Source organism: Nicotiana tomentosiformis, chromosome 2 (genome assembly GCF_000390325.3).
Source record: "Nicotiana tomentosiformis chromosome 2, ASM39032v3, whole genome shotgun sequence".
Classification (NCBI taxonomy): Eukaryota; Viridiplantae; Streptophyta; class Magnoliopsida; order Solanales; family Solanaceae; genus Nicotiana; species Nicotiana tomentosiformis.
In genome coordinates this window covers 58,792,671-58,936,849 of record NC_090813.1, presented here as the reverse complement: position 1 = coordinate 58,936,849, position 144,179 = coordinate 58,792,671, and the positions used below count along the sequence as shown (strand labels likewise).

Here is a 144,179-nt window from a genome sequence, read left to right as displayed (position 1 = left end):
CTGAATGTTGAACACTTGTATTTAGGCCTAAGGCCGTAGTTTATATGATTTATGCATATTTGGGCCTGAGGTCGTAGTTTATGCTTTATGCATTTTTGGGCCTGAGGACGTAGTTATGTATGCGTATATGTCATGACCCAAAATCCAACTAGTCGTTATGGAACCTAACCCAACCCGCTAGGTAAGCCAATTAACAACTATCCAATTTAATGAGATTTCTTGAGACAAATAAATGATAAAATAACTAAACCTTTATACATTTCCCAAGAACTGGTTGTACAAATCATGAGCTCCTAAGATTTAGAGTTTATAAAGCTGGTATAAAATAAATACATCATTTGTTTGAAATATATATGAGCTGATTATAATTCTAAAGTTATCAATATCAAGAGGCAGCTATGACCGGAATGCATTCACATCTTCAAATCTAGCTCTCGCCATACACATCAACATCATCATCCAATAATTGCACACAAGGTGCAGAAGTGTAGTATGAGTACAGCAGACCCTATGTACTCAATAAGTAATAAACCTAACCTTAGGCTGAAAGTAATGACGAGCTGAGACAAAGGTCAGAGTCCAACACCAATAGCCAACAACAGCTCTTAATAATATAATAAAAGTGTTACAAGAAGTAACTCAGAGATATAATACTCAACTAGTTAATAGTTACAGAAAATAGTCATGCTTTTCAGGTATTATATTAAAACCCAAATCCTTCACCGAAATCACCAAAATATAAATCAGAAACCTTAGATTTTTTCCAAAAACTTTCAACAACATATAAGATGATAAAATTTCAGATAGCATGAGGAAAGTACATCTCTATGACTACATGTCAATGTACATGTGAAGTCATAAATGTCACAAAAACCGTGTAACCTGAGGAAATGCACCTATATGCATATATGTCAAGTATGCATGTCAGATGCAATGTGTCACAGTTATGAACTCATGTACTCACACTCTCAGAGTACTCAACCTGTCTGTATCACACTCCCACTCATCATGCTCAATCACTCAACACACTCAGTCACTCAGCATTGTACAGGGCAGATCCGGCCCAAAAATCAATAGCAACTACGCTCACTGTGGGAGTGCAGATTTTGGAGGGGCAGATCTAGCCCAAGCGCTATAATAATCCAATCGTGACATGAATCAATAAAGCCCGTTGTGGCGTGCAGCCTGATCCCATCAATATCACTCACAATCCGGCCCTCAGACCCTAACTTAGTCATCAATCTCTCCAGTCTCTCTGCTCAAAATGTCATGAAAATCAGCCCAAAATGATGATATGATGTATCAATAAATAGCAACAGAGACTGGGATATGATATCCAAATGAATGAGTATGACTGAGTATATAACTGCAATTTAATCAAATAACCCAACATCAGATATGACCTCAGTGGATACCAACAGAATAAGCATATAGCCTAAACATGATTTCTAACATGGATCACAGCTCAATTACTCTAGCACGTAGAGATTTCATGGATAAAAATAAGATTAGTTAACTACACAGTATCACAGAATTAACTAAGTCATAATTCACACGGTGCACGCCCACACGCCCGTCACCAAGCATGTGTTACCTCAATGCCAATACATAACATGTATATTCAGGGATTCATACCCTCAACACCAAGTTTAGAAGTGTTACTTACCTCGAACAAGCCGAATCCAATACCGAGCAAGCCAAACAATACTCTAGAAACACCATCCCGTGCGTATCGACCTCCGAATGGCTCAAAACTATCCAAAAGCAACTCAAATACATCAAACAATGCCTAAGAAAACAATACCAAATGATAAAGGTGGAGTCTTAAATCAAAGTCCCAAAGTCAACCAAAAAGTCAAACCCGGGCCCGCACTTTAGAACCCGACGAAACTCATAAAATCCGACAACTCATTCAATTACGAGTCCAACCATACTAGTTTCACTCAAATCCGACTCTGAATCGATGTTAAAAATTCAAAAATTCACTCAATGAAACTTTAGACAAAAAACCCCAATTTCTCTTTTGAATTCATCCACCAAATGCAAAAAATGAGAATAGATTCATGAAACATAATCAAAACCGAGTAGATAACACTTATCTCAATCCATATGATAAAAATTGCCTCAAATATTGCTTCAATCCGAGCTCTATAGCTCCAAATATGATAAAATGGTTGAAACCTCTGAAATAGAGTACTTTATATTCACTGTACGAATTAATGTATCGTGATCGCGGAAATACCATCACGATCGCGAAGAAGGAAAATGCACTGACCTAGAAATACTCTATGCGATCGCGTACAAACTTTTGCGATCATGAAGAAGAAAGGCCACTGCCACAAAACAATGCACTACATGTTTGCGAGACTCTCCACGCGTACACGATGACCACAAAAATCAAAGCTATGTGAACGCAACCTATATAACGTGTTCGTGTTGAAGGATTATCTAGCTCTCAGCTACCAAGTCTCTACACTATGCAAATGTAGCCTCCATTGTACGAACGCGTACAGTATCCACACCAATCTATGTGATCGCATCCATCAAATCGTGACCGCGATTAAGAAACTGCCCAGCTCAAATCTTTCCTCTACACGGTCACATCACCTGCTTCACGATCGCGTAGACCATTTGGTGCACCAGTCTTTAGCAGAAACCAGCAATGCAATATGAAGGAAAAATGGCTCGCAACCAATCTAAATCACGCCCGAGCCCCTCGGGACCCCGTCCGAATACTCCAACAAGTCCCATAACATAACATGGACTAACTCGAGGCCTCAAATGATGCATAACTATAAGGCCCCAAAAAATATTTCCTAAAAACCGGGGTTCCATGATGCCGGGGTAGGAATAGAGTTTAATAATAGTAGAAATTCTTCGAACTTTTCTTAAAAATCGGGGTTCGGACTTTTTGGATTGAACAGCGCGCTGGAGAGTTGAAGGAAAATATTTTGCAGAGATAAGAATTTCTGCGGATGCGGCCGCATAATCACTCTACGAGCCGCAGAATGGCCGCAGAGTGAAGCAGCTACTTAGGCCATTTTTTATGACAATTTTGCGGCCTGTTATGCGACCGCACAACCATTTCATGAGCCGCACTTTTGTTGCACAATCAGCCTTAGAATTTTTGTGGAGGGAGGTTCTGCGGCGCATTATGCGACCGCAGAACAGGTTTGCGGGCTGCATAACGGCCGCAGAGTGAATTAGGCCAGCCCAGTTCCAAAGGCCATTTTTTGCGGTCATTTTGAGGACCGAAGAATTATTATGCGGTCACAAATGCGACCGCAGATCCTATCCCGGGTCTTTATTTTTGGGTTTTTACAACACGACCCTACTTCGATAAAACATATGCCATAGTCAAATTTGAGCAAAGTTTCTGATACTTTTAGAGTGAGAAAGAGTGCTTAGTGTGGGGGAGTAACCTTCAACCTATTATCCATCAATTATTGCTCAATCATTAAGGACTAACAAAGAAAGTCTTCATCATAAAGGTAAGAATCTATGTCCTAGCTCTCAATTTCAAAAATTTACAAAAAAGGGATAATTAGAAAGACAATTCTTGGGTGTGAGGGTTGTTATCTTGCATGCATGTGTTATCAAAGAGTGTGGGAAGGTTTTGAGCTAAAACTAGTAGAGAATGGGTTGGGGAATGATGGAATCTTTCACAAAAGGGCCTTAAAACATTAATGCACACCTAGTGTTTGATAATGTGCTCAAATGAGCTAGAATCATGACCATCTTCCTAATTTTGGTCCAACTTGTTATATTTCTAAAATAGATCAAAGCTGCTAAGAATTACGGAATGTTTTAAAGTTTAATGGAAGCTCAATTGAGGTATATTGGCTAAACCCCCTTCTTCTTAGAATCGAATCTCACGGTGTTCATGTAATTGGTGTAAGTCCCAAATTGATCATAATAGAATTGGCTATTACGAATGTACTTGTGTTGAAGTATATATGCCCATTATGTATAGTAAATGCTTCATCATATCACCTTATCATTGAGGATGTGTTCAAAATATGGGATATGTGTTAAAAATGTTAAGACTTCAAGTCAAGATCGAAATAAAGGTTGTTATGCCAAATTGTAAGAAAAGCCTCTATGTGCCTAAGATTCCCAAATTGCTCATATGTGAATTTAATGTCTTGAATGGGAAGCCTTATTATTATTGATAATGATAATGATGTTTGAATGTGGAAAGGGGAACTGGAATTATGAAATACGGCCAAGTGCCAAGAATGACTTTATAATTGTGGCCACTAGTGCCAATGAATTGAAAGGATATGAAATAAGTATGATGTGAGATGATTGACTGAAAAAGGTAATGTCTCGCGTGAGACGGCCTAGCCGATCGGGCCCTGATCGGACGTCATGTCGCACACATGGTGGTGACTGTGCTGGAACTTATAATGCAATTATGGTTATAGTTGATGTCTCAAATGAGACGACCTAGCCGATCGGGTCGTGATCGGACTCCGTGTAAGAATACGGTGGTATTATGAATTATGGTATATCAACACTAAATATCACTTAACCTAATAACATGAAAATTGACTTGAAAACTTATGTGATCCTTAACTTGATATTTTAGTATTATTTGAAGCTCTTATTGAATTCTTGACTGTTCCCCTTTATATTATTATTCATTCTATTGAGATGGTGTTTAGTTTTACATACTAGTACTATTCGACAGTACTAATGTCCCTTTAGCCGGGGCGCTGCATCTTTAAATGGATGCAAGTGGTTCCATAGCAGGCAGTGTTGATCAGTGATAATGGTACATCCTCTTCCCAGCAGACTTGATGGGCCCCACTTTATCCCGGGGTCATGTATTGTAACTTTTGTTCATATTATTATCACGTTTTGAGGTATAGCTGGGGCCTTGTTGCCGGCACTATCATAACACTCTTTTGTATCTTTTAGAGGCTCTGTAGACACTATGTGGGTTGTACATGGGTGCTACAAAAGTCAAACAAGTTATGTTGTGTTTTAATCACTTGTTCCATTCAAACTATAAGAATATGTGTATTTTGCAACTTAAAAGTGAAGTAACTAATGAAATGATTTAGTATTGTGTACATGATCTCCCTACTATCTAATTAACAAAATTATGTCTTCTCTTGATCATGGGTGCATTGGGTAGAAAGCGTCTAACGGGCTTGCTTGACCCGGTTCACTCGATTGGGGCACCGGTCGCGCTATCCGAGTTTGGGGAATGAAAAACTTGGTATCAAAGCCTAAGGTTTTAAAGTGTCCTAGTCGGAGCCGTGTCTAGTAGAGTCCTCCTTATCTGTGTGTTGTCGGCCACATCTATAAGTTGGAGGCTACTTTGAAATTTAGGAATAATACCCTTCTTTGATATTCTGGATCGTGCGATGAAACTAATTGTGAAACTGTTCCTCCTCTAATTTGTGCATTCCTTTAACTTTCGGTACATGGCGCCTAAGAAGAGAGCAAGAACTGGCCAAGGAGCCAATGTCGCCTCAGGACTAGCTGTTGACCCTTTATTTGATGATGAGGGTGAATACCCAAGGGGTGGGGATAATCCCCAGACTGCTACACTGTCTGATTCCACTACACCTGACCAGGTCACACTAGTTCCTGTACCTACTAAGGGTATAACGGTTGCTCTAACTGATATTCCGGTTCCACCTCCAGCTCCAGCTTCCGGTTCTGGTATTTTTGACGGGGATCTTAGGGGAGCTATCCAGATGCTGACACAGATAGTGGCTTCTCAAGTCCAGAGATCAAATATTGCACCCACTTCTTCTAGCCAACAAGGGGATTCTAGTGGTTCCAGGGTGAACAGGTTTCTTCAGTTGGATCATCCAGTGTTCACAGGTTCTAATCCTGAGGAGGACCCACAGAACTTCATTGATGAGATGCATAAGACTCTATGGGTTATGCGCGTACTGAGACGGAGAGACTGGAGTTGGAAACCTACCGCCTGAAAGGGGTGGCCTATTCTTGATTTGAGCTGTGGGAGGACTCTCGGGAGGAGGGGAGCCCTCCAGCGAAGTGGAGTGAGTTTGCTGACGCTTTCATGGACCATTTCTTTCCGGCCGAGACTAGGGCAGCCCGTGCCATAGAGTTTGAGAACCTTTAGCAAGGTAGTAATAGTGTGTGGGAGTATCACATGGAGTTCACACGTCTGTCTAATTATGCCATTCTCATATTGCCTACTATGGACGCTAGAGTGTGCCAGTTTGTGCAGGGCCTTAGCCCCTTGGTTATCAATGAGGTCGCTACAACTGCCTTGAATTCAGATATGAACTATGGGAAGATGGTAACATTTTCTCAAGCTACATAGAACCGTAAGTTGAAGGACATAATGGAGCGAGAGGGTACCAGCAAGGCCCGGTCCGGGGGCAACTTTGGGGAGTCATTTGGTGGGGGAAGATTAGCTTTTAGGGGAGGTTCATAAGGGCCATCCTAGTCTTTTGCTCAGTCTTCAGTCAGTGCACTGCCAGCAGGGCCCAGTCAGCAGCATGGGAGTCATTTTAGGCCCAATCAGGTCAGCAGGGGACCCCACCAGCAGGGTCGATTAGGAGGGAGATTCCAGCAGCAGCGGAGGCCCCCATGCCCCAGGTGTGGGAAGATTCACTTGGGGATCTGCTACATGGACCTACCTATATGTTACGGGTGCGGATTGAGGGGTCATATTCAGAGGGAGTGTCGTTCATCCCACCAGGGTGTGGGCAGGGGCACGGCATAGCCATCTAGTTCTGTAGCTGCTACATCTTCAGCACCCCCTCCAGCTCGAGGCACTCCAGCACCAGCAAGGCGTGGTGCAACTAGGGGTGGTACGCAGAGTTCAGGAGGACCCAGCTATTTCTATGCTATGAGTGGTCGCCAGAGTGCAGAGGCTTCTCCAGATGTTGTCACAAGTATATTGAGTGTCCAATCTCATGATGTATATGCTCTTATTGATCCTGGTTATACCTTGTCCTATGTTAACCCTTATGTTGCTATGGAATTTGGAATAGAATCGGAACATCTTCCTGAGCCGTTCTCTATATCTACTCCGGTTGGCGAGTCTATTATGACTGCATGGGTTTATAGGGGTTGTGTTGTCATGGTGCGTGGTCGGGACACCGTGGCCGATCTCATTGAATTGAGGATGGTCGATTTTGATGTAATTATGGGAATAGATTGGCTTTATTCATGTTTTGCCAAGCTCGATTGCCGAACTTGGACTGTGAAGTTTTGAATTTCCAAATGAGCCAGTTGTTGAGTGGAAGGGGATAATGTAATGCCAAAGGTAGGTTTATTTCTTATCTTAAGGCCACGAAGATGATTAATAAGGGGCGTATCTATCATTTGGTCGGGGTTACGGACACCAATGCTGAAGTGCCTACACTCGAGTTTGTGCCAGTTGTGAATGAATTTCCTGAGGTCTTTCCTGATGAGCTCCCTGGGATTCCGCCAGACAGGGAGATCGATTTTGGGGTTGATGTGATGCCAGGCACGCAGCCTATATCTATTCTTCCCTAAAAGATGGCACCAGCAGAATTGAAGGAGCTAAAGGAAAAATTGAAGGATTTGTTAGAGAAGGGTTTCATACGACCAAGTGTGTCACCATGGGGCGCATCGGTTCTCTTTGTGAGGAAGAAAGATGGATCAGTGAGGATGTGTATTGACTACCGGTAGCTCAACAAAGTCACAATCAACAACAAATACCCATTACCAAGAATAGATGATTTGTTTGATCAGTTACAGGGTACTAGGTACTTCTCCAAAATTGATTTACGGTCTGAATACCACCAATTGAAGATCAGGGAGCAGGATATTCCGAAAATAGCTTTCAAGACTCGGTATGGGCACTTTGAATTTCTGATATTGTCTTTTGGGCTAACAAATGCCCCGACAGCTTTCATGGATCTTATGAATCGGGTTTTCAAGCCTTTTCTCAATTCTTATGTGATATTATTCATTGATGATATTCTTGTGTATTCACGAGGTCGAGAGGACCATGCCGATCATCTCATGGCAGTTTTGCAGACTCTTCATTAGCACAAATTGTACGTGAAATTTTTAAAATGTGAATTTTGGCTCGAGTATGTCACATTCTTGGATCATGTTGTATCCATAGTAGGAATTAAGGTTGAACCTCAAACGATTACAAGGATGAAGAATTGGCCTAGACCTACAACGCCAACTGAGATTCGCAATTTCTTGGGATTAGCATGGTATTACAGGAGGTTTGTGGAGGGGTTCTCTACTCTTGCCTCTCAGTTGACTAAATTGATTCAGAAAGCGGTTAAGTTCCAATGGTCCGATGCTTGTGAAAGGAGCTTCCAGGAGTTGAAATCAAGATTGACTACGGCGCCGGTGTTGACCCTGCCAGAGGGTACAGATGGGTTTGTGTTATATTGAAATGCTTCAAGGATCGGGCTTGGGTGTATGTTAATGCAACATGCCAAGGTTATAGCTTATACTTCTAAGCAACTCAAGAATCATGAGAAGAACTATCCAACACATGACTTGGAACTTGCGGTGGTGGTTTTTGCATTGAAAATTTGGCGTCATTATTTGTATGGGGTCCATGTGGATGTATTCACGGACCACAAGAGTCTTCAATATATTTTCAAACAAAAGAAGCTGAATCTGAGGCAGAGAAGATTGCTTGAGTTACTCAAGGATTACGACATCGATATTCTATATCACTCGGGGAAAGCCAATATTGTGGAGAATGCTCTTAGCCGGAAATCTATGGGTAGTTTGGCTCACTTGGAGGCATGTCGAAGGCCGTTAGCCAGGGAGGTCTACCAGTTAGCTAGCTTGGGAGTTCGTCTTGCGGACTCTAGTGAAGAAGGGTAATTGTGCAAAATAGGGCTGAATCATTGCTTGTCGTTGATGTCAAAGAGAAGCAATACGACGATCCATTGTTGGTACAACTGAATGAGGGGGTTCAAAAACATAAAACTATGGCTTTTACTATTGGCATGGATGATGGTACACTAAGGTACCAAGTGCGGCTATAAATTCCAAATGTAGATGGTCTCCGGGAAAGAAGCATGATCGAGGCTCACACTTCTAGGTATTCTTTGCACCCAGGTTCTATGAAGATGTATCATGCTCTCAAGGAAGTCTATTAGTGGAGTAACATGAAAAGGAATGTGGCAGACTTTGTGGCAAGATGTCAGAATTGTCAGCAAGTGAAGGCCAAACACCAACGGCTTGGTAGGTTACCACAGAACATAGAAATTTCAATGTGGAAGTGGGAAATGATTAATATGGATTTTGTGGTAGGATTACCACACACTCCACGCAAGTTTGACTCAATTTGGGTGATTGTGGATCGGCTCACGAAACCAGCACACTTCTTGCCAGTTAAATCTACCGACACAACGGAATAGTATGCTCAGTTGTATATCAAGGAAATAGTCAGGCTGCATGGCACTCCAGTTTTTATCATTTCTGATCGAGGGGCTCAGTTCACGGCAAATTTGTGGAAGAAATTTCAGCAAGATTTGGGTACTCAGGTGAATCTTAGTACAACCTTCCATCCACAGACCGACGGGTAGGCAGAGCTGACTATTCAGACACTTGAGGACATGTTGCGTGCTTGTGTTCTTGATTTCAAGGGTAGCTGGGATGATCATTTGTCACTCATAGAGTTTTCTTATAGCAACAGCTTTCATGCTAGTATTCAGATGGCACCATTTGAGGCATTATATGGTAGGAGATGTAGATCTCCCATTGGGTGGTTTGAGATTGGGGAAGCTGAGTTGATTGGACTAGACCTCGTGCATCAGTCTATGGAAAAGGTTAAAATCATTAAGGAGCGGTTATAAAGTGCTCAGAGTCATCAAAAATCCTATTCGGATGTTCGTCGCAGAGACATAGAATTCAAGGAAGATGATTGGGTATTCTTAAAGGTTCCCCCCATGAAGGGGATAATGCGGTTTGGAAGGAAAGGGAAATTGAGTCTGAGGTCTGTCGGGCCGTACAAAATCATTCAGAGGATTAGTCAGGTGGCGTACAAGCTTGAGCTACCACCCGAGATGTCATTAGTGCACCCGGTATTCCATGTGTCTATGTTGAAGAAGGTAGTTGGAGATCCGTCAGCTATTATGCCGGTTGAGACCATTGAGGTTAATGAAGAACTGTCATATGAAGAAATTCCAGTTGCCATTCTTGATAGGCAAGTCTGAAAGTTGAGGAATAAAGAAATTGCCTCCGTGAAGGTGTTGTGGCGAAACCAGCATGTTGAAGAGGCTACTTGGGAGGCTGAGGAAGATATGAAAAAGATGTATCCTTACTTGTTTGTATAAGCTATGTAACCTTTCAATAAAACGGTCACCTTCGGATTCTTGTATCACTTGTTCAGTTAATGTAAAGGTGATTCTTTCAATATATATTGTATGTGAGGCCACGGTTGGTGTTGATATGAGTTATGTTATGTCATTGGATTATATATATGTTTTGAGGATGTGTTTCTGGGGCTCTCTGACAGGTGGATAGGCCCAGTTACAGGGGAAACTCTGGCAAAACTTTTGGAAATTCAGAGAGTTAGTCAAATTTGGGGCTGCTGGTGTGTGGTATGAAAACTAAGTTGCATAGGATGCTAATAGTGAGCCTTGATCCTCATTAGAGGATGAATGATCTTAACTGGGGGAGGATGTAAGGCCCCGTAAACTATTTCCTAAAAATTAGTGTTCTGTGATGCCGGGGTAGGCGTAAAGGTTATTAATAGTAGAAATTCTTCGGACTTTTCCAAAAAACCGGGGTTCGGACTTTTTGGATTGAACAGTGCTCTGGGGAGTTGAAGGAAAATATTTTGCAGAGATAGGCATTTTTGCGGCCCATTATGCGGCCGCATAATCACTCTGCTGGCCGCAGAATGGCTGCAGAGTGAAGAAGCTACTTGGGCTATTTTTTATGACAATTTTGCGGCCAGTTATGTGACCGAACAACTATTTCGCGGACCGTACTTTTTTCGCACAATCAGCCTTAGAATTCTTGCGGAAAAAGGTTCTGCGGTGCATTATGCGACCGGAGAATAGGTCTGTGGGCCACATAATGGCCGCAGAGTGAAGCAGGCTAGCTCAGTTCCAAAGGCCATTTTCACAGTCATTTCGCGGACCGCAGAATCATTATGCGGTCGCATATGCGACCGCAGATCTTGTCCCAGGGCTTTATTTTTTGGGTTTTTATAACCCGACCCTACTTCGATAAGACATATGCCATAGTCAAATTTGAGCAAAATTTTTGATACTTTTAGAGTGAGAAAGAGTGCTTAGTGTGGGAGAGTAACCTTCAACCTACTATCCATCAATTATTGCTCAATCATTGAGGACTAACAATGAAAGTCTCCATCCTAAAGGTAAGAATCTATGTCCTAGCTCTCAATTTCAAAAATTAACAAAAAAGGGATAATTAGAAAGACAATTCTTGGGTGTGGGGTTGTTATCTTGCATGCATTTTGTTATCAAAGAATGTGGGAAGGGTGTGAGCTAAAAATGGTAGAGAATAGGTTGGGGAATGATAGAATCTTTCACAAAAGGGCCTTAAAAATATTAATGCACACATAGTGTTTGATAATGTGCTCAAATGAGCTAGAATCATGACCGTCTTCCTAATTTTGGTCCAACTTGTTATATTTCTAAAATAGATCGAAGTTTCTAAAATTTCGGAACGTATTAAAGTTTAAAGGAAGCTCAATTGAGGTATGTTGGCTAAACCCCCTTCTTCTTAGAATCAAATACGACGGTGTTCATGTAATTGGTGTAAGTCCTAAATGGACTAACAATGAAAGTCTCCATCCTAAAGGTAAGAATCTATGTCCTAGCTCTCAATTTCGAAAATTTACAAAAAAGGGATAATTAGAAAGACAATTCTTGGGTGTGGGGTTGTTATCTTGCATGCATGTGTTATCAAAGAATGTGGGAAGGTTGTGAGCTGAAAATGGTAGAGACTGGGTTGGGGAATGATAGAATCTTTCACAAAAGGGCCTTAAAAACATTAATGCACACCTAGTGTTTGATAATGTGCTCAAATGAGCTAGAATCATGACCGTCTTCCTAATTTTGGTCCAACTTGTTATATTTCTAAAATAGATCGAAGTTGCTAAGAATTTCGGAACGTATTAAAGTTTTAAGGTAGCTCAATTGAGGTATGTTGGCTAAACCCCCTTCTTCTTAGAATCAAATCCGACGGTTTTCATGTAATTGGTGTAAGTCCCAAATGGATCATAATAGAATTGGCTATTCCGAATCTACTTGTGTTGAAGGATATATGCTCAATATGTATTGTAAATGCTTCATCGTATTACCTTATCATTGAGGATGTGTTCAAAATATGGAATATGTGTTAAAATATTACGACTTTAAGTCAAGATCAAAATAAAGGTTGTTATGCCAAATTGTATGAAAAACCTCTATGTGCCTAAGATTCCCAAATTGCTCATATGTGAATTTAATGTCTTGAATGGGAAGCCTTATTGTTGTTGATAATGATAATGATATTTGAATGTGGAAAGGGGAACTAGAATTATGAAATACGGCCAAGTGCCAAGAATGACTTTATAATTATGGCCACTAGTGCCAATGAATTTAAAGGATGTGAAAGAAGTATGATGTGAGATGATTGACTGAAAAAGGTAATGTCTCGGGTGAGACGGCCTAGCCGATCGGGCCCTGATCGGATGCCATGTCGCACACATGGTGGTGACTGTACTGGAACTTATAATGAAATTATGGTTATGGTTGATGTCTCAAATGAGACGACCTTACCGATCGGGTCGTGATCGGAATCCGTGTAAGAATATGGTGGTATTGTGAATTATGGTATATCAACTCTAAAGATCACCCAACCTAATAACATGGAAATTGACTTGAAAACTTATGTGATCCTTAACTTGATGTTTTAGTATTATTTGAAGCTCTTATTGAATTTTTTACTGTTCCCCCTTGTATTATTATTCATTCTATTGAGATGGTGTTTAGTTTTACATACTAGTACTATTCAACAGTACTAATGTCCCTTTGGTCAGGGCGTTGCATCTTTAAATGGATGCAAGTGGTTCCATAGCAGGCAGTGTTGATCAGCGATAGTGGTACATCCTCTTCCCAGCAGACTTGGTGAGCCCCACTTCATCCCGGGGTCATGTATCGTATCTTTTGTTCATATTATTATGACGTTTTGAGGTATAGTCGGGGCCTTATTGCCGGCACTATCATAACACTCTTTTGTATCTTTTAAATGCTCCGTAGACACTATGTGAGTTGTACACGGGTGCTAGAAAAGTCAAACAAGTAATGTTGTGTTTTGATCACTTGTTCCACTCAAACTATAAGAATATGTGTATTTTGAGACTTAAAAGTGAAGTAACTAATGAAATGATTTAGTATTATGTACATGATCTCCCTACTGTCTAATTAACGAAATTATGTCTTCTCTTGATCATGGGTGCGTTGGGTAGAAAGCGTCTAACATGCTTGCTTGATCGGGTTCACTCGGTTGGACGTCGGTCGCGCTATCCGAGTTTGGGGCGTGATAATAACAACATCAAAACCACGAATCGCACCTCAAATCGAACTTAATGAACTTTCAACTTTCAAAACTCGTGCCGAAACATATCAAATCAACCCAGAATGAACTCAAATATTGCACACAAGTCCCAAATTATATAACGAAGCTATTCCAGTTCCCGGAACCACAATATGAATCTGATATCCTCAAAATCAACTCTCGGTCAAACTTATGAACTTTCCAAACCTTCAAATTTTCAACTTTTGCCAATTAGCACCGTAACCTTCTAGAAACATCCAATATATGAAATTCAAAATCCGAAAATATTTCCCTAATCCTATGTATCAGGCCAAATCCCTCGACAATATATATATATTGGATCTATATTGCCGAGGGATTCGGCCTGATCCATAGGAATAGGGAACTTTTTTTTGGATTTCGAATTTTATATTTACAACTCCGAGGTAAGCCCACGAAAGGATATAATTTCCATTAATAATTAAACATTTTTGCCAAAACTCTAAGTAATGAAGCTCGATTTAATATAATCTTTAACCAAGTTTTAGTTACTAATACAAGCAATTAAACTAGTGCAAGTAATAGCATAATAAAGGCATATGTGTACCCGGACATAACATGAATTCTAGCTACGCATGGACTCTTATCACTTCGTACGTATGTAGTACCCACAAATAGTAGCAATTAGCAATTTAAATACCTATGGGGTAAGAATCTATGTCCTAGCTCTCAATTTTGAAAATTTACAAAAAGGGATAATTAGAAAGACAATTCTTGGGTGTGGGGTTGTTATCTTGCATGCATGTGTTATCAAAGAATGTGGGAAGGTTGTGAGCTGAAAATGGTAGAGACTGGGTTGGGGAATGATAGAATCTTTCACAAAAGGGCCTTAAAACATTAATGCACACCTAGTGTTTGATAATGTGCTCAAATGAGCTAGAATCATGACCGTCTTCCTAATTTTGGTCCAACTTGTTATATTTCTAAAATAGATCGAAGTTGCTAAGAATTTCGGAACGTATTAAAGTTTTAAGGTAGCTCAATTGAGGTCACACCTAGTGTTTGATAATGTGCTCAAATGAGCTAGAATCATGACCGTCTTCCTAATTTTGGTCCAACTTGTTATATTTCTAAAATAGATCGAAGTTGCTAAGAATTTCGGAACGTATTAAAGTTTTAAGGTAGCTCAATTGAGGTATGTTGGCTAAACCCCCTTCTTCTTAGAATCAAATCCGACGGTTTTCATGTAATTGGTGTAAGTCCCAAATGGATCATAATAGAATTGGCTATTCTGAATCTACTTGTGTTGAAGGATATATGCTCAATATGTATTGTAAATGCTTCATCGTATTACCTTATCATTGAGGATGTGTTCAAAATATGGAATATGTGTTAAAATATTACGACTTCAAGTCAAGATCAAAATAAAGGTTGTTATGCCAAATTGTATGAAAAACCTCTATGTGCCTAAGATTCCCAAATTGCTCATATGTGAATTTAATGTCTTGAATGGGAAGTCTTATTGTTGTTGATAATGATAATGATATTTGAATGTGGAAAGGGGAACTAGAATTATGAAATACGGCCAAGTGCCAAGAATGACTTTATAATTATGGCCACTAGTGCCAATGAATTTAAAGGATGTGAAAGAAGTATGATGTGAGATGATTGACTGAAAAAGGTAATGTCTCGGGTGAGACGGCCTAGCCGATCGGGCCCTGATCGGATGCCATGTCGCACACATGGTGGTGACTGTACTGGAACTTATAATGAAATTATGGTTATGGTTGATGTCTCAAATGAGACGACCTTACCGATCGGGTCGTGATCGGACTCCGTGTAATAATACGGTGGTATTGTGAATTATGGTATATCAACTCTAAAGATCACCCAACCTAATAACATGGAAATTGACTTGAAAACTTATGTGATCCTTAACTTGATGTTTTAGTATTATTTGAAGCTCTTATTGAATTTTTTACTGTTCCCCCTTGTATTATTATTCATTCTATTGAGATGGTGTTTAGTTTTACATAGTAGTACTATTCAACAGTACTAATGTCCCTTTGGTCAGGGCGTTGCATCTTTAAATGGATGCAAGTGGTTCCATAGCAGGCAGTGTTGATCAGCGATAGTGGTACATCCTCTTCCCAGCAGACTTGGTGAGCCCCACTTCATCCCGGGGTCATGTATTGTATCTTTTGTTCATATTATTATGAGGTTTTGAGGTATAGTCGGGGCCTTATTGCCGGCACTATCATAACACTCTTTTGTATCTTTTAAATGCTCCGTAGACACTATGTGAGTTGTACACGGGTGCTAGAAAAGTCAAACAAGTAATGTTGTGTTTTGATCACTTGTTCCACTCAAACTATATGTGTATTTTGAGACTTAAAAGTTAAGTAACTAATGAAATGATTTAGTATTGTGTACATGATCTCCCTACTGTCTAATTAACGAAATTATGTCTTCTCTTGATCATGGGTGCGTTGGGTAGAAAGCGTCTAACATGCTTGCTTGACTGGGTTCACTCGGTTGGACGTCGGTCGCGCTATCCGAATTTGGGGCGTGATAATAACAACCTCAAAACCACGAATTGCAGCTCAAATCGAACTTAATGAACTTTCAACTTTCAAAACTCGTGCCGAAACATATCAAATCAACCCGGAATAAACTCAAATATTGCACACAAGTCCCAAATGATATAACGAAGCTATTCCAGTTCCCGGAACCACAATCTGAATCTGATATCCTCAAAATCAACTCTCGGTCAAACTTATGAACTTTCCAAACCTTCAAATTTTCAACTTTCGCCAATTAGCGCCGAAACCTTCTAGAAACATCCAATATATGAAATTCAAAATCCGAAAATATTTCCCTAATCCTATGGATCAGGCCGAATCCCTCGGCAATATATATATTGGATCTATATTGCCGAGGGATTCGGCCTGATCCATAGGAATAGGGAACTTTTTTTTGGATTTCGAATTTCATATCTACAACTCCGAGGTAAGCCCACGAAAGGATATAATTTCCATTAATAATTAAACATTTTCACCAAAACTCTAAGTAATGAAGCTTGATTTAATATAATCTTTAACCAAGTTTTAGTTACTAATCCAAGCAATTAAACTAGTGCAAGTAATAGCATAATAAAGGCCTATGTGTACCCGGACATAACATGAATTCTAGCTACGCACGGACTCTCGTCACTTCGTGCGTATGTAGCACCCACAAATAGTAGCAATTAGCAATTTAAATACCTATGGGGTAAATTCCCTCTTACAAGGTTAGGCAAGAGACTTACTTCGTTCCCAAGTTCACATTCCGGTCCACAAATCACTCTAAAAGCTTCAAGACGGTGCCGAACAATCCAAAACTAGCCAGATATTGTATAAATTAATCAATATATACTAAAAAGTTCATAATTTAGCTATTAGAGTAATTACCCAACCCAAATTGGAAGATTCCTGAAATTTACCCCCAGGCACACGTGGTCGGATTCTGGAAATTTTCAAAGATAAATGTTTCCCATAACCTCATGAATCAAAAAATATAATTTCTACTCAATTCCGTAATCATTTTCGTGGTCTAATCCCATTTTTGTCAAGACCTAGGTTTTTCAACAATCTCCTAAAATTTTCACAATTTCTATGTTGAAATCTACTCATAACGTATGTATTAAACTCATATTGTGTAGAAGATACTTACCTCAAGGTGCTAGGTGAAAAACCATCCTCAAAGAGCTCTAAACTCATCCAACAAGTGAGAGAAATGAATAAGAAAGCCAAAATCCCGAAAAGGCTCTACACAAGTCTGCCTTCATCATGATCGCGGACAAGCCTTCGCGATAGCGAAGGCAAAACTGAAGAACCCAGGAAAAATCTTCTACGCGATCATGAGAAGTCACTCACGAACGCGATCCATTGGGCTGTCTTATCTTCGCGAATGCGTGCCTCCAACCACTAACGCGAAAGGTAACTGAGTTGCCCAGGCCCAGGTCTTCTTCTTCGTGAACGCGACCAGTTGACAGCGAACGCGAAGTTTACTGGGTCCATGCCTCCGCGAATGCGACCCCTGCTTCACGAATGTGAAGGGAAACATCACTCAGCCCCAAATCCTTTTTCGCGATCGCGAGAGTCCTTCCGCGTTCGTGAAGAAGAAAACCAGAACAATACACCAGTAGATTTTTTACTTAGCTCCGAGCGGTCTGAAATGCACCCGAGCCCCCCGGCACCCCATCCAAATGCACCAACAAGTCTATAACCATATTACGGACTTGCTCGAACTCTCAAAACACATAAAACAACATCAAAACTAAGAATCGCACCCCAAAACCAAATTGAATCAAATTATGAACTTCGAGTTTTTCAACATACTCCGAACGCGCCGAATCATACTTAGACTACTCAGAATGACACCTAATTTTGCGTACAAGTCATAAATCACCATACGGAACTATTCCCAGGCTCAAAATCCCAAACGGACCTCGATAACACCAAAGTCTACTCCAAACCAAATTTAAAGAACTTGAAAACCTTCAATGCACCTACTTTCAACATTAAGCACTGAAACGTTCCTGGGTATCCGAAACTAGATCCGAACACACGCCCAAGTCCAAAATCATCATAAAAACCTATTGGAACTATCAAGTCCCAGTTTTGAGGTCGTTTACTCAAAATGTTGACTCAAGTCAAACTTGGCCATTATAGGCCACTATTAAGGAACTAAGTGTTCCAGTTTCAACTGAACCTCTCCAAACCCATGTCAACCATCCCCTCAAGTCATAAAACAGTAAAGACACATACGGAGAGTCTTAATTAGGGAAACGGTGACCTAGAAAGCAAAATAATTGGTCGGGTCATTACATTCTCCACCTCTTAAACAAATGTTCGTCCTTAAACGGGTCTAGAATCATACCTGGAGTGCTGAATAGGTGTGGATATTTGTTCCGCATGTCCTCCTCGGTCTCCCAAGTTGCCTCTTTGATTGGTTGACCCCTCCACTGGAACTTTATCGCAGTAATATTCTTAGACATCAACTAGCGAACATGCCTATCAACAATAGCTACTGGCTCCTCCTCGTAACCCAAGATCTCATCTAGCTGAACCGTGTTGTAATCTAACGCATGCGACATGTCAGCATGGTACTTCCACAGAATAGACACATGGAAGACCGACTAAAATCCCGATAGACTGGGAGGCAAAGCAAGCTCATAAGCAATCTCCCCAACTCGTCTCAACGCCTCAAATGTGCCAATAAACCTTGAGATCAAACCATTCTGATGGTCCTTTAGTAACTCAAGCCACCTGCGTTACCTCAAATTGAGATCCCTATAATTGAACAAATGTTACAAGCTGCGATGATCGATGTAAACATCATAGGACACCCCATAAAGATAATGCCTCCAGATCTTAAGAGCATGAATTATCACGGCCAACTCCAAATCATGTACGGGGTAATTCTTCTCGTGGGGATTTAGCTGATATGAAGCATATGCAATAACGCGCCCCTCCTGCATCAATATACAGCCCAGGCCAACGCGTGAAACATCAAAATACATAGTATAGATCCCTGAACCGGAAGGCAACACCAAAACCGATGTTGTAGTCAAATCGGTCTTGAGCTTCTGGAAGCTCGCCTCGCAATCATCGGAACATCGTAATGGAGCACCCTTCTAGGTCAATCTAGTAAAAAGTGCTGCAATAGATGAGAAGCCCCCCACAAATCGGCGATAATAACTTGCTAACCCCAAGAAGCTCCTAATCTCGGTCGTTGTGGTAGGACGAGTCCAACTCTGGACTGCCTCAATCTTCCTGGGATCCGCCTTAATACCCTCACTTGATACAACATGCTCCAAGAATGCCATAGAATCTAACCAGAACTCGGACTTGGAGAACTTAGCAAATAGCTATTATTCCCGCAAGGTCTAAAGTACAACTCTCAAATGATGCTCGTGCTCCTCCATACTATGCGGGTAGATTAATATGTCATCAGTGAAGACAATGACGAAGGAGTCAAGTTATGGCTTGAACACGCGGTTCATCAAATCCATAAACGCCGCCAGAGAATTAATCAAGCCGGAAGACATAACTAGAAACTCATAGTGGCCATATCTGGTCCGGAAAGCCTTCTTCAGAACATCCGAACCATGAATCTTCAGTTGATAATACACATATCTCAAATCAATCTTAGAGAACACCTTGGCACCCTGTAACTGGTCGAACAAATCATTAATATGTGGAAATGAGTGCATGTTCTTAATGGTAACTTTGTTCAACTGGCGGTAATCAATGCACATCTGTATACTCCCATCCTTCTTTTTTACAAATAACACTAGTGCACCCCAATAGCAACTGGCTCCTCCTCGTAACCCAAGCTCTCATCTAGCTGAACCGTGTTGTAATCTAACACATGCGACCTGTTGTCGTGGTACTATCAGAGCATAGACACATGGAAGACCGGATGAACTCCCGATAGACTTAGAGGCAAAGAAAGCTCATAAGCAACCTCCCCAACTCGTCTCAACACCTAAAATGGGCCAATAAACCTTGGGATCAGCTTTCCCTTCTTCCCGAATCTCACTATACCCTTCATTGGTGAGACTTTTAAGAGAACCTTCTTGCCCTCCATAAATGATAAATCACGTGCCTTCTGATCTGCATAACTTTTCTGTCTGGACTGTGTTGTGCAAAGTCGCTCCTGAATTAACTTTACCTTCTCCAAGCCATCATTCACTAAATCAGTGCCATATAACCTAACCTCACCAGGCTTAAACCATCTGATGGGTGAACGACATCGTCGACCATATAAAGCCTCAAATGGGGCCATCTTAATGTTGGACTGATAACTGTTGTTATAAGCAAAGTCAGCCAAAGGCAAGAATCGATCCCACTACCCTCCGAAGTCAATCACACATTCTCTGAGCATATCCTCCAAAATCTGAATTGCCCACTCCGACTGCCGGTCGATCTATGGATGAAAGGCTGTGCTGAGCTCTACCCGGGTGCCTAACTCACTCTATACTACTCTCCAAAAATGCAAAGTGAACTGAGGACCTCTATCTGATGTGATGGAAACATGCACACCATGCAACCGGACAATATCCTGAATGTAAATCTGATCCAATCTCTCTAAAGAGTACGTAGTCATTACTGGAATAAAGTGTGTTGACTTTGTCAGCTTGTCGACAATGACCCAAAAGGGATCAAACTTCCTCAACGTCCGCAACAACCCAACTACAAAGTCCATAGTGATCAGCTCCCATTTCAACTCTGGTATAACCATCTGCTGGAGTAGGCTACCAGGCCTCTGGTGCTTATACTTAATTAGACACCTCGCTACATACTCAACTATGTCATTCTTCATCCGCCGCCACCAATAATGTTGCCTCTAGTAGTGATACATATTCGTAGCACCGGGATGAATAGAATACCAAGAACTGTGGGCCTCCTCTAGAATATTCTCCCTCAAACCATCAACATTAGGAACACATAAGCAACCTTGGAGTAGCAGAACACCATCCTCGCCGATAGAAACCTCCTTGGCATCACCCTGTAGTACCGTTGTAATGATCCGACCGGTCATTTTGAGCTCTAGCATATCGTTTGGCGGTTTGAGGCAATGAGCAGCTTCACTTCAGGTATTATGACTTGTGCACGTGGTCAGAATTGAATTTCAGGAAGTTCGGAGTTGATTTGGAAAGAAAATTCTAATTTCGAAAGCCTTAAGTTGGAAGAATTGACTAAGATTGGATTTTAGAGTAAACAGCCTCGGAATCAGGATTTAAAGGTTCCAGCATGTTCGTATGATGACTTCGGACTTGGGCGTATATTCGGATCGAGTTTTGGATGCCCCGGGAGCGTTTCAGCACCTATTGTGGAAGTTAGCATTTTGGAAGAATTTCATAAATTTGGGTTGAAGTGCATTTTAATGTTATCGATGTCCCTTTGGAATTCTGAGTCTAAGAATAACTCTGTGTGGTGATTCCGGTATTGGGAGCGCATCCGGAAGTGGATTTGGAGGTCTGTAGGTCATTTTGGAGTCATTTGGCGAAAGTTAGAAATTTGAAGGTTTTGAGAAGTTTAACCGGAAGAGGACTTTTTGATATAGGGGTCAGAATCCAATTTCGAAAGTTGGAGTAGGTCCGTAATGTCAAACGTGACTTGTGTGCAAAATTTGAGGTCAAACGAATGTGATTTGATAGGTTACGGCATCGAATGTAGAAGTTTAAAATTCTAAAGTTCATTAAGCTTAGAATGGGGTGCAATTCATGAATTTGACGTTGTTTGATATGATTTGAAGGCTCGACTAAGTTTGTAATGTGTTTTGGGATGTGTTGGTATAATTAGTTAAGGTCTCGAGGGTTCGGGGTGGATTTCGGGTGGTTAACGGATCGAATTTGGAATTTGAAGAAGGGCTGAAGCAGCTAAACATCTGGTGTAACTACACCTGCATGAAGAGGGCCGCAGGTGCGGGAAAATGGGTCGCAGAAGCGGAAGGGGACAGGATGCTGAGAATCGTAGGAGTGGAAGGATTTGCGCACCTGCGAAGGCGCAGGTGCGAAGAGAGCAACGCAGGAGTGGACGCGCAGATGTGCCTCATGGAACGCAGGTGCGAAAATGTTGGACCGGGCTGGAGCCGCACCTGCGATGGTATTTTCGCAGGTGCGGGACCGCAGATGCGGCCAAGGCACCGCAGGTGCGGAAGTCGGGGTTGGGCAGTGTGTTCTTTAAAAATGAGGGGTTGGCTCATTTTCACCTCATTTCCCCCATGAGAGCTGGTCTTGGAGAGAGTTTGGAGCTCATTCTTCGTCATCAATGTCAAGGTAAGTGATTTCCACTTGTTGTAAACTAAATACATGATCATATATGGATTTGAACATGGAAATTAGTAGAAATTGTGGGGGTTTTAGTAGAAAACCTAGAATTTGGTATTTTGGATTTTGACCACAAATTTGGGCATGGAATTGGGAATAAATCATATATTTGAGTTCATAAGGTTATGGGTAATGATTATCTTCAAAACTTTTCGAAATCCGGGAACGTGGGCCCGAGGGTACTTTTATCGACTTTTCAAGCGGAGTTGGGAATTGTTGTAAATAGGATTATAATGAGTAATTGAGTATAGTAATGGGTTTGCATAATTATTGACTAGTTTTGGAGCGTTGGGCATAAATTTGAGTTGATGGAATGGCTTGGGAGCCGGTTATGGAGTTTCGGAGCGAGGTAAGTCTCCTTTCTAACCTTGTAAGAGGGAATTAACCCCATAGGTGAATTAAATAAATGTTTGTACCTAATTGTGGGGGCTATGTATGTACGAGGTGACGAGAGTCCGTGCGTAACTACTATTATGCTTATGTTCGGGTAGTCTAGGACCCAAATCACGTTATACTTGCGATACTTGCATCCTACTTGTTAATTTAACTGTTTAAAACATATTGGAACTTGATAAAGGAATTTCAAAAAAGGGTTTAGACTTCACCTACTTGGGTTTTGGACGGATCACTTGACCGTTAATGAGAATTGATGTTTCTTTAAACATCAAACCTAAATAAATCCTTAATTTGGTTGTCTAAATGTGTTTATCTTTTGTGGAACGGGTCGAACGCCTCGGCAGATTAAATAGATGCATCTATGATTTGCGCCATTCGACCCTCTGGCAGTGCACAGTTTAAATATTTGTTGGATCGGGCCGTACGACCTCGGCATGAATTGCGCATGACTTAATTGATTGTTTTGGGAATTATTGATAATTGATATGGCCTCATTGGCCGTAGATTTAAATTGTTAAAAGATGAAGATAAATTTGGAAATCCCTATTAACAAGAGAATTATTTACCTGCCTCATGTTATTTTGTTTACCGTTGCCTCATCAAATCCATAATTCATCATATCATAGTAAGTATCTGAGTCGATCCCTCGTCACTACTTCTTCGAGGTTAGGATGGATACTTACTGGGTATGTGTTGATTTACGTACTCATGCTACACTTGCTGCACATTTTTGTGCAGGTACACATATGATTAGTGGCATTGTGGGCGCAGAGGCACGATTATGGCGGGGACATAGGTGAGCTGCATTCTATACGATGCTCCGCAGCCAGCAGAGTCTCCTTTAGAGTGCTTACATTTTTCCTGTCCAATTTGTATTCCAGACAGCTGTTGTATTTTATTTTACATTCTTAGTAAATGCTCATGCACTTGTAACACCGGGTTTTGGGATGATTACGGGTTGCATAGTATTGGAATTTTTTTTTTAGGATATTATTACGTATTTTGTAAACTTCATCTTCTGCTATTTAATTGAGGGGAATAACTATGATTTCAAAAATATTAAAATGAGAATTTACTAATTATTGGTGTTGGCTTTCCTGACAGTGGTGTGCGGCGCCATCACGACCTTGTAAGGATTTTGGGTCGTGACAACCGTCTCTCTAAGAACCAGAAGGTGTGTATCATCGTACTGACGAGCCTTGATACACTCAAATAATGAAGACTGAGCCACAACACATGCAAGAACTTGACTGGGCTCTGAAATATCCAACCTCACAAGTTTATTGGCCAAGTACTGAATGTCCAAAGCCAATGGCCTCTCCTCCGCTGAAATCAATGCCAAGCTACGCATGCTCTTGGCCTTTCTGCTCAAGGCATCCGCAACCACATTCGCCTTGCCCGGATGATAAAGGATGGTAATATCATTGTCCTTCAGTAACTCTAGCCACCTACGCTGCCTAAAATTGAGATCCCTCTGCTTGAACAAATGTTGCAAGCTACGATGATCGGTGTAAACCTCACAGGACACCCCATAAAGATAATGCCTCCAGATCTTGAGAGCATGAACTATCACAGCCAACTCCAAATCATGTACGGGGTAAATCTTCTCATGGGGCTTCAACTGATGTGAAGCATATGCAATAATTCCCCCCCCCCCTCCTGCATCAATGGAAGATCTCTTCGCAATCATCGGACCATAGGAATATAGCACACTTCTGGGTCAATCTAGTCAAAGGTGCTGCAATGGATGGGAAGCCCTCCACCAAATCGGCGATAATAACCTACTAACCCCAAGAAGCTCCTAATTCCAGTCGGTGTGGTACGACGAGGCCATCTCTGAACTACCTCGATCTTCTTGGGATCCACCTTAACACCCTCACCTGATACAACATGCTCCAAGAATGCCACAGAATCTAACCAAAACTCGCACTTGGAGAAATTAGCTAATAGCTTCTGTTTCCGCAGTCTGAAGTGCAACTCTCAAATGCTGCTTGTGCTCCTCCACACTATGCGAGTAGATCAATATGTCATTAGTGAAGACAATGATGAACGATTCAAGATATGGCCTAAACGCTCACTTCATCAAATCCATAAACGCCGCCAGAGCGTTGGTCAAGTCAAAAAACATAACTAGAAACTCATAGTGGCCATATTTTCTCCGGAAAGTTGTCTTCGGAACATCCGAAGCACGAATCTTTAGCTGAGATAACCAGATCTCAAATCGATCTTAGAGAACACCTTGGCACCTTGCAACTAGTCGAACAAATTATAAATACACGGCAATGGGTACTTGTTCTTAATGGTAACTTTGTTCAACTGGCGGTAATCAATGCACATCCGCATACTCCCATCCTTCTTTTTCACAAATAACACCGGTGCACCCCACGGTGACACACTCGGCCTAATGAACCCCTTTTCTAGCAACTCATCAAGTTATTCCTTCAACTCTTTCGGAGCCATGCGGTATGGTGGAATAGAGATAGGCTGGATACCTGGTGCCAAATCAATACAGAAATCGATATCACGATCCGGTGGCATGCTTAGTAAATCATAAGGAAACACATCGGTGAACTCCTGTACCACAGGCACTGAATCAATCGTAGGAGTCTCTACAGCAATATCCCAAGCATAAGCTAGATAAGCCAAACAACACTTCTCAACCATGTGTCGAGCCTTCAGGAAAGAGATAACCCAATTAGATGCACTGATAGATGAGGCCCTCCACTCCAATCTAGGCAACTCTGATATCGCCAAGGTAACAGTCTTGGCATGGCAATCAAGGATGGCATGATACGGAGACAACCAGTTGTTGATACCCAATTTTGCTCTCATATATTTTTCAAACAATATATATACTTTTAAAATATTATTTTGCATTATTATATAATTTATAAGATTTACACAAGCACTCCTTATAATTTTCCATAATTTTAGAGCTGTTAAATTAATTGTCTCGCATTAATTTACATAACAAATTCAGTAATTACCCTTTTAAATTATTTGTCATGACTTAATCACTTCAAATTATTATTTGAATCCCTAATACATTTTTGAAATATTTTTACTTCATTTTTATATAATTACAATTGTATTTTTAGGCTATTCGCATAAATCTGCAATAATAACCTATATTTTGCATTCTTATTGCAATTGACATTTCATTTAGTGTCAAAATAATACTTTACATTTTTTATAGTCGTCTATTATAGTTTAAAGTATTAATTTGCATAAGTAGTATTTTTATATATTTATTTATCTATTTTATTAAATTATTTCGCTTTTAATTTCTATTTAAAAGAGCTGGCCCAATTGTTTTAACTAATTTTCGGACCAAAGAGCCCAATACCCTAACCCAATAACCCCTAGCCCAACACCAGCAACCCACCACCCATACCCATTTAATTAACCCACCACAATCCCTCTTTAAAATCCTCGTCGTTGATCTCTAAAATCAACAGCCCACAATCAACCTACCCTTTTTAAATTACCCAACCCCAAACCCTAATACCATTTCCCTCTAACCAGCCGCCCTAAAACCCTCCCCCTTCTCTAAAGAACCCTAATCGCTGCCTTCCTAAAACTCTCTGAATCCATCTCAAACATGGATTCTTTCCACGATCTGCTTACCTTATTTCTATTATCTCGTTACCATTCACCCGTTCGTGGTGTTACTTAGTACTTGCCTGATTTTGGCAAGTATTACCTCTCTGAATCAAGTGTAAGCATCCTCAACCTACAAGATTCAGACGAAAATCCGTCTATATACACTCTCAACAGGATCATGTGGGTTCGATTCACCGAGATTCTTGGCTAATTGTTTGACTATTTGCTAACTAGGGTTGGTCCGATTTTATTTTTACCTATTTCTACTCGAAATAGGCTATGCATGTGACTTTCCTTGTTCCTACTTAAATTTGACTGATTTTATTTCCCTATTTGTGTTTAATTGATTGTTTTCCATATTTGTTCTTCCAATTTCTGTCACTATATAAACCCCTCCCAAGTCCCCTTTAAGACAGACTTTGAAATCGATCTTCTTCACTAAAAATTGGGGTTTTGCTACTCTCTTGCTCTGTATTCTATATTGGCTGGCTGAAAGCCAAGGCCATTGACACCTTGTTACTTAACATGTTCTTGGTGCGAGCATTGCCCTGAGTTCATCGAAGCTTTTGGGAACTTTGACGCATTGGCATTCTGGGTTTTCTGTGGAAGTTCACTCTTTACTGTTCTTCGCTTAACTGGTGAGTTACTAGACTTTGTAATTTTATTCATATATATCTATGATTTGCATATGTTTTTACTCCTGAAGTTCGTCAGTTTAATATATTTTTGTGGGTTGTTTTGTGTGCAATTCTGTTTGCTTTCATTAATGTTTTAGGTCTTTAACTTTTAGCTTCAAGCATGCCTAAACCTGGTTCTATTAAGTAGATATTTTCCAAATCTGACTAGTCCATATGTTAAGAATTACTACTGTTTGAGACCTTTACACTTGTTAGCATCTCTTGGTGTTTAATTTTGCCTTAGGCCATCAATCTTGTTATTCGAATATGCTTTGACTACATAATTTGTGCTCTCTTTTGTTAGCTAGTCTATTGTGTTCAAAACCTGAGTATGTACACTCACTATATGGCACAAATTTGTTTCCTATCCTATTCTGAATTGTTGTGATGATATCCTACCTATATAGCATGTTTGATCCTGTTAATATGCCTTTTAGCATGTTCAACCCCCCTGATTCACCAGTAGTTGTAATCAGCTTTTCTCAAGTCTAAATGTTGTCCCATTGCCAAATCAGCATGACTGTTTCATAACAGCAGGACCTATACTTAGCATAATTTGGACCTCTTCCTTTATTATGAATTTTGTGTATGCTACTGTCACCAATCCTGCAAACTTGTTCTGCTAATGTATGACCACTTATGCACTAGGTGTTGAACTTGCTCTTCTGAATCCTTGCTAAGTCTGTTCTAAAGCCCCCTAAGGCATGTTTGATAATTTGCTCTATATGCTCAACTTGACTATGTTTGTATCCCTTCATCTTTGTCTCTCAACCTTGGTTTACTATCCTTCGCTTGTCATCTATGCTCTCTCTTGAGTTCTCATTCTTAGCCAACTGAAAGCCAAGGCTACCTAGGTTCTATTATTGATCACCCTAGTGTGAGCACTGCTCGAGGTCCAATTGAGACCCTTGTGAACTCTGACACACTAGGGCTTGGTCCTTAGTCATTCCCTAAATCTCAAACTACTCATATTCATCCTATTCCATCCTGTTATTTGTTATGTACCTGAATTGGCTGATTTAAATGGCGCAACACTTGGTGCTATGGTTGAATATATTGACTTTGGGCTTCTTTATGGATTCTGGGGTTGTGTGTTGGATATGGCCCATATTAGAGATCTGGGTACGTTGTGTGAGAGCTGTTGAAGGCCCAGACAATGTTGGGTATTTCATGTTGAGCCTACTGTGGGCTTATTGTCACTGTTGTGTAACATTTGTATTTTTACTCATTATTGGGCCTGTAATAACTTTTGTATAAATAATTGGGGTGTTAGTAAAAAGGGAAATGAGTAGAATTTAATATTTACATGCAAAATGGGTAGATAACATGCCTATAGGACTTGGTAATTTATTTGCTATATGTGTTGTTCGATTACGTATACATTGTAGAAATCACAACATTAGAAGAAGCGCACACACTGTCTGCTCGCAAACCCCAAATGTTATAATTATATTTATTGTTATGTGTTATTAGAGAACCTGCCTATAGGAATTAGTTTCCCATCGATGTTTCTGTCAATCCTCATCGCCTACTAGAAATCATGCCAATAGGATTGCAATTATTCTACTTGGTGCTGCTCACCTAGAAATTATGCCTATAGGATTAAGATATGACGATAAAATAAGCTTTAAAGTGTTGTGCGTTAGAGATCCTGCCTATAGGAAATAATTGCTCGTTAATTGATTAATACTAGACTACTCAAACACTGTTTCCTGAGTGTCACTGTTAGGAAAACCTAGATAATTCTAGGACTTTTCCCAACAGATTTTTTATACTCAACTGTGTAGTTCACCTAGGCATAACACATATAGGATTGGTACTAAAACTTTCAATAATCAGCTTGTAATACCTGAATAATTATGTCTATAAGCAATATCCTGCATCTGAAATTGCCCGCATACTTTGACTCAAAAATCGCCTAGAAATCATGTCTATAGGTTTAAGATTCTTGATTCTGCAGCTTCCTAATTGACATCTGTGTTTGCGTGCATTCGCTGCTTAAGTGTGGAGGTCAATGTGAGCCCTCAATTGCTTTTATGTGAAGTTTTTATTTGTTTTGTTTGTCGCCTAGTTTTGCATTTTTGAGCAGCCTAGATAAGGTCTAGAACCATCCAAATAGAGGTCCAAAACCTCCTGGACCATAGGTATGGGACGGGTAGTGCACCGTAGGGCACGGCTTAGAATTAAATTAGAGCGCTCTTAGGTAAACAACTTTAACATAGTAATCGGGTAGCAGGAGATGATAGTCTGTGCCCGCTGGATAATATAAGTAACACCCTATCTCAAGGGAATTATGAAATATTATTTATGTTGCACGGGGTGATCCTTTAGGCTAAAAAACATAGGACCCCCCTTCCTCTCCCCTTCTTTTCTATTAGAATGAAAAAATAGTTGTACCTCTCTATTCAAGATCTCTTTGTAATAAAATTCTTAGATTCTGTACTCTCTTTTGCTTACTTGATCACGTAGACTAATCCATATATTTTAAATTCGGCTGGGACCCACAGTTGTGGACCTCGAGGAGTACCTAACACCTTCTCTTTGAGATAACTTGAGCCCTTACCCAATCTTTGGTGGCGTTGACCAGTTAAACCGGAGTCATTTGAAAATAGGTGCCCTAATACACCTTAAAATTGTTAGGTGGCGACTCTCCTCTTTTAATACCTCCTTTAAAAGAGTTGTCACACGTCGAGGCCCGCTTTCGCGAGAAAATGAGGCGCGACACCAGTCCATGCCCAGGATGACCTCAAAGTTGGTCATGTCGAGCAACATAAGATCCGCTCTGGTCTCATAACCATAGAAAGTCATAATACAGGACTAGTAGACTCTACCAACAACCACAGAATCACTCGCGGACGTGGACACATAAACAAGACCACTCAAGGACTCATGAGGGACATCCAGATAATAAGCAAATAGATATGAAACATATGAATATGTAGACCCTAGATAAAATAATATTGAAGCATCCCTACCGCAGACATAAATAATACCTGTGATCACGACATCTGAGGCTACTACATCTGGTCTGGTTGGAAAAGCATAGAACCTATCTAGAACGCCATCTTTCTGGCCTCCACCTCTAGGGTAACCCCTACCCATCTGCCCTCTGCCTCTGGCAGGTCGGATGGCCGATGTGGTAACTGGTGCGGTAATCATGGGTTGATGGCCCTACTAGCCCTATTGCACTGCCTTGCCCCGAAACCTTGGGCAAGATCTCCTCATGTGACCAAGTTCCCCGCACCCATAGTAATCTCTCAGTGCAGAAGATGACTGACCTTGAGTCTAGCCTTGGGGAACTGAATACCTGCTAGAAGGTCTTCAAATTGTCGGTGGATGATAGGAGCTCTCTGGAATGGCACTGAAATAGGGCCGCATTGGTGCACCCCAAGAAGGCGGTGGTGCTGAATAAGTGGGTCTACTGGACTGACCCCTCACGAACTGACCTCTGCCCCCAGACGAGGCGCCGTTGAATCCTCCAAAATATCGAGGCCTCTTCTCCCTCGTCGTATACAATCAGCCCTCGGTGCGGATACCCTCAATCTATCGAGCTATATCCACAACCTGCTTGTAAAGAATCCTCATCTCCACTTCTCGGGCCATAGCAACCTGAATATCATAATGCAAGACCGTAATAAATCTCCGCACTTTCTCTGCATCGTTGGGGAGTATCATAATCGCATGGTAGGACAACTCAGAGAATCTCGCCTCAAAATTGGTCACAGAAATCTGACCCTATTGGAGTCGCTCGAACTGACCCCGTAGCACTTCCCTTTCAAGTTCTTTAAGTTTGAATCGGAGGGTGATTTGTGATTTTAGGGTTGTTTGATATGGTTTGAGGGCTCGACTAAGTTCGTATGGTATTTTAGGATTGGTTGGTATGTTTGTTCGAGATCCCGGGGGCCTCGGGTGAGTTTCAGGTGCTTAACGGATTGTGTTTGGGACTTATGCAATTGCTGGAGCTGTTGCACCTGGTGTAATCGCACCTGCACACTTTGGGTCGCAGGTGCGGCACCTCAGAAGCGTCCATGGAGCCGCAGAAGCGGTTTTGACCCTGTCCAGCTGGGACCGCATGTGCAGCCATAGATCCGCAGAAGCGGAAGAGGAGCACAGATGCAGGCTCGCAGAAGCGGCCTTTGTTCGTAGATGCGAACTCAGCCCCCTTAAGTGATTTTTGCACCTGCGATGGAATTTCCGCAGGTGCGGTTGAAGGCTAATAGAAGTGAGATTTCTAGGCAGAAAAGAGGAAAATCGAGGGTTTGATTCATTTCTTCATCTTTGGATTTGGGAGCTCGAGAATTGGCGATTTCTTTAGGGATTTTCAGAGAGACCTTTAGGGTAATGATTCCTAACTCATTTTTTGTTGTATTTCATTAATCTATAGTTGTTTCCTCCATTTAATTTCAGATTTTGATTGAAAAGTTGGGAAAATGGGGGAAAAATTCCCTAACCGAATTTCTGAGTTTTGATTGGTTTTCAGGTGATCCAAAATTTGATTTGGAAGAATGAATTTCATGTTTGAAGCTTTAAGTTGGAAGAATTGACGAAGTTTGACTTTTATGTATTTGACCCAAGAATGGAGTTTTGATGGTCCTGTTAGGTCCGGATGGTGATTTTGGACTCAGTCGTATGCTCGGATTTATATTTGGATATTTCTAGAAGGTTTCGACACTAATTGGCGAAAGTTAAAAATTTGAAGGTTTGGAAAGTTCATAAGTTTGATTGGGAGTTGACTTTGATGAAATCGGGTTCAGATTGTGGTTCCGGGAATTGAAATGGTTTCTTTATGTTATTTTGGACTTGTGTGCAAAATTTGGGTTCATTCCGGGTTGATTTGGTATATTTCGGCACGGGTTTTGGAAGTTGGAAGTTCAAAAGTTCATCAAGTTTGAATTTAGGTGTGATTCATCGCTTCGATGTTGTTATGCGTGATTTGAGGCCTCGAGTAAGTTCATGTTATGTTATGGGACTTGTTAGTATACTCGGACGGGGTCCCGAATGGCTCGGGTGTGATGCGGACGTGTTTCGGATCATTTTCCATTCATGTAAGATGGCTGGTTTTGCTGGACCTGATGTGGTCGCACCTACAGGGTAATGGGCGCAGGTGCGATGGTTGCAGATGCGGTCACATGGACGCAGAAGCAAAGAATGGCTAGATGAGGGAAGACCGCAGAAGCAGAATGCTAGGCGCATCTGAGCGTTCGCAGGAGCGAAAATTTGACCACAAAAGCGATGGTAGCTTGTTTGGGAGATTTCGCAGAAGCGGGGTTAGCCTCGCACCTGTGATTGCATAGAAGCGGGACAAGGTTAGCAGGGCGAGATTTCAGCTAGCTATTGAAGTCTGCAAAAGTGGAGCTTTTGTCGTAGAAGCGACGATGTAGAAGGGACTCAATTGTTCGCAAAAGCGAAAATGGTTGGGCAGAACCTATCTTTCGAGGGTTGGTCATTTTATTCACATTTTTGGGGTTTGGAACTCGGTTTTGGGTGACTTTGGTGAGGAATTTCACCACATGAATTGGGCTAATCATTCTTAACTTGGTTGTGATTATATTTCGTGAATCTATCTTCATTCTTGGTAATTGGACTATGATTTTGAAAGAGAAATTGGAGGTTTTTGTCTATAATTTCATAAAGTGAATTTTTGAGTTTTGAGTATCGATTCGGAGTCGGATTTGAGTGAAACAAGTATTGGACTCGTAATTAAATGGATTGTCATATTTTATAAGTTTTGTTGGGTTCTGAGGTACTGGCCCGGGTTTGACTTTTTGGTTGACTTTGGGCTTTTGATTAAAGATTCGACCTTTATCATTTGGAATTTGTTTCCTTAGGCATTATTTGATATATTTGAGTTGCTTTTGGCTAGTTTTGAGTCATTCGGAGGTTGGTACGCATGGGATGGCATTTATTGAGTATTGTTTGGTTGCTTGGTGTTGGATTCGGCTTGTTCGAGGTAAGTAACACTTCAAAACTTGGTGTTGAGGGTATGAAACCCTGAATATACGTGTTATATGTTTGGTGTTGAGGTGACGCACATGCTAGGTGACGGGCGAGTGGGCGTGCACCGTGTGCATTGTGACTCGATTAATTTTGTGGTATTGTGTTGTTACCTAATCTTGTATTTATCCATGAAATTTCTACGTGATAGAGTAACAAAGCTGTGATCCATGTTAGAAACTATGTTTAGGCTATATGCTTATTCTATTGAGACCCGCTGAGGTCATTTCGGCTGTCGAGTTATTTGTTTAAATCGCAGTTACACACTCAGTCATAGTCATTCATTTGCATATCATATCTCAATCTTTGTTATCATTTGTTGACACATCATGTTATCATTGTTGGGCTAATTGCCATGAGATTTGTTAGTCCGAGAGACTGGAGAGATTAATGACTGAGTTGTGGCCTGAGAGTTGTGTTGTGAGTGAGATATGTGGATCGGGTTGCATGTCGCAACATGCCTTATGGCTATATGTGGATCGGGTTTCACTCCGCAACAGGCCTTATGGCTATATGTGGATCGGGTTGCACGCCACAACAGGCCTTATGGCTATATGTGGATCGGGTTGCATGTCGCAACAGGCCTTATGGCTATATGTGGATCGGGTTGCACACCGAAACACGCCTTATGGCTATATGTGGATCGAGCTGCATGCCGCAGTAGGTTTTATTGATTCATGATGAGATCGGGCTGCACGCCGCAGCAGGAACCGTACAGTGCTGAGAGACTAAGTGTGCTGAGTGATTGAGCGTGATGAGTGGGAGTGTGAGATAGTGATATTGAGTACTCTGAGAGTGTAAGAACATGAATTCATCACTATGATGCATTGTATTGACATGTATATTTGACATACAGGCAGAGAGATGCATTTCCTCATGCTACACGGTATTGTAACATTCATGACTTCACATGCACATTGACATGTAGGCATAGAGATGTACTTTTCTCATGTTATCTGAGAATTGAATATTTTATCTGTTGTTGAAAGTCTTTGGGAAAATCACAGTTTTCTGATATAATCATATTTTGCTGATTTCGGTGAAAGATTTGGGCTTTACTATTATTCTTGAAAAGCATGCCTATTTTTCCGTAACTGTGATCGAGCAGAGCATCATATCTTTGAGTTGTTTCTTGTACTACTTTTATTATATTGTTATGAGTTGTCGTTGGCTATTGGTGTTGAACTCTGACCGTTGTCCAAGCTCGTCACTAATTTCAACTTAAGGTTAGGTTTGTTATTTATTGAGTACATGGGGTCAGTTGTACTCATACTACACTTCTGCACCTTTCGTGCAGTTTTGGATGTTGATGTTGCTGTGTATAGCGGGAGCTGGAATTTGAGGATGTACATGCGTTCCGATCGTAGTTGCCTCTTGTTCTTGGTAGCTTTAGAATTTTTAATCTGTTCATGTATGTTTCAAACAGACGATGTATTTATTTCATATCAGCTTTGTAAATTCTAAATCTTAGAAACTCGTGATTTGTACTACTAGTCCTTGGGAATTCTTTGTATAAAAGTTTTGTTATAATATCATTATTTCTTTCAGTAAATCTCATTTTAATTGGATTATTCTTAAATTGGCTTACCTAGCGGGTTGAGTTAGGTGCCATCACGACTAGTTGGATTTTGGGTCGTGACATATTGTGTAGAAGATACTTACCTCAAGGTGCTAGGTGAAAAACCCTCCTCAAAGAGCTCTAAAATCGCACGACAAGTGAAAGAAATGAATAAGATTGCCAAAATACCGACTTTTATAAAGTCTCTGCCCAAGTCTGCCTTCATCGCGATCTCAGACAAACCCTCGCGATCTCGAAGGCAAAACTAAAGAACCTAGGAAAAACCTTTTATGTGATTGTGACAAGTCACTCGTGAACCGCGAACGCGAAAGGCAATTGAGTTGCCATGGCCCAAGCCTAGGTCTTCTTCTTCGCAAACGCGACCATTGGACAGCGAACGCGAAGGCCACTGGTCCCATGCCTCCACAAACACGACCCCTGCTTCGCGAACATGAATGGCAACATCACCCAGCCCCAAATCCTTCTTTGTGATCGTGAGAGTCCTTCTGCATTCGCGAACAAGGAAACCAGAACAGTACACCAACAGATTTTTGACTTAGCTCCGAGCGGTCCGAAATGCACTCGACCCCCCCACCCTTCCCCGTCGAAATGCACCAACAAGTCTAAAACCATAATACGGACCTGCTCGAACTCTCGAAATACGGAAAATAAATCAAAACTAAGAAACGCACCCCAAAACCAAATTGAATCAAATTATGAACTTCGAGTTTTTCAACTTACTCCGAACGCGCTGAATCATACTTAGACTACTCGAAATGACACCAAATTTTGCGTACAAGTCATAAATCACATACAGAACTATTCCCAGGATGTGAATCCCAAACAGACCTCGAGAATACCAAAGTATACTCCAAACCAAATTTAAAGAACTTGAAAACCTTCAATGCGCCAACATTCAACATTAGGCACTGAAACGCTCCCGGGTCATCCGAAACCCGGTCCGAACACACGCCCAACTCCAAAATCATCATACAAAGCTATTGGAACCATCAAATCCCAGTTCTGAGGTCGTTTACTCAAAATGTTGACTCAAGTCAAACTTGGCTATTATAGGCCACTATTAAAGAACTAAGTGTTCCAGTTTCAACTCGAACCTTTCCAAACCCGAGTCAACCATCCCTGTAAGTCATAAAATAGTAAAGGCACATACAGGGAGTATTAATTAGGATAACGGGGATCTAGAAAGAAAAATGACCAATCGGTTCATTACAAGAAAGTTTGGGGTTAGATATTCCAATTTCGTTTAAGACGGATGAAATTTTCCTAAGTGAGATCCATGTACATAGTTAAAAAACGTTTGCAATCGTAAATGGGGTCGTATGGTGAGGAAAGTTAGGAACAACCTTATGCTTCACTTTAGTTATTCAAAGCAGAACTAGAAAACATGATGCTAGCATATGGTTAGTAAAAGAAAGTTTTGAGTAGATACAGTGAATTAGCAATTTCAGCAAAACTAGTAGATGTACGATTTGATTTACTTAGCTAGGTTAACACTAGTCAGTGGGTAACTATTTGAAACACAGAATGTGCGTTAGAACCCAAAGATTTTAAGTTAAACCTAAAGTATAGTGACAGTGAAAGAATAAAAAAATTAGCTAGGCAGTAAAAGAGCAAACTACAGAAGAATAACCTTTAAGAGTTATCGAAAAGGGGTTTTCCCAAGATTGACACTGTGAGCAGAGTTAAATCATTAAGATTGTGCATGATAGCTGTGTATACAATAGCTTTCCATTTATGTAAGTAATTCAGTTTTTCCTAGTAAGGAAGATTGCTCAGAAGTAAGTCGGGAGATGAATCGTCATTGACATAAAGTGCAAAGAATTGCAGAAGATAAGGAAATTTGTTTGGATCCCAACATAAGAGAAGGATATTCAAGTACAAGACCTTAATCTTTGGTCTAAGGAGAGATGTGAAAATCATCATTAAGTCCAGTTGGATATTTGAAATCCGCATAGTTAGCATGGGATATAAAAACTATAAACTTGTGCCCAGTTATGTATCACGAGGGTAGTGCCATTGCATGAGACTCCAATCTTCAGAGTACTGGTCAAAGACTTAGCTCACAACAATACTATAAGTGTTTTCTCAGAAGTATCTTAAAAAGATAATCAAGTATGGTAAGTATAGCTCATGATTGAGGCAGACAAGAGAACTATGGTGAAAGAAGTTCACCACTTAGCCAAGCTAAGAGTTCGACTTTCGGACTCCGGAGATGGTGGAGTTGTTGTCTAGAACAGGACTTGTTCCTCCTTAGTAGCCGAAGTGAAGGAGAAACAATTTGATGATCCCTGCTTGTTGCAGTTGAAAGAGGGGATTCACAAGGATAAGACGATGGCTTTTGTACAAGGTGGGAGATGATGGTACTTTGAGGTACCAAGATGGACTGTGTGTTCCAGACATAGGTGGACTTAGAAAGGAGGATCAAGTTAGAAACCCATAATTCCAGGTATTTTATCCACCCAGGTTCTCCAAAGATGTAACATGATCTCAAGGAGATTTATTGGTGGAACGGCATGAAAAAGAACGTCGCAAAATTTGTGGCCACGTGTCCGAATTATCAACAAGTGAAAGTCGAGCAGCAGAAAGCCCAGTGTTTTACCACAAAATACACATATTCTTGAGTGGAGATAGTAAATATAGAATTTATAACAAGATTATCTCACTCATTTTGACAACATGATTTGATTGGGTGATTGTAGACCAACTTACCAACTCGGCGCACTTTTTACCAGTAAAGACCATTGATTCAGCAGAAGATTATGAAAAGTTGTACATTCAGGAAATCATTCGATTGCATGTGACTCTGTTTTCCATCATTTCAGATCGTGTGCTCAATTTACAACAAACTTGTAGAAGACCTTTAAGAAAGAATTAAGCACAAGAGTAAATAGCATCATAGTTTTTCATCCTCAGAAAAATGGCCAGGCAGCGCACACTATTCAGATACTTGAGGATATGTCCTTGATTTTAAAGGTAATTGGGATAATCATATACCTCTCACTGAGGTTGCTTATAATAACAATTACCATTCTAGTATTGAGATGGCACCGTACGAAGCCCTGTATGGGCAAAGGTATAGATCGTCAATTGGTTGGTTCAAAGTTAGCGAAGCAGATCTATTTGGACCAGATTTAGTTTGTCAGTCTTTGGAGAAAGTCAAGTTGATTCAAGAGCATTTGAAGACGGCTCAGGGTCGGCTCAGGGTCGCCAAAAGTCTTATTCGGACGTGCGACATAGAGACCTGGAGTTTCAAGTTGATGATTGGGCATTTCTAGAAGTTTTGCCTATAAAAGGTGTTATAACATTTGGGAAGAAAGGAAAGCTCTGTCCCATAAACATCGGGCCATATATAGGATCCTACAAGGATCATGAAAGTAGTTTATGAGTTAGAATTCCCACAAGAATTGGCAGTTGTACACCCAGTATCTCATGTGTCATGTTATAACATTCAAGTTTCCAGTATTCAGATATTCAAGTCAGTTTAGTACTCAAATATTCATGTCAGTTCAGAACCCAGATACTCATGTCAGTTCAGCACTCAGATATCATGCCAATTCAATACTCAAATATTCATGTCAGTTCAGTATTCAGTCAGCTCGATATTCTGTCAGTTTAGTAGTCATCCAGTTCAGCACCTATTCAAATCAGTATCTCATCAGTTCAGTAATCATATATTCATTCAGTTTAGTATGCAAGTGTTCATAAAAGTTCTGTGTTCACATATTTCCACCAGACATGTTTAAGGTCCAGAGTTAGTTGTACTTGCGGTCAGGACAATCATTCGAGGAAGAATGATCCCAAAGGTGAGATAATGTAACACTCTGTAAACTCATACTAGGTGTAGACATGTTAAATGAGTATTAATGTGACATCTTAAACATATGAAGTCCTACCAGGATGAGTATGGGTGGAAATAGTTATTTTGGAATCAAAACGGAGAGTGAGGTACATAAGATTCGATAAAATCGACTAATTTTATGGAAGGTCTGTCTTCTATCAGAATTTGGTGAACATATATTGAGCATTTAGGAAAACATAAAAGTTGTAGACCATTGACATAACTTTTTAATGATATATTGAAGACCAGGTAATTCAACATGAGGCAGCCTCAAGAAACAGTACAATGCTGCAGTTTTCCAGCCCTCGCGTGGAAAAAATTATCAAGGATGCTCATCTGATGCCAAAAACTGAAAGTACTTCGACTGGAAAACTAAAGTGCAAGCTTAATTTGGATGCTCCAAATTTCATTCCTAGAAAGTCTCCTGGTGCTACATGCATTCACAATGCAGTAACCCCACCAACTGCTGGGCAAGAACATATTGGAACAAGCAAAGCAGGTGCTATCTGGATGAAAAATGCAGCAACAAAAAGGAATGGGCAGCAGCAGATTTTTGCAAACACTCCAGCTGATACTTTTGTGTCTGGTCAATATGCAACAACACCAACAGTTGCTGGACAGCAGAAGCAAATTGCAAGCACTCCACAAGCAGTAATATCAACTCCAAATACTAGACAGCAGCAGTAGCATTTACAACTATGTATTGCAGTAACGACTACACAAGCTGGACAGCAGCAATTGGTTACAACCACTCCAGCTATTTCTATGAATGACGAAGTAAATGTTAGGCGATTCCCAATGAGAGTTGCCAAACAAAAACAGGCAGCCCCAACTACATCTACAAGGTCCAAACATTCAATAAAAAAGTCATGAATTTTGAAGACATTCTGAAGAGGTTTGATGAAGATGATCAAGAACTACAAATTGAAGAAGTTACAAGTTTGGGAAACAAGGGACAAGAATCAAATTCCTACTACATCTTATTTTACCATTTTATTGGTATAGTCATTTGTAATATCATCACGAAGTATGTTATAAACTTTGTGATGATCATAGAATATTTAGTGCTCTCTAGCTCTTTCTTTTTACATGCTTGTTAGTAGGCAAGGATATTTATGCCTCAATAGGATTAGTAAGGTAAGGTTAGGCCCAGTATGTGGTTGCTCATGTCCTATGCCTTTGGAAAGACATCCAAATGGCTATGAGATTATATGCCCTCGTGAGACTTTGCCGGCAGATCCATGATCCTCTACATGAGGCTGCCATCATAAGGCAATGTGAGGCGCAGAGGAGTGATTATATAGCCAAGGCATACATGCAATACTACTGGTGCTATTGTCCCCCTTATTTGTACTTTTCCTATGTGTTGCACCTTTTTTTTCTATTATTAATAAAATAACTATTGGGCACACCTAGTAGTATAATTTGCCAAAAAAAGAGTACACTACAACGTTACCCAGTAAGTGTCAAGCCAAACCTCGGTAGAGTAGTGACGAGGTCAGGTCAAGGCTCTACTGGAAAGAAATAAGAAAACATGTACAAGTGTATGGCAGTGTAGAAATTGTAGCAATGAAATAGAAACAACAATTAACATATTAAGGTTAGCTACACAAAACTAAAGCAAATAATGCAACACGGAGAAAAACAAGGAATGATATGCTAAGGAAAGCAAATAACCAAAGACAAGTGGAGCAATAGAGAAATACCAACAAGAGTCATCACCGAGGTACCACCTTGTAGTCTTAAATCACAAGAATAAATCACAATATTTCCATATATCACCATGGGAGCCTTGCATTTAGTTTTGAAAATTATTTTCCCGAAATAGCATCCCACGTTTATCCACACCTTATCACATTGCATGACTCCTAGTAGTTCCCCTACTAGCCACGCGCATCAAGCCCACCTTATCTCACCGCATGCGTTTCAACCCCAAAACTTTATACCACAGCATGTGTATCAATATCACAACGTATCACAAGTCGCACCTCTAAGTGCCCAATATCACAACTTGCCAAAGAAATAAACAATAACATTGTTTTCACAATAAAGAGCTCATGGCTCTATCCCAATATACACAATAGTCTCAACAATAACAACCGAAAGTAAATAACTCAACAGAATAGTATTTCACAACTTAACACTTTGCTTCAATGTGGATCGCTGCCCTTATAACTCGATGCCAATTTCAACAACAAGATATTCCAAGAATGACAATTTCAAGTAAAGCGTTCAACAGTTAAATAATGAATATAGAATAAAGGAAACAAGAACTTCAACTAAACATGTAGAGCAATTAGCAAGTACGAGATAAGACAAGTAGAACATGTGAAAATAGACTAGTGATGACGAATATGACATGATATGATAGCTCAATTAAGGCATGAAAGGAATCTACATAGCTAAAATTAGTAACTTCAATATTTAGCCCGTATACACACTCGTCACCTTGCGTACACGGCTTTCACACATCACAGTTATCACAAACAACACCAATCCTATGGGAAAATTCCCCCACACAAAGTTAGACAAGACACTTACCTCAAAACACGCTAACTCAATCCACTAGTAGGCCTTTTCCTCGATTATCCAACTCCGAACGGCTCGAATCTAGCCAAAACAACTTCATACCACAAATATAAACTATAGGAACATAATTCGAATAATAAAGTTACGATCTTTGCAAAGAAATAAAAAGTCAACTCAAAAAGTCAACCCGGGTTTGCGTCACGGAACCCGACCAAAATTACAAAATTGAACACATATTCGATAATGAGTCCAACCATATAAAAATTACTCAAACTCGGCCCAAATTCGCCTTTCAAAACTCAAAACTTTAGTCTAGGAAGTTTTCATAATTTTTTTCCCAAATTTTCAACTCAAATCCCTAATTAGATAATGAAAATAGTAATAGATTCATGAAACATAGTCCAATCCGGGTTAGAACCACTCACCCCAACGATTTCTTCGAAAATCCCCCAAAATGTCGCCTCACACCGAGCTCTCTAGGTCCAAAATATAAAATATGAGATGAACCCTCGATTTTGAAACTTAAATTTTGCTGCACAGGTGCTCATCTTCGCGAACGCAGAATGTGCCCCGCGTTCGAAGCACAAAAATACTTAGCTGCCTAATTCCTCTTCGCGAACGCGAGATCCCCCATGCGAACGGAATGAACACTGAGCCTAGGCCTACGTGAACATGACCCTTCATATGCGAATGCGGTGAACAACTCCTTATACCTTCACGAATGTGTGGCCATATTCGCGAATGCGAAGAACAAACCTCACTTGCCTCACAGATACCCTACGCGAAAACGAGGCCTCTCGCGAACGCGAAGAAGGAAACCAGACATCAGAAAATTCAGCAGCTTCAGCAATTCTTCAAGGTTTCGAAATGCGCCGAATATGGTCTGAATTACATCCGAGGCCCCCAGTACCTCAACCAAACGTACCAACAGGTCCTAAAACATCATACGAAGACGCTCGAAATGTCAAATGACATCAAACAACACTAGAACCATGAATCGCATATCGATTCAAACCTAATGAACTTATGAACTTCCGAATTTCAAAACTAATGTTGATTCATACCAAAACAACTTCGATTGACTTCAAATTTCGCACATGAGTCATAAGTGACATAACGGACCTATTTCAACTTTCGGAACAGAAATCCGACATCAATAAAGTCAACTCCCGATTAAACTTCCCAACCTTCCAAACCTTCAAATTTCCAACTTTCGCCAATTCACGCCGAAATGACCTACGGACCTCCAAATCAACATCTGGATACGCTCCTAAGTCCAAAATTACCATACGGAGCTATTGGAACCGTCAAAACTCCATTTCTGAGTCGTCTACACAAAAGTCAAACTACGGTCAACTCTTTCAACTTAAACCTCCAACTTACGGATTATATATCTCATTCCACTCTGAAACTTGCCCGAAACCAAATCAAATACCCCCAGCAAAGCACATAATCATAGTACAACATATAGGAGGCAATAAATAGGGGATCGGGGCTAAAATATTCAAAACAACAGGCCGGGTCGTTACACTCCCGGGGCCCCGTCCGAACATACCAACAGGTTCTAAAACACGATACGAACTTAGTCGAAACCTCAAATCATATCAAACAACATTGAACTCACGAATCGCACCCTAATTCAAGCCTAATGAATTGTTAAACTTCCAACTTCTAAAATCGATGCGGAAACTATCAAACGAACTTCGATTGACCTTAAATTTTGCACACAAGTCATAAATGATACACCATACCTACTCCGACTTTCGGAACCAAAATCCGAGCCCAGTATCTATAAAGTCAACTCTTGGTCAAACTTCACAACCTCCAAACTTTCAACTTTTGCCAATTTAAACCAAAATGACCAATGGACCTCCAAATCAATATCTGGACATACTCATAAGTCCAAAATCACCATACGAAACTATCGGGACTATCAAAACTCTATTCCGAAGTCGTCTATACAAAAGTCCAACTCCGGTCAACTCTTTCAGGTTAAGCTTCCAACCTTGGGACTAAATGTCCCAATTCAGTCTGAAACATCGTAGGAACCAAACCAAATACCCTGCCAAGTCACACTAGCACAAATGACTATAGGATGAGCAATAAACAGGGGAACAGGGCTACAATACACAAGACGACAGGTTGGGTCATCATAATAGCATAAAGAATTAAGAGTTTCTCCCTTTCCACCTCATTTTTGGGAGTAATTAAATCAGAATTATGGAGTTAAATATGTCTTGCTTTATACTAGGATACTATTAAGATTATATTTCAACATGTATTTCCTGTAACTCTGACGTAAAGATATATAGAGCAAAAGTGATGGGGGTTAAGAAAAAGGTCATTATCCCATCTATCTGGGGTGAAGCTATGTATGGCCAAGGTGGTCAACTGAACACTTTTCGCCGAAAAATTATACTACGTATAAGGTAAAATATTACTTGTTCTTAATTTAAAAAATAAACTTTGAATACCCTTGTATAGTCTACTCACAAAGGGTGTTCAAATTTTGAACAGTCTTATTGAGTTTTCTGGCTTCGCTACTACATCTATCTACTCAACTATGTGGAAGAGAGACTAGCACAAGTACAAAATAACAGACAACAAAAATTGACAAGACTCTATAATCATGGACAAGGAAACTCTGGTCCAAAGAATCCAACTATGTACTACCTCCGTTTCAGTTTATGTGAACCTATTTTCTTTTTGGTCTATTCCAAAAAGAATGATCCTTTCTAAATTTGGAAATAATTTTGCTTAAACTTACAATTCTACCCTTAATGAGAAGCTTTTATAACCACACAAATACTCTGGCCCCTTTTTGAATTGTCTAGGACCACAAATTCCAAAAGTCTTCATTTTTTCTTAAACTTCATACCCAGTCAAACAGATTCACATAAATTGGAACGGAGGGAAGGGAGTACTTAATTTGGTTCCAGACATATAGAAGCAATCCAGGAATAACTCCTACCACACATTATAGACTGCCCACAATAGTATTTCATCAATTAAACACTGATGTACATTTATTATTTCATGAAGGAAATCGCATCTCTTGAAATAGATCTAATAAAGAAGAAAAGAAGAGGAAATTAATGAGATCAAGATGTCTACTGGAAAAAAAACACTAATATATCCAAAGTGTATGTCTAGATATAAACCATTGAATCTCATTTAAATGCCTAGTTATTAGCTACTCCAGTTTCACTGGTCCTTGCTGCATTTGCTTCAACATCAGTTATATGAGAAGCACTACTACCAATTTCCTTGGCTGCATCATAGGTAGCATGCAATCCTACAAGCAAGTAGTAAACAAGCAAGATCGCGGTCCAAACTGAAAATCTCATAAATGATGCACCATCAATGGAGCTCATGATGAACACATTAATAGCTACACTAGCAGATGGAATCCATGGCATCAATGGTAATCCCCACACGTTAGGCTTTCGCGCTTCCTTTAGCATTAAATTTAGCCCCAATGTGGCGAAAAACCAAACTCCAACAGTAATTTGCACCCAAACCAAGCATTTTCGCTGATTGCCCAACAAACACCTGATCCAATCGAGGACAGTGTGATCACAACCAAGAACAGAATGAGTTTTTTCCTATCAGCGTCTGATGTTTCCCCTGACACGTAGTAACGTCTCACTAGAAGTGCTAGGGGAACTAGTGAGAACACAAACAATGTGGCGATTGAAACAAGGTTTGCCAATATGTCAAGACTTGTGAAGAAGGCCATAATGCAATTCGCGGAGGTCATTATAACTGTAGCAGTAACAGGTGTCCCGGTCTTTACACTAATTGCAGCAAGAAATGGAGGGGCCATATGGGTTCTTGCAATGTGTGTAAAATACCTAGCTTGACTAATTATGTTGGCCAGCAAAACTGTTGTCATCCCTTTCAAAGCCCCAAATGCAACTATGTACTTTGCCCAATTCATCCCTACTGCTTGGAAGGCAATGGTAAATGGGGCATCAACATCTACTTGATTAAAAGGTTGCATTACGCACAACGTCGCTGCTAGGAGGCAATATATTGCGATAATAACCACCATCGAACCTATTAGACCCAAAGGGATATCCCTACCTGCAGTGGCATAGCCAGAAATTTCAGTAAGGAGATTCAAAAACCTATAAAAGTATCACACTTAGAATATGAACTAATGTTAAGGGGATTACACAGTAATTTTCAGCGACAGGTATTCAATTGAACCCCCTTCACAAAAAGTAACTACGCCCTTGCCTACCTGGATTCTTAATCTCTTCCCCAAGAGTTGCGACGCCATCAAATCCAACATAAGCAAAGAAGAGCATAGCTGTTGCTTTCAGGACGCCACGAGCACCATAAGGTGCAAAGCTTTAATAATTAGCCACATTCGCCTTAGATAGGCCAGCAACAAGTATAAAAACCATGACAATAATATGTACTATGGTCACAAATGAATTAAAATGCGAGGACCCTTTCATGCTCAAGGATGCACCTACACAAATGACCATTGAGACAACAATTGCTATGGGATCTAAGTGGTTGTAACCCTCAGCAAGACTCGAGACATTGATACGGAAATCATCAGGCTTGTGATTGCATAAAGTCGCGAAATAGGAAGTCCAAGATCGCGCAACACTAGCACCACTCACAATGTACTCAAACAGAATGTTCCCTGCAGCAATGAAAGCGATGAAATCGCCGAGCTCCACTCTCAGATATGCAAATGAGCCACCAGCTACAGGGAGTTCAACTGAGAATTCAGTATAGCACAACACTGAAAGCAGAGCAGACATGCCTGATATAACATAGGACAGTAAAACAGCTGGGCCAGCAATGTTTTTAGTAGCTTCACCAGTAAGTACAAAAACTCCAGCACCCATTACTGCACCAATACCAAACCAAATCAAATCAAACCTATTCAACAATTTCTTCATCTGATGTTGGCTACGATCACGCACTTCATAGAGCTCTAATTGGTCCGAAGATCGAGACAATATGCGGTCTTTAAGCCGTGTTTTTGTTTCACGTAATGCTTGTGCATAACTTCCCCTGCTCGTGAACGATTCCTCTGGCAAAAAATCATCTTTGCTGCATCCACAGCCTCTTTTCTTCAGTGTATTATGCCTTTGATCTACATTTTCATTAATGCTATTAACCATTTTGTCCTGCAAATTATGAATAAAAATAATCATGTGCTAGGCATAATATTTTAAGTACCAATATTTAATTTCCATTGAACTTTATTTTAAACTCAATTTAACTCTAAATTCTGTTAAAAGATATAGTTACATTTTCATAGAAACCTATTGAGTGATCATATGGATGTATAATTGATAGATAGTCATTCTCCACTTAAAATGTATGTAATATAAAAATTAATCATGCGCTTAATGGGTTATCAATGTTAACTATACTTAAGACCTATTTATCTATATATTTCAAAATTCACTGATTAATTAATACATTCAATCAAGTAGAATTTATGGGGAAGAGATCGCAATCAACAAAACCTGGTTTAATATTTGAAAAGATAGTGAAATGTGGTGTTCCTCTGATCTTCCGCCAGCTTCTGCTTGTCACTCAGATGCTTGCACTACATTCTTCTTCACCTTTTCATTCATGAAAATATTTAGTGTTTAAAGATTTTCTGTTAAAGAAATTATGGTGAGAGTCAGAAAAATAGAAAATACCAAAAGGATGAATCTTTCAAACTTGCATGCTTATCCAAATCAGAGTTAATTAGTTAAGGATTCACCGAATATAGTTTTATCATTACGTGGAAAATATATTGTCCATATGTTATTATCCAGTTGATGCACTAAGATTCACTAAAATAAAAAATTGTTGCTCTACGAAAAAAAGTATTTATGTTATAAATAGAATTTTATTTAAGGTAAATGCCTCTATTTGAGAGAGATTTTAGAGATTTTACTTGGTGGCTAAGTTACTATTTCCCTATAAATAGAGGGGTCGTATTCAATTGTAATTGATCCCAAAATTCAATAACAATTCCCTCTCTCTTTCTCTAGAATATTGTTCTTCTTCTTTTATTGTTTTATAACACGTTATCAGCACGAGACTCTAACCAATTGAGTAGAGGAATCTGCTTTGAACACCAGGTTTTGGGATACGTGCATGGTACTCAATTTGTACATAATATTTAGCATAGTGATTGTCAATTGTTCCATAAAATTCCTCAGGAATAAATTCTGGATTTAAGGTAAGTATTTTACCTTATTTTTCTCTTTTAAATTCTTGAATTTTATAATTTAATTTAAATACAAGCAAAGACAATAAATTTTGATTATAACTCTAATAGAGTTTGTAAGAAATTATAACTACCCAAAGTGGTAAAATTTCTATGTATTGCCATGATCAAAGTCATGTATGATCGTGAGCACAAGAAGTGGAAACCCGTCCCATTGAATTTGCTTCATTCTCATTCCCTTAAAAGAATGTGGTAGCAATATGTAATAAGTCTGAAAGAAGATAAAATTATTACCGTGAAGGTACCAATGGATGTGGACGTGGCAATAGACGAAATTATAATCGTCATCATTGCGGTAATGAGAACAATAAGGATTCTCAAACTAATCCTTCACTCTGTGAAAGTAATGTTTATCATCGATTTGACATGAGTTTGTAAACACATATAGATGATTATGGTCCATTCATAATAAGAATGTGACAACATGACATTTATGAATACATTTCATTCTTGGAAGAATATGAACGTGCTAGTGGTAGTAAATATACCACACTAACCTCTAGAAAGAGGTTTGAGATGAAATAAGAAAATAATTTCAATATTATGCCATGAATGGTCATTGATCATGTACCTATAGTGATTATACCAAAATATTAAGGCAACGTGATTATTATAGGGCAAAAGTAATAAAAGCAATGTATCTTGCCTATAATGATTTTGACCATGACCATAATGGTATAACTTTCTCCTTAAAAGTTTATTCACCATATAGATGTTGATGAATAAATGGTAGTACAAAATTAATTGAGAGCTCTGGAAGAGCCAATTATATTATTTTGTGTCGTGGTAAGTCTCAAAGAAACTTATTGAGTTTCTAAAGTATTCGCGAAAGCTGTTGGTTATATTGAGACTAAAAATAATGAAGATTTAATATCTTTATATTACTACAACTGTAGTGGGGTAATAGGTATATATGAATACTACCCGCTTTATTGCCTGATTTGTATTACACAAATAAAAATATGACGAAATTACATGACACAGTAAACTAGATGTTTATTGATATAAAACCCATGTCGCAGTAAATTGAAAGTTTAATTAACAATTGCGCATGTCATGATATAAACCTGAAGTTTACTAATACAGATAATTTTATCAAGCATGGACTATTGAGCAATCTTGATTTAGATGCACAAAATAAATGAGAATTAACATGGGTAAGTGTTGAAGAAGATTCTTTATGAATTCTCTTGTTTTACTTGTTCTCGCGATTATTATACCAACTAAAATTGGGATAGAATCCCTTGAATTTTGAAATTTATCAAAGGTGAATATGGGCCCATTCACCTGCCATGTATACCATATAAGATGCATCTATGAGATTGTTACATGTGCGATTACTATTAACCTGCAACCTGGTGTTTGTGAGGTAACTTGCTCAATAATTTAATTTAGAGCATAATTTCTAGATTTTCTATTCAAGACAGTTCATCTTGATAAGTTAGTTTATATCACAGCTGGTTTAGCAAAATGATTTATTGAGTGTCTCCACTTAATAGTTAAACTATTGCTTATGAGAACAAATTTATCTATATTAGTTTGATATACGTTATACACAAAAGTATATTACATTCTCCCCTCACAAGTGGTTCAGGGTCAGGAACCAAATAATTTCATCTTATTATTATTGATGTGCGGTGTATATTTTGATTAACACCATAATGCACAAAGATGAGTGTCCAAAGTTGAGGAAGCAAGTTAGTTTTTCTAACATGAGGGGGAGACAGGATAAACAGTTGAGAAAAAGTTACATGGAATGAATTATCATTTCTACATCTAGATCCTCGAATAAGATAATATGAACTTGAAGTTCATAAAAAGATAATTCATCTGCAATATATTGCAAAGCATGCAAGACGCATTTGCTAGCCCAAAGAAAGTAACTATATTCTCACTGAAATTCTCATATTAGAATAAGTCCTAGAAGGACAAAGTCTATGGTAGGTTTAAAGCGTATAGACAAATCGATTTCAAATAAATTTCTTGATAAAGAAGATGTGCAAATGATCAAAATGATCATATTAAGGAGGCAAGTGATCTAGAAGATCATATGACATAATATTTCATAAAATCTCAGGAGAGGTTTAGGTACTTGAAAATATGAATGAAGAGATCGTTATATTTTTATGAAAAATGCAGGTTGGAACCGATATAAAATATTCGTCGACTACAACTATGATAATGCTAAATATATATATATATATATATATATATATATATAGGATCTTAAGTTGGAGAAACAATTCAAGTAGAATTGATTTCATATGGAAGATATGTAGTTTTTGACACTCAATTCAAACACTTGAAAGTATAAAGTCAATGGTGTGTGCAATCACATTTATCTATCTTAGATGTCTAGCATGACATGAAAACTTGATATGCATCTAAAGTCTATTTATATGGCTTATATTACTTAACTTATATGACAATCTCTAAAGGATTTAAATTGCTTAAAGCATATAGAATTCTTGGTCATGAAGTACTACATCCTAAGTGCAATTTGTGCACATTTGTATCTCGCTATAACTATAAGTATGATAATATGATAGCGAGAATCTTAATGGAGATATTGAAAAAGTCATTCCACGACATTATATGAAGATATTATATATCTATCAAGAATGATGATTTCAAGGTGCAATATATTCATTCAAGTTAATATGGCTGATTTGTTTATCAAATCTCTACCAACGATATTTTGAAGATGGTGCACAAGATTGGAATGCGAAGGCTCAAGGATGTGAATTGATGCTCTCATCAGGGGGAGTTAATATGCGTTGTACTCTTTTTTCCTTATAAATTTTTGTCCCACTGGGTTTTCCTTGCAAGGTTTTTAACGAGGCAACCAAAAGGCGCATTTCTAAATACGTGTACTCTTTTTCCTTTTCTAGAATTTTTTTCCCACTGAATTTTATTTTAGTTAAGGTTTTAACCTCTGTTTTAAAAGGCAGAATTGGGACTCGCCCCGGGACGGACCACTCGTAAAACGCCCCTGGGCTTATGTGTGGGGCTTAGTTTCGTGAGACTTACGCCTCGTCCGTTGGGGCTTACGCCCCGAACACGCCCAACGCTCAGCGTACTGGACTCGCCTAATAAAACTTTATGCAATTGTGTGTAACTAACCTTGTAAATCCTCAAAGTTTCTTAATAAATCGTTGACTATTCACAATTACTTTTTTCTTAATTATTAATCATTAAGTTGAGAGTATTTTATGTCATAATTAAAATAAAAATTATTGCATGTTATCCACCAAGACTGCTATGATAGTAAATTTTAAATAAATCTTTCATTTAAAAGTATTTATTTATTAACTTTTGTTATGTCTTTATTATATAATAGTCCATAATATTTTTTATAATTATTTTCCTAAATATTATTTTTCATGTTTACGAGATACGATACTTATTAATTTAATAGCCCAACATTAGCTAGTAACTATTTACAAATAATTAGTTATCATGGTATAGTATGGTGAATTATGTTTCACTTTATTAACTTGTTGAAACTTAAAAATAAACGATGCTAGAGAATTATATTTAAATTGTGAATTATATTTTTATATAAAATCTTTTTCAAATAGCATATTAAATAAAAGGAGTATTTAAAAAAATATCAAATTATAATATCGAAATTCTTTCAAGATTCATTACTCCTTAAGAGATACATATAAGATTTCGCATCGAATACCTTACTTTTGATGTTTGAGTTGTAACGACGTTGTAGCTAATTTGCATATTATGATATATGTCATACTTTTCGTATTATTCATAGTTGAATTATAATTTATAAATATTTTAAATAGATTATTTATTATAATTTTGTGATTTTAATGTAATTTTTATAATTATTTTTTATTTTATACTATTTTAAAATTCTTGAAATTAGTAAAATTTAAAGATCTGTGGGACTTACGCCCCATGTCTCAGGGCTTACGCCTCGACTCATGCCCACGCCTTTTAAAATATTAGTTTTAACAAGGCACATTATCTGTTGAATAGACATTCAAGGGAGAGTGTTATAAATAGAGTTTTATTTAAGGTGAATGTCTATATTTTAAAGAGATTTTAAGGATTTTACTTGGTAGCTAAGTCACTCTTTTTCTATAAATAGAGGGGTCTTATTCCATTGTAATTGGTCCCAAAATTCAATAAGAATTCCATCTCCCTCTTTCTCTGCAGTATTGTTTTTCTTCTATTATTGTTTCATAACAATTTAGAAATTGTTGGCTTTAACTTTACTCTGTGTCATCACGGTGAAGGTATTTTTGGTTTCACTTTAACTGCCCTCGCATAATAGTGAATTCCTTATCCTTCTTTTATAGAAAAAGGGGCAAATGTGTCCATGTAGTGTCGAAAATTAAGCATCTTCACCCTATTTAGATTATCTCCGTCTAATATTATACTATCGTTAGGGAAAAGTCGCATTTAAGGATTATGTATATTACTTAGTATTTTGAATCACCTTTGTGTCAATCAAATTGAAAAAAAGGGAAAAGGGCCAAATATACCTCTCTATTTTCATATATTGTCTATATTTAACCTTTGTTATACTATCGAGCTAAATTTACCCCTAGCGTTATACTATCGGGCCAAATTTATCCCTACCGTTATACTATCGGGCCAAATTTATTCCTACAATCAGCAAACTTTTAAAAATACCCCTTGATCTGTTAAGTAATCTAAAATCTCCCAAATTTCTTTTATGTAAATCACTTGTTGTTGTTCTTGGTCCATTATTTTTTAAATAATTGGCATTTACCTGCTTTCTGAATTAGAAAAAAATAAGAGAAAAAAATATTAAATAATACAACCGAATAAATAAAGTATAGTAAATTGAAAAATCTAAATTAGGTAGCTTTTCTAAATTCCAAAAGTATTAACAACATCCCAATTTTAATGAATTTGTTGTACCAAATATATGGAGACTTTGCAAATATTAGTGATTGAAGTTGAAATTTCTCGGAGACTTTACTTGTCTAATTCAACTTTGCTTTAATTAAATACCTACACATTGTGCACTCTTAAGTTAGTCGATCGAACTCTATACTAACCATGCAATGACAAAATATATTTGAATATACATGTACATACATGATGATCAGCTGCATATAATACACAATAAATAGATCCACTAAATTCTACGGTGTGTATATGATTGAAAAATAAATAAAATTCTAAACCAAATTTATTTATTACAAGAAGAGAAATGGGTGCATTGGTAATAAAAAAATTATGAATAATTTGTATAGTCTAGTAACTTTAACATTCACATCAATAGTAAATTTTGAAAATAATGGAGCAAGAAGAACAACAAGTGATTTAAATAAAAAGAATTTGGAAGATTTTGGATTACTTAATAGATCAAGGGGTATTTTAAAAAGTTTGCTAATTGTAGGAGTAAATTTGGCCCGATAGTATAACGATAGGGGTAAATTTGACCCGATAGTATAACGGAGTTAAATGTAGACAATATATGAAAATAAAGAGGTATATTTGGTCCTTTTTCCCTTGAAAAAAAGTCAAGATTGCATTTTATACTTGAATCTACCTTTGCTTGTAGTACAATTGATTCAAAATGTCGCTAATAAAATTTAATGCACTTACTTCTATATCCTTTAACCTTAATAGTATTTAACTTCGCAAGCAAAAAATGGTTGGAGAATGAGGAGGAAATAATTTTTATAGCAAAAAGAATAAACCTACAAATTAGGAAATGTGAAACCTCAATCAAAAGTTAGCTTAATAGGTTGAAGTGAACTAATCTATTTTCTCTTTCAATTTAGAAAAGTAATGACGATAACGCAACTTTAGAAAAATATACTTGTAAGAATCCGGAATCGCATTGGCATTCATGTGACTAAAGAGGGAATAACGCATAGTGCCTATAAAGGTCAAAATAATTATCCGATGTTGCCCACTTGAAAATTAATTATAATTCTTACCTATACAGCACAAACTGACTATTCAGTTTCCTATTTTCCCTTTAATTTGCTTTACCCCACATGAGAGGCATGTGAAAAATGCAAATCTATTCCCTTTTTTGTTCTATTTTATAACTTGAATCACATTACTTTTGACTATCTTTCCATCTATGATATATACTTTGACTGTAGAAACATATATTAATAATTATTTAAAAAATAAAAATAAAATAGGGTATTCACAGTAAAAAAAAAATAGACAAGAGGAATAAGTTGATCGGAGAAACTCCCGATTGTCGTGCATACCACAATTTCAAAAGGATTGTCCTAAAATTTTGTCCAATTATTGTCCACATTTTTAATAAATAAATAATAATATTTGTTAACATTAATAATATTTATTAATATTAATGGAATTCCATGGAGGTATTATTCATTGCATATGCTCCCATTGAGTTAATTAGATTATGTGACAACTGATATTATTTCAATTTAATAATTAAATTTTAAAAAAAAAACTCTTTGCGTACAATTGTATATCTTGTTGGTATAGCTATATACTATACTGATATCATATGTTAGTTGGAATATTTTTTGGTTGTATTAGCTACATTTAATTGGTACACTATTTGATTTTACTCTAGTAATAGTAGAATAGAATAGTATCTTGAATTTTTTTAATTTTCCTTTATGCATGTGTATTATGTAATCATTTTGATTTTTTCTTTATGCGTTTGTTTTATATAATAGTATTATAGTACAATATCTTGAAATACATTTGTCACGACTCCAAACTCCCTCCGTAGGAGGTCGTGATGGCACCTAGTCTCTAAAACTAGGTAAGCCTATCAATGCGGAATAATCATAAATATCTGAAATAAATAAACTACAATTCTAATAATTACAACTCCCAAAACCCGGTAGAAATAAGTCACAAGCTTCTAAAAATTTATTCTCAATGTTTCTATGTATCAAGGTCTAAAGAAAATAAAGAAGTAACATAAAATGATAGAAGGGGACTCCAGAGTTTGCGGACGCTGGCAGATATACCTCGAAATCTTTGTGTGCGGGTAACTCACTGACATCTAGACTGGTAAGATGTACCTGAACCTGCATAAAAAGATGTGCAGAAGTTTAGTATGAGTACACCACAGCGGTACCCAGTAAGTGCCAAGCCTAACCTCGGTAGAGTAGTGACGAGGTCAGGTCAGGCCCTACTGGAGAATAGATAATGACATGAAAAAATGTTTAAACAATTTAATAAGATAAAATAACTATGAAAATGAATCAAATAGTATGTCACATTTAATGACACCAAATAATTGCAAATAATATCTCGTGGAATCAAAACAGAATTTCTTTCAACTTTATGAAAATCACAACAATTAATCGAAGGCAACTATGGCCATAAATTAATATCAACAAGGGCACTACCGAGGTACCTCCTCGTAGTCCCAAATCATAAATAAATTCACAATATCTCATTTCCTTATCTCACCGCGGGGACCTTCACTATTTATTTTAAAGAAAATATTTTTTTCCAAAATAGCATCCCGCGTTTTAGCTATCCTTATCACACCGCATGACTTCTAGTAGTTCCCCCTACTAGCCACGCGTATCAAGCCACCCTTATCTCATCGCATGCATTTCAATACCTAGACCTTATACCACCGCATGCGTATCAATATCACAATATATCATAATTTGCACTTCAAGTGCCCAAATATTTTAATTTGCCAAAATAAATCAACGATATTTTCCACAATAAAGAGCTCACGGCTCATGCCAACATAAATCATCAATAATATTTTTTCAGAATAAAGAGCCCGCGGCTCCATCACAATGAGTACAAAAATCTTACAAAATATTCAAGAATAAATAATTTAGCAAAATAATATTTCAAAATCTTTAATACGTTGCTTCAATACCAAATTTAAAATGTCAAATACTTCATATTAATAATATTTAATTTTAAAAAAATCAATTTCAAATAATGCACAGAATAAAAGAAATCAAGTTTCAACCAAACAGGTAAAACAATTAGCAGGAAAAGGTCAAGCAAATTTAAAGTATACAAATCAAATCAATGATGGAGAATATAACAAGATTTAATAAATTAATTAATATGCAACAGTGATCTTCACAATTTAAAAACATAACCCTTCACATTTAGTCTGTGTACACACTCGTCACCTCGTGTACACGACTTTCATCACGTTACAATTAATGCCAATCCTAGGAAAAAAATTTCCCACACAAGGTTAGACAAGTCACTTACCTCGACTTGCTCCAATTTAAGCAAGTAGTATACTTTTTCCTCGATTTTTCGATTCCGGTCGACTCGTATCTAGTCATAATTAATTCGATACAGTCAACAAAAATTATAGAATTAATTCTGTAAGAAAATACTATATTTTTCAATAAAAATCCGAAATTAACTCAAAAATGGCCTGTGGGGCCCACGTCTCGGAACTCGACAAAAGTTACAAAATCCGAAAGCCCATTCAACCACGAGTCTAACCATACCAATTTTATCAAAATCCGACCCCAACTCGACCCTCAAAGCTTCAAATCTTATTTTTAAATCCCTAAGTTCCAACCCTCGATTTACACGTTCAAACTCCCCATTTACACCTCAAAAACATGTAATCTAGTCGAATTATTTGATGATAATTCAATATTATGGAGTAGAAATGATCACAAGGGACTTACCTCAAGTTTTCACGTGAAAACCTTGCTCAGAATCGTCCAACCTGAGCTTGAAATGCCCAAAAAATGGCAAAAGCTCGGAACTCCTCTGTTTTTGTATTGTCCAGGGATTTTCGCATCTGGGCAACTTGGCCGCTTCTGCGCCAACCGCATGTGCGGAAAATGTCCCGCATCTGCGCCTTTGCCCGCATTGGCGCGCCTGTTTGTGCTCCTGCGCAGGCCGCTTCTGCGCGCGTCCCTCCGCATCTGCGCTCACGCAGGTGCGAAATTTCCCTCGCACCTGCGACCATTGCCCCATTGTCTATTTGCGCATCTGCGCTTGCCAGGCTCGCTTCTGCGAGCTCGCACCTGCGATAGAATTTCCGCGGGTACGAATGCAGCACAAGGCAGAAACTTCAACTATTTCTTCTAAGTCCGAATTTGATCCGTTAACCATCCGAAACTCACCCGAGGCCCCCCCGGGACCTTAACCAAATGTACCAACAAGTCCTAAAATATCATACGAACTTAGTCGAGCCTTCAAATCACATCCAACAACACTAAAACACGAATCACTCATAGATTCAAACCTAATGAACTTTGAAATTTCTAATTTCTACAAATGACTCCGGAACCTATCAAATCACATCTGATTTACCTCGAATTTTGCGCACAAGTCATAAATGACATAACGGAGGTACTCAAATTTTCAGAATCGAATTTCGACCCCGATATCAAAAAGTCAACCCCTCGGTCAAACTTCCCAAAAATTCAAATTTCGGCATTTCATGCCTAATTCCACTACGGACTTTCAAATAAAATTCCGATCACGCTCCTAAGTCTAAAATTACCATACGGAGCTGTTGGAATTATCAAAATTCTATTCCGGGGTCATTTTTACATAATTCGATATCCGGTCACTATTTAAACTTAAACTTTTAATTTTTCATCAAAATTCCATATCTCGGGGTAGGGACCTCGAAATTTGATTCCGGGCATACGCCCAAGTCCCAATTCACGATACGGACCTATCGAAACTGTCAAAATACTGATCCGAGTCTGTTTGCTCAAAATGTTGACCAAAATCAACTCAGTTGAGTTTTAAAACTCTAATTCATATTTTAATCCATTTTTCACATAAAAACTTTCCAGAAAATTTTACGGATTGCGCACGCAAGTCGAGAAATTATAAATGGTGCTTTTCGAGGTCTTACAACATAGAATTAATTATTAAATTTAAAGATGATATTTTGGGTCATCACAACATTTTTATATGAATATGCGGTACACTATTTTTTGATTTTTCTCTTTATGCATGTGTATTATGTAATAGTAGTATAGTCATATATAGTTGTTTGGAATTAATTAATAGAACTGTATACCCTATTGGTATAATTATATGTCATATTGGTATCATATGGCGGTTGGAATATTTTTTGGTTATTTTAGCTGCATTTTTAAGAGAATTCTATTCTGAAATAATTTATATGATTATGTTTTGCTGTGTTGGATTTTCTTGCACCTATGGACATAGATTTTGTGTATTATGTAATAGTTTTTATAGTTATATGCAGTTGTTGGAACGACCCCGTACAACTATATACCCTATTAGTATAGTTATATGCTATATTGGTATCATATGCTAGTTGAATCATTTTTTGGTTGTATTAGCTGCATTTAATTGGTACACTATTTGACTTTCTTTTAATAATGGTAATATAGTACAATACCTTGAAATACTTTATTATATTAATATGTGGTACACTATTTTTTTTATTTTTCTCTTTATGCAAGTGTGTTATGTAATAGTAGTATAGTCATACAGTTGCCGGAAATTAACTAGTAAAGTTGTATACCATATTGGTATAGTTATATGTCATATTGGTATCATATGGTAGTTTGAACATTTTTTTAGTTGTTTTAGCTGTATTTTTAAGTGATTACTATTCTGAAATTATTTATATGAACATGATTTGCAGTGCTAGAATTTTTTTGTGCCGATGGACATAGATTATGTGTATTATTCAATAATTTTTATAGTTATAAGCAATTGTTGAAATGACCCCATACAACTATATACCATGTTAGTATATGAGCAAGTTGCTTTGCGAATATTTAGCTTGCAATGCGAGCATGTAATATTCTCATACTTTTATTGCAACATTTAATGTTTTGGTACAATAGTATAGTCGCAAATAGTTATAGCAATATTCTAGAGTAATCATATACTCTGTTGGTATACATGTATACCATATTGGTATCATATGGTACTAGAAGTCTTTTTTGCTACTTATTGCATTTTCCAATATTTTATTATCATTTCTATTCTAACTAGTATATATGGAGATTTGGTGGCCGTAGAATATGTTTTCATGCTTCATAACTAGTTGTGTTACTACTAATGATAGAGTGTGTACTGATATTTATAGGGAAGGAGATCAAGGTTTGCATGGCAATCACGTGTTGATTCTTAGAATCTGATTATGTAATTTATGGTGCTCAGCAGTAGTCAATGTGATATTCAAGAAATTAGATCAAGTGACAACTGATATTATTTCAGTTTAATAATTGAATTTAAAAAGTGAGAAAAAAGACAAGGTATATTATACTAGTTATATTTTTTTTTTAAAGTGAACAAATATTTAATATATCAGTTATTTTTTCTTATTGTATAAAAAGAGAATAATAAAAAATAGTGAAAACTTTAAATGAAATTAGATTATGAAGACAAAAAGAATATTAAAAAAATAAGTTAAATGAAATTAGAAAAGGATAAAAGAAAAAAATAAGAAGAAAACGAGAAAAAAGAAAAGGAGAAAAGAAAGAAAAAAGGAAAAAAAAGAAAAGCATAGAAATACAAAAGTATTGGAGAAAAATGAGAAAATTCTCCACAAAAACTACTGTGGATAAAAAATATAACTAGTTTGATGGGTAGAAAAATAAATAGGTATGCAAGGATAAATAATTTTATTTTTATGTGTAACTGCGTCATTCTCCTCAAAAAAGTATGACTGCTTTGTAAGCTAACTTTTAAGCTGTCCCAAAATTTTAGTCTATTGTTTTTCAAGGATCAGTTTGACTGGATTTTAATTCATTCATCATATCAAAAGGAATTATTAGCATTTAATATTTTTCTTATTGATGAGAGCTCATCTGAAAAAGTTTACCCACGAGAGCAGAAATAGAATTTTGGGACTGAGTTCAGCCCCCTATTGCACGTTGCATAACGAACTAAATTGCACACAACACACGTTTTGCTGCACTGCTGAAGTGGAAAGCGACATACAAATAAAGAACACTAAAATAAATAGTAAATATCATACATACACAAATCGAGGTTTTTTTTTGTATTTTCATGCACAAGGGATATTTACTAGACAACACCAGACTATTCACTAACTACATAACAATGCAAAAGAAAAAAATGAAATAAGCACAGGCAGAGCTGAAGTAAAAACCTCACCAAAAACAAAATTAGAAATAATATTAAAAACCAACACCAAAATAATGGGGCTAGATAACACAAAAATGTACAAAAAACATAATACTGTGACGGACGCTAGGTCTCTATCTTGAGAAGGGAATTGAGTGATGTACTGTTAAATCTCTGTGCAAGACCTCGGATGACAAGGACTACAATGTCACGGAGGTGCCGCGTTTGTACCAACAGATCCACTTCATTATCACTGTCCACCACAATCCTCAGCCGGTGTTGATCATTTCGGAATAGTTCCACCTGTACATTGGCATGGAAACAAACTTAACCGTAGTATATGGACCTTTACTTTCTCTTTTTGGCATCGATGGTCTTAGTGCCCAGCTTTACCTAAACTATTTCACCAGGCACCTGCTACCTCCTACCAGCCCACCAGCACAAGTACCGGACAACTCTGTCCACTAAGGTTTAGGCAGATAAGAAATAACCTAGTATGTTTTGTCTCTACCAGAATTTCTAAGGTCTGCACCCACTTCATTGACCACTAGGTCACACCCTTGAGTGTTATCTAAACCTTTACTTCTGAATCACTTATGGGTTATATTCTTTTTAATGAAAACAAGTTATCTTAGGTCTTTTGAATGCAGAAATGTAGGCAAGCCACTATTTTCATATTACCACACCATTCCGAGGGAAAGGAGAAAAAACATGAACCTCTTTCACAGTAATGTTTGAGTCCAGTTAGATAAATCCGGGCTATATACCCCTTAGTTCTCTGATGTTTTTTGTAGGAGAATTATGCAATGTCTGTTGCATAATAAGATTCTCATAAAATAGAATGGATAGCATCTGAAAGAGTAAATGTTCGATAGTGAAAAAAAGAAAAAACTTTTACAAGTGCATTTGTTCTCAATCCACTAGGCTTTCACAAGCTTACTGCCAGAGGAACACCTGGAGGCACCTCAAACATTCTAAATCTGCCCAAACCTTGCCAGCCGACTTACAGGCCAACTGACTTTGGCACTCTTGAATGGACCTTAAGGACCCTATAATAGGGTACCGCCTCATGCCCATGACCAAAGTAAGCACAAGTCTGAGTGAACAACAGTGAAGGTTTATTGTCACAAGAGAGTATCCTAGTGTGGTCCAGTTAGTTTGTAGTGTGCCTTGTACGTCCAACATTGTGTGGAAACATACATCAACACAAAATTGTTTTTCCAAACTTCCAAGTCTTCTCTACTAGCTTCATTGCCTTCTTCACATAATCATAGTGTGCTTATGATCAAGCCACATTTCGGGATAAGGTTGAACCTAGCGTCTATCAAGAGGACAGTCGGGCTGGGTGGCGTACTTGGTGCTAGAACGAGTATATGCCCATGATAAAGTGGAAGAATAAAAAGGATTGCAGAGGTATATGGCCAAAACCAATATTTAGTACAGAAGACGGGAGTCTCAGAGATAGATTTACGTACGTGGAATGGAGGGGCATATGTTCCCCGAACCTCAGTTGTGGGAAAAGAAGTCTTAGAACCAGGCTTCACCACCTTTACCCTCTTTCTGTTGACTTCCAGAATTCTTCTTTCAAGATTCCCCATTCCTGGAACCTGAAAAGTTGAAACCATAAGAAGTTAATCCCGTATCTTTCTTACAATATGTTTGGAAACTGAAACAGAATAATGAATTAAAAGGAACTAACTTTCTTCGTAGATTGATCCTTGTCACACAAGGCCTGCAATAATAACATCAAGTAATTTATGTTAACATGCTGAAAATAACAGCACAGTGAAATAATATTATGCTAGGGCTGGGAGAAGATGTAAACAGGATGATTAATATTCTTTTATTAATAAGGTAGTTTTATTAATGAAGCACACTACTGAGATAGTAGTGTGCAGATACAAAAACCAGAATAACTGGCCAGGGATCCTATTATATCTGCAAGAACCCAAAATACACAAACATGATGATTAATATATTGCTGCAGAAAATTAAATATTGCAGCAAGCATAAACAACTGATCATGAAATGTGACACCAAACTAATTTAAACTTCAAAACCGCAGCTTGATGCAAGTTATGCACCAAGCTTATTTGACTTCAAAAAGTACTAAACAAACAGACAGGCTGCATTTCTCTGGAGACGATAACAACCCGGCCGGTCGTTTTGAGAGTTTTAGCCCCGTTCCCCCATTTACTGCTCATTCCCTGCTTAATTGTTGTTATGTGACTTGCCGGGGTAGTTGGTTGGGGCTGGAGAGGTTTCGTAATGAGTTGAGACACTTATTTGACTTCAAAAAGTGCTAAACAAACAGACAGACTGCAGTTCTCTGGAGACAATAACAACCCGGCCGGTCGTTTTGAGAGTTTTAGCCTCGTTCCCCCACTTACTGCTCATTCCCTGCTTAATTGTTGTTATGTGACTTGTCGGGGTAGTTGGTTGGGGCTGGAGAGGTTTCGTAATGAGTTGAGACACTTAGTCTCCAGGGTTGAAAACTTAAGTTAAAAAGGTTGACCGGATGTGAATTATGTGTAAATGGCTCCGAAATAGAATTTTGATGGTTCTGTTAGCTCCATTGGGTGATTTTGGACTTTAGGAGTGTGTCTAAATACTGATTTGGAGATCCGTAGTTGAATTAGGCTTGAAATGGTGAAAGTTGGAAAATTAGAAGCTTGGGAAATTTAGAAGTTTGACCGAGAGTTGACTTTGTGGTTATCGGGCTCGGATTTTGGTTCCAGGAGTTGGAGTAGGTCTGTTGTGTCATTTGTGACGTGTGTGCAAAATTTGAGGTCAATCGGACTTGATAGGTTTCGGCGTCGAATGTAGAAGTTGGAAGTTCATAAGTGCATTAGGCTTGAATCGATGCGCGATTTGTGGTTTTAGCGTTGTTTGATGTGATTTGAAGGCTCGACTAAGTTCGTATCGTGTTTTAGGACTTGTTGGTATATTTGGTTGAGGTCCCGAGGGCCTCAGGTGGAGTTCGGATGGTTAACGGATCAAGTTGGTAAGTTGAGAGGCTGCTGAAGCTCACCAGTTCTGGTGCAATCGCACCTGCGGAGTGATCGCAGGTGCGGCTTGGAGGGGAGTGTGCAGGTGCGAGGGAATTTTCGCACATGTGTGGCCGCAGATGCGGCGATTGGAGCGCAGAAACGAAATTTGGACAGGGGGCTTTGGAGAGCAGATGCGAAGGAGACTCGCACATGCGCGTGTGTGATCGCAGAAACAGAGGCAGTGGAGTCTTGCAAAACGGAGAAACAGAAGATTTTTCGCACCTGTGGGACCTCAGGTGCGACTAAATGAGCCGCATGTGCAAAAGCACTGGGCAGTGCATTAAAATCAAGGGTTCCATGATTTTCATCATTTTGGACATTTCAAGCTCAAGCTTAGGCGATTTATGAGAGGGATTTCGAAGGGATTCTTGAGGTAAGTCACTAGTGGTTATTTTTATTCAATAATTATGTTTCCCCATTGAATTTCCCACCTAGTTGGTGTGTTTTTCAGGTGTAATTTTGGAAGTTGAGGCTAGGGATTTGGAGAGTTTAATTTGGGGATTTGAGTGACGATTTGGTGTTGAATTTTGGTAAATTTGATATGGTTAGACTCGTGGTTGAATGGGCTTCCGAATTTTGTGACTTTTATTGGATTCCGAGACGTGGGCTCGGGGTCGGCTTTTGAGTTGACTGTTTGACTTTTGACTAAGAACTTAGTATTTTCTTATGGAATTGATTTCTTTAGCTCGTGTTGATTGTATCGAACTGTTTATGGCTAGATTCAAGGCATTTGGAGGCCGTTTCGCGAGGCAAGGGCTTGTCGGAGTAGGGATTTGCATAGTTTGAGGTAAGTAACACTTCTAAATTTGGTTCTGAGGGTATGAAACGCCGAAATTACGTGTTATGTGATTGTTGTTGAGATGACGCACATGGTAGGTGACGGGCGTGTGGGCGTGCACCGTAAGAATTATGACTTGGTCGATTCCGTGAAACTATATAATTGAATAATCTTGTTGTTACCCGTATTTCCACCATGTGTTTGAGTATTGAGCTGCCAGTCATGTTAGAAATCCTGCTTAGGCTACGTTTTGGTATTGTTGGGACCCACAAAGGTCGTGTTACATGTTGAACTATTTTCTTAACTTGCCATTTTATACTCAGTCACAGCTATTATTTTCATAATATGTCTCAGTCTCTATTGTCTTTTATTTGATACGTCATATCATCATTATTTGGGTTGATTATCATGATTCTGGTGAGCCCGAGAGACTGGAAAGATTAATGACTGAGTGAGACTGGGGGTCTATTATGAGTGATATTCAAGGGTTCGGGTCGCACACCGCAGCAAGTTTTATTGATTCATGCTAGGATTTGGCTTATTATAGCGCTTGGGCTGGATCGGCCCCTTCGGAGTCTGCACATCCACAGTGGGCGCAATGCTAGCAAATATTTACATTTGGGTTGGATTTGCACTGGTTTATTTACAATTGGGCTGGATTTACCCTGTTCTGTGTTGAGTTTTATTGAAAACCTGAAACCATGTCTAGATTCTTGTACCTTTACTTGTAGATTATAAATTTCTAAAATATCACTGTCATATTTGTTGTAAGTTTCCGTACTGTTAATATTGCATGTGGATTGTATTACTCAAACTCGTCACTACTTTCAGTCCAATAGTTAGTCTTGTTACATACTGAGTTGGTTGTACTCACGCTACACCCTGCACTTCGTGTGCAGATCCAGGTGTTTCCGAACACGGTGGGTGCTGATTATCTGAGCAGCTTAGTCATCCGGAGATTTCGAGGTAGCTGTCCGGCATCCGCAAACCTTGACTCTCCTTCCCTATCTTTTAGCTTTATGTATTTAGTTTCAGTATAGACACTGTTTCAGACTTGTGTTGTATAGACGCTCATGTACTCAGTGACACTCTAGTTTTGGAAATGAGTTTGATCATCTAATTCAGTTTATGAGAGTTTTAGTTCATTTTTCATTTAAGTGTTGGAAATGTTTTGAGGTGTCGGCTTGCCTAGTACCATGTTAGGCGCCATCACGGTAGGCTAAGTTTTGGGTCGTGACAGAGACTCTCCACTTCAACGCCTTACTGAAAAGTTAGATATGCACAGCAAATTACAAAATTTTAATCAGAACATATCATTGCTTTGAAGCGCTTTGCATGCAAGCAAACGTTGGATGATAACATTCATCTTAAGAAACTTTATATATATATATATATATATATATATATATATATATATATATATATATATATAAACCAGCTTGACGCGCACTGTTGAATAATTAAATTCACCCTATCTTAAGGCTTAAGTGACTTCCAAGGAGACATTTACTTTTATAGAATGTTTAAGACCTATTTCAAGACTTAAAGTATGGCGTCATAGCTAGTGGACCACAAACAACTTTAATTAGATAAAATCCCAAACTTTCAAACATTCTTATAGACTTACATTAAAACAGTGTGTTGTAGGGAAGTTCACAAGGTGAAAATGGATCATCACACAGCAAGGTTTGGGAAATAATTTTAAGAGATAAAATCACCTCGAACTTCACGGATCCAATCTCAAGTTTCTGCTTTACTTCTTTAAGAACATCAGGCTCTGCAATGAGGAAAAGAAAAGGAGAAAAAAGTCAAGCATGAACAGTTGAATAAGAAGAAACAAAGCCACACTGCTCTGGAGGAAAAAAGATCTTAGTATCAAACTTTGCTAAGATAATAACCAACCACTAGCGAACTACCTTACATACGCATATTGAGTTAGCCCAAAATCATAAAGATAATAACGAAAAGAGCAAACAAATGAATGCATTTGCCATTGACATATTTTTCTTCCCTCCATTGTTCTATAGGTTGTGAATTTACCAAATGTCCACCCAGACACTGGAGTCAAACTCCATGAGAATGACCAAGGTTATGTTGGAGTACTGCCTAGAAACTTAAATTACAAATGATAGACTACTTAATATCAAGATGACTTTTATGGAGCAAAAGGTGAAAGGAAAAGTCAGTGTCCTAGTTTACATATGCTAAAACTACGAAGGGTCCAATGATTTACTTATCTAGAAAGATTGGAACACCAATACAAAATAGACATTTGGATGACTTTTTCCACTTCTTGGAGAACTAAGTGGATCCTTAAAGAGTCAAAGTTGCTTGCTTAACATTGTAATCCTACCTGTTTCACCAATAATTATTTTTACAGCTAAAGATCATGTTCAGCATACTAAATTGAATGGGCCGACAGAACAAAGAGAATCTCATGTACTTCAATAGAAAAAAGTATTTGATTAACAAGCCATGCACAGGTTCACACCCATCATCAACAACTTACACTAATTAGAATTATATTCAAGAACTAGAGATAGATGGAAAGATACAGGAAATGATAACTACACTCCTAAAAGGCAACAAAAAAGAACTCAACTAATAAAAAGATTCTTCATAAAATTAACAAAAGAAAAAGGAATTCATTATAAAATTACTGTATGGAGGTTGTCACGATGATTTACCAATTGAAATTGGATCTGTAGAAGCAGAAACAGGATGCCCCTCAACTCCATCTTCTCTTACTGGTGTATATATCACAACCAGCCTATAGCCGACATCATCAACATTAGCTTCATACATTCTTCCTGTCTCCCCTGCAACAAAACCATTTTCTATCAGAAAATCCGTATCAACTTCTCACGGTGCTATGCATAGATGAGATTTCCAAATGTGAAGGACCAAATATAAAAAAATTTAAACACGGTTTCCCCCTTTATTTGGTATTGGAACAACTTGTTCCTACACCAAAGGTTAATCGCTTAAAAGAGACAAGGAAATAGTCTTATAGACTGATAGTTTGACTTGTCTAATAGATATGAGCCATTATGCTTGTCTCCCTATTTCGATGCAAGTAAAACAGATGCAGTGAAACCTCATAAATTATCAGCAAAACACTAATTTGATTTACCCGGTTATCAACCCAATTCTTTATGCTTTTTTTGTTCTCTTTTTGAGCTTTTCTTGTTCTTATTGGGTGATTAATGGGGATTTATAGTTAAAAAACAAGTAGATGCAAAAGATGAATCACCAGAGAATACCTTAAAGAGTTATAAAAACCTCAAATTTACACAGCTCGTGCAACACGTATAATATTGGAAAGGTCTAGACCTTTAGTTCCCTTAACTCCTCACACAAAGTAAGATCAGAGGAACCTTGCTGTCAAAGATATTTGCACCTGAACAACTTGCTTCTTGCCTCTTCCTTTACGCTTAAGACAGTAATTTATGTTTGGACACAACCAGGTGGAAGATATGTTGTAAAACATTCTGAACCATGGAAAAACTACTTGTTCATACTATCTATCATGAGAGTATAGTTACCGCAAAATGAGAAAATGGAAGACAGTGCTACAAGAGGAGGTCACTTTTCAGAGGAAAAATTTATCAAATAGTACGCGAGGAGAAAAGATAGTAAAAACTAATTAGAACCGGACAGTTCAGCCAATCTAATCATTTTGGATATGTTAAGTTGAGCAACTCTTAATTCAATAAACAGATCTAAGAAACCAAAATCAATGGAACAATTTAGCATACCAGGAATCGAAATGAGGTCAGGACTTCCAACCATAGATCTAAGCCACTGAATTCTACTTTTGCCCTCCTTTCCGCCACTATAAACACCACGAAAAGCATACAGATTGGTGTGAAAACCTCTACCTTCAATTTCCAGCTTATCCATCCTAGGGATGCCTGAGATGAAGCAGATTCATAAATCAACTACTAAACAATTCAATTATATGAAACTCTTAAAATTACCCAATGACCACATGGTAGAGATGCCAGGGAACAAGAACGATTTCATGATACATTAAAGCTAAGATGTCAATAACAAGGAAGAACAGGGGGGTGATTCCTTCACATGAAGAGGTGCAAGACATACAAGGATGGGCCTCAAGAGAACTCTGAAACAGCCCGTCACAAAGGGAGGGCAAAAAAGGGCATCAAGCAAAGGACAATAGCAAATTTATATTGGCCAGGTTACAGGCTAAATTTTACTTATCTGGAAATATATGAGTAAAAGGAATGGAAGAAATTCAATGTGCTAAAACTACGTTTAAGTATCTGTCTGGAAATAATTAAATAGACCCCAGCAGAGGTCAGCAGTAATGATAGTATTTATAGTGACATACAAGAAATCTGCAGAAAGAATTTCAGGCTCTGCTATACGAAGTAGTAAATTTACACTAACAGAGTGAAACAAAGAAAAGATCGGTCATAAGCTGCTGATTTTCTAGGAGGATCTTCCCAAGCATACTGAATTAACTGTGAGAAGCACTCAGCTCTTGTAGCAAATGGAATGCTGGAAAGAAAGGTAACCAATCTGAAACCCAACATAATTCTTCGCTTCCACGAAAAGGGGTGAAGGGTAAACAATAGAGCAACTCATTGATTTCCGTACATCCTTTCGATAAAAGTATAAATCATTTGTTTTTTTGTTCGGAATGGAAAGTTAAAGAAAAAGATATACTTTGTCCTTTCTGTCTAAATCACTGGGGGCTAGAAAAGCTGACCTTCCACTTTTACCTGCCCAGTTTTCCTCTTCTCAAACTAACCAAAGACAATACATGGTGACACAGTGAGTGATTGCACTTCTTTGAGCATACACCTCATACAAACACGGATCACAACCAAATTTAAAAATAAAAGGAATTCCGAACATAGAGCATCAAAATACAATCTGCAACAAATTCATGTCAAGTGAGGTAGGTCAGTAGAGGACCATTCCACATGTGGCAATAATCAAGTACATTTTACCATCCAGCATTTACTGTCTTCAAGTATCAATAAGTGGAAACTAGATTAGAATTTAAAGCTAGAAGACCTGGTGAAACTGAAGGAGTTTCGGCATACACAGGATCACTTGACCTTCCAAAAACATCAGACACGACGCATTCACATCTTAGAGCGTGACCTATGTCCTCAAATCGTAACCTGTAGGAGCAAGAACGGTGTGATTGTAATGGCTCAAAGGACTCATTATTTCCTGTTTCAGTCGAAATAAACCTGCAGCAGCCAATAAAATATCAGAAGCTTCTCAATGTTCTCAATGCACTGCAATCTTTGGATTATGCTAGACAACTTAATAGCAGTTTGCATTCTTGGATGCAGTAAATTATACATAGAGTGTAGAAGTAAATCGTATCAAGATAACACCGACTATCTGAGCTTTCGTATATCTCAGTTTTGAAGCTAGATATTTAACCAGCTTACCCAACATTATTTCCTGAGATCCAGATATTGAACCGATATCCATCACAAAATAAGAGGAGCAGCTTTTGGTTCCTTTTTTTTCGAGTATAAGAAAAGTAGCAAGTGAGGTAACAGAAATCATCTCTATATTATAGCTGTTGTTCTAACTTCACATAAAATAACATCAGTAAAGAATAATCAGCCATTAACGAAAACGGTTGATTGCCAGCATATCCAGATGATGAAAACAGAGAAGTACCATGTATATTTGATGTCCTTCTTATACTTTAACCATACACGCTCTTGACTTTCACTCTTTGGAATGACTTCAATAGCAGTTAGTATGTCCCCTTCAACAGCTTTCCCAGTTAGAGCCAGCGTCTCAATTCTTGGAATATCTGTGGACGTAGTGTTACTGTCAGGAGATTACATGGGTATATGTTTCACAAGCATTAAAAGGAAAGTATTCTAGATAGTGCACGGAAACATTCTAGATGAAGCATGCTCTACAGACAAGCAGAACCACTTAGGAACATTTGCTGAGCTGATCATTTGACTGATTAGAAATAGTTGGACTATTGGAGTTGTAGAAGATTGAGAAACTCTTCTTTTCTGTTAGATTGTCACATTGGTTGAGGGAATTAGTTGTTGTCTCCTTATATGGTCTTGGCAATTATCACCCCATGAGCTAACTTTTGGAGTTGAGTTAGACTTGAAGGTCCATCTTTCTTAACATGTTATCAGAGCCAGACCCATTCCTATTGGTTTGCTAGCCTCCACGACAAATATCAGAAGTGTATTGTGTTTGGCAACTCTAGATGTGTGAGCTGGCTCACATTGTAGACCACAATAAAGACCCATTTTTATTTAGTTTAGGCTTTTCCTTTGTTTTGATGTGTTTTGGACTTGGGCTTTAGCCCATTAAGCTTAGCATCACTATAAATAGAAAGGCATTGCCACATAACCCATTTTTATTTAGTTTAGGCTTTTCCTTGTTTTGATGTATTTTGGAATTGGGCCTTATCCCGTTGAGCTTAGCATCACCATAAATAGAGAGTCTATTAGTTTATGATGGATTGTTGATAAAGAACTCTCTTGAGATCCCTTTGTGAGATTGTCCTAATCCTCTTCAATTGAACCTCTCTTGAATTCTTCTAGCAAGTATTCATGTATGAGTTTAATTTCTCTTTCCCGTTGGTTTTATTCTTGTGATTGATGCTAATTAGTATGTTACAAGTCTATACTTGTGGTTGACTAGTTGCTTCCTTTACTAGAATCTATCCTTTCTTTCTAAATTCTATCTCTAATTTCTCATCGCCTTCTAGTTTTTCATTTCCTTGTGTCCATTTTTTCTTTTTGATAAGTAATCAAAGAATTTTTTCATCAAAGAATTTTTGATAAGTAATCAAAGATTTCATTCCTTGTGTTAATTCCATCGTCAATTGTGGAAGTAGAAGAGACAGTAGCAGACCATGAACTTTAAAGTTATAGATGCTCCATTGTTTTTAACATAAAGTTGCTATCAACCACATAGTATAAATGCACGGACAAAAACTTTACAAGCAAACTACAATTAATGTTATTACAAAAGAAGATCATTCTATTCACAGTTGTCTTCGAAGAGGATTTTATATTTCCTAAAACAAAAATATGACTAGCTTGTGCAAGTAAATGTGTTTGTTGTTTTACTGCTCTAGCCATTAGACATCCTCACTTGGTAGCTAATGTCTTTGTGTTTGTAAAAAGGGAAAATAAAAAGAAAAAAAGGAAAGAAGGAAAAGCAAAAAATAAGGGAAAGAAGGAAAAGCAAAAAATAAGGGAAAGAAGGAAAAGCAAAAAAGGACAGAAAAGAAGAATCAGCCATGAATGAAGAAGAGGACAAAAAGAAGATCTAACCATGAAATTTTTTTATTCAAACAGGAATTGAACCCTGAAACCCAGAGGTAGTTGCACCTCATATTTCTGTCTGTTAACAGTTGCAACATTTGTCTATTGAAGATCATGGGTGCTCGCATGAGCACCGGCCGGTGACCATGTCAGTTCACCACTGAGAAGAGATTTGATTAACCAACAATGTACAAGAGGGCTCCTTATAGAAGAGTTTTATGCTACGTACATTATGATAGGTAAGACTTCTATTGCCTAATAAGATAGTAAATATACTATAACTAAATAGATAACATCCTAACATATCCCATAGACTACTATAATATTTTTCTTACTCAAATTCAATGAATCTAGACATGTGTGAACCTCAACACATGCTCTTTATTACCAGTACGTCATTCTCTTATATTTCTCAATTACTTCTAATCTCCGGTGTAATGCCCCACAGTGGCACCAGAACATTTCAATCATGTGAAGGTGAAGAGTGGCAGGGCTATCTCAAACTAGTACAACAAAAAAAACTCATTCATAAGGACCTAGGAATGATGGCATACAATAGACTTCTTTGTCATTTCAGATTCTATGATCAGGAAAATACCTGGGAGAATCACATGAGTTGGCTCGGATAACCTGAGTTCTCCAATGACTGAATCTGAACGAACTGGTGTATATCTGCAAATTTTGGGTAACATGTTTTAGAAAGAAAAAAAGACTACGCATGCACATCCCTTCCTTAAAGTTTTTAGTTTCCATTTGTCATTTGTTTGTTTTGATTTTTATTTTTATTTAACAAGATTATTCAAGAAACAGAAGAAACATACAGGCAGCGAACAAGGAATTAATCCGCATCTATAAGCATCAACTACTATGCGCCTGTATCTCACAACATAACACTTCAAAAGCAAAGCCAAAATCTTAGAGAAGCTGTTACCCAAAAAGCAAACGACAATCGTAATCTTCATCTACAACTTCATAAGTTTTAGAACATGCTCCATTGATGAGAGTGATTGTTCCCTCATCAGTTTCTCTATACCAGCTAAACAAGCTTGATCCTTCATGACCACCAAAATACTCTCCCTCCCCAAGGTAAATACTGGATGAGAGCTCCTTCACGCGAACATTAGAAACTACTGGAAAAGCTGCCACATATTTCACAAGACATGTTCAGTACAACTTTAAAATAAGCAAAGACACCCTACGTTTCATTTTATATGGCATTCTTTCCTTTTTAGTTTGTTCAGAAAAGGAGGGCACCTTTATATATTGGAAACTATTTAACTTTGAACTTCTTATTTTACCCTTGTTGACATGCTCTTATAGCCCTAGAAATGTATTGGCAAATTTAGGACGACAAGTTCTACGAGTAATTTTGGTATGTGCCAAAAGTCATTATTTCTTAAAATTCGAGACCAGTAAACCATCGCCATATAAAATGAAGTGGAGGGAGTATCAAGCATCATATAACCAATAGCAAGAATAATCCTACTTGAAAGGGAACATGCTATTAATTCAGAACTCAGCACATCTTGTCAGGAGCTACAATATAACTTTCATATAAACCTAGAGTATGCAGTTAAAGAAACAACAAATCCTAAAACTTCAATAGGAAGCTCCAAAATAGAATATACTATCTCATGCTATAGAGTTAACAATATCATTGCAAGATCATATGGTATTAAATCTTATTACAAGAGGTTATTAGTGAGAGGAACACATTTTCCCTCATTAGTCAATACTCTATTTGGATTCCCAGAGAACCAAGAAAGGTGTGTTTCTCTGTGTGGTTGACGGCGAGGGGAGTGATTTTGACAGTGGTAAATCTGAGAAAGAGAAGGATCACCTATGTTAGTTGGTGCTTCATGTGCAAAAGCTCGGGCGAAGATATAGATCATCTCCTATTGCATTTGTCAAGTGGCTAATCGTTTGTGGAGGGCGATCCTTAATTTGTTTGGGTTGCAATGGGTGATATGCCAGGTACAGTGAAGGAGGCATTGCGTGTTGGGCTCACATGAGCAGGAAGAGAAGTCCAAGGGCATGGAGTGTCGCTCCCTTAGCAATCATGTGCGTTATATGGAAAGAGAGAAATAGGAGGGCATTTGAAGGGGGTGGAACAAGATTTGTAAAAATTGCAAAGTAGTCTTTTGTTCCTAGTTTCTTTATGGTGTGTACTCATGAGGTCCCTATTAGTATAGAGGATTGGATCTCTTATGTTGAGAACCATATTTTGGTATAGGTTCTCTTTTTTTGGTATACGGCTTGAATTTAGTCCCCAATTGTTAATTAAAAATTATTTACCTCATCAACAAAAAAATTATACGGTGTTATCAGTAATGGGGAAGGGAGAGAAATATCTACTCAGAAGTACAAATCAAGGTCTACCTGGAGAGACAGGAGACTCGCAAACTGATGCTAATGGGTTCCCAGATTTGCCATCGATGCGAATTGGCAGCCAATATAATGCCAAATATGCTCCCACATCTTCAAGCAATGGCTTATATGTTCTGGAAAATACATATTCAAAAAGGATTACTAGCACCATAAAGAAACTTTTGATGTTTTTTTCAGTTTCTTTCAACAAGTAGGCAAAGTTATTAATTATTACTCGGAAGAAGACTTACAAAGTCCTTGCACAAACATGTACATCCTTTATAACGCAAGGCAAGTCCAGCAGAGCAGATTCAAGAAGCTTATTCTTACTTCTATACCAAACATATTCACCATCACCTTCTTGTCCTCCAAAGTATCTCCACTTGGGAACTATTGTCTCACCCTCGCAGCATTCAGGAATTGACAGTTCAACACCAATTGGGTCTCCTATCCCAATGCAAGGTCAATATCAGGTAGAAGTACTTCATATGAATGAATTCAACAGCAGAAGAAAAAGTGCAAAGTCAAACAATGTAATTATGGAGGTTAACTGCACGGAGCAACACAACAAAACAATGCAGGGTTAAGCTGTTAAAAGTTCGTGAAGATAAAAAGCTGTAAAAAGTTAAAACGTTTGAGAAAATTTCATATCCTAGCTAATCTGCTAATGTCATTCCGGTATCATGAATTACCAAAGATATGTTATTTGGCAAAAAAAGATTGGCAAGGAAAGTGCCTTATCTAATAAAAAGATTATGTAGGAGCAAACGACATACCAGGAGCTACTTGGCAAGATAATATGCTCCTAGAGCTTCCTTTTAATGCATCTTTGCGGATCGGCGTAAAAATAAGCTCTATGCATTTATCGACATCCTCAAGAGTCAAATCCAGAAACTCTGCCAGTAAAACTGAGTTGCTCACCACGTTTTTTGCACTCTTAAAATAAAATATAACAATATATGTCCCTACCACCACAGCTAATTTTGTCTTTGACACCATCAGGGTTCACTCTAAGCCATTCATGTAGGCACTCTCCCTTCTCCCTGCACATGAACACTTTAAACTTCGGACCAAACTAAAATGATTTCAGAAACTGAAGCTCTAGATGGATGATTTTACGCTATAACCATACCCTCCACTATAAGATGCAAGGAAGCTCACACGTTCTCCTTCAACCAAAGATCCTTGAAATTCAAGAGAATGGCAAGTCGGTGGCCCTGCAGTGAAGTGTTTTAGAAATAACTCATCTCTAAGTATAATTTTGAACTTAAAAAATAAGGTAATCAGCATGGTTGCATGTCTATTTTAAATAACTAGCAAACTGAAAGTAATCTCGTTCCATAGAAAAAGTAATCTTTTCATCAACCAATTTAGAAGTCGAGAAACTAATAATAGTTCATGTCAACCTATTCATATGCAGAGATTCATTTGGTGATAGTAATACCTGGAACAATGGGTCCAACTTGTTCCGAGATAACAATAGGACCACGAGCCCAATCATTTCGAACAGGTTCACAGGACACATATATTGAAAATCCAATATCACCTATAGAGAGCTTGTATGAGGAAGTTCTAGCATCATTGACTTCTAGGTTTGTGCCACTTGAACTAGTCTGCACAGTAACATGCATACTTAGTTACCTTGTGTCACCATTATAAATCTACACTTCTTCCCCTTGGTATAGAAAAATTCAAAATTTCAATCCATCACGTTATAAGACAACAGAAGTACTTGGGCTACTTTTGGGCCTTAGAGGAAACATAGAGATCTCAACTTATTTGCTTGTAAAGAGATTTAAGCATTTAAGGCACATTCAAATACCCGGAACCAGCGGTAAACTGAATCTCCCTCTTCACCACCCCAATATTTCTTCTCAACGTTTAGTGCGGTGCCTTCAACTGCAGTCCCGGCTATTCGTAGAGAAAGCAATCTTGGGGTTCCTACACCATGCAAGAACACAATAAGAAAACATTAGATGGCAAACAAATAAATGAAGTCAAAGTCCATGAAAAAGCAGCATAAGATTTCTGCAACCATATAGCTCTTGTGAACCTTGAACAATGTCAGGGTAATTAAATGTGCGCCGTGCTAGTTGGCAGAGAAAAAATGGAATAAGGCTTTGAAAAGAGGACACAGACTTTGATAAGGATATTAGGGACAGAAGCTTTCTAGCTCTCTTCCTAAAGCCAGGTGATAACAGGGGAACATAAATTTCATCAGATACCAGTTAAGTAACAAATGATCAATAAACCCCAAGAGCACAATAGATGGTCATGTCCATAGCATGTTTCAAGAGAAACTCCGGTCCCTCTTTTCCAAGAAGGTTAAAAGTAACCTCCATCACAATCTGAGATTGTTTTACATAAAACCTATAATATTAGAATGCTTTTTGCAAGAAACACAGCAAATTGAATTTTCTGGCACCCAGTAAGTGAAGTGCATTAGTTCTAGACAATAAAAAAATGTAGGGATCAAAGCAAGGGTTATGCTTTACTCGTGGAGTTTTGTGAACAAGAAAATATATTAAAATCCTGGACCGCAGCAAGCTCTGATACCATCTGTAAGCACTAAGAATATTCTATACAGAAGTCCAAAAATCATAACAATTCTTGCAATTGATCCCAACATGTGGAAATGCAGCATTACCTGGGCGAACACGCTCCTGTCCCATACAAGTTCTTGGCTCACCCACTGTCCCATCGTCACGAACTGGGGTACATTTGAAAGATATGAATTTACCAATTGCATCTTTGGTAATACGATATTGAAGAAGACCCGAAAACTCGGGAATTATAGCACCTGAGTCATTTTCAACCTGCAGTAAGAGGAACCAGTCATTGATAGCTAAAAACAATAATAAAAGATCATATTAAGTTAGAATAAAGTATCATGCAATCTAAGAACTGCTAGCCAGCCAGTTAAATTGATATCCCTATAACCACCTTAAAACTTGAGAAACTATGATAAGCATGGATAAGCTCACAGTATTCACGGTAATTAAGACTTAATGATAACCCACACAAAGAAATTATGTATTAAGAGTTCTTCAAAAAGAAAGAAAACAAAAATTGTTTGTTCTTCATAACAGTCGCTTCGTTGAAACATTAAGAGGTATATATTCATTACAGCAACATAAAATATAGAGTATATGGTTTCCTATAATACGACTCAAATAGATTTTAATCTCAGTTTGTAAGGAACAACACCAGAATCCATTTTGTTTTTACTTTACATCTCAGCATTCTGCATCCTTCATATGGTAAGACAGTGTTAATGTTTCTTGATTTTTTTCCTTTTGTTCTGTCCTCGTGGAAGTTGAGAATTTTAGCACATTTAGAAAAAGCGAATCGCTAACTCTCATATAAACAATCATCCAAGTATTAGTTTCCCATTCGTTACTTGAATTTGATGAAATTCTGAAGTTTCTATATTCGAAGTTCATTTGAACTGAGAACAGGATACTCTGCTTCAGAGAATATTCTCACTTATTCTCCATTCAGCACCATGCATAACATACCAGTCCGACAGAGTAGATATAAACATGATCTGCTCTTTTTCTCTCTGCAATCAGGCTAGGACTCTGAAAAAGAATCTAGAGAATACAGCCTACAGTCAAGCTGAGGCAAGAAGATGGCGCTCTACCTCGTGAAGATACCAACTGTAAATACTTTTTCCCTCATGACCCCCAATATAACCATAAGATGCGGTCATTATTCCACCTTCGGCATAATCACCAGTCAGAGATAAAAAGTTAAGGCTGGGTGGAAGTGCTGCAAGAAAACATCCATGCTTATTGATTATTCGAAGTTAAGAACAAATGCGCAAACGTAACAGGTGAAATTTTAATGCATTATACTTACTCTCAGCAGATCTTTCGGAAATGACATAGACTGATTCACCAGCTTCACCATCTGGAGCCATTGGAGTAAATTTTGCAACAATATAGTAGCCAACAGCTCCTAAAGGTATGCGGAATGCCTGAAGGAAACAGACATTTACTGATTTGACACATCATTTTTAATGATTAAGTATTGATTTCATGCATCACGTGTAGGAGCTGAAATTCAAAAGCTTAACCTAAACATCTATTACCTTTGCAATTTTGGATGTACTTAATGCATCAAGACAGCTCTCACCCTCGAATGTTGATGAACTTGTTTTAAACCACTGAACTCTGCTGGCACCTTCAGTTCCTCCGGTAACAATACCAGCTACCGTTATTTTACTGCCCTCCTTTAGTTCACCAATTATCTTTACATTTGTCACTTTAGGAGGAGCTGGAACAGCAATTTAAATTTTTTTAAAAAAACAATAAGACCCACAAACCGACATTGTTTCACTCTGTAGAATACTGATAACTTATACTCACTCCATTTCAATTTATGTGAACCTATTTGACTGGGCACGGAGTATAAGAAAAGAGAGAAAACTTTTGAACTTGTGGTGTAAAATGAGGCACATATATTTTATGTGGCTATAAATGATTGCATAAAGGTAAATTGTTCCCAAATAAGGAAAGGGGTCATTCTTTTTGGCACGGACTAAAACGGAAATAGGTTCACATAAATTGAAACCGAGGGAGTAGCTAAAATCATATCAAATTTTGAAGAAGTTACATAAAGATACAGGCCATAACATGTGGAATTTGATCAATTAAGTAGGCTTGTATAATTCGGCTTCAGCAAACCTATGCAGCGCTGTTGGGAGGTGATGGGAGCTGGAAAGACCTGAACAAGAAGAATGGAGGGAGCACGGGCCATGGGACGTGGAGAGTAGAAAGAGAGCCAGTGTTTTCTTGTGAGGTGGACACACAGCGGGCCACTTGTCAAAATAATAAGAGCATCTTACACAACTTATGTCAGTTGTCAGAGGTATAATATAAAATTTGTCCATATTATGTTGTATATTCTGTTAGTTTTGGTATACTTCTTGTATAGAGGAGATTTTCCCATTATTAATAAAATTATTTACCTTTTATAAAAAAAAATGATCAATACACCTAAACATCACATCCAAGATTGACCAATAGGCCAGAGTATCCTATTCTCAAAGTGAAAGATTATGTTGTATATTCCTTCCCTGACGAAAGATCGACTTCATGAAACAAACTCAGGATGCTAACTTATGAAACATTAGAAAAGCAAACCTTGCTTGACTTTCTGTGAAACTATCGATAGAGATTTCCCCTCCTGTCCTGCAAAGCACAGTCAGATGTTACAACGGTCATGGACTGTAAAGAAGATGGAATTAAATTACAAATTATCTGACCTTCAAAATTCACGGGTATATAAACAAAAGCCAAGCACCAGCCAACATCCTCTTTTGTCAAAGTATATTCATTTGTACCAGATGATACCAGCACGAATTCCCTGTAGCCACACCCCAGCCAAAGAAAAGAATATAAGGCAAGTTAAAAAGACTTGTCAAACAAGATCAACCAGGTAAAGAAGCGGACATCAACCTACACGGAATAGCAATATTTTTGAAAGTGTATGATCACCTCATCTAAAAGCTTAAATTGCTAGATAGAACATACTTTTATTTCCTAATTGATGTCTCCAACACACTCCCTAATGTGCAGGCCTTGATTCTTCTTCATGGGTCAAACACACACACAAAAAAAAAAAAAAAAAAAAAAAAATCAATGGTGGCAGTGGGATTTGAACTTCCACTTGCTTTGCCACCATGTTAAGAAAATGGACAATAAGCCTAACTCACCCCAAATGCTAGCTCAATTGGTAATATGTCCAAGGCGAAATATGGAGACTATAGTACATACACAATCATGTGGGATTCTAACAAAAATAGTACATAATACAAAAGGTATATTACATCAAAAACAAGCCAAAAGGTTTTTATAGGCTGAGCCAAAATTAGTGAAGCGTTCATTGTAGCCGCATCCGAAACTATACAAACAGCCTTAGGGTAATGCCTACTTGATTTTAAAAGACTGAATGGTTGCAATTGCTTTTTCAAGCTGAGTCACCTAAGAAGTTGTGATCACTTCCATTAAGTAGTCACAATTGGGTAAGCTAGAGCAAACTAAAAGATTGGTCCATGCAATTTTAAACTTTTCATTTTACCTATTTCACCCTTAATGAGAAGCTTTTATAGCCAGACAAATGTCATGGCCCCACAAACCTTTTATCCCTTAAGCTTTTAAGACCACATGTTTCAAAAGTCTTCTTTTTTATCTTAAACTGTGTGATGAATCAAACTACCTCATATAAATTGAAATGGAGGGAGTAATAATCTTTTGAAATATTTTGAATATCTAACTCAAAACCATAAGGAAATGGTTGGAGTAACACAAGACCTCTATAAACCCCTTTGGAAGCTCCTGTTAAAACGTATGATGGACATATAACAACCACCCTGCACGGGCAACCTGATTGTGGTTTACTTAATGAGAACTTGTGTGGGAATCTGAACATCCAACCCAAAACTTTAAGATAATGGGTGCCCAAAACCTTCTTAACTCTTTTGAAACCCTTTTAAAACCAATGCGGGAGACCTATATAACTCAACATGGGAAACCCGTTAAAGTTGGAAAGCCTTGCACAATCATGTGTGACCTATATAAAATCAATAATAAAGAAAGCAAGATAGTTATCTGCACCTATTTAAATAGACAAGTGGCATTAACAATCCAAAATATTCCAAATAATAGTAAATATGCAAGAACTAAAAACTGCTAAAATTGATTTTTAACCAATTGATACGCTCGTCGATCTGAGAAGAGAACAAGACAACTTACCTTGTATCCTTATCTTCACGCAACCACTCGAACTTGCTGGGTCCTTCTCTTCCTCCGAAATAGTTCCCAACTCCTCTTATGATATTGCCTTCGACAACATCTCCAGAAATTTGTACATCACTCACTGATGGAGGAGCTGTCAGCAGAAAATTCTAACTTAGTGACCATCCTACCATCAGGCAGTTACCAATGAAACTATTTCAGCCACCAAAAAAAAAATGAAGGTATAATCAAGAAAGACTGCTTAGAATGATTGACCAAAGTGAGCTAGAGAAAATAGGTAATGTCAATCCCTGAAGCCGCTGCCTAAGTTTTTCATAACTTAGAAGCTGCGCTGCTATGAATATCTCCATATTAAGAGGAGGTTAGTTTGCCCATCAAGCTACCATCTTAACATGCATAAACCCCCTATGTAGAATGTCATTGAGAAGCTAAAACATAAATGACATAAAAGCAAAGAAAATTCTGTATTTTATGGCTGAACTTCAATTTTTCCTTAGGAATGGACATGTTCTTCCATATTAAATCATTGGCAGTCAGTCATATTGCAACCTTCTTGAAGTTTAATGGCTCGATAACAAATGAATCCAACTCCAAACCTGCTTTCACATAATCTGTTATAGCATATTGAGGTTCTCCTTTGGCACCTTCCTCTGTCATAGGGGTATACATAAACACCAAACACGAATCAACATCATCAAGGGTCAACTGATATTCCTCTTCTTCAGCACCAACAATGACCACTGGGCTGTTGTTCCATCTTTTCCTTAACCAACTGAAAGAGGTTATGCCAGAAAGTTAATACTTCATATTAATGGTGGACAAGTTTTGTCAAAAATTACGATCTTTAAAATCTGACTAGTACTATAGCTGCAACTTAAGATAATCATCTCACCTGGAAATGCTTTTGCCTGGGGTTCCACCGCACCATGCAATTTCTGCGTGGCCTCGAATTATGTTTCCTTCTAATAAATCCCCACATACTTCAATCTTCAATACTTTCGGGTCTCCAGTTCCTTTACCAAAAGAAAATGGAAAAAAAAAAAGAACGAAAGATGATATAACTGATAGCCCATAGAAAAGCAAGAGACAGTTAACTAACAACAAGACACGCAAATACTTCAGCAAAAACACCAGCCATTGAAGATAATAGAAACAATAGATAATGCCTCTAGCTAATTTAAAATTTCAGCTTTTTTTGTTGAACTTGTGGTTATACTTGTCAAAAAAAAAAATCAAAACTTTATCCCTTTGCATTGAGAGACTTGACTTGGTATTTTTTTTTTCTGAGAAAGGTAACATGTGTATTCATGCCTCTAGCTAATTTAAAATTTAAAATTTTTTGTTGAACTTGTAGTTATATACTTGTCAAAAAAAATCAGAACTTATCCCTTTGCATTGAGAGACTTGACTTGGTATTTTTTTTTTCTGAGAAAGGTAACATGTGTATTCATCAGCACCAAGGTGGTGCTAGCAACCATATTTACAGTTACAAAAAACCTTGTTCATCGTACAAGGATGAGACTTGACTTGGTTCTTAATGAGATGAATAAGCACATTTTCTTTTGACAAGTACTAGAAGTTAACAAGTGTTTTAAAATCTGTCAAATGGATGTTTCTATTGTTTTCTTCCTCTTTTTCCTGTTCTGAGGGGTCAACTACACAGACACATACAAAATGTAGCACCTTAGCAGCCCCCAGTCGTGTTAGTTGGACCAGAATAGATAAAAAGCATAATTGCCTAGCAGGATTCTCGATAATAGGTCTAGCAGAATTCACAATAATCCCTGTTTGATTATCGTTAACATTGCCCAAGCACTTAACAGTCTACCTAGATGAGATTGGACATAGCATAAATTAGCAAGCGAATACATTTGCAAATTTAAAAATTGAAATACAATTCCTCAAACATATATTTTCGATTATTCCCACTGTCTCAAAAAGAATAACGGAGCTCAGATCTGAGGAGTGTCAAATTATCTAATTTTCTAAGTGAATTTGACAATTGACATCAATTTCTTTTCTTTTTTATTAAATTACACTTTTGCATATTTATCTAGTGGAACTACACAAAAGTATAATAAAATCACAATTTTCTATAGTTTAAAATATAAAAAGGAAAATGTTGTACCCAAAGATAAATCTGTTTTCTTTCCCAAATAATTATAGTGTTATTCTTGTTGGGACAGAAATTTTTTATGTAAAACACAAACTAGTTTTCAATCTTTTGAGGCGTAAATTTCAAATATCTTAGAGAAAGAGGGAGTACATGTCATTTCAACATTAACTTTTTTTCTGATAAGTCACTTCATCATTATTTTGTTATTTCAATAAACAAAAAAATAACATACCAGGCGAAACTGGAGAAGATATTGCAAAAATAGTGGGATATTCCGTCTCTCCCAGCTTCGGGGTACACACCACTTTCAAGATTCTACCAATGTCTTCATGCTTTGGCCAATAGGACTGATCATAGGAAGCTATAATTATATATTTGATGTCTCATGGATATAAAAACACAGAACCTCAAATGGAGGAGCTGAAAAGTATTACCTCCCTCGTTGCACCATGTATTTCTGTGAAGTTTGATGGAGTTCTCTCTCCTATAAACCATTGGTATTTCAGGTTTATGTCAGAATCAGTATTCTCAGCTTCATCCTTAACAAAATTGAAGTGGCAGTAGCAAGCATCTTCCTCAAATGGCTGGTCTATAAAAGCTTCTTTGAGCAGGTAACCTTGAGGAAGTTGTTCCTTCCATTGCTCAAGCAGAAAGCGAAAAGTTGAATCTGTGGAAGAGAGAAGTCTTTGAGATGAAGAATTAAAACTGAATGAAAGAAAATCAGCTGGCATACAAATTCTGTTATATCTGAGAGAAGACATCAATTTAAGCTCCATTATAAGAAATTATAAGATGATAACCTAATAAGGTACACAGATGAAATGCAACTAAGAAAGTATGTTTGAAACCAAACAAACATCAATTATCTTCACCTTTTTATTTGTATTTAGATTTTACAAATAAGTGGGAAATCCCCGGTATATAAGAACTAGATGGCAAGAACTAAACAAAAAAGTTACATGCCAGGAATCCCACCCAATCATCAATGCAACAAGTGATTGCCATTATGCTCCAAGAGTATACAACATTAACATTGTGCTTGATATGTGCCAGCAAATTCCTTAAAGCACTTTTCTATTATGTTATATATAAAAAAGTATCTAGAAGGCAGCATGTGAGAAAACCTAATACTATAATTGTGTCAGTGAACTAATATCCATCAAGCTACGTGCAGCAGCACAAACATATATTTTCTTCAAGCTCCAAGCAGCTATCTGCATAGATAAAACAAGAAACCACAAAAAGCAACTTTTTTTCTGGAGAATGTAGATTGTTAGGAAATACCATTCTGATTTCTGGCACAGAGAAGAGGGCGCAGCAAGCATCGAAGAGCGGATATATAATAGCGGGAATGCCCCAAACATTAGGAGCATAAGAAATCTAAATTGTCCAAACAGCTCGATGGAGGCCAAGGCAGTCATATGAATCCTTTTACACAATAGTGTTATGGTAAAATCTTACAGCTAAATTCACCGATCAAAAACTCTTACAGCTAAATTCCCTGCATATGTTGGAATTTCTTACAGCACTTTGGTAAAATCCTCCAATGTCACAGGTGATCACTCTGAGTTATTGTTGAAGAGAGAAGCTGGATTCTCTCTCCTATAGCCTCTAACTTATGTTTATAGATGTCGAGACTGTTCTACACCTTTATCTTGCCTCTTACCAGCAGAAGTTTGATAAAATGATGTAAACAAAAGAAGTAGTAGAAACCAGAGAACCAATTCCATGCCCACTTGATTAAACATCTATGTGTGTCTTTGCATGAATTAAGTCATTGGACCCCACAGAAAGACTAGCTCCTAATGGCGACGGATGCTAATCCAATTTCAATAGACTAGTCAAAGTTTAGCTCAAGCATGGATACGTACCAAGGCTATGTTGGTACATAGAGTACAGCATATCACCCAGTTCAACAAACAAATCTTACACACCTGGTTTCAACTGACGCCACTTAAGGATATAAGGAGACTTCTTGTGCGTAAAATTATGCAAAGAGAGATTATCACTGAATCAGCCAATTTAATAATAGAAGATCCTTGAGAACTCACCAACAGCTTGTTCTGGACGACAAAATTCCCAACCGCCTCTGATGCACAAGGGAGTGTGAGAGGGATAACGTTTAGCTAGTGCTACCTCCTCACGAGAGAGATCTAAAAACAAATTTTGCATCAGAAACTTACAAGTTACATGAGAGGAATTTGTAGTATCAGAATGTAAAATAGTAAATAAATCCCCATATAATTTCCTTTAGAAGGAAATAACAAGCAGTACTATGAAATGAGAAATCATATTCAACAAAAATCAAAGGATGCAGATTACCATAAGAAAAGCAAGAATTAACCAAAGTACTGTACCTTTATCATTGAACTTTTTTAATGTAGGGCCCACAAGCAAAATGGAAGCTGCCTCTAGGTGACGCATCTTAAGGATAGGATTCTCCTCCACACGTAAATGCTGCAGCTCGTCATGGAAAAAAAGAATAACTCAGGCAACTCAAAAGACATCCTTAAGCATACTAAATTACCCGGCATTCAACATTAAAAAGTCAAAATATGGAAAAGTATGTGCATATTAATATAGAACAACTTCTAATTCAAATGTGCACTCAAATAGAGAGAGCTCTCAGTGTCTATCATTATAAGAGTTATCAGATATTACAGAATCAAGTCAAGAACCAGCAAAAGCATTTTTTTTAATTAAGAAATGACAAGAGAAGATTTCCTATTCAGCTATTCCATGTAAAAAAACAAGTAATATTACTGTTAGCTTTTTTCAGATTAATGTTACTGTCTGCTTAGTTTAACACTTCTAATGAGAACATCTTTTTGATAGTACTTCCAATGAGAACACCTAGATACGGTGCGCACTATAGCTATCAGGATCTCTCTTTAGTTTGTCGTCTGACCAGTCCAACACGAAAGAATTAAGCAAACAGTATGCATACTTGTAGTGTCATTGTATCCAGTGCCCATCAACACTACATAACTTGTTTTCAGAAATATTTTGAGGCATCTGAGAGACTCAGACCACTTAAGTAAACTAATTGAGGATGGAAAGGGATACACTAATTCATATGTCAATAGTTCACTGCACTATCTTTCCATGTTTTATGAACCGCTATCACTCCTTTTACCAAATAGCAATATGATGTTCATCATTTAAACACATAAGACATCTAACAATAATCGGAAGTTGACTAGATGTTTATTACTAACCTCAAGAGAAGGTAAATACGGGAATCCTTTCAGTGTAGAGATTTTATTCTTGCTCGCAGCTAAGACCTGCAAAATAAATATATGTGATGTAGGTTCTAATCATACAAGCAGCAAGAAGTAACAAAAGATAAAAATCAGAGATTAACCTGTAACCGAGGCTGACTGGCCATTGAAAGAGATTTTAACTTATTCTGAGCAACAGATAGGAACTGAAATTTAACAGCCAAAGGAAAAACCAATAAGCTACTGTTTCATTCTCTTTTCGATAGTTAAGAAAACAACATAAGCTAGAGTAGGTATTGAACATGCACAGTGAATACTGCTGTGATTCTGAACAAGCAGTGGTGCAGATGTTCAAAGACTTACTTCTAAATTGGGAAGCTCTGGAAGGCTTATGAGTGATGTAATTTGATTTCCAGCAAGATAGAGTTGCTAAAAGGTCAAAAGGTTAATCAAGAATGACAAATTATTTCAGAGCCTTTCCACTGAAAGAGTAACCGCCATCAGTCATGTAAATCTTTGAAATAGAAAATATATTAAGAAAAGTGCTGACCTGAAGAGCTTTGCAATTCTCAAGTGGTTCAAATCCAGGACCTTTGAAATCATTGAAGCTCAAATCTAGAACCTAAAGAGTAAAATATCAATTTATCAGATTTCTATGAGTGAAAATAACAAGAGAATTACATGATTACATCATCCTCCCTAGTAGTGTCGAAGCGCAAAATCTGAAGAAATATACTTTTTAACTGTACATAAATATACAAAAAAAAAACTGACCTTCACCCTAGTCAGTATTTCAATACCATCCAACACCGATAAGAGATTGTCCCTGAGGTAAACAAACTGCAAAATAAAATATATTGGTAAAATAATAACTTTGTTCGGTGTACTCGAAATAATAACTGAGTCTTCCTATATCAGAAAAGATACACACCAACCACTTCAAACTTCTTTAATTACCATACTAGAGTTACCATTAGGCATAAAAGAACAGCTTCAGACTTGAATATAAAGAAACCTATAAAGATTGCACCTTCTTGGGAAGAGCAAGAGTGCACGTTCATAGGAATATGTTCAAATTGGAAAGAAAGAAAAACCACACTATAAGTAGAATATTAGTGAGCAAAGTTTTAGTCTCTCTAGGTCACATGTTTATACAGAGAGCTTTCTGTTCATGCCAGTGATCTCCTTCTTGAAGACTATATATGTTTTTTTGGAAGTGTAAATATCATGCTAACGAGTCAAAAGCCATACTTCAAAACTCAAAATATCATAGCAAACTAAATTTTCCAATCAAATTGATTAGAGGCAGCATTGCATTTTTATACCCACAAAATACTGTAAAATCTCAATTTTGTAGTTAAACCTTGTCAGAGATAGCATTGTTGGAGCCCAGATGGGATTTGTAGTCCAATCTGGTTACATCTGGCAAACGTGAATCACACTGTCAGGGGCAACTTCTTTACAGGGCATTGGCAAGACGAATGTAAAGAATACTTTTAGAGATTTTTTTTTTTTGATGAAGAATGCTTTCAGAGAATCTTATCTGCTGAACTAAATGGTAACATGTCCAACAGAGTCCTTTATGATTGTTCACTCCTCTCTCATCAGCAAGGAACATGTTGTAAACAGGGAAACCTCTGAAAAGTAAAATAAGATAGAATCACTGTTAGTTACCTCTAAATTTGGCAACAAGTTCAGCCCACCATTGTTGAGACTGCGTATTCTATGGCCCCTCAGATCCAAGCGCTTGAAGAAAAATGAAGGGATGAAGCTTCAATAGTTAGTAAGATCACCAAAGAACCTTTTTCTTCCTAATGAACAGAGGGAATATATCATATGAACTTACCAAGAGAGTTTCAACTGAAGCAAAATGGAGAAAAAAATATTTCATAGACAAACAAAATGGAGAACATTTAAGGAAATCACAGAACAAAACAGCTGTAAAAGCTTAGCATTGAATTATTGAAGTTGGTTAATCTGCAAAATATGCTCGTGTATTATTAAGACTAACCAACCTAAAATCTTGCCAGGATAGCTAGCTTGGCACAAAAAAAAAATACCAACCAAAGACCCAAACTATCTCTTTGAACGTACTAAATGCTCCTACCAATATATTGTTTTCCAATAGAGTCTATATTCTTGCATGAATATAGTGTTTACTTAAGGTCTTAACCTATATACTGTGACAGTAATTTTGACTTTGTATTGGGAGGTATTTTGATAGGAAGAGAAATACAGCAAATAGATAACCTAAGCAGGCATTTTTCCATCCACAAGATGAAATACATCACATTTGAGACCATCTAACTACAATTAGAAAACCTAACTTAAAATATAGTCCATATTTTGAGATGATTAACAAAGCTGATCAAGCACTGCTTGTCATTAGAACAGAGCCCCACAATCATGATAGTCCACAGAAAACAATCAAAAAAAAAAACTTCTCTCCTCTAAAAAGATGGTATCAAATGAATCTAATGTATGTTGTAGAAGATTTTAGGTAAAGAAGTATAGTTCAAAGCAAAAGAAATTTACTGTATAACTCCTTTAAAGAAACAATTGAAATTAGGGGGTACTTCAAAAGCTTTTAAGTTAAAAGGTATAATTCAAAAGGCGCCCCCAGGGCCTAGCTCAAGTGGCAAAGGGTGGTGGATTTGTGTCTTAGGTCACAGGTTCAAGCCCCCACACCATGCAAAGCAAAGCCTGGTATTTAAGTGGAGAAGGGTAGAGGGGCGGGTCCATTATCCACGAGTTTCGAAGGCTGCGGTTGGTCCAAAGGATCGACCCCAGACGGATTTCTCGGTCATCAAAAAAAAAAATTCAAAAAGCATAATTAGCCTGAAAAATCATGTTTTTTGTTCTGATAGGTAGAAGAACCAATCACTATGGAAAAGTGGAAATTTGTGAGACAGTATCTGCAATAGCTAAAATTATATGAAGGTTTAACATTAAAAAAGGGGAACCCACAATAAATGGCTACTAATGAAGTGGCTTTGGAGATATGGCACGGGAGAATCAAGCCTATGGAAGGAAGTGATCACTGCCAAGCATGGGAAAAGAGATAACTGGAGCACTAAAAGTTCTAATGCACCCTATGGTGTGGGTCCTTGGAAGTACATCAGTAAATTGGGGAATGAATTTTTCCAGTACATCCACTTCAAACCAGGCAATGGGGTTCACATAAGATTCTGGAAAGATAAATGGCTAAACAACACTTCACTCATGGTTTAGTATCCTAGCCTATATCAGATTGTTGTCCACCAGAATTCCTCTATAGCTCAAAACAGAAATGGTAGCAAAAGAATGCTACAGGCAGATTGGTTCCCAGAACCAGATGATAGATGCATGGCCCTGGAAGTTAATATGGAAGACCAAACTACCTATCAAAGTCATTTGCCACAACCGGATCGCCCTCAATGAGGCCTGCTTAACTCAAAACAACCTCAACAGAAGAGGTTTCCAGTTGATTAACAGGTGTTATCTATGTCTGGGAGATGCAGAAACTGTCAACCACCTGTTTTTGCACTGCCCTGTGGCTTTTGACCTTTGGAATATGTTCCTTTGCATTTTTGACTTGCATTGGGTCATGCCACAGAATATGAAAGAGGCTCAATTGAGCTGGAGTTTATGGAGAGTTGACAAGACCATCAAGAAAATCTGGTTGATGATCCCTGGTGCTATTTTCTGGTGTTTATGGAATGAGAGGAATAGAAGATGATTTGATGGAATCTCAACTCCAAATCACACTCTCAAAGCTATTTGCCTGCTCAATCTTTTTTGTTGGACTAAGTTAGCTTCGGTAATGAGCACTGACCAATTTTTGGACTTTGTTAGCTCCCTGGTCTTAGATTGACACTGTAAAGGGAGCTACAATTCTTATTTTTTTTCTTTCTCCATTTCGTTACTTTTGTAATTCGCATCTACTTGATGCCTTTTGGTAATGGAACACCTTATTTCATCAAAAAAAAAAATTAGAAAAAGGGGAAACTAAATGGATTTTATGATATTCTTTTTTTTTAAGAGGTAAGTATTTGAGATGTCAAAAAATCAGCACAAAGAGAGTGTTGTATTTACATCCAGAAAAGACAAAGAGAGAAAACAAAACAGAAATTCCCTGACTGTCTATACAATGCTTCTATAAGTTGTAACAGTGATTCTACATCACTAACCAACTCCAAATGCGACATCTATAATATAGACACGTGTTCTGTCTACTAACAGTGTTTTATGGTATTCTTTAAATATAGCATTCCATGCGAGGATTAGGTAAAGTGCCGCAGCACAAGGATCTAAAAACAGGAATACGACGTATGTCTCACGCTCACCATCAGCACTAAAACCAACAGTTTGATGCTTGAGAACCGAGTAGCTCCCATTTTAAGCCTTCTAAATAATATTGCTTTGTCCGTGTCATAACCCTTACTTTATTTCTTGAACCTATGAGCATTATTATTAAAGATCACCCTTAGAAGAAAAAGGGTACTAGTGGAGCAGCTGTTATGAAAAGGTAATTTATCCACCTTAGGAAGAGGTATAATGAAAAAATGTTTTCATTCATGTTTAATTTAGCGTTAACTAGAATTTATATTTGCAAAAAGAAGGATAGAGGGACATGTTATTACCACATCATCACCAGCTTTGGTCTCCACTTTAGGAAGCATAATAAGGCGTGAATCACGACTTTCAAGAGTCCCCCCTTTCTTCCTACTGGATGAACTAGTACTTCTGTCCAGCGATGTTGACAATGAACCAGCCTTGGATCCAGTAGAAACAGAAGGTGACCGTGCAGCTGAAGAAGACAATTTCGTAGTGAACTTCCTAGTTGAGACACTACTAACAGTGCTGTCCAATGACGAAGAGGCACTCCTCCTTGCAGAGGAAAGTGATGGTGATGATAATTTAGCTGAGGTTTTCTTAACAGATTCTTGGTTGCTTGCATCAGAACTAACCGATGCTCTTGGAGTCTTCGTAAGGGGCGAAATTGGAACTGATCTTCTAGTCTCTGATGTACTTGATCGAGTTGTAGTTCTAGCATTGGTGGAAGGCAATGTGCTCTTTCGAATTTCAGGAAGAGATCGCCTCATAGGATCTGTGGCCAAAGAGCTACTCTTTTTAGCTGTACCTGAACCAACACTAGTAGCACTAGGTCGTTTAGTTACTGTTGTTGGCTGTTTTTCAGGCAAACCACCAGTGCTATTCCTTCTTGGGCCTGGAGGTGTTCCTGAAATTCGTGAAGTGCTACTAAAGGTTGATTTTGTCAGAGTTGATTTAACACCTCTGGAACTAGAATCAGTACCATCTGTTATTCCAGTTTTCCTCTTCGCTGTCCCAACATTTGTTGCCCCATTTTGGGTTGTTGAACTCGGTCTCACTCTCCTAGAAGATGTTTTCACACTCTCTGCTGATGATTGCTTCAGTAACTCTGACCTTTGTGGCTGTTCAACAAAATCCTGTGGCAGAGGTGGCTTCTCTATTATCTCTGAAGTTTGGCTCTCTTCCACCGAGTCTTCAGTGGATATGAAAACTTGGTCGCCCATTCGCAACAAGTTCTTCAAGAACAATTACCTGTCTAACTAAAACTGTCTCAAAACAAACAAACAAACAAACAAAGCAGGAATTAGCACAAAAGACATCTTCTTTGTGGGGGGGGGGGGGGGGGTTGTAGTACTGATATAGAGAACTAACAGAGCATCACCGGCATTCAGTGTAAGCACGGTGACAATTATACAAAAAAATCTTCGTCCCAGATCTAACACAAAAGTGCAACTTCTTTAGCAGAAATTCAAGCATTTGTCACATTCCCTCAGAACCCTACTATAATCACCACCCCAAATGTAAACAAAGAAAGAGCAAGAATGCACCTTTTCTGGCTAAAATTCAAGCACTTCTTTTCCAATTTCCAGTAAAACCCCACCACGCAAAATGAACAAAGTAGCAAAAAAGCAGCTTCTTTGTAGCTAAAAATTCCAAACAACCCTAGTAACATCACATTCCAAAAAAGGAAGGCAAGAACGCATCTTCTTTTAACCAAAACTATAGCACCTTTTACACTAAACAAGAAAACCAAGAAAGCAGCTTCTTTAGAGCTAAAAATCAGGGATATTTTTCCTACATTGGAGCACCACTTCAGTAAAGATCAAGAAGCGAAAAAACAAAAAAGCAAGAAAGCAGTTGGGTTTTGGTACATACCTAGATAGAGTATAGATCTGGTGAAAGAGGTGGTTCAACAAACACCTAGACCATTTCCGCTTCTTTTTCTTTAGGGTTTTGGGGCAAGAAAAAAGAAGAAAAGCAGTGTAGTAGAGACTAGTAAAGTAGAGAATCCATATGGGAGTTTTCGAAGCGTGGGAAAGAAAAGTGGGAGAGAGAGTGAGTGAATGTAACTGAAGCTGATAATAAGGAAAGAGAGAGATATTTGGTGAAAGCCAATAGGAAAGGTGAGAGTGAGAAAAACACGGGACAATGACATTACATTATTGCTTTCATCCTGAAATGCGCAACCGTTGTCTGCACGCGGGTGACTATGTTGTGCCCGGGGAACATTTATATTCAAATTTTCATTATCCGTTTTCTAGAAGGAATAGGTTTATGTATATGTAACTAAAATATTGGAGTAAATTCTACGGAGTAATTAATCTTCTATACGGAGTCGGTTTGATTACCGAGATTACAAAGATTTTTGTATAAGATTCGATATAAATTTACATTATACTATATTTAGTTGGCATTTCATTTTCGATATAAATAATATAACTATAGTTGTATATTGCAATTTTGATAGTATTAATTTGTGGTGTTAAGCCTATTTTCAATTAGGTTTTCAATTAGGTTTTCAATGGTATACGGAAAAATATGACGTGACACGTGACCGCTTAAAGGAGGACACGTGGAACATCTAAGATGGGATAGCCACCGAACATAGTTATTCTGCTTGTCATCGAAAAAATAACGATCATAAAAAGAGTATTAAATGCTTTGCGCCCGATAACATTTAATACAGAATATAATGATGATTCGTTACAAGGAATTTGGCATTTATGTCTGACATTACATCTTCATCAATGGCCCTCGTAATTGACATTAAAGAAGGGCATGATCCTAAAACCTCATTTCCTAGACGTAGCTATAAGTAGTGAGCTATGCTATCATTGTAAGGACAGAAAAATTCTGGCTAACTTACACTACATTCTATACAGCATTTTAATATAATTTTATTCTCTCGCTTTTGATCTCATTATTGTTATGCCCGAAAACCTTGTTCCCAGATTCATCAGCTCTTTCATTCCATCTACATTTTAAGGCTAAGCATTTTATATTTCATCGGTTATTTCATTATCTTTTGGATCAAATTAATTCACTTGTCTAGAAAGTAGAAACCACGAACAAATTCAATTATACGGTTTTACGGATAAACAGTTTGGCGTCCAACGTGGGGCTAGACAGTCATGCGATTAAATTAATCCTTGCCTTTTTTTACTAACGTGTTTTAATATTTTGTCTTAGCAAAATCACAAAAGAAATGGCAGATAACACTGTTAACGGTATACGCAACCCTGAAATTCAATGGGAACAACCTCATTTCGAGGATTCAATCAGTGATACTCACAATAAGGGGAATGACGCAACGCTGGTACATGACAGGTGCTACCCTCAACAGGTTCGGGAGACAACTACTGATGATGCTGATGAGGGGCATGTGGCGGATAAAGTAAGGGTCTTGCAGGAGCAACATGCAATCATTATAGGCCATCCCACGTGGCAGGATCAGGTTATGACGGAACTGAAGCATGCATTATCGGGTGCCTCAAATAATGCAAACAAGCGAGATCCAGTTCCTCCTGATGTTCCCACGAACCAGGCGACGCAAAGAGTTGATAATAACACTCCTAGGGGCGAAGTTGGCTCCGACGGGGTTGGGGGAGTAGATCCGGCCTCAACAACGAGAACGATCCGTTCAATGATGAACTTTTGCGGTTCATGAAGGAAGTAAACGCTCGCATGAATCAAATCTTGGGCGCACCACCAGCGCTAAAAGGCCCAAACTCGAAAAAATATATTCAATTACCATATAAACCGAGCGCAGCCCCGGAATTAATCCTGAAGAGGTTCAAAATGCCCGAAGTGCCAAAGTGTGACGGAACTTCAGATCCATATGAGCACATTACCACCTACACAATAGCAGTGAAAGAAAATGATTTGGCTCCTCGCGAAATTAAGTTCGTGTTGCTGAAAATAATTGGTGAGACTCTCACAAGGGGAGCTTTAACGTTGTATTCATTATTGCCTGAGCATTCCATAGGTTCCTTTGAGATGCTCGCGGATTCTTTCATCAAAACTGATGCAAGTGCCAGAAAGGTACAAGCCCGAAAAGCTGACATATACAGGATCGAGCTGAGAGAATCCGAATTATTACGAGAGTTCGTTGCCCGATTCTAGAAGGAAAGGATGTTACTACCAACGGTACCGGATGAATGGGCGGCTCAAACGTTCAATAAAGGTTTAAATTCGAGAAGTTCGGCCGCTTCCCTGAAGTTGAAGGAAAGTTTGGTTGAGTTTCAAGTGACGACTTGGGCGGATGTCCACAACCGGTACGAGTCGAAAATAAGGGTCGAAGACGATTAGGTTAGCTTTCCATTGTCGACCAAAGGACGGGAGAATAATAGAGAAAAAATGAAAGTTGATATTGACATGGATATACAGACTTCGAGGGGCTGGTTTTTGCCCTACGAGCGGACAGAAGGTCGTGGCAGGAGCTTCCGGACAGTAGACAAGTTCACCATTGATAGAAGAACCGATCGTGGCTGGAATAACAGATCACTAAAGGATAGAGAAATCTCAGGGCCGCGAGATTCTTCTTACCCAAGGTTGTTGGAGTATAACTTCAACGTCAGTGTGGTGGAGTTGGTATCGGCCATAAGAAATATCAAAGAGGAGCGATTCCTAAGACTTATGAAATATGATCCTAGTCAGAGGGATCCCAATTTATGGTGTGAATACCATAGCACTAACGGCCATCGGACTAGGGACTACCGACACCTCCGGGAAGAAGTGGCAATATTGTTAAAGAATGGTCACCTCAGAGATTTCTTCAGTGATCGAGCTAAAAACAATTAAGGTCGAAACATGGGCGACGCGAAAACCTCAAAAGCAAGAGAAGAACCCCCACACCAAACAATCATCATGATCTTTGGAGTAAATAAAATTAACGGGGTCACATATTCGGCAGCGAAGAAGACACAAGTATTAATAACTCATAATAAAAGGCTCCGGGAAGACGATATCGCATTTACGGACGAAGATGCAGACGAATTACTGCTACCGCACAATGAAGCACTGGTAATTCTTTAAATGTGTTAGATTTTAAAATTAAATGTGTTTTAGTGGATCTAGGAAGTTCAGCTAATATCATATAATTGAGAGTACTGAAGCAAGCTAAACTCGCCGGAAGCATTATCCCGGCAACGAAACTCCGCGCTGGATTCAATCTTACAAGAGTGACAACCCGGGGAGAAATTTTGTTGCTCACGAACGTTGAGGAAGTAATGAAGACAACTCTCTTCGAAGTGGTAGATGGAGACATGGAGTATAACATTATCTTGGGAAGACCATGATCGCATGAGATGAAAGTTGTGCCTTTAATATATCACCAATTGTTAAATTTTCCGACACCCGGGGGGATCAAACAAATAAGGGGTGATCAACCGGCATCAAGGCATATGAATGTAATTTCGATCTCCAGTAGCAAAGGAAAGGAACGTGCAGCATAGCAATTACCGGAACCGACACCTGCCCCCGAACCAGATGAAGTTAGCCCGGGGACAGAAGAGTCGGAACAATACTAGGTACCAAGGTATTTTCAAGTACCATAAGAAACGGACGTGATGAAGTCCACGGCAAAAGAACTGGAGCAAGTTGCGTTGTTCGAAGAATTCATAGAAATGAAATTCCATTTGGGAGCAAGACTGCACCCGGAGCTCAGGTCTGCTTTTATCGAATTCCTTAAAATTAACGCTGATTGTTTTGCATGGTCGCACGAGGATATGACAAGAATTCCAACAGAGGTAGCCGTACACAAGTTAAGCTTGGATCCCAACATACCTCCGGTAAGGCAAAAGAAACGCCATATTACTGAAGCAACGAATAAATTCGTCAAAGAAGATGTAACCTGTTTACTTAATATTGGTTCAATACGAGAGGTAAGATATCTGGACTAGTTAGCCAATATAGTAGTAGTTCCTAAGAAAAATAATAAATTTTACATGTGCGTAGATTATAAGGATCTTAATAAGGCGTACCCGAAAGACTCGTTCCCATTGCCAAATATCGATCAAATGATTGATGTCACAGACGAGTTAGTGAGTTTTCTCGATGCTTGTTATGGGAATAATCAATTGTTAGAAAACTTCAAAGGGAGTTATAGTAATTCCTACCAAAAAAGGTATTTTCTACCAACTCCCGGTAACTCAAGATAGTGTCACCAGAAAGTAGGGGGCTATATGTAGAGGGAAAAATACGACATAACACGTGGTCACTTAAAGGAAGGACACGTGGAACGGAAGATGGGGATGGCCACCGAACATAGCTATTCCGCTTGTCACTGAAAAGAATAACGATCATAAAAAGAGTATTAAATGCTTTGTGCTTGATAACATTTAATTCAAAAATATTTTGCAGCATTAAGGATGATTGCTCATTATAAGGAATTTGGCATTTATGTCTAACGTTACATCTTCATCAATGGCCCTCATAATTGATGTTAAAGAAGGGCATGATCCTAAGACATCATTTCCTAGACGTAGCTATAAATAGTAAGCTTTTTTATCATTGTAAGGACAAGGATTTTATGGCTATCAACCACACATTCTATACAATATTTTAATATAATTTTATTCTCTTGCTTTTGATCTCATTATTGTTGTGCCCGTAAACCCTGTTCCCGGACTCATTAGTTCTGTCATTTCATCTACATTCTAAGGCTAAGTATTTTATATTTTATCGGTTATTTCATTATCTTTTTTATCAAATTAATTCACTTGTCTAGAAATCACGAATAAATTTAACTCTACCGTTTTACGAGTAAACATCAATATGATTAATCCCTTTCAAGAATGTTGTTTCTCGATAATATATACAGGAGTAACTTCTCTTTTGGCAGCTCGTAAATTATAAAGAAAGCAACTCTCAATTTGATTATGCATATAAAAATGGACAATTAAAGTGTGGTAACAAAGATATTAAAATGAAGATCGCAAAACACAATATTGTTATAATATTGTTCTGTAGACTAAAATAATAATAAATAAATTTCTAGAAAATGTGTACAAATATCATTCTACCCTTATAATTATGAATTGTTTACCCGTAAAACGGTACAGTTGAATTTATACGTGATTTCTAGATAAGTAAATTAATTTAATCCTAAAATAATAAAATAATTAAAGAAATGCGCAATACTTGGCCTTGAAATAAAGATAAAATCACGAAAAACAGTAATTCAGGGGGCAGAGCTTCCGGGCACAACAATGATGAAACTAAGGAACAAGAATGTAAAATTGTATAAATCTTTTGATTGATTATATCGTAAGTTTGCGAGAAAAGTCGTGTCATTTACAATAATAACATAGCTCACTATTTATAGCTGCACCTAAGGAACAAGGTCCTAGGACCATGCCCTTCTTTAATGTCAATTATGAGGGCCATTGAATAAGGTGTAACAACGAGCATAATTGACAAATTCTCTATAACGGGCAGCGCACTAAATATTGTGGAATATTGTCCATTAAATGCTACTAGGTGGAGGGTATTTATTGTATCTTTATGTGTGTCACTCTTTCCGGTGGCAAACGGGACAATTGCCTTCGGTTTTAACTATCCCCCGCCTTAGGTTCCACATGTCCCTCTTTTAGACAACCACGTAGCATAACATATTTTATCCTATACAAATAGTACCCACTCTTTCCGGTGACATAACTTTGTGTCACCGGAAAGTTTGTAGAACCACTATTTTTGGAGAGAATTATTATGATTCTTTCTGAAAAGCTTCAAACGGTTAATTAGACGCACGTCTCTCCGCATTTAATGTCCCGAACACGCGTCATCCCATAATTCAGCATAACTTTTCCCGATTATCGAGGTAATCATGGCCACGAATTTGGCCGCCTAAACCTTTACTTATACGCATCAACCTCCTTCATTCATACTCCATAACTCTCCAAACTTTCTAAAACTTTCTTTATTCAACTTGCATCATGTTCTTCAACCTTTCTTCAACTCTCTTCAAACGAAAAAGCTTTTCCTTCTTCCATATAATGGCTTCTTCTTCAAAGAATACCAGTTCCTCAAAGAACAAGAACAAAGGTGAGGACTCTGCTCCTCCAGCAGCGGTCACCATCATCCCTAAAAGTCTTGTTACAACAAAAGCCTTCGAAGAGAAATTTCCTTCTATTAGCCCTCGTATGGGCCGTTAACAGGTATCCTTATTCCATTTATCCTTTTAGCATTCCTATTATGAAGGAAGACTGACGTTGCTATGACTTAGACATTATCGCTCCCGAACTGGGGGAGCGGTTAACCTTTCCCAAGAAGGGTTTCCTGCCTCGACGGCTCGGTGGGTTCCCCCTAGGGTTGAGGGCCTGAACCGATGGGTTCAGAAGATTTTGGACGTTACCACGCCTGAAACACGCTCATGGAAAGAGCTATCCTTGAAATACAGGTGGAAGGCCAAAAATCATGGTAAGTTTAACTCGTTATATCCTTACCTTTTCTTATGAAAACATTATCTGACTCATTCATTTTGTGAAATATAGGTCTACCCCAAGGCAGAGTTGTTGTCCCCGATAAAGACATTTTGGCTGATCTTGCTGATGTGGTGAGGCTACTACAAAAAGCTTTTTCACAGACATGCACCTCCGAGCCTGCTTCTGGTGTAAGTGCTTATTCTCGGAGTCCCCCGCCGGAGAACAAGCAACCAAGAAGAAGACATTCCTCTGCGGCTGGAGGAAAAAATAAGAGGGCAAAGAATTATGCCTCTGAGTCGTATCCGGAAGTCGTGGTAACGAGCCCTCCGCCCGGGTCGGCCATTGATACCGTGATGATTGACAACGATGGAGAGGCCAATGATGAAGGAGTTTCTCTACATATAAGATGATGACCTTCCTCAACTCAATGAACCGCTCAATCCGTTGAGTTAGTTACACCAGCCAAGGACGATGTCTCGGCGCTCTAGGGGGAATATGAAATGGTAGAAAATGCCAACTCTCGCTTTTGTGTCCCAGTCGTTGCGCTCGGTATTTTGAGGCTTATTATCGGGTCCCTTCCGTCCTCGGCTAACGAGCAACCAACACCAGCACTACGTTTGTCACAGCTGTTTCTCACCCATCAACACCATCAGTTCATCTCCAGATTTACTAACACCAGCAATTGCCACATCATTTCCACCTTTATCAACTCTTCCACCAGCAAATATTACATCATCTCCACCAGGCGCATCTGCCCGAGAAGAGGGTGTCCTTCTCCCCTAGTCCCTAGTTCATGGGAATCTGGAGCAAAACTATATTCCACCCCCTCTAAAGATCCACAAAGGAGGAGGAGCGTTACTCTCTCGATCTCCACCGGATGTAATTTGCTATCCCGGCTGGTGGAACTTGCTAACTATCTGAAGCCTTTAGCTTTGGAGAAAGATTGGGAAAAGATACATGCTTTATCGGGAGAGTGTTTGTTGAACAATGCCATGCACAATGCCGTAGCGGTACATTCTTTATTTCCTTTGTTATTCCTTTTGATTTTGCCTAAAAATATCCTAAGTTTGCCTTTCTTACTTCATAGGCCAACTTTATCGCTTCTGAGGGCCTTCAAATGTTGATTCGGGAAAAGGAAGAACTTGCCTCTGCAAGGGATCGACTTTTGGCCGAGCGAGAGCAAACTGTCGCTCGCCTCTCATAATTGGAAGCCAAAAATGTTGAGATCGTTGTATTGGAGACTCGTTTGCAACAAAGCGAGTAAGAAGTGGTAACCATTAGCCAATAGATTGGCCCGCTGAGGGTTAAATTTGACTAAGCTAGGGCCAAATGGGCTGAAGTCCATAATACCTTTCTTGCTGCAACCGACCGTGAGGCTGCCTCCGCTAAAAGATTGGCCAACTTAGAGGCAACCTTGAACTCCAAAACTGAAGAGCTTGCTACTGCGGGGGTGAAACATGCCTAGTTAGAGGAGAAATATAGGAAAACGATCGAGCATATTAATCTCGTCCAATTTCACTTCTCTATTTGAGGATATGAAAACGGTCGATGCAATAGTAATACCCAACAAGGAGTCGGGGTCGATTTTCCACATGGAGCTATGAATGGGTATTAGGGATATATATTATAGTGTATGAACTTGAATTATCTCAAATTGCACTTCCACAAAATTTGGTGAGTATTCCCGCTGTCACGCGGGAATTTTAAAATTTTAAAATTTTAAACTAAGATTACAAACTAAGAATTTAAACTAGGAAATTATTTTTGGTTGTTTTTCAAATGATATAAAAGGACTAGGGCTATGACCTTCACCTAGGTGTTCGCTTAATGCGTTGTAAGCCTTAAAGCTTGTTTTATTGGTCGGGGTGCATTATAGCCATCAACACTCAAATACCCACTCAATACCTCTCGGTGAGAGAGTGATTTTGCCCAATTTGGCATTCTCAAGTCCAGATGGGTATTGAACAAAGCAGTTGATAATAAGCTCAAGTCGGGTTTTACTATCTCTAGATTCAACCCTTTAATTGGTTTATCAATCTCTCGATTGACCCAATTCTGAGCTAGCCAAGTTTTACTAGACTAAGTCTCTATTTCTCAAGTAGAGACCCAGTCAATTAGGCATGAAATAATGTTTGCAACCATTAAATCTTCAATTAAAAGCAAGAACAAGGCTAGATAATCAACACTCAACCATAAACAAACAATAAGTCAAACACACATCAAGTTCACACACTAGGGTTGGGTGACAACCCTAGTGAAACCCTAGCTACTCATACTTAAATTAGAAGATAAAGAAGAGAAAATGTGTCACGCCCCAAACCTGAAGGGATGTGGCCGACACCCGGTACCATACTCGGCCCGAGCGAACCACTCTGTAACTGTGAACTCTAGATGAATAACCCTCAACCTAGGCCGATGAGGCCATATTCTGAATTATCTAATTTGTCTCATCTAAGGGGTAAACATACCCAATATATATATATATATATATATATATATATATATATATATATATATATATATATATATATATATATATATATATATATATATATATATATATATATATATATGCAGACTAACGAGGCCGCCGTGAACATCTACTGTTATACAAACTATACAGGACTTGTCTACAAGCCTCTAGAGATAGTTGAATTGTAACATGGTCGGGACAGGGCCTCGACCTACCTATCAAACCTGTATATATAAAACGGACTCCAAGGTCTAGACCTGGTAACTCCGGGGAAGTGGAGCTTACCAACCAAGCTGATATTTGGCTCTGTCTACTGGGAAGGTTTATCCAGCTGTCTATCAGGCCCTACATACATGAAATGCAGCGTCCCCAGCAAAGAGATGTCAGTACAAATAATGTACTGAGTATGTAAGGCAACAAAATAACTGAAAGCCGAAACTGAATTGATGATATAATAACGGAATGTAACTGGGAGTCAAAAATAATCTAAAGATATGCTTACCTGCTGATACTGACTCAACTCTCTCCATATGGTATGTAAAATAGTTGTCCGGCCCTATAAGGCTCGGTATGTGTAACTGCCCTGCCGTAGTAGGCTCGCTCATAGGCGCTCGGCCATACTAGGCTCTGTATCTCGGCCATTTTAGGCTCGCTCATAGGCGCTCGGCCACAGTAGGCTCGGTATATAACTTACCATCTGATCAGAGGTTGCCCAATAGGGGCCTGCCCACCGATTATAGCTCGATGGTGGTAAAAAATACTGTAACACTGTATATATATATATATATATACTTTCTGCTCTCTTATACACACATACACACACACACACACACACACTCTACTCTCTTAGCTCAAATAAGACAATACTAAACTGAATATGAAGTCCCGATAAGGGAGAATACTGTAACTTCTGAGACTAGGATAATGTGAATAAATTCAGGAATACGAACTTCTCTTTATGCCTCGTTATCAAACTCATGTAGTTACAAGATCATGCCAAAATGAAGAAAGGTTTAGCCTTAACACACCTTATCACAATCTTTCCAATCACCAACTTGAACTCGCCTCTTCTCACCTTAATCTACAACAATGATAATAATACTATCATTAAGTTACGAAAGGTACAACTAACGCACAACGAACGACAAACTTATTTTGTATTAAAACAGACAGCATCTCCCCTATAATCCTTTACTTCCTCCAAATTCAAGATAACATCACAACACCAAAAACAACAATAACAACATATATACATTAGTTTCCAACCTCATGCATACCACACAATACTACAAAACAGCCCAACACACCCCAATCTCTTCATACACAAAACGACAATCGTAGTAGTGTCAACAACCCGAAATTGTTACGGTGAACGACCAGCCCGACATCCTGCATTTATGTGGTGTTTCTCCACACCCTTCCTCCTCCAAAACTCCACAAAACAGTAGTAAAACACGCTGCCCAACAGCAACACAAAACAGTCCATAAAACAGTCCACAAAACAGTCCGCTACAAGTGAATAACTCAAACTCACGGCTTCCGATCACCGTCTCGTGAGTTCTTACAAATATAGAATGACTTACTATGCATATACAGCAGGAAAAAAAATGGATGAAAGAGAGCAGTAAACTTACCTTATTTGTTGGATAACTCGGCTTCTATCTTGGTTCTTCAAACTCTAGGCTTTACCTCCAATTAGAACTTGAAAGGGAGAGAAAATCAATTGGGGTTTGGGGAAAATTTTTGGGATGAGTTTTGCAGAGATTAAGTCTAGTTATTTTTCCCTATTATCAACCTAATATATGAAGGGGATAAGCCTTTAAAACTTCCTCTTTGAATGACCCAAACTGGCCCATTTTTGGACGACCCGAAGAGGCCCATTTTTGGATTTTCGTTTAAGCAAGTAGATGACAGTCTGCGCAGTCTCGGAAAAACTCCCATATCTCTCTACTCCGATGTCGTATTGACAAACGGTTTAATGTGTTTGAAAATAGACTCATAGATATTTAATTTGATGGGTGAAACACCCCATAACTCTACGTATATTGGGAGAAAATGTCAGTTACATTGGACCCATAGTTTAAGTAAAACTTATGAACGTAACTTGTGATGACTTTCATCGACTTTTGTTCCACCACTCGCTTGACTTCAAAATATAACACACGAATATCATACGACTAAAATAACTCATAACATAACCTCCTTATCATGTTAAACACCCTGGTCTCACTCCAAAAGTACATGCTATAACATTCCCAATTTGTCGATTTTCGACGAAACATTATGTTTTTCAATTCCTTTAGCTTTTGAACCTTCTAACCATCTTTGTACTTGTTGTTCATGATCTTTAATATTTGTAACCTCCGAGGTAATATGATTAACTTACTTTGTAAATTTTTCAAATATGATTTCATTTCTGAGCTTACATCAATTGACTTATGACGTACTCGTACGTACGAAAACATGGGTTGTAACATCATTCCCCCCTCTGGAACATTCGTCCTCGAATGTTGTCTGGTGCACTTATCAGTCTCATAACCTATAGCTCTCATAAATACTTTATTGCTGGCCTTTCCATCTAGGCAACTGTTCTATGAATAAATTCATAGGCCAGTGCATTCCCCCCTTTAGGCCTCTTTCTCACAGCACGACTTGTGGTCGGAATCCTTCCAATCTCGTAATTATTGTGACCTTCTGTCATGCAGTATGTAAGACTTTGTCCTTGTATGTGCGCCTATGCGACTCTTCTGTTCCTTTTCCTCCAGCTTTTAGCCCATTTCTAGGCCTCACTTTGGGAACATATACAGAACTATGACAAGTTGTTCCTCCCGGTGTATATAGGTGTGGTGAAGTTCTTCGCTCGATACTTTGTCAAACTTATGACTGTTGCGATATCTTGTTTCGTAGCCTTGTAAATATATCCTTATGGCTTTACTACATCTAGGTAGGTTATACTACACTATCACACTTACTTCAGTTTATTGTTGCCGAGGTTTGCTATCCAACTCCAGGTTACCTCTCGTTGCTTATCCTATATGTATAAATCTAAGTCCTTTAGTTCTTCCTCATTACTGTTCATCTTAAAAATGACGCCCTGATATCATCTCATACTTTGGAACTTTTATCTGCCTATTGTTGGTTCACCTTAATGTTGATCTATAATCTACCATTGATAACTTGAAACCTCTTACGTAATACATTGTCCTTAGGGATCACGTCTCATCAGGAAACATCTGAAGTTATTTGCTTGATCCATCTAGGGACGATACTATACTTCAATAACTGTATTTCATCGCATCCCAACGTGATTCATCTTATGAGGGGTATTCTAATCTCATGCAATTCATGAGATATATTCTCTTTGAATCATTAACCAATCAATGGCCTTAGCGTCATCCTCTTATATATCACAATTACACCATTATTCTACTACCAGGGCAACATTTTATCTCTTCAAATTGCTCATAGTCTTAGACTCCTCTGAGTTCATTCAGGCTATACTGAGTTTTTTTTTTATAACTTATGGAAACCATCAGCTCTCTTATTTTGATGGGCTTAATTCTGTGGCCTTACCTATTCTCGTCACCTTCTCAATAACCTTGTTGCTCTACCATACTTTAGCTTGCGACCTACACATATCTATTTATAGTACTCACAACCTTCCTTTAACTTTCTAGCACCATATATTTCCTTATGTTATTCTGGAACTTCAAGCGAGACATCAGATCGTCTCTAACTCTTCTTTACTCTCTTCACTAGACCTCTCGGTACTTGGAAACTATAGGCTAGAAGATATTTCCCTGACAACACCACTATCATTTGTGGATACTGAATCATAGCGCTTCTAGCCCGCTATCTGATGTATGGACTATTCACAACCTTCTACATTTGAGCATTTCGTACCTTCTTAACCTTTACCTTACTTAGCTTTTAATATCGCATTGTATCTTCTGTCTCTTTCATAACCCCCCTTCCACATAGGTAGAATTCACTTCCACCTCTTGAAGCTCTACTATAAACTTGCATCTTTAGTGCGTACACAATCCGATGGGTGCTTCATACTTACTCCTTATGAGACTAGTACTTTTTTTTCTAGCTTTATTGTAGAGTCGTTATAGAATATGGCTGTTGTACTATCTTTCTTGTACCTCTAATGTTAAGAGTGATTTTGCAATGTTCAAACTCCTAATTCACCTACCTGATGTAACTCGTTAGTTTCCTCTTCTCTCCCAGCCTTTAAGTAGGCTTAAGCTATCTTTCGATCTGTTGCTCAGGGTATTATTACTTTCTCCTTTGGTGGACGCCATGGAACATCCATAATATAATCTTCTAACAATTCAAGTCTTTGTCTGTGAGGTGGACTCAATTCTTTTTGTTTTAACTTTATACCGGCATCTCCTATAGCTGTAGGAATGTCAACATATATGCTGCATGGATAATACTCTGAAATGTTAAGTGCGGTCATAACATAACTAACTCTGGGTCATTGATTTAATAATTCCTTTTGTGCCTTCTCAGTTTTCTTTAAAAGTGCGCAATTACTTCTCCTGGTCGTTCTGCCACTTATTGCATGAATACTTGGCTTATCCTAGTGCCAACACCTATTGGAATTTCGTGCAACTCACATGATATCAAATATTTCTTTTGATTTTTACTTCCCGTTCATTAGCCACAATAGGTGCCACTTTCTTATGGAGTGTATACAATATTGTAGTGAGACTGTTGTTACAAGATCATTTTTTCTTTAGGTCACTATGCTTATGTTGAAGCCTTCTTCCTTATTTCCTCAGGTAGTTTTTCGTTGTAGCACTTAGGGAAGACCCTCTGACTCTTGTAGAGCTGGGAGCTTTTTACATCGTATACCCGACGAAAGATTTGATGAACTGACTCGCCAATAATTATCCTTAGTTACTTATCTCTGCGCCCTTATGCTCGTAGGGTTACTTCTGCACTCGAATTTTTATTATCTCCTCAGTGGTACTCTCTCTTTCATTTCCATAACACTTATACGGTACCTTTTACTGCCCAACTCCTATCAGAATATTCCTCAAGGATTACAATGTCGTATCTACGAGGCCGAATTTCCTATGCTGGGTTTCACTTCATTTATCTTGCATGATCTACTGATTTATCTAAGACCTCTTGTCTAGTCATGACTAGGCTCTTCCAGAATTCCTGAATGAACTAATAACTATTCATCAGTCCATGCTCATATTTACCTTCTGGGTAACCACTCTTGGGTTATGTCTTCTACCTTAACTTAACTTTTGCACTGGCTCCTAATGTATCAAGTGTTCATTCGCTCTTATTTATCAATAACATTTGGTGTGGGAACCCTTACTACTTCCCCTCGTCGTCGTGCTTGCATAATGTTCTGGACTCGTATCATGTCTATAGGATCTGAATAAATGCAATATCATTCCTTTCACTAAGTGGTCCATAGTTACCTGGACCACTTAGCTCTGACTTAATACCATATTACACCATCTTCCCCCCTTTAGGGGAGTATTAACATGTAATGCTATGAAGACTTACTTATAAATATTTTACCTCTTTATCTTCGACGTATTTTCACGTCTTTATTGACTCTTACTTGTTACACCCTATATTTTCGTAAATAAAACTGCATCGTGAGCAAACTAATGTAGGACCCAAAGAAATGAGATCATCTTTGAAAATATATAAAACAAGTTAATCATGTTACCTTGGAAGTTACAAATATTGAAGATCATGAACAACAAGTACAAAGAGGGATGGAAGGTTTAGAAGCTAAAGGAATTGAAAAAAATAATATTTCGTCGAAAGCCGACAAATTGGGAATGTTATAGCATGTACTTTTGGGATGAGACCAGGGTGTTTTACATGATAAAGAGGTTATGTTACGAGTTACGTTATTCGTATGATAGTCGTGTGTTATGTTTTGAAGTCAAGCGAGAGGTGGAACAAAAGTCGATGAAAGTCATCACAAGTTACGTTCATAAGTTTTACTGAAACTTTAGGTTAAATGTAACTGCCATTTTCTCCCAATATACTTAGAGTTATGGGGTGTTCCACCCATCAAATTAAAGATCTATGAGTCTACTTTCCAACGCATTAAACCGTTTGTCAATACGATATCTGAGTAGAGAGATATGGGCATTTTTGCGAGACTGCGCAGACTGTCACCTATTTGCTTAAACGAGAATCCAAAACTGGGCCTGTTCGGGTCGTCCAAAAATGGGCCTGTTCGGGTCGTTCAAAGAGGCCTTTTTAAAGTCCTATCCCCTTCATATATTATTCTGATAATAGGGCAAAATAACCAGACTCATTTTCTGCAAAACTCCTCCCAAATATTTCCCCCAAACCCCAATTGATTTTCTCCCCTTTCAAGTTCTAATCGGAGGTAAAGCCTAGAGTTTGAAGAACCAAGATAGGAGTTGTAGATGTATAGTAAATCGTTCTATATTTGTAAGAACTCACGGGACGGTGATCGAAAGCCGTGAGTTCGAGTTATTCACTTGTAGCGGACTGTTTTGTGGTGCTATTGGGCTGCATGTTTTACTACTATTTTGTGGAGTTTTAGAGGAGGAAGGGTGTGGATAAACACCACATAAATGCAGGATGTTGGGCTGGTCGTTCGTCGTAACATTTTCGGGTTGTTGACACTACTACGGTGGTCGTTTTGTGTATGAAGAGATTGGGGTGTGTTGGGCTGTTTTATAGTATTGTGTGGTGTGCATAAAGTTGGAAAACAATTTATATATGTTGTTATTGTTGTTTTTGGTGTTGTTGGTGTTATCTTGAATTTGGAGGAAGTAAGGATTATAGGGGAAATGCTGTCCGTTTTAATACAAAATAAGCATGTCATTCGTTGTGCGATAGTTATACGTTTCATAACTTAATGATAGTATTATTATCGTTGTTGTAGATTAAGGTGAGAAGAGGCGAGTTCAACTTGGTGATTGAAAAAGTGTGATAAGGTATGTTAAGGCTAAGCCTTCCTTCATTTTGGCATGATCTCGTAGCTACATGTGTTAGTAATGAGACATAAAAGAGAAGTTCGTATTCATGAATTTATTCACATTATTCTAGTCTCATAAGTTATAATATTATTCCTTATCGAGACTCTATATTCAATTTAGTATTGTCTTCTTCCAGTCAAGAGAGCAACAAGCCTATATATACAGTATTACAGTATTTTCATTACCATCGAGCTATAATCGATGGGCAGGCCCCTATTGGGCAACCTCTGATCAGATGGAAAGTTATATACCGATCCTACTATGGCCGAGCGCCGATGAGCGAGCCCAGCATGGTCGAGATACATAGCCTAGTATGGCCGAGCGCCTATGAGCGAGCCTACTACGGCAGAGCAGTTATATATACCGAGTCTTATAAGGCCGGACAATTATTTTACTTACTATATTGAAGGGGTTAAGTCAGTATCAACAGGTAAGTATATCTCCAGATCATCTTTGACTCCCAATTACTTTCAGTTATTATATTATCAGTTCAGTTTCAACTTTTAGTTATGTTATCGCCTTATATACTCGGTACATTATTTTGTACTGACGTCCCTTTTCTGGGGACGCTACATTTCATGCATGCAGGTTCAGATAGACAGACGGGTATACCTCCTCAGTAGGTGTTTTCAGAGTTCAGCCTGATCGGTAAGCTCCATATCCTTCGGAGTTATCGGGTTTAGGTTTTCGTGTACATCTTCTGTATGTATGTATATATATTATGGGTAGGTCGGGGCCCTGTTCCGATCACAATATATCTATAAGTAGAGGCTTGTAGACATATCGTGTCAGTTAGTGCATTATGTTGGGCTTGTAGGCCTGGTATGTATATTTTGGTGGTTTGTCAGTTGTAGTAGTTATGACGGCCTTGTCGGCCCAACTTTATATTGATGTTTAGTCAGCTCTAGTTTCCATTCAGTTTTATATTTTGCTTCGCAAATTGTCTTGCAAGGTGGCCCCTTGGCCAGATTATGACATTATATGTTCAGAGTCCCTTAGTTGCAATTTGGTACACTAGGTTAGTTGAGGCACCGGGTGCCAGTCTCGCTTCCAGGTCCGGGCGTGACAAACTTGGTATCAGAGCAGTTCTATCCTAGGGAGTCTACAAGCCATATCTAGTAGGATCTTGTTTATAGATGTGTTGTGCACCACATTATATAAGGAGGGAGTTACAAGGCATTTAGGAGTTGGTTACCCTTCTTTCAAATCTAAATCGTGTTGTAGAACAGAGTTATAGGAAATTTGAGTTAAACTTACGTGTTCGTGTTTTCATACACAGATGACGGTGACTAGGAAGACTACGGCTAGCCAGAGGGGAGATACAACAACAGGTGAGGGGACCAGCAGGGTACCCCCAGTAGATGGGTCCTAGTCTGAGGCCCAAGGCGAGACCCATACTCAGCCATTACCGGCTCCTCCACCACCTGAGGAGATTCCTAGGGATATCGCACATCCAGTTCCCCCTCCACATCTATCAGATCAGTACTTGAGGAGTGCGGTGCATTTGTTGACACAATTGGTAGCTACCCAGCAACAAGCTAGGGCATCAGCTAGTGCAGGATCTTCTGAGGGGTCTGGGAGTTCAAGGGTCCGAGAGTTTATTGCTTTGAGTCCCCCAGAGTTTACGGGGTCAGATCAGAGGGAGGACCCGCAGGATTTCATAGATAAGCTTCACAGGATCTTTCGATTTATGCATGCCACAGAGAAAGAAACAGTTGAGCTAGCAACTTTTCGACTCCGAGATATAGCCATCCTTTGGTACGAGGGATGGGGGAGGTCCAGGGCACGTGATGCACCTCCAGCTAGTTGGGAGAATTTTTCAGATGCTTTCCTTGACCAGTACTTACCGCAGGAGATCTGACAGGCTCGGGTCGATCAGTTTCTAGCCCTTAAGTAAGGCAATATGAGTGTTCGAGAGTATAGTCTCCGTTTTGACTCATTAGCCAGATATGCACCATCCATAGTTGCTACTATGCATGACAGGATCCACAGGTTTATAGCAGGGTTAGACCCAGAGTTGACCGAGGCATGTACCACCGCTGCATTGCCTGATAATATGGATATCTCCCGGATTCAGGCATTCGCTTAAAATATAGAAAGGGGTAGGCGTCAACAGCAGGGTACAGAGAGTACTGAGCAAGGGTAGCGTAAGATGATGCGATTTCCTAGGTTTCAGGAGCAGTCTCAGGGTAGTTATAGGCCCCAGTACTTCGGACGGCCACCTAGGCCTCCGCCACCTCAGTTGCAGGGTTACAGGTATGACCGCTATACTCAGTCAGGACCAGGTGAGAGCTCACGGGTGTCAATTTTGCAACGACAACGAGGTTCAAGGCAGACATGGTCATTTCCGCCGCGGTGTGACATCTGTGGTAGAGGACACTTGGGCCAATGCCAAGCAGGTTCTGATGCTTGTTATACATGTGGGCGTCCGGGGCATATAATGCGAGATTTCCCAAACAGAGATTCTGGGGATATGGCACAACCAGCAAGTTCAGCGATAGGATCATCTATGTCTGTGCATCCTTCTAGGCGCGAGTCTCAATCTTCGGCTGGTAGAGGTCGAGGCAGAGGTAGAGGTTCCAGTTCAGGTGTTAATTAGAACCGTATTTATGCTTTAGCGGGTCGACATGACCAGGAGTCTTCACCAGACGTTGTGACAGGTATATTGACCATTTGCTCTCACGATGCTTATGCCTTGATAGACCCAGGATCTACTTTATCATATATTACCCCATTTGTCGCGAAGAAATTTGGTATAGTGCCTGAAATACTAAGTGATCCTTTTGCGGTATCTACACCGGTCGGAGAATCGATTATTGCTAGACGGGTTTACCAAGGTTGTACGGAGACAGTTTGTAGTCGTCAGACCTCAGCCGACCTAGTTGAGTTAGAGATGATGGATTTTGATGCTATCATGGGCATGGACTGGTTGTCAGCTTGCTATGCTACAGTTGATTGCCGAGCAAAGGCAGCTAGATTTCATTTTCTAGGTGAGGCAGTCCTTGAATGGGTAGGTAATACAGCGGCACCCAGAGGTAGGTTTATTTCCTATATGAAGGCGAGGAAAATGATTGCAAAAGGGTGCATTTATCATATTGTGCGAGTTAAAGATGCAGATGCTGAGATATTTACACTTCAGTCTATTCCCGTAGTCAACGAGTACGCAGATGTGTTTCCAGATGAACTTCCAGGTATTCCTCCAAAGCGAGAGATTTATTTTAGCATCGATTTGCTTCCAGGAACTCAACCAATATCCATCCCTCCATATAGAATGGCACCTGCCGAATTAAAGGAGTTGAAGGAGCAGTTAAAAGTTTTGCTAGAGAAAGGTTTTATCAGGCCCAGTACCTCACCTTGGGGTGCACCGGTACTCTTTATGCGGAAGAAAGATAGATCGTTGAGGATGTGTATCGATTATAGGCAGCTGAACAAGGTAATTATTAAGAATAAGTATCCACTTCCAAGGATTGATGATTTGTTTGATCAGTGGCAGGGGCTAGATTCTTTTCAAAGATAGATTTGAGATCGGGATACCACCAGGTCAGAGTTCGGGAGAAAGATATTCCGAAGATAGCCTTCAGGACCCGATATGGCCACTTCGAGTTCCTTGTCATGTCCTTCGGGTTGACGAATGCTCCCGCCGTATTTATGGACTTGATGAATAGCCTATTCCGTCCATTTTTAGATCTGTTCGTGATAGTATTTATTGATGATATTCTAGTCTATTCAAGTTCAGAGGATGAGCATGTGGACCACTTGCGAGCGGTACTCCAAACCCTCCGTGATCGTAAGTTGTATGCTAAGTTTTCTAAATGTGAGTTCTGGTTGAAGTCTGTAGCATTCTTGGGGCATATTGTATCCGATGAAGGTATAAAGGTAGACACTCAAAAGATTGAGGCCGTGAAATCTTGGCCTAGACCTACCACTCCGACAGAGGTTCGTAGCTTTCTAGGCTCAGAAAGATACTACCGGAGATTCGTAGAGGGTTTTTCTTCCCTTTCGGCACCATTGACGAAGTTGACACAGAAATCAACTAAGTTTCAATGAACGGAGGCTTGCGAGCGGAGTTTCCAAGAGCTTAAGAACAGGTTGACCTCAGCGCCAATTCTAACACTTCCAGAGGGTCCAGAGGGTTATGTCGTGTATTGTGATGCCTCAGGTGTTGGTTTAGGATGTGTCCTGATGCAACATGGGAAGGTAATTGCTTATGCTTCAAGGCAGTTAAGGAAGCACGAGAAGAATTATCCAACCCATGATCTCGACTTAGCTGCGGTTGTCCATGCACTTAAGATATGGCGGCATTATTTATATGGTGTTCATGTTGATGTATTTACTGATCATAAAAGTCTGCAATATATATTCAAGCAAAAAGAGTTGAATTTGCGACAGAGGCGATGGCTTGAGTTATTGAAAGATTATGATGTTAATATTCTCTACCATCCAGGGAAAGCTAATGTTGTAGCAGACGCCTTAAGTCGCCGATCTATGGGTAGCTTAGCACATGTAAAGGCCAAGAAAAGACAATTAACTAGAATGATTCATCAATTGGCTTGTTTGGGGGTTCGGTTAGTAGATTTCGACGATGGTGGAGTTGTACTCCAAAACACTGCAAAATCATCTCTCATAGTTGAAGTCAAGGAAATGCAGTACGATGACCCAGAGTTGGTCGAGTTGAGAGAGCGAGTTCCGCAGCAGAAGACTCTATTATTAGAGCTCAAGGGAGATGGAGTTCTCAGATATAGGGGTCGTTTGTGTGTTCCAGATGTAGCAGGGCTACAAGACAGGATTATGTCAGAGGCACATTATTCGTGGTACTCCATTCATCCTGGGCCGACGAAGATGTATCATTACATTAAGGATGTGTATTGGTGGAACGATACAAAGAAGAACATTGCTGAGTTTGTCGCCCAGTGTCCTAGTTGCTAGCAGGTGAAAATAGAGCATCAGAAGCCCGGAGGGCTAATGCAGACTATAGAGATCCCGACATGGAAATGGGAGGCGATAAACATGGACTTTGTTACGGGTTTACCTCATTCTCATCATAAGTTCGATTCTATATGGGTGATAGTCTATAGGCTCATTAAATCAGCTCATTTTCTACCTTTCAGATCTACATATACAACAGAAGATTGTGCAAAGTTATATATTAAGGAGATAGTGCGGCTACACGGAGTACCGGTATCTATTATATCTGACCGTGGGGCTCAATTTACAGCACATTTTTGGAGGTCATTTCAGAGAGGTCTAGGGACTCAGGTGAATCTCAGCATAACTTTTCATCCACAGACTGATGGGCAAGCCGAGCGCACAATTCAGACGCTCGAGGATATGTTACGAGCATGTGTGTTGGATTTTAAAAGAAGTTGGGATGAACATCTACCTCTTATCGAGTTTGCATATAATAACAGTTACCACTCCAGTATTCGGATGGCTCCGTACGAGGCTTTGTATGGGAGTAAGTGCAGATATCCTATAGGGTGGTTTGATGTTGGAGAATCTGGGTTATATGGGCCAGACCTAGTTCAGCAGGCCGTAGAGAAAGTAAAGCTCATCCGGGAGCGACTGTTGACAGCTCAGAGTCGCCAGAAGTCATATTCTGACATGCGGCGATGAGACTTAGAGTTTGAGATTAATGACTGGGTATTCTTAAAGATATCCCCTATGAAGGGCGTGATGAGGTTTGGCAAGAAAGGCAAGCTTAGCCCACGGTATATTGGGCCTTACAGGATTATTCGGAGAGTGGGCCAAGTAGCTTATGAGTTAGAATTGCCCTCAGAATTGGAGTTAGTCCATCCGGTTTTTCACGTATCTATGCTACGGAAGTGCATTGGAGATCCTACCAGAGTGGTATCCACAAATGATGTACAAATTACGGAGGACTTTTCATACAAGGAAATTCCAGTTGCCATCTTAGACCGACAAATTCGCAAGCTACGAAATAAGGAGGTAGCCTCCGTGAAGGTTTTATGGAGAAGCAATAATGTGAAGAGATGACATGGGAAGCGGAGGAAGAAATGAAGTATAAATACCCCCATATATTTCAAACTGAAGATATGGCTCAAGATGGGATGCTACAGCACAATTCTATTCAGGCTAGTAGGTCATCAGGTAAGCTCTTATTTTCTGACTGTCAGTATTTATGATTTACGACTCTTTGAGGCAAAGTGTTGTTATTTATAGACATTGGCCATGTGTGGCATGCATAGTATGTTTTCTGGATACATACAAGTTGGTTATAGTCTAGTGTACGGAGGAAACTCTGGCAAAAGTTTTTCGAAGTCTCTAGAAGTAAACATTCGAGGACGAATGTTCCCAAGGGGGGAATGATGTTATACCCTATATTTTCGTAAATAAAACTGCATCGTGAGCAAACTAATATAGGACCTAAAGATATGAGATCATCTTTGAAAATATATAAAACAAGTTAATCATGTTACCTTGGAAGTTACAAATATTGAAGATCATGAACAACAAGTACAAAGAGGGTTGGAAGGTTTAGAAGCTAAAGGAATTGAAAAAAATAATGTTTCGTCGAAAGCCGACAAATTGGGAATGTTATAACATGTACTTTTGGGATGAGACCAGGGTGTTTTACATTATAAGGAGGTTATGTTATGAGTTATGTTATTCGTATGATAGTCGTGTGTTATGTTTTGAAGTCAAGCGAGTGGTGGAACAAAAGTCGATGAAAGTCATCACAAGTTACGTTCATAAGTTTTACTGAAACTTTGGTTCAAATATAACTGAAATTTTATCCCAATATACTTAGAGTTATGGGGTGTTCCACCTATCAAATTAAAGATCTATGAGTTTACTTTCCAACTCATTAAACCGTTTGTCAATACGATATCTGAGTAGAGAGATATGGGCATTTTTGCGAGACTGCGCAGACTGTCACCTACTTGTTTAAACGAAAATCCAAAAATGGGCCTCTTCGGTCGTCCAAAAATGGGCCAGTTTGGGTCGTTCAAAGAGGCCTTTTTAAAGTCCTATCCCCTTCATATATTAGTCTGATAATAGGGCAAAATAACCAGACTCATTCTCTCCAAAACTCATCCCAAATATTTCCCCCAAACCCCAATTGATTTTCTCCCCCTTTCAAGTTCTAATCGGAGGTAAAGCCTAGAGTTTGAAGAACCAAGATAGGAGTCGAGTTATCCAAATAATAAGGTAAGTTTACTGCTCTATTTAATCCATTTTTTTCCGTTGTAGATGTATAGTAAGTCGTTCTATATTTGTAAGAACTCATGGGACGGTGATCGGAAGCCGTGAGTTCGAGTTATTCACTTGTAGCGGACTATTTTGTGGTGTGTTGGGCTGCGTGTTTTACTACTATTTTGTGGAGTTTTGGAGGAGTAAGGGTGTGGATAAACACCACATAAATGTAGGATGTTGCGCTGGTCGTTCGTCGTAACATTTTCGGGTTGTTGACACTACTACGGTGGTCGTTTTGTGTATGAAGAGATTGGGGTGTGTTGGGCTGTTTTATAGTATTGTGTGATGTGCATAAGATTGTAAAATAATGTATATATGTTGTTATTGTTGTTTTTGGTGTTGTTGGTGTTATCTTGAATTTGGAGGAAGTAAGGATTATAGGGAAAATGCTGTCCATTTTAATACAGAATAAGCATGTCGTTCGTTGTGCGATAGTTATACGTTTCATAACTTAATGATAGTATTATTATCGTTGTTGTAGATTAAGGTGAGAAGAGGCGAGTTCAACTTGGTAATTGAAAAAGTGTGATAAGGTATGTTAAGGCTAAGCCTTCCTTCATTTTGGCATGATCTCGTAGCTACATGTGTTAGTAATGAGACATAAAGAGAAGTTCGTATTCATGAATTTATTCACATTATTCTAGTCTCATAAGTTATAATATTATTCCTTATCGAGACTCTATATTCAATTTATTATTGTTTTCTTCCAGTTAAGAGAGCAACAAGCCTATATATACAGTATTACAGTATTTTCATTACCATCGAGCTATAATCGATGGGCAGGCCCCTATTGGGCAACCTCTGATCAGATGGAAAGTTATATACCGATCCTACTGTGGCCGAGCACCTATGAGCGAGCCCAGCATGGTCGAGATACATAGCCTAGTATGGCCGAGCACCTATGAGCGAGCCTACTATGGCAGAGCAGTTATATATACCGAGCCTTATAAGGCTGGACAATTATTTTACTTACTATATTGAAGGAGTTGAGTCAGTATCAACAAGTAAGTATATCTCCAGATCATCTTTGACTCTCAATTACTTTCAGTTATTATATTATCAGTTCAGTTTCAACTTTCAGTTATGTTATCGCCTTATATACTCGGTACATTATTTTGTACTGACGTCCCTTTTTTGGGGATGCTGCATTTCATGCATGCAGGTTCAGATAGATAGACGGGTATATGACAGTCTCGGAAAAACTCCCATATCTCTCTACTCCGATGTCGTATTGACAAACGGTTTAATGTGTTGGAAAATAGACTCATAGATATTTAATTTGATGGGTGAAACACCCCATAACTCTATGTATATTGGGAGAAAATGTCAGTTACATTGGACCCAAAGTTTCAATAAAACTTATGAACGTAACTTGTGATGACTTTCATCGACTTTTGTTCCACCACTCGCTTGACTTCAAAATATAACACACGAATATCATACGACTAAAATAACTCATAACATAACCTCCTTATCATGTTAAACACCATGGTCTCACTCCAAAAGTACATGCTATAACATTCCCAATTTGTCGATTTTCGACGAAACATTATGTTTTTCAATTCCTTTAGCTTTTGAACCTTCCAACCATCTTTGTACTTGTTGTTCATGATCTTTAATATTTGTAACCTCCGAGGTAATATGATTAACTTACTTTATAAATTTTTCAAATATGATTTCATTTCTGAGCTTACATCAATTGACTTACGACGTACTCGTACGTACGAAAATATGGGTTGTAACAAAATGATAATTAAAACCATATTAATGACTAAAATGATAAAAATAATATTCAAAAAGCTCAAAATAGCTAAAAGAAGCAAAGTAAACGTTTGCTGATGTCAAAATTTCTAGAAGTTACCCTAAAAAGTGAAATTATTCTATTTATACAGTGCTGGAATGTTCTGACAAAATTGCCATTTCGGAGGTTATGCGGCCGCACAATTCCATGTGCGGTCCGCACTTAGCTCTAGCTTGGCAGGATTGGACTTTTGCGGCCGCACAATTCTAAACCGCGACCGCATCTCTTTCTTTCTGCAGTCCGCACATTTCTGAGTACGACTTTCACATGACTCTTTTGCGGACCGCACAAATGCAGTTGCGGCCGCACATTTGATCTTTTGCGGCCGCACAATGATTTTGCGGTCCGGACTTCCTGTTAGCTTGAAATGAGAACTCTCTAAACTTCTGATCTTTCTTAGATTCTGTGGCCGCACTTTGCACTTGTCTATGATAAGCTGGCCTTCACAATCTGCGGCCACAGATAATATTCTGCGGTCCGCACTTTGAGCTTTTGTGCATGTTTTTGTTCATGAGTTCAGACCACTCCTTCATGAGTTGAATTTTATCTTAGTGGCTCATTTTCCAATACTCCTGCAATTAAGCATATTGTATCAGTTTTCGGGAACACAATTAAACACTTTTGGGCTAAAACGAAAGCTAAAAGGCGCTAATACGTAGTCAAAATCCCTATTTATCACATAATAGGCTCTTTAGTTCAACTGTCTGTGACCTTGATATTAGCCTCAGATCCGTTAGATTCGCCCGGGAAAACCTTTCTGCCGAGGTGACATAACTCAAAGAAGAACTTAAGCGGTGAGCGGCTTCCCTCGTTGTTGAGAAAACTTACGTTATGTACAACTCGAGGAGAAAAACCCTGGAAGAGGCCAAAGCTGGTATCATTGACTTTGATGCTGAAATTGCTAAGGCACGTGAGCTTGAGTTAGCCGCTAAAAGTGGTCTCCCGATAGATCCCGATGCTTCCAGTTCTGAAACTTCGGGAACTGAAGAGGAAACGGAAGGTGAAGATGTTCAAGGCCAAACTGACGAGGGCCAAAATGTTGAGCCATCAACGAATTTACCCACTTCCTCTGAGAGCGCGGACACTTCTCTTCCTCCGGGTTCAAAGATGCAGTAGTTTAGCTTTTCTTATCTTTTTTCAACTTTTGTATCTGTGCCGCTTTGGCACGTTATTGTAAATAAAGACCTCTTTTTGCTCAATTATTGTTTGAGTCTTTCTTTCGTTTGAACATTTACGCATGTTTTAATCTTTGCATTCTCTTCTTCTTTTTGCTTAAGAGTTTTGCACAAGTTTTATTGTTTGTGTCTTATTACGTGAAGCCTTGGGTGTATTTTTCCCCGAAATCATTTGGATTTCGAGCACAAATCCTTCCGAAATCAACCCTTTATCGTGAGGATTTTTATAAGAGAGGGCCCTTTTATATTTACGGTGCTCTTGAAGAGGACGTCTCCTGTTCATTATGCCACTATCAATTGCAGTACTTGCTTAAGTTTTAAATGATAAAATCAATTCATCGATCAGACAAGAAATGAGATGGAAAATAAAATGACTTTACTTTATTCCTTTAGTTTTCAAAAAGTACATAAGCATTTGTTATGCTAAAAAGAAATTACCATTTCTTGTGGCTAATTCATACAACTTGTTTCTACAGGGTTGGTCGCGCAGTCCCCGTCCCAATAACATAATTATGTTCCCGGTTTTCGTACTCTGGTCGACTTGGCAGTAATTGTTGCTGCATTCTCATATCATTCCCCCCAGTGTTCAAATACGAATTGAAACACTGGGAATCTTGCACCTTCGAGGATCCCACTAATGTATTGCTAGACAATCTTCCGCTCGGTAACAAACTTCGCTTCCCCTTAAGAATTTATGCTATCGAGCAAAAGACTATCTAACAATCCTATATTGGTTTGCACTTGTGAATGGTCGAGTAACCTTTTCTTGATAGAAAACTTATTTTTCCAGTGGGAATTTTGCTATCGAGCTAAAGATTATCTAACCGCCCCGGAGTGGCTCTTCGCTTGTGTCCCTTACTATTAAAGGTCTTATTGCTGCCGTTGAAACTTTTTTCGTAGTATGATTTTCGTCGCTTCCTCTTTAAAAATCTTGCCAGGAAAATCTAGTTGGGACAAAACTGGACGAAGGGAAAAAGAGTGCAACACATACTTTCAGTACAAACGATATTTGTCAGCAATAATATCTCTTGAGGTATGCCAAATTCCAATTGCTTGGCAACTTTTCTCCATTCTGATTCTCTAACTTGTATGAACCTTCCTCGGTGATAGCTCAAACCCGGTAGGGGCCTTCCCAGTTTGGACCTAGCTTCCATGCGTTGTTCCTGGGTGTTTTGAGTTACTTTCCTTAAAACCAAATCTCCCACTAATTTTTGATTGTAATACTTTTCATTTTCTACCTTTGTGTCGCTATCCTTATATATGCCAAGTCCTTGTGCTTATCGAGTAATTCCAAGTTGACCAATATCGCTTCATTGTTCGTTCCTTCGCTTGCCTGAAAATACCTTAAGGTAGGCTCCCCTACTTCCATCGGAATTATGGCTTATGCTCCGTACACAAGGGAAAATAGAGTTTCCCCCGTGCTCGATTTGGCCGTCATTCGGTATGCCCATAAAACTCCGGGTAGTTCTTCAGGCCATTTACCTTTAGCCACTTCCAACCTTTTCTCAAGGTTTTATATAATCACTTTGTTCGCTGACTCTGCTTGACCATTTGCGCTCGGATGATAGGGTGAAGATGTGATCCTCTTTATTTTCAAATCTTCATGGAACTTTGTGATCTTTGTGCCGATAAATTATGGCCTATTATCCCATGCTATCTCTTTTGGTATTCTGAACCTGCAGATTATGTTTTCCCACAAGAAATCCACCACTTCGCGTTTGCCGATCTTATGATAAGGACCTGCTTCAACCCACTTAGAAAACTAATCCGTTAAAATCAAAAGAAATCTTACCTTAACCGGAGCCGGAGACCGCGATCCGACATGTCCATCCCCACTTCATGAACTGCCACGGAGACAGAACTGAATGTAGTGGTTCCTCTAGTTGATGTACTAGCGGTGCATAGCGTTGACACTTATCGCATTTTTATACGAAAGCTGTAGCATCTTGTTTCATGTGGGGCCAATAATATCCTGCCCTTACTAGTATTAGCACTAAGGAATCTACGCCCGAATGGTTTCTGCATATCTCTTCGTGGACTTCTCGCATAACATAATTAGCCTCGGAGGCTCCCAAGCATCGGGCCATCGGGCCTTGGACAGATTTTTTGTACAATTGGCCTCCTTTAAAGCTATATTGTGCTACTTTGGCACGCAATGCCCGAGATTCCTTGGAATATTCGGGTAATTTCTCGTGATCGAGATAATCAATTATCTCATTCCTCCAGTCCCAAACCAAATTAGTAGTATTTACCTTATAATAGCTATTTACTTCCAGGATCGAGTACATCAGTTGTACTACAACCCCAAACTCTGATCTTTTTTTTTTTCCATTGACGAGCCGAGGTTAGCCAGTGCATCCGCTTCTGTATTTTCTTCCCTCGGGATATGAGCAACCGACCACTCCCGAAATCGAGCCAACAAAGCATGGACCTTCACCACGTATTGTTGCATGCGCTCCTTTTCGGTTTCAAAGATCTCGTAGACCTGATTTACTACAAGCTGTGAATCGCACTTGATTTCTATGACCTCAAAATCTAGTCCCTGTGCCAGATCGACTCGTGTAATCAAAGCCTTATAATTTGCTTCATTGTTAGTTAAAGGGACCGTTCTGATCGTTTGCCTTAGGGTTTCTCCCGAAGGCGTGATTAATACTATGCCAACCCGGACCCTTTTACGTTGGAGGCTTCATCCGTAAATAAGGTCCAAACTCCTGATGTCGATTATGACACCATGACTGCCTCTTCCGTAAATAAGACTTGTGACTTAATCGGAGTTTTGGTTTATATTCTATGTCAAATTCACTCATTTCAACGACCCATTTAGCCAACCTACCCGAGAGTTCGGGGTTATGAAGTATGTTCCGTAGGGTAAATGTGGTCACCATATCTATCGGGTGATATTGGAAGTAGGGCCTCAGCTTCCGAGAGTGGACTACGAGAGCTAAGGCCAACTTCTCCAAGTGTGGTTAACGAGTTTCTGCTTCTGTTAAAATTTTACTAACGTAATAAATGAGAGATTGCGTACCTTCGTCCTCACGGACTAAAACTGCATTTACCACTTCTTCCGAGACTGCAAGGTAGACCAACAGTGTTTTACCTTACTTTGGTTTCGAAAGTAACGGAGGGCTTGACAAGTACCTTTTCAAATGTCTCAAAGCTTGTTGGCATTCCGGGGTCCATTCGAAGTTGTTTTTCTTTTTGGGATGTGAAAAGAAACGGTGGCATTTCTTTGATGACTGGTAAATGAACCTGCTCAAAGCGACCAATCTCCCCGTGAGCCTTTGGACTTCTTTCATGTTTGACAGCTGGTCCGGGATGTCTTCGATAGCCTTGATCTTATCGGGGTTTACCTCAATCCCCCTTTGTGATACCAGAAATCCTATGAACTTACCGAAGCTGATGCTGAACGCGCACTTCTCGGGGTTAAGTTTCATGTTATGCTTCCTTAGGATGTCAAACGTTTCTTGCAGATGCTTAAGATGATCACCTGCATTCAAATACTTAACGAGCATATAGTCTATATAAACTTCCATAGTTTTCCCTAATTGTTTTTCAAACATTTTATTTACGAGCAGTGGGAACGAGTCTTTCGGTCACGCCTTATTCAAGTCCTTATAATATACACACATGCGAAATTTATTGTTCATTTTAGGAACTACTACTACATTAGTTAGCGAGTCTGGATACTTTTCCTCTCGGATCGAACCGATATCAAGTAAGCGAGTTACCTCTTCTTTGATGAATTTATTCTTGGCCTCCACAATAGGGCATTTCTTTTGTCTTACCGGAGAGATGTTGGGATCCAAACTTAGCTTGTGTACGGCCACCTCCGTTGGGTGTCATGTCCGCATGTGACCATGCAAAACAATCGGCATTAAATTTAAGAAATTCAATAAAGCAAGGTTTGAGCTCGGGGTGCAGTCTTGTCCCCAAGTGGAATTTCCCTTCTAAGAACTTTTCAAACAATGCAACTTTCTCAAGCTCTTCCACCATGGATTTTATTGCATCCGTTTCTTCTGGTACCTGGAAATACCTAGGCACCTGATAAGATTCCGACGCTTCTACCCTGGGGCTAACTTCATTCGATTCGGGGAGCGGGGCACCGGTTCCTATAGTTGCTATGTCGTGTGCTCCTTCTCTTTGCTAATGGAGACCGAAATTGCATTCATCTCCCTTACCGCCGATTGGTTGTTTAATTAATTCGGGAGTTGGAAATTTCTGCAATTGATGGTATGCTGATCGTACAACTCTCATCAAGTACAACCATGGTCTTCCCAGGATAATATTATATCCCATATCACCAAAAAGAGTCGTTTTCATCACCCTTTCAACATTCGTGGGCAACAAAATCTCTCATCAGGTTGTCACACTCGCGAGACTGAATCCGGTGAGGAGTTTTGTGGTCAAAATGATGCTTCCGGTGAGTATAGGTCACTCTAATACTCTCCATTGTATGATATTGGCCGAACTTCCTATATCCACTAGAACACGTCTGATTTTAAAGTCTAGCACATTTAAAGAAATTACCAAATGCATCATTGAGCGGTAGCAATAATCCGTTTGCGTCTTCCTCTGTGAAAGTAATGCCGTCTTCAGCCTCTTCGCGGAGTCTCTTACTATGGGTTATCGATACATTCGTCTTTTGTTTTTTATGCCGAGAAGATGACCCCATTGATTTCATCCCCCCATCATCCGAATATCATGTTAATAGTCTGGCGAGGAGGATCTTCTCCCGCTTTTGAGGGTTTTGCGTTATCCCACTTGTGACCATAGTTGTTCTTGGCCCGATCACTTAAGAATTCTTTGAGATGCCCATTATTCAACAATGTCGCCACTTTTTCCCGGAGATGTCAACATTCCCCAGTCTGGTGGCCATTCGTCCTGTGGTATTCACACCACAAGTTGGGATGCCTCTAGCTAAGATCGGATCTCATCGGTTTTGAGAACCGTGCTTCTTTGATGTTTCTCATAGCTGATACCAACTCTACTACACTGACGTTGAAATTGTATTCTGATAGTCGGGTAGAAAGGATCCCGCGTACCTAATGCTTCTTTATCGTGCAATGATCTATTGTTCCAACCGCGACCAGTCCTTCTGTCGGTGGTGAACCTGTCTGTTAATCAGAAGTCTTTGTCGTGGCCTTTGGTCCGTTAGTAAGGCAAAAATTGGCCCCTCGAAGACCGTATGTCCATGTCAAAATCGTCTTTTAATTTTTCTCTATTCTTCTCTTGTCCATTTGCCAACGACGGAAGCCAACCTGATCATCTTCGATCCTTATCTTTGATTCGTACCAGTTGTGTACATCCGCCCAAGTCATTGCTTGGAACTCAAGCTAGCTTTCCTTCAGTTTTCGGGAAGCATCTGAACTTCTCGGATTCAGACCCTTGGTGAATGCTTCAGTCACTCATTCATCCGGAACAGCCGGAAGCAACATCCTCTCATTTGGGAATCGGGTAACGAACTATCGCAGCAACTCGGATTCTTCTTGTGCAATTATGAATATGTCAGCCTTTCGGGCCTGCACTTTTCTGGCCCCCGCCATGTGCCTTAGTAAAAGAATTCGCGTATCTCAAAAGAATCTATGGAATACTTGGGTAATAGCGAATACCACGTCGAGGCTCGCCTCGTGAGAGTCTCTCCAAATTTCTTAAGCAAAATAAATTTAATCTCGTGAGGCGCTAAATCATTCCCTTCACCGCCGTTGTATAGGTTTATATGCTCATGAGGGTTCGAAGTTCCATCATACTTTGTCACGTTGGGCATTTCAAATCGCTTTGGGATTAATTCTGGTGTCACGCTTGGTTTGTACGGCAACTGAGTGTACTTCTTTGAGTCCGGACCTTTCCACACCAGTGGTGCGTCAAGAATTTGGTCCATGCGGGAGTTTACTACTCTCACAAACCATAAAAGTTCATTCTTGAAGTGTTCGTTTTCATTATTGGGGCCGGATCCATTCCCCCAGCTCCATCGGAATCTACCTCGCCCCTCGGGGTGTTATTGTTGACCCTCTATGATTTTTGATTTGCGGGAGCACCAGGAGGAACTAGACCTCGTCTATTCGCGTTACTGGAAGCCCCCGATAACGCCTGATTCAACTCCGACATAACCTTATCCTGTCGTGTGAGGTGGACTAGAATGATCGCATGTTGCTCTTGTAGGACCCTTACCGCATCAACAATATGATCCTCTTCAGCATCATCGGGCGTTGCCTCCCGAACATGTCGTTGGTACCGCATGTCGTAAACCGGCGTGGCATCGTTCCCCTCATTGTGGGTGTCACTGATTGAATCCTCGATATGAGGCTCGTCTCCTTGAACCTCAAGATTGCGTGTGTTGTTAACACCATTATCTATCATTTCTTATGATTTCTTGGTAAGATAAATAATCAAAACACGTTAGTAAAAGAGACAAGGATCAACTTAATTACACGGTTGTCTAGGCCCAATTATGGGCGCCAAACAGTTTACCCGTAAAATGATACAGTTGAATCTATACGCAGTTTCTAGACAAGTGAATTAATTTGATCCTGAAATAATTAAAGAAATGCGCAATACTTAGCCTTGAAATGAAGATAAAATCACGAAAAAGTAATTCCGGAGGCAGAGCTTCCGGGCACAACAGTGATGAAACAAAGGAACAGAAAAGTAAAATTGTATAAAGCTTTTTGATTGATTATAGCGTAAGTTTGCCAGAAAAGTTGTGTCATTTACAATGATAACAGAGCCCATTGTTTATAGTTGCACCTAGGGAACAACGTTCTAGGATCATGCTATTCTTTAATGTCAATTATGAGGGCCAATGAATAAGGTGTAACGGTGAGCATAAATGACAAATTCTCTGTAACGGGCATCACACTAAATATTGTGGAATATACTCCATTAAATGCTACCGAGCGGAGGGTATTTATTGCATCTTTATTAGTATCATTCTTTCTGGTGACAGACGGGATAATTATCGTCAGTTTTTACTATCCCCTACCTTAGGTTTCACATGTCCCTCTTTTAGACGGCCGCGTAGCATAACATATTTTATCATATACAAGAATATGCATCGGAAGAACGAAAGTTTGATAATACTTAACTTAAAAGTAATTTTAAATTTTAAAAAGACATTAGGAAGAAATGATTAATTTGAGCGTTTCCTTGGTTGCCATTCATGAATGACGATAATAATATTACTCAAACTTGGATTCAAATGGAGAAACTTAAGTTATATTAAGTAGCACAACATAAGTAAAAAATTAAATATTATTTGTCGAAAAGAAAGGGATTATTGGGTTGGTACATTACACACATAATTCGGCTTTTGGGTGTGTGTGTGTGTGTGTTTTGATAGGGGTATTCGACTTTTGCATATGAACTTCGTGTACCATATCCATAATAACTATGCTATTCTCTACCTCCTTTATCACTAGAGATCATTTAGGGGCCTTAGCTGGTGATCCGAGTTGTTTCCCTCTCGACGAACGAGCCGACTTTATAGCACGAAATGCAACTTTAGTAAAGGCTCAAGAACATGAAGTTGGAATCGCTATTAATCGCGGATCAGCATGCCGCGGTGAATATGTACATGGTACAGTCAAGTCGTTGTTCTTTTATTCTTAAATATGGGTGCTAACCAGATTCCCCATGTTGTATGCGATATGTCCCTCGCTGCAAAATATATTTTCGCTAGATGAAAAGCCCCTCATTGACTTTGATATAGAACACATTCTTTTTAACATCTCTTTCTATTCTTATAATGTAATGCTATCAGTCACCCCGTACTACTCTTATTGCACATCCTGTGTAACATCAAGGAGCTCCTTCTTGTTGTGCTCGATCCCCAAAGCATTGAAAAAGATAAAGGGGAACTTCACCTTTTACTTTCATAGAAAAAATAATTTAGGAGATGAAATCCCGATTACATTACTGCATGCCAAAAATTGAGCTGCTTAAGATTCCAATTCAAGTAAGGTGTCATGGGTGATCATTGGTCCGATGCTTCGGGCGAAACCAATTCATATGGTGTGACCTAAAGAGCTACCACATCCTCATGAATTTATCTTGAATCGAGATCTTTTGTCTCTACTTTATCCAGTTTGCCGAGGGAGAAACCCCATTTTTTACCTCCGAAAAATCATAAAATACTATGGGGCCATACAATATACTCTAAATTCTCGCTGTCGAGGGAAGTGAATCAACAAACGCCTAAAACCTCTCCTTATTCGGTTGAGTTAGCATCTGCTTCTTCTTTCTCTTCCTCGCTAAAAGAGAACCCATGGAAATACCCCTTATATCAAAGATAAATAGACCGTCAGAGAACAATGTCGGGGACATGGTGAGAACGTTACGTTGGTTACGCTCTTGTTGTGTCGGTTCTTCCACATTTAGATATGGAGATAGATTCATATAGAGATCTATATCTTTCTATCGATAAATAGATCTATTGAGAAATGGAGGCATTCGAGTGAGGAGGCCAACCCCCAAGTTTTTTCTAACGGATCTGCAATAACATTCTGCAGATCAAAGAGCGACATAATTCCCCATTCATCCGATATAGTATTTTATAAAGAAACAAAACTGGGGAAAATATACAGAAAAGTTAGTTCTTTTCTATTATATTGCTCGCTACGCCCTTGTGCCTTTAGTTGAAGTATTAATTTGTATGGGTCTCGCTTCCCTCGAATTAATTTTTAATTAATTGATATGAATACATTATGATGTATCCTATCATTTTATAAATCTAAAAGCAAGTAAGCATTGAGGATATCAGTCATCATATTCTGAACTTTAAATCTTTCGTAGGCTCATCTGTTTATGCCTCTTCTTTATCGATAGGATTCCCATCATTTTCAGTCTACGGCGAAGGAGACAAGGGCGAGGCACTGAACATGTTATCTCCATGAATAGGATCAAACCTTATTCCATGGTATTTACATGAGGTTCCTCTTTAAAAAAGTCCCCGGATGATCCACTTGCCGCCACTGACGTGACCATCTCTGTTAAATCTGAAAAAATTAATAACAATTGAAAAAAAAAAGTTGTAGTAAGTCGAACAATGGTGCTTGCGTTGCGGGAGATGCCCGCCCGTAGGGCCCGACCTAATTCAAAATCCGTCTCTTTCTTTCTATTCTAATTCCTCTCCCTTCATTCCTCGACCCGCTTGTAAATTCTTGGTATAATACTCACTCACCTATCTTCGAACTCTTTCTTGATAGGGAAAACACTATTTCTTTGTGAATGTTCCGCTTTGCTCTTTGTTGCGCTACTTAAGGAAAAATAAGAAATATACTACTTTACGTCTACAAACTTTTCCTGTCTCATGTCACATGTTAAGATCCTTAGTTAGTTCCATTTCATGGGAAATGCTTCCTTTACTTCCGCAGGTAATGGAAATGTTGAATTTTGAGCTTGTGTTTTCCTGTCTTCTCTCTTATTTTCCCTTTTCACTAGGTTATAGGGCAAGACCCCTTATCTATTGGATGTGGGAACCTTATACAAAAACTTGGTAGCGCATTTGTTTTGGGTACAAAATGTCACAGGTCAAGAGGTGGAAAGTTTTATTAGAAATTCTGCCTTATAGGAAAAATTAGGTAAGCAAAAGTGACTAAAGGCTACCGGTCCAAGATAAAAAGAACGAGGGGAAGAATCGATGAGGCGAGTGTTCTCGAAGAGAAAATCGTAATGGAAAAAGTGTGAGGAGAATTCTTTCCTTCAATAATGCCTTCGCTTTCCTTAAAAAAAAAACTTTTTTTATCTTAAGGCTGCGTCGAGACGGCGAACAAGAGAACTACATTTTGGCTTTTCCCCTCCATGAGATGAGCCCAGTGCATTGGACCAGCTTTTAGATGAACGAAATGAGGCATTTCCTTCCACTAGCAAGAGAACTTCTGCTCGTAACATACCCCAAGGATACAATCTTACTTCTTGAAGCGAGGTACTTTAACTGCCAAAAGAGCGGGGCAACTCGAGTTAGACGGGTGTTTTCCCATCGATGCCTCAAACTTGAGATTTTACCAGCCCAAAGCTGACCAGTACAACCATGTGCCACCCACTGTGTATGTGATGCAAGTGAACGTCTACGAAAAAGTCTACTACATTTTATTTTAATAATAATTATATATAATTAGATAATAATAATAATAATAATAATAATAATAATAATAATAATAATAATAATAATAATAATAATAATTAAGTACTTTCAAGAGGAGAAAGGAAACTTTGAATAGAAGGATCAGTGCCCGTATCAGTCATGGAGTTAGGTTATTATGGTTTATTGTGGGGTCTGCGCAACAAGAACAAGAGCGCTTCCTCTTTCTTTTTCTTTGCCACCATGAGACCGATGCCTTCCAAGCCCTTCCACTGCCCGAACTACCAATCGCCCCACTATCTGCTAGCGAGACTAACCGCAATTTTAGGAATAGGTTAACTTTCTTTCATTTTTGTTATGGAAAGTAAAAGTCGTTTCGTTTAGTACGAGAGATTTGACGAAGATTCCCATGTAGATCTATGAAACTACAGCCGAACCAAATGGGAGCTTTTCGTCTCCTTGATAGCTGGAAGTTCTCCCAAAGTATGAAAAACTGGACATGAATACTCGAAAACACATCTCGAAGAGTTTGGGGTAGGAATCCACAAAGAAACGATCCAATTAATCAAGCCCAACGATTCTTCTAGTTTAGAAACAAAGGAGAAGGACATGGGTCCCTAGGTTGGATCTTTGACTGGTTCAGTTTTACTCTGAATAATGTCCTTTTATCTTCCTATCCGGATGATTTATGGAAGAAACACCAAACATATCCCAAACTTCTCGCTCCCACCGGCCGGCTGATGGAAATAGACTAATCCATCAGGGTTCAAAAATAGTATACTGTTACGATGCCCTTGATCATCGATCGTTCAACGGACCGAATAACTTAAATTCGGCAAGGATCTTACCCCCATTCTACTTAGGAATGATTCAAAGAGAAAGATCTCAAATATCTGTCCCAACAACCTCGAAAATCAAGGGATTACCTCCGCGAACCGGGTATGAATTCTTAAATCCATTTACCTCGTCCAGGATAAACTCCTTCTATGCCCCCGATGACTTTTCACAAGTAGGCGTGACGTCGAATTGAAAATCAAGCAAGATGCGAGAACCAATCCAGGTAATCAACTGTTTTTTTTTTTAATCTGCCTCAAGTAAGCCATCCCCAACCCTACCGCTAAAAAGCGCAATAGGACTTTAAGGGCACCTGAGCGCCTTTGCCCATAGAGAACCACGATGATTCAATAAAAACCTAACCTAAATCAAATCATTTCTAATATGAATTTGAATAGATTCTCTTTATTATTATAAATATATATTTTTTTATCTTCCACCTTATCTCCACAACTTTGGGTGAGCACCGTCAAGCACAAGATTTAAAGATGGAATCTTCCTACTCTTGTTAGTTGGGACAGAGCATCCTATCTTGTTGGCCAAGATAATGGTTTGAGTTATCCATTTAAGTGCGGAACAAGACCTGAATTGGGATGATATTAGAGTTTTCTCCCTTTCTCTCACTCAATAGATCTATCTTGTCTGATACAACACAGTACAATACGAGACGATGGAATGCAATGGGATATCCCACTCTAGTACTGGTAGGAAGCCTCCTTTCGAGTAGTCTCATAGGCCAGACCGGTTCCAACTATTCTTACTAAGGCTCCTAGCGAAAGATCAAACTTAATCGACAGTTCCCGACTTTCTCCGCTTTCCACAACCGTAACCACTTGCCATTCCGATTACTTCATCCATAAACCTTTTTTTATTTCAAAATAGCGATACACTCTATTTTCGACCCGAAAGGGATGGAAAATGAAAGAAGAATTTGTGTGCACTATCTATGGAGTAGAGTGACTATCCTTAATCTCCTCTTCCCTATAACTCCCTTTTTTGCATTCGGCTATTACCGGCTGGCAAGGCTTGGCCCAACATTGGATTTGTTTGAAACTACCAAGGTGGCATTCATTCAATTAAATCTTTTATGCCTATGTCAGCCCAAACTAATTGACTTTTTTTTGGAAAGGAAGTTGCTTGTTTCCACTCATTGAAGATTCTATCTACAAAAGAAGGTCAACAAGGGATACTCAAATTGCTCTCACTCTCAATATCCTTGTACGAGTCCACGATGACTACACGAGATGAATTCATACCTCCAATCCCTTTTCATTAGCTCTCTAATTCTCAGGATAATATTGAAATGTGGATCCTCAGGCCCAGCCATTATGCAGCTTCTGTATAGATTTTTTTTTCTTTTATCGCCTTATTTCATTCACTAATTTCTTTAATTCATTACTCTTTTATGACATATCCCATAATCAAAACGTTCTTGTTCTAAAGTCATGGCTCTCTCGCATCTTATTCTACTACTCTATGTTATAGCCTTCATGCCCTTGATCCGACGGTCCTCGTTCTCCCACTTGGCAAGCTGCTACTGTGAACAACAAAGTAAAAGATGCTTCCAGAAACCGTCTAGGTTATTCCTAACTGTATGATTAGTGGCTTAGCTGTTAGATGTCCAGAAAGCAAAACCCGAAGGTTAGCGTTGCATGAACTAGGGAAAGATATAGCTCGACTTCACACTGGTTAGCAAAACCCTAGAGCTTCCCTGCTTCGATAGATCCTTCTACTTTACCAAGTCAAATGGACCAACTTGTAAATCTTGGGTGGAAATTTCTTTTACCTATTTCTCTAGGTAATCTATTATTGACAACTTCGTCCTAACTTCTTTCATTGTAAAAGACGACAATATTCTAGATTCACGACTTGTCTTAAATAAGAGAAATAACTTCCAGCGCTAAGGTGATTGGTATGGTAAGGCAAGCAACTCCTATTTTCGAAAATTTCTATGTCCAAACATCACATGCCAGCAGATGTGGTCACCATCATAGGTACTCAAGAACGAATATCTTGGGGAAAGGCCTATACTCTACGAACCAAGTCTACGATCTTAATCTAATTATAGTAGACAACCGACTTTCTTAATAAAGCCGATGGTCCTCATTCTCCCACTTGGCAAGCTGCTATCCGCCCAACCTATACAAGGAGTTGCTCGCTTTCTCTCAGTCACGTTGACGATACCTTGAAAAAAGTCCTTTGTTGAACAGGTTATTGGAAATAAATCACCCAACTCTTATTCAAAGCCCATCTACACACTGAACCCTCTTCTTTCCAATTCTTATTTTCTTTGGGGTCGTCAGTTCCCCATAGTATGACACATGTTCGAAAAAGGTGACATGTCAAGAAAGGTGGAATCGTCGTGTAGAAGAAGTCTCTCTTTTTGTTTGGGGGAAGGGGAGGGGGAGAGGGGGAGCAGAGCAGTCAAAGAATGAACCAAACCAAATGATTGTTCTAGAATATTCCTCACAATTGTCAATAAATGATGAACTCCATTATACAGATGATAGGACAGGGATAAGGCAGTAATCTCGACGGAGATTAGGATGAGCTTTGATGAATAAATGTAGTAGCAACTGCAAACGGGGGTCGACATGAGACGTCTTTCCCTATTGAAAAACCAACCCTACTTATTTTGTTCTACAAAGGCTATGGGGGATCTGGATCTAGCCTTGCGATTAGGGCCGCCGAGCCCAACAAAAGAGGCTCTCGAAAGAGAGCTTTCGACCTTTCTTTGACATCAAAAAAGAAGGTTATAATAACGAAAGGGACACAGACCTAGCTGATTGATATCATAAGCAATCTTACTGGTCTAAGTCAATTCGTGCATAAATGTAGGGCTGGGCTCCCATTTTCTAATATGAATTTGAATAGATTCTCTTTATTATTATAAATTTCAATCCCTAGTTGTACAGGTACAACCCTAGAAGCTTCCTCTTTCATATTGATGAAAGTGCTAGGCACCTCTTAACAGTTCAAAGTCCCCCCTTGGCTTACCCAACTTTTAAGGCAAGAACAACAGATTCAATATTAATAGGCAATTCCATTCTTACTGTCCTAGGAAGAAGGAAAGGATAAAAGATTTCACGTGCGAGAAGGTTTCCCATCACACGGCTCACCAGCTTGATCTTCCGCGGGAACCGTATGTCCGAACAGGCCTCGAAAACCCCATTCACTAGATTTTAGTGCGCTGAATAATTGTCCTTGCCCGGTTTAACCAAAATCATCCCGTTAGCTTTTAGAGTCATCACGGGATCTTTGGCTTATGCCATGTGCTCCAAACTTGAACTCAATATTTTCCTTATCTCGTGCAATTAAAGGGAACGAGACTAGAAAGCCCAATCAAACCATAGTACTATTATTTGATTAGATCATCGAATCTTTTATTTCTCTTGAGATTTATTCAATGTTCAATTCTACACACGTCTTTTTTTTCGGAGGTCTACAACCACCAAATTTTTATTCCTTATTGGACCAATAAGAGTCGGAGCCAGTATTTCAAGTTTATGGGTGGATTCTAATCCTTAAAAGTTACTGGATTCTAAATTAATCATTTATACACATTCAATGAATTTTGTAAGACAAACACTGGGTTCGAATCAAAGTTATTAGGTTCGGCCAACCCGATCCCGACACTCTACTTCCGCCACTTGGACCAATATAAAATGAATTAGTTCTTGGTAATGTTCACGTGATAATTTATTGTTAGAGAAATCTGTATAAACTGTGTCATATTATTGGCAATATTCAAATTATTGTTGGTTAGTATTTCCCCACGATTATTGGATTCTATTGCATTTTTTTATTCGTTTCTTGTAATAATTCAGAATAAATTTGACGTATGAAATGACAAGGTCAAATCACTTTCGGCACCAAATTCAAGATTTCCTTATGATTTGCCTCAATTGGAAAATCTATCTAAACTAATAAATTTAGGGAATTGGTCTATGTTGCTGTAGAAGTAGGACTGGTGATGTCATGCACAAACACATTATGCATTTCATTAAGCCATTTAGGACCATTATACATTTGACTGAATTCTTAAAGATGAGTTTTTAAAAAAAAAATTGAAGATGGATTTTAATTTGAAAAAGTGGATTTACCTTATTTTTCAAGTAAATAATATTTTTCTCTCACAAAATTATAATATTTTTGTAATTGAAATGTATGTTCAAACACAATTTTAATTTTTAAATTTTTATTAACTTAATTTTAATTGTTTTTTCTTTCAAATCTCAAATATTTTATGTCTAAATGCCTACTTAGACGGTTAGACTCCATTGTTCCTTTGGAGAAATTGCTCCACTATAAGACGTATAAGTAATTTAAGGAAGATGTGCACAAATTAGGATGATTTGAGACTACTCTTTTATGTTTTGTCCCCGTTTAAGAAAGTTTTGTAAAAATAGTTTTGACGTTGTACAATCGCAAAAATTATAAAATTACGTTTGTTTAATTGTTCACGAGTTTTGCGAACGACAAGTAATATTGAATTAGTCACAAGGTTAGCCTTGTGGGCAAATATTGCTTGTGATATTTAATTTCAAGTTTTGCCCGATGACCATAACTTGATTCTATTTTCATTCAATCTATCTCGTTAAATTAACGTAATTAAGCGTCTTTGATATTGCTTAATTTTACCTTTTTGTTAAACTTTTAGTCCAATATTAATTTTGCATTCAGGAAGTAATATATTTTCTATCCTTAATCTCCAATGGAGCTCAAATCCTAAAAGGTAATTTTAAAAACACAATTAAAGATTGATTAGGGGTGCGCATAATTTAGGCAAATCTGAAATTCGCACCCAATGAATTTTTAGTTTGAATTGTATGGTTATATATTGAATTTCAGATTTGACTTACTAAAATTTTGAATTTCAAATTTGAAACTTCGAAATTCAGAATACCCAAAACTCCGAAAGTATTATACATTATAGGACCTTAGCGCATATATTTAGTACTAATTATTAAGTCAAATATGTATGGACGTGCTAATATTCATGATGACTACTTTTAAGATTTATTTTTGTTGTCACTGTCAACATATTTTTTTATTTGGCATGATTTTATTAGGTTGGACTTGTTAATTAGTAAGGCCACGTTAACGATTCTATTATATTCCTTTGGTAATGGTTTCACTGCTTGTTTAGTTGCAAGAATACTTTATTTTGGATGGTGTAGTGGAAATGATGAACTAGTTAAGACAATTTGATATAAATACATTGTTTGGATGTTCATTTTTGTAACGAGAAGCAACTCAATATATAGGCTTAAAACCCAAAAATTTGAATTATTCAAACCAAACTCAAATAATCTGTCCCAATGCGAGTTTATTTGGATTGAATTCGGATTATATTTTATAAAATTTAAAAACCAAATATAAAATTGATAATTCTTAAATCCGATTCAATTCGACTCGTGGACAATCTTAAGTTAGATGTTATAGTTGAATATTTTTCTTTTGAATAATTTTAATGCGTAATGTCCATCAATTTAACAATTACAACTCCCTCGATTACAAGGAAAAATATGAGATGGTTTCACACAAGGTTGTTGGTTGAGAGGATAAGGGATAATAAATCGCAAATTAGATGGTGGATTATTTTATTTCGCATTAGGTTAAATTTTTTTAATCTGCAATTAGTTATTTTAGAATTAATTTGTACCACAATTGTGATACTCTATTATTCAACCTCATTAAGGATAGGATTTTTAGTCAAATGAATTAGATATTTACCAATAAAGATATATTTAACTATATAATAAGTGAAAGACATTATGTACGACGAAGGGTAAAATTGTCAATGAATTAGATATTTATCAATAAAGATATACTTTGCTGGCTCCGATATAATATACTGGAGTTCCAGTATACTTTGCTGGAGTTCCAGTATATTATATTGGAATTCCAGTATATTATGCTGGAGTATTTTCCGGATTTTGAACAGTGTTTTCGTTCAAATTTATCTTTACATAAAAAATGGCTAAATTTCAATGACTTTTAAAACTGTGATTATTTTTAAATGATAATTTGTAAATCTTGCTATTTTTGAATTTCTCCTCGGTTGTCTCTTATGAAGCCTTTTATTCTTAAACATTGGCATTGGACTATTGGAGCTTGTGGAAACGTGGCTAATATGTCAGGTTTCATGTATGGAACCATTAAAATACTCTTCTATATTTATTTCATCGAGAATATATTAACTGATAAAATTTTATAAATTTCATATTTCATTAGTTATTCTTATTTCTATTAAAAACTTTATTTAGGTAAAACAAAATAAAACAGTTTACATTACTAATATCAAATAAATTATTTAAACTGAATCAAATCCAAATTATGTTTTTATAACAGTATAGTAAAACGTCTATTTTACACAAACTTCTTATTTTCATTTTTATTTGAGCAAAACATTATATTTATACTATAGTAAAACTTTTTTATATCAACTTCGGTTGTTCCCATATATTTTGGCAGTTATAGTAAAGTGTTGTTATATAAAATATATATTATAACATAAAATAAAAATTTGATTCTCAAGAAAACTTGGCCATTATAATAAAGCATTGTTATAGCTGATAGTTGTTAGAGAAAGGTCTGACTATATTACAATACTTCAATAACTGTCACGACCCAAACTCCCTCCGTATGATGTCGTGATGACACATATTCTCTAAGACTAGGTAAGCATATCAATGCGGAATAATAATAAATATCTGAAATAAATAAACTACAATTCAAACAATTTTAACTCTCAAAACCCGGTAGAAATAAGTCACAAGCTTCTAAGAATTTGTTCTCTATGTCTCTATATATCAGAGTCTAAAACAAATAAGGAAGACAACATAGTAAGATAGAAAGGGATTCCGGAGTTTGTGGACGCTGGCAGATATACCTCGAAGTCTCCTCGTACAGCTAGTTTACCGATGCATGGTCTGATAAAATGTACCTGGATCTGCACAAAAAGATGTACAGAAATGTAGTATGAGTACACCATAGCGGTACCCAGTAAGTGCCAAGCCTAACCTCGGTAGAGTAGTGACGAGGTCAGGTCAGGCCCTACTGGAAAATATTAATATATGGCATGGTAAAATATTTTAAAATATAATAAAATAAAGTGACAATGGAAATTGAATCAAGTAGTAGGTCACCATTTAATTACATAAATAATGGCAAATAATACCTCGTGGAACAAAATAGAATTTCTTTTCAACTTTAAGAAAAAGCACAACAAAATCAGAGGCAACTACGGCCATAAATCAATATCAACAAGGGCACTCCCGAGTTACCGCCTCGTAGTCCCAAGTCATAATAAATTCACAATATTTCATTTCCCTTATCTCACCGCGGGAGCCTTCACAATTTATTTTTAAGAAATTATTTTTTCCGAAACAGTATCCCGCGTTTTAGCCATCCTTATCACACCGCATGACTTCTAGTAGTTCCCATACTAGCCACGCGTATCAAGCCATCCTTATCTCACCGCATGCGTATCAATACTCAGGCCTTATACCACCGTATGCGTATCAATATCACAATATATCATAATTTGCACCTCAAGTGCTCAAATAATTTAACTTGTCAAGATAATTCAACAATAATATTTTTTCACAATAAAGAGCTCACGGCTCATGCCAAAATAAATCATCAATAATATTCAGGAATAAATAATTCAGCAAAATAATATTTCAAAATATTTAATACGTTACTTCAATACTAATTTTAAAAATGTCAAATACTTCATATTAATAATATTTAATTTAAAGAAAACTAACCTGCAAATAATGCACAGAATAAAAGAAATCAAGTTTCAATTAAACAAGTAAAACAATTAGCAGGAAAAAAGGTCAAGCAAATTTAAAGTATATAAATCAAATCAATGATGGAGACTATAACAAGATTTAATAATTTAATTAATATGCAACAGTGATCTACACAATTTAAAACATAATTCTTCACATTTAGCCCGTGTACACACTCGTCACCTCGTGTACACGACTTTCATCACATTACAATTAATACCAATCCTAGGGAAAATTTCTCACACACAATGTTAGACAAGTCATTTACCTCGATTTGCTCCAATTTAATCACGTAGTATACCTTTTCCTCGATTTTCCATCTCCGATCAACTCATATCTAGTCATAATTAATTCGATACAGTCAACAAAAATTATAGAATCAATTTCATAAGAAAATACTACATTTTCAAAAAAATTCGAAATTAACTCAAAAATGGCCCGTGGGGCCCACGTCTCGGAATCCGGTGAAAGTTACGAAATACGGACGCTCATTCAACCACGAGTCCAACCATACCATTTTTACTAAAATCCGACATCAACTTGACCTCCAAATCTCAAATTCTCATTTTGAAATACTTAGGCCCAAATCCTCTAATTTTACCCCAAAAATATGTAATCTATTCGAAATATTCAATGATAATCCAATATAATTGACTAACAATGATCACATGTGACTTACCTTAAGATTTTTCGCGATTTCTCGCTCAAAGATCGCCTCACCTGCTTTTGGAAATGTCAAAAATGACAAAGTTTTTCGGACCCTTTTGTTTTGTACACTGCCCAGTGCTTTCGTACATGCGGACAAAATTCTCGCACCTGCAGTCCCGCATCTGCGGTGAAATACCGTATCTACAGTAATTGCTCAGCCCAACTGCCTTCGCTTCTGCGAGCTTTGGACCGCATTTGCGCCTTCGCAGGTGCGGAAAATTCCATCGCACATGCTCGCCTGCCCGCACCTGTGCCCTTCCTCTCGCTTCTGCGCAACATGAACCGCATCATCGGCATCGCACCTGCGGCCAATTTCTCGCAGGTGCGATTATACTAGAAGACATAAATTTTTCCAGATTTCTTCTAAGTCCGAATTTGATCCGTTAACCATCCGAAACTCACCCGAGACCCTCGGAACCTTAACCAAATATACCAACATGTCCTAAAACATTATACGAACTTGCTCGCACGATCAAACTACCCAAATAACACCTAAAATTACGAATCGGACCCCAAATCAAAGAAAATTTTCAAGAAAACCTTAAAACTTATATTTTCACAACCGGATGTCCGAATCACGTCAAATCAACTCCGTTTCTCACCGAATTTGGAAGACAAGTCATAAATATTATAGTGGACCTATACCGGCTCCAGAACTAAAATACGGACCCGGTGTCCATAAATCCAACATCATTAATTTCTTAAAAATCATAAGCTTTCAAACTTTTAATTTTTCATCAAAATTCCATATCTCGGGCTAGGGACCTCGGAATTTGATTTCGGGTATACGCCCAACTCCCAAATCACGTTACGGACCTACTGGAACTGTTAAAACACTAATACGAGTCCATTTGTTCAAAATGTTGACCAAAGTCAACTCAGTTGAGTTTTAAAGCTTTAATTCACATTTTTAATCCATTTTTCACATAAAATAATTTAGAAAAATTTTACGAACTGCGCACACAAATCGAGGAATGATCAATAGTATTTTACGAGGTCTTAGAACACAGAATTAATTATTAAATTTAAAGATGATATTTTGGGTCATCACAACAACTAACAGCTGTGGATAACTGGGTAACTAGTAACAATGTTGCCTGACATGTACAATAACCAATATTCTATAAATACACAGTCTTCCCAAAACCCGAAACATCATAAGTCACAAGCTACAGAAGGAAACTAGTGTCTCTATACACCAGAATCTAACAAAAAAAGTATGGAAGGTAAATGACATAGGAGAGAATAGAGGGAGACTCCGAGGTCTGCGGACGCGACATATGTACCTTGAAGTCTCCGTACAACAGCAAGCACTCTCACCTAATAGCGGGGCTGATAAGAAGTACCTAGATCTGCAGTATCCAGTAAGTGCCAAGCCTAACCTCGGTCGAGTAGTAATGAGGTCAGGTCAGGCCCACCGGTAAATAATAAATAAGGCATGAGAATATACAGTATAATAAGAGACTGGAATTTAACAAAAGGAAATACAATAAGGAAACAATACAACACACATGGGTAAACAACAGGGGATCTCCCGAGATACAGTCTCGTAGTCCCAAAATAAATATGCAGGGAGAACTCCTGAGGTACCGCCTCGTAGTCTCAAAATTAAATATATAGGGAGACCTCCCGAGAAACCGCCTCGTAGTCTCAAAAGTAAATGTGCAAGGAAAACTCCCGAGTAACCGCCTCGTAGTCTCAAAAGTAAATGTACAGGGAGAACTCCCGTGGAACCGCCTCGTAGTCTCGAAAGTAAATGTACAAGGAGAACTCCCTAGGAACCGCCTCGTACTCTCAAAAGTAAATATACAGCTCAAACCGATAAATACAACAGTTAACAACAAGATTTCTATAGTTATATTGATAAAGAACAAGGAAAAGCGGGGAATCAACTAGGCATGCTTCATAGAGTTCAAATAAGCAGTTAAAGTACGTAGACATGCGATATTAGATTAAACAGGATAATTACACATATTGGAATAGCTCAAATAAGAATGAAAACAGACTAATACTCATCTAAACGGTATAACTCAAATTAAAGGAAAAACATGTTGCTGCTCAGTAAAATAAATCGGGTTTTACAACAAATAGCCTGTGTACGCACTCGTCACCTCACGTACACGACGCTCACATATCACAACAGTATCAAATCCTAAGGGGATTTTTCCCACACAAGGTTAGGCAAGCCACTTACCTCGAACCAAGCTTAATCAATATGTAATACTGCATTTTCCACGAATATCCGAATCCAAATGGCCCAAATCTAGCCAAAACAATTACATATCATAAATACAACTATAATATACTAATCTAATTAATGAAATCAAGACTTTAACAAAAATTCCGAAATCCGTTCTAAAAAGTCGACCCGGGCCCACATCTCGGAAATGGGTAAAAATCACAAAATATGAACACCCATTCACTCACGAGCTCATTAGTACCAAAATTATCTAAATCCGATATCAAAATCTGAATCAAAACTCAAAATTTATTTGAAGAACTTATCTCATTTTTTACAAAATTTTCAACCAAATTCCTTAATTAAAGAATGGAATTACTGATAGATTAGTGGAATATAACTATAAATGGGTTAAGAATCGTTACCCAAAAGCTTCCTCTGAAAATCTCCCAAATAATCGCACAAATCCGAGCTCTCAAAGTCCCAAAAATGAAAATGAGATCAAACCCTCGAAATTTCCTCTTTTATGCCCATCAATCTCGCACCTCCGTACCACCAGTGCAACCTGCGGAATTTCCATCGCATATGCGGAAATAGCTTAAGGTGATTGGGACCGCTTCTACGATCAGGTGGTCATATCTGTGTGTGCGCACCTACGGACAGTGGTCCGCTTTCGCAGTCTCCCCTTCCAGTTCACTCTCCGTAGTTCCGTAACTTCAAGCGCATCTGCGGGCTCGCAGATGCGGAAATTCGCTCGCACCTGCGACCCCTGGCCATCTCCTCAATCTCGCTTCTGCACTTGACCTCTCGCACATGCGTGTCCGCACCTGCGGCCACCCCACCGCAGGTGCGATTACACCAGAAGCTTGAAAACTTCAGCAATTACACAAGTCCAAATTTTTGATCCGTTAAGTATCCGAAACTCACCCGAGGCCCCCGGGACCTCAACAAAACATACCAAGAAGTCCTAAAACACCATACAAACTCAGTCGAGCCTTTAAATCACATCAAACAATGCTAAAAACATGAATTACACTTCGATTCAAGCGTAATGAACTTCAAAGTTTCAAACTTCCACAACTGATGCCGAAACCTACCAAACCACGTCCGATTGACCTCAAATTTTTCACACAAGTCATATTCGACATTACGGACATACTCCAACTTTCGGAATCGTAATCCAACCCCGATATCAAAAAGTCCACTACCGGTCAAACTTCCCAAAAATTCAACTTTCGCCATTTCAAGCCTAATTTAGTTATAGACCTCCAATTCATAATCGAGTCACGCTCTTAAATCCAAAATCACCCAACGGAGCTAACGGAATTGACGAAACTCTATTTCGGAGTCGTCTCCACACATTTCTAACTACGGTCAAAATCCTAAGACTTAAGTTTCCGTTTTAGGGACTAAGTGTCCCAACACACTCCGAAAATACAAACAAAATCTCCTGGCAAGTCACATAAGCAGAAAAAGATACGGGGAAAATAGTAAATATGAAATCGAGGCTATTACTCTCAAAACGACTGGTCGGGTCGTTACATCCTCCCCTCTTAACACAATCGTTCGTCCTAGAACGAGCATAGAGACATTCCTGAAGTGGTGAAAAGATGAGGATAACGGCTGCACGTATCATGCTCAGCCTCCCAAGTCAGCTCCTCGATTGGCTGGCCCCTCCACTGAACCTTTACTGAAGCAATGAACTTTGACCTCAGCTTTAGAACCTGCTTGTCAAAAATAGCCACTGGCTCCTCAACATAAGATAAATCCTTGTCCAACTGGACTGAGCTGAAATCTAGCACATGGGACGGATCGCCGTGATACTTCCGGAGCATTGAGACATAGAATACTAGATGAACTCCTGCTAGACTGGGAGGCAAGGCAAGCTCATGAGCAACCTCCCCAATACGCCGCAACACCTCGAATAGGCCGATAAACCTTGGGCATAGCTTGCCCTTCTTTCCGAACCTCATAACACCCTTCATGGGCGACACCCAGAGCAGGACCCGCTCTCCCACAATGAATGCAACATCGCGAACCTTTCAATCCGCATAACTCTTCTATCTGGACCGGGCTATACGAAGTCGATCCTGAATCAATTTAACTTACATATAGGCATCTTGAACCAAGCCTGTACCCAATAGTCTAGCCTCACCCGAATCAAACTAACCCACTGGAGACCGGCACCGCCTCCCATATAAGGCCTCATACGGTGCCATCTGAATGCTTGACTGATAACTGTTATTGTAAGCAAATTCCGCAAGTGGTAAGAACTGGTCCCAAGCAACCCCAAAATCTATCACACAAGCACGAAGCATATCCTCTAGTATCTGAATAGTGCGCTCGGACTGTTCGTCCGTCTGAGGGTGAAATGTTGTGCTCAACTCAACCCGAGTACACAACTCCTGTTATAAATTCGAGCCAACTGCTCCGAAGAATAGGTAGTCATCACAGAAATGAAATGAGCTGACTTGGTCAGCCTATCCACAATCACCCAAATGGCATCAAACTTTCACTGAGTCCGTGGAAGCCTAACAACGAAATCCATAGTGATACGCTTCCATTTCCACTCCAGAATCTCTAACTTCTGAAGCAATCCGCATGGCTACTGATGCTCATACTTTACCTGTTGGCAATTCAGACACCGAACTACATATTTCACTATGTCCTTCCTCATTCTTCTCCATCAGTAATGCTGTCTCAAGTCCTGATACATCTTCGCGGCACCCGGATGAATGTAGTACCGCGAACTGTGATCCTCCTGGAGAATCAACTCATGCAACCCATCTACGTTGGGCACACATAGCCTGCCTTGCATCCTGAAATGTACCATCATCTTCAATAGTGACCTCGTTAGCATCACCGTGCTGAACCGTGTCCTTAAGGACAAGCAGATGTGGGTTATCATACTGACGCTCCCTGATACGATCATAAAGAGAAGACCGAGAGACCACACAACATAATACTCGACTCGGCTTAGAAATATCAAATCTAACAAACTGGTTGGCTAAGGCCTGAACATCCAGCGCCAATGGGCTCTCTGCTGCTGGTAGATATACTAAGCTCCCCAAACTCTCCGTCCGACGACTCAATGCATCGGCCACTACATTGGCCTTCCATGATGGTACAAAATGGTGATATCATAATCCTTAAGCAGCTCTAACCACCTCCGCTGATGCAAGTTAAGATCCTTTTGCTTGAACAAATACTGCAAACTCCGATGATCGATGTAAATCTCACAAGGGACACCATACAAAAAGTGCCGCCAAATCGTCAAGGCATGAACACTAGCTGCAAACTCAAGGTCATGGACAAGATAGTTCTTTTCATGCACCTTCAGCTGTCTGGACGTGTAGGCAATGACCCTACTGTCCTGCATCAACACAGCGCCGAGACCAATCCGCGACGCATCACAATATACAATATAAGACCCCGAACCTATAGGCAATACCAATACTGGGGCTGTAGTCAAAGCTTTCTTGAGCTTCTGAAAGCTCTCTTCACACTCCTCTGTCCACCTGAACGGAGCACCATTTTGGGTCAGCCTGGTCATAGATGCTGCAATAGATGAGAAACCCTCTACAAATCGACGGCAATACCCCGCCAAACCAAGAAAATTCCGGATTTCCATAGCTGAGTACGGTCTGGGCTAACTCTGCACTGCTTCAATCTTCTTCGGAACCACTTGGATCCCGTCACTCGATACTACATGACCCAAGAATGCCACTGAGTCTAGCCAAAACTCACACTTTGAGAATTTTGTATATAATCTCTTTTCTCTCGGGGTTTGAAGCACAGTCATCAGGTGCTGCTCATGATCCTCCCGAGTCCGGGAGTACACCAGAATGTCGTCAATAAACACAATGACGAAGGAGTCAAGATAGGGTTGGAACACATTGTGCATCAAGTGCATAAATGTTGTTGGGGCATTGGTCAGCCCAAATGACATCACAGGAAACTCGTAGTGACCATACCGAGTCCTGAAAGCAGTTTTAGGGATATCTGGCTCCCGAATCTTCAATTGATGATAGCCTGAACGTAAGTCAATCTTGGAAAACACTCTGGCACCCTCTAACTGATAAAATAAATCATCAATACGAGGCAATGTATACATGTTCTTCACTGTAACTTTGTTCAGCTGGCAATAATCAATGCACCTACGCATAGAGTCATCCTTCTTCTTCACAAACAAGACATGATCACCCCAATGTGACACACTGGGCCAAATGAAGCCCTTATCAAGCAACTCCTGTAACTGCTCCTTCAACTCAGGAGGAGCCATACGATACGGAGGAATAGAGATGGGTTGAGTGCCGGGCAACAAATCAATGCCAAAATCAATATCTCTGTCGGGCGGCATGCTCGGAAAATCAACTGGAAACATATCTGGAACTAACTCAACTGTAGGGGTATCAATATTGACATCTTTCACATAAGCTAGATACACATCACACCCCTTCTCATCCATTCGTTATGCTTTAAGAAATGAAATAACTCTGCTGGGAGTATACTCTAAGGTACCTCTCCACTCTAATCGTGATAATCCTGGCATAGCCAGCGTCACGGTCTTAGCGTGACAATCAAGAATAGCATAATGGGGCGACAACTAGTCCATGCCCAAGATAACATCAAAGTCTACCATACTGAGCAATAATAAATCCGCTCCGGTCTCAAAACCACTAAGAGCAATCAAACACGACCGGTACACGCGGTACACAATAAGAGAATCTCCCACAGGAATAGACACATAAATATGGGAACTCAAAAAATCCTGAGATATGCCCAAATACGGGGCAAAATAATAGGACACATAGGAATAAGTAGAGCCTGGATCAAATAAGACCGATGCATCTCTATGACAGACCGGAACAATACCTGTAATGACAGAGTCGGAAGCAACTGCCTCTGTACGAGCAGGAAGAGCATAATATCTGGCCTGGCCTCCCCCTCTAGGGCGACCTCGACCTCCCCGACCTTTACCTCAAGCTGGATGAGCAGGTGGCGCGGTAGCTGGTGTTGCAATCATAACCTGGGGATATGCAGGAGCACGCGGTGGCTGAGAAGTCTGTGGAGGTGCACCCTTCCTAAGTTTGGGGCAATCCCTCACCATATGGCGAGTGTCGCCACACTCAAAACAAGCTATCGGAGAGCGTGGCTGATGTGACTGGCTTGGGCCAGGTCTGTTTGACTGACCGCTAAAAGCACCCCGCGAAGGAGGTGCACTAGATACTGGCGGTGCATAATAAGGCTCCTAGAGCCTAGAAGGGACTGGAATACTACTAGTGGCTGGAAGAGCTGA

The 144,179-nt window shown here is 38.7% G+C and overlaps 2 protein-coding genes and 1 pseudogene across 5 annotated transcripts; 1 reads left to right on the top strand and 2 right to left on the bottom strand.

The window, feature by feature from the left end:
• Window positions 1–43,966: 43,966 nt before the first annotated feature.
• LOC104093806 (cationic amino acid transporter 1-like) lies at window positions 43,967–46,665 on the bottom strand (annotated as a pseudogene).
• A 12,471-nt stretch (window positions 46,666–59,136) lies between these two features.
• Window positions 59,137–91,365, bottom strand: LOC104093815 (187-kDa microtubule-associated protein AIR9). 4 transcript variants are annotated; one of them, XM_018769939.3, is made up of 39 exons: window positions 91,070–91,365; window positions 90,742–90,856; window positions 89,503–90,459; window positions 86,555–86,626; window positions 85,655–85,720; window positions 85,431–85,502; window positions 85,244–85,309; window positions 85,024–85,086; window positions 84,878–84,943; window positions 84,017–84,116; window positions 83,711–83,812; window positions 82,094–82,326; window positions 81,892–82,006; window positions 80,436–80,556; window positions 80,140–80,315; window positions 79,541–79,676; window positions 78,052–78,152; window positions 77,930–77,977; window positions 76,876–77,060; window positions 76,644–76,761; window positions 76,426–76,553; window positions 75,430–75,598; window positions 74,605–74,723; window positions 74,227–74,395; window positions 73,915–73,999; window positions 73,752–73,825; window positions 73,559–73,678; window positions 73,034–73,229; window positions 72,795–72,916; window positions 71,347–71,554; window positions 71,014–71,087; window positions 68,788–68,926; window positions 68,161–68,342; window positions 66,873–67,028; window positions 65,802–65,933; window positions 64,833–64,891; window positions 60,986–61,018; window positions 60,762–60,893; window positions 59,137–59,589 (listed from the first exon to the last, which is right to left on the bottom strand). In XM_018769939.3, the coding sequence occupies exons 3-39, from the start codon at window positions 90,415–90,417 to the stop codon at window positions 59,413–59,415; spliced, it is 5,229 nt and encodes a 1,742-aa protein (XP_018625455.1). In that variant the 5' UTR covers window positions 90,418–90,459; window positions 90,742–90,856; window positions 91,070–91,365; the 3' UTR covers window positions 59,137–59,412. The 4 variants fall into 4 exon arrangements, with proteins under 4 accessions (XP_018625455.1, XP_018625460.1, XP_009597927.1 ...); XM_018769944.3 differs by having other exon boundaries at window positions 89,503–90,445; XM_009599632.4 differs by lacking the exon at window positions 90,742–90,856.
• A 17,878-nt stretch (window positions 91,366–109,243) lies between these two features.
• On the top strand, window positions 109,244–109,690 carry LOC138904873 (serine/arginine-rich splicing factor RS2Z32-like). Its single transcript, XM_070193372.1, has one exon. It carries the CDS (start codon window positions 109,244–109,246, stop codon window positions 109,688–109,690), a length of 447 nt encoding a protein of 148 aa, XP_070049473.1.
• The last annotated feature ends 34,489 nt before the right edge of the window (window positions 109,691–144,179 follow it).

Bases quoted from the DNA above. Each gene is read 5' to 3' on its own strand.
- LOC104093815 (XM_018769939.3), bottom strand. From the start codon at position 90,417: ATGGGCGACCAAGTTTTCATATCCACTGAAGACTCGGTGGAAGAGAGC. The intron at 84,117-84,877 runs GTTAGTAATAAA...GACGAGCTGCAG, and splicing joins CGTATTTACCTTCTCTTGAG to CATTTACGTGTGGAGGAGAA. The intron at 75,599-76,425 runs GTAGAGCGCCAT...CTCTTACTGCAG, and splicing joins ACAGTTGGTATCTTCACGAG to GTTGAAAATGACTCAGGTGC.
- LOC138904873 (XM_070193372.1), top strand. From the start codon at position 109,244: ATGATGCGATTTCCTAGGTTTCAGGAGCAGTCTCAGGGTAGTTATAGG.